This window comes from Malus domestica, chromosome 07 (assembly GCF_042453785.1).
Source record: "Malus domestica chromosome 07, GDT2T_hap1".
NCBI lineage: Eukaryota > Viridiplantae > Streptophyta > Magnoliopsida > Rosales > Rosaceae > Malus > Malus domestica.
Window position 1 is genome coordinate 12846533 of NC_091667.1, and position 144179 is coordinate 12990711.

The 144179-nt window shown below is 37.4% G+C and overlaps 4 protein-coding genes, 1 long non-coding RNA gene and 1 other non-coding gene across 12 annotated transcripts; 4 read left to right on the top strand and 2 right to left on the bottom strand.

Annotated features, from left to right (window-relative positions):
- Window positions 1–17656: 17656 nt before the first annotated feature.
- On the bottom strand, window positions 17657–20726 carry LOC108173741 (uncharacterized). The gene is made up of 4 exons (XR_003774850.2): window positions 20635–20726; window positions 20076–20254; window positions 18470–18814; window positions 17657–18394 (listed from the first exon to the last, which is right to left on the bottom strand). It is a non-coding gene; the product is annotated as an uncharacterized lncRNA (long non-coding RNA).
- A 730-nt stretch (window positions 20727–21456) lies between these two features.
- LOC103439027 (uncharacterized) lies at window positions 21457–40104 on the top strand. Its single transcript, XM_008377578.4, has 51 exons — window positions 21457–21727; window positions 23285–23582; window positions 23713–23941; window positions 24043–24382; window positions 24516–24629; window positions 24725–24853; window positions 24946–25137; window positions 25230–25424; window positions 25577–25714; window positions 25801–25923; window positions 26009–26259; window positions 26736–26839; window positions 27505–27599; window positions 27676–27915; window positions 27992–28180; window positions 28285–28369; window positions 28467–28534; window positions 29365–29510; window positions 29659–29767; window positions 29901–30047; window positions 30165–30212; window positions 30285–30413; window positions 30533–30748; window positions 30886–31002; window positions 31142–31227; window positions 31309–31414; window positions 32574–32669; window positions 32950–33102; window positions 33483–33656; window positions 33742–33962; window positions 34059–34194; window positions 34271–34396; window positions 34613–34657; window positions 34871–34948; window positions 35084–35200; window positions 35547–35673; window positions 35760–35860; window positions 35936–36073; window positions 36149–36232; window positions 36606–36752; window positions 36835–36966; window positions 37047–37076; window positions 37203–37349; window positions 37429–37490; window positions 37979–38132; window positions 38231–38422; window positions 38520–38624; window positions 38840–38974; window positions 39122–39355; window positions 39519–39623; window positions 39716–40104. Exons 1-51 carry the CDS (start codon window positions 21629–21631, stop codon window positions 39863–39865), a joined length of 7182 nt encoding a protein of 2393 aa, XP_008375800.3. The 5' UTR covers window positions 21457–21628; the 3' UTR covers window positions 39866–40104.
- Window positions 40105–54963: 14859 nt separating this feature from the next.
- Window positions 54964–97112, top strand: LOC108170489 (uncharacterized). 7 transcript variants are annotated; one of them, XM_070824681.1, is made up of 11 exons: window positions 92173–92336; window positions 93107–93286; window positions 93369–93500; window positions 93582–93611; window positions 93726–93880; window positions 93959–94020; window positions 95155–95369; window positions 95467–95569; window positions 95883–96019; window positions 96218–96450; window positions 96670–97112. In XM_070824681.1, exons 7-11 carry the CDS (start codon window positions 95298–95300, stop codon window positions 96701–96703), a joined length of 579 nt encoding a protein of 192 aa, XP_070680782.1. In that variant the 5' UTR covers window positions 92173–92336; window positions 93107–93286; window positions 93369–93500; window positions 93582–93611; window positions 93726–93880; window positions 93959–94020; window positions 95155–95297; the 3' UTR covers window positions 96704–97112. The 7 variants fall into 7 exon arrangements, 1 of the variants encoding a protein (XP_070680782.1); XR_011582740.1 differs by lacking the exons at window positions 95467–95569; window positions 95883–96019; window positions 96218–96450; window positions 96670–97112 and adding an exon at window positions 94595–94683 and having other exon boundaries at window positions 93734–93880; window positions 95155–95335; XR_011582743.1 differs by lacking the exons at window positions 92173–92336; window positions 95155–95369; window positions 95467–95569; ... (1 more) ...; window positions 96218–96450; window positions 96670–97112 and adding exons at window positions 54964–55077; window positions 94595–94882 and having other exon boundaries at window positions 93734–93880.
- On the top strand, window positions 55625–68368 carry LOC139187704 (uncharacterized). Its single transcript, XM_070825063.1, has 10 exons — window positions 55625–55725; window positions 55872–55957; window positions 56039–56144; window positions 57473–57568; window positions 57792–57821; window positions 57974–58108; window positions 58439–58668; window positions 58832–58910; window positions 67691–67784; window positions 68265–68368. The coding sequence occupies exons 3-10, from the start codon at window positions 56055–56057 to the stop codon at window positions 68366–68368; spliced, it is 858 nt and encodes a 285-aa protein (XP_070681164.1). The 5' UTR covers window positions 55625–55725; window positions 55872–55957; window positions 56039–56054.
- Window positions 97113–128951: 31839 nt separating the features above from the next.
- LOC139197715 (uncharacterized) lies at window positions 128952–132096 on the top strand. Its single transcript, XM_070825665.1, has 5 exons — window positions 128952–129621; window positions 129791–130035; window positions 130273–130392; window positions 131302–131443; window positions 131645–132096. Exons 1-5 carry the CDS (start codon window positions 128952–128954, stop codon window positions 132094–132096), a joined length of 1629 nt encoding a protein of 542 aa, XP_070681766.1.
- Window positions 132097–141417: 9321 nt separating this feature from the next.
- On the bottom strand, window positions 141418–141524 carry LOC139197903 (small nucleolar RNA R71). Its single transcript, XR_011583283.1, has one exon. It is a non-coding gene; the product is annotated as a small nucleolar RNA R71 (small nucleolar RNA).
- Window positions 141525–144179: the final 2655 nt, after the last annotated feature.

Sequence of the window (144179 nt, forward strand, 5' to 3'; positions counted from 1 at the left end):
GTCAAAAAACGACTGCAGAGAATGGAATCATTCCTGTATCGAGAATCCAGCGAGGACGATCTTGCTGAGTTTAAACTGGTGATTCACAGATCTACACGACCGAGTTCACGACTCAGTCCACCTGGTGATTTGTTTGGTGATCCACTAACCACGGCGGATCGTCTTGATTCGTTCGACGGATAAGCAGAGCATGAAGAAGAAGAAGCAGAAGCACGGAAGCTTCTTAACTTCTTCCGGCATCTCTCGCGTTCCCTGTCGGAATCAGAACCAAATGACGAAGCTTTCACGGCATGGAAGTAGAGGAATCCAATTCCAGCTCTCTCAATCATGCTGTCGAGGATAATCAATCACCGCAATCTTCCAAGAAATTCAATCCCAACACCGTTTTCCTCAAATATCGATGGCAACCCTTCTCCTGCACCCTTCCCAGATTCAATAGGTTGTATTTCTTGGAGAAATTAAGGGGGGAGAAGATCATGTTCCTGGGGGACTCACTGAGTTTCAATCAGTGGGTGTCTTTAACATGTATGCTTCATGCATGGGTGCCAAATTCTAGGAATTCATATGTTAAGAAAGATGGTTTAGATTCTGGAGAGTGACTGAGCAGAAGAGAAGCTCTGTGAATGTCGTTCAAGACACTGGGTTAAATTTTAACTATTGTGTTTAGGGGTCAGACATCACAACTGGCTATGGGGTTGGTGCATGTTTGTTCTTCTTGGTAGGTAACAAGAAGCTTTTGAAAGAGCAAGCTGAAAGGACTCAGGCTTTGGGAACATCTATGAGTGTGTACAACAAGTCCAAGAAGGGAAGGAAGACTGAGAATGAGATGCAGGAAGCTGGGCAAGCCATCCTTAAGACTCCTATCGTCAAGCTCTGATGTTGTTCGAGTGTTTTTCGTATGGATCACAAGTTGTGGACTCGTGGACCACGGAGCGCTAGGAAAAGAAAAGAGAAGTTTTCCTCATATGCCATCTGCAATCTACAAAGTAAAAACAGAGAACTTGAGTGTCATCTGCAATCTGCAAAGTAAAGAAAAGAACTTTACTTTACTTTTGTCTGCCATCTGCAAAACAGAAAGCAAACGGTAAAGAAGAGATTAATGATTAATTGGGTGCACATCCAGTATGCAGTAGGTGCAGTACGCACCAACGATCTGCACTGTCGAAATCTTTGTTTTGAATGATGTAATTTATTTTTCTTATCTTTCAGAGACATCTGTATAAACCCCATCAGAGGGTGTAAAAAATGACAAAGCCCAAAATAAATGGGCTGGAATGTTGTGTAGAGGGCAAAGGCCCATAAGCCCAAAATAACTTCAACCAAGTGATCAAAAGTACGCCCAATACTCCATAATTATTCGGCAACCCGCCGCTATTACCACCAACCAGGTGATCAAAAGTACGCCCAGTACTTCATAATTATTCGATAACCCGCCGTTATTACCACCAACCAGGTGATCAAAAGTACGCTCAGTACTCCAAAATTATTCGGCAACCTGCCACTATTACCACCAACCAGGTGATGAAATGTACAACCCGTACTCTAATATCATTTGGCAACTAGCCATTCATGCCACCAACCAAGTGATGAAATGTACCACCCGTACTCTCCTTCATGCCACCAACCAGGTGATCAAAAGTATGCGTAGTACTCCAAATTATACATGAGTAATAGCTTTACTCATGTCATTCATACATAAACATTCATGAGCATCACTCATGATAATCATACATAAACATTCATGACCATCATTCATGTCAATATTCATGAGCATCACTCATGTTAACATTCATGAGCATCACTCATGACAACATCCATGAGCATCACTCATGTCAATCAACATAAACATTCATGAGCATCACTCATGTGAATCAGCTTCGAAAGCTTCATTTACAGAGTTTTAGCTTCAAAGCTTCACTTGTAAAGCTTCACCTACCAAGCTTCAGTGTAGAGTATACAAATACCGCCTCCGAACAACCGCCACTTCGACCCATACATGGATTCAATTTGAAGTCTCCAGCCTACAGACTCTATTGACGAATGACTTGAGGGACTACATTATATACCATATATTGGGCCTCAATTGGGCCTTATGAAAAATACTTGGGGGACTTAGCCCATTATTTATGTATTAAGGAGCGAGCCCTTATTCTATAAAAGTGACTCCCTCACTTTCATTAGAAAGCACCCATTATTCATGTACTGAGGAGCGAGCTTTTATTTTATAAAAAGGACTCCCTCACCTTCATTAGAGAGCAACGCCGCCAGCTGAGCAACCGCCTCACCCGAGCATCACTCCTAACCCATCACTTATGTATTGAGGAGCGAGCCCTTATTCTATAAAAATGACCCCCTCACTTTCATTAGAGATGACCCATTATTCATGTACTGAGGAGCGAGCTTTTATTTTATAAAAAGGACTCTCTCACCTTCATTAGAGAGCAACGCCGCCAGTTGAGCAACCGCCTTACCGCGAGCATCACTCATAACTCATCATTTATGTATTAAGGAGCGAGCCCTTATTCTATAAAAGGGACTCCCTCACCATCATTAGAGAGCATCGCCGGCTACTAAGCAACCGTCTTGCTGCGAGCATCAACTCTAGCCCATATTTATGTATTGAGGAGCGAGCCCTTATACTATAAAAGGGACTCTCTCACCTTCAAATGCCACAAGCCGAGCCAACCAAGACAACATAACCCACGAGCCGAGCAGCCTCGCAGCGTGTGCTACTTCTAGTTGAGCATCATTTCAAATTGAGCACTGCCTCATATCAAGCATCAGTTCAAGACAACGTCTAGTTACTTCGGCTCACACATGGACTGAATTTCAAGTCTCCAGCCAAAAGACTCTCTTGGCTGAAGACTTGGGGGACTACTGTTTATACCATATTTAGGGCCTCGTATTTAGACCTCGTATAAATACTCAAGGGACTTAAATGTAATTATGTGATAAAGGAAGGGGCAAATATGTAATAAGTGAAGAGTCCTTATTCTATAAAAGGACCCATCACCCTCACAATTGGGGAGGCCAACTCTTAGGCCTAAAGCCCCCCCTCACCCTCTCACATCTCCTCTCACATTACAGAGGTTTCTCTCCCTCACAATCCTCTCATAAATACATAATCAGTGTGGACGTAGCCCAAACATTGGGGTGAACCACGATACATCTTGTATTATTTACATTTCATGCAGATTCACGGTCGGATTTACGTTGTTCCAAGACCTCCGGTTTTGTGCATCAACAGTATGGATATTAAAATGTTAGATGGAAATCAAAATTAACTAACTTTTTACACTAATTTATTATGTGAAAAAAGAAAAGAAAAAAAAACTAAATTCACATATGTTATACATGTCCGCTTTCGCTTCAAAGTGGGCAAACTTGAAAACCAACATGAGCCATCAAGAGTTGAAGTTTTAACCTCAGATCATTGTATTTAGACTTGAGATCTCCAATTTCATATTTATGTTTGGACTTAAGATCCCCAATTTCAAATTCATAAATGGCCTTAAGATTTTCTATTTCGGACTGATATTGTCTTTCTACCTCCTCTTGTATGTTTTTCTCATTAATGTTAGAAGTTGTTGAATTTTGACCAAACACTTGAGATAGAGTTATACATGTCTCATACATGTGAACACGTCCGTATCCATCTAGTCCCATAACTTTAGTAAACACCACTCGATAAGCGTCATCTTACTCATGCTTTCACCTTTCCTCTAGGTACTCATTGAATTGATTCTAAAAAATCCATGATGGAATCAGTTAGCTTGACAATATAAATTACACACAACCCCACTAATGGAATTACATAAACTGTTCTTATACTTGCATACATGAAATGAAGCAATTGTACATTATACTTACATTAATATTGACACTTCCATAATCATAGATTTCCTTATCACCATTCTTTGTTTTTTTTTTTTTTTTGCTTGGGTTTTCAAGTACATGCTCAACCAATCTGTTTTCTCTACATTATCTTTCATCTTAGTGACAAAAAGAAATTAATCTTGTTAAAAATATAATTTATTTAAGTCTAGACCCTTAACGCAAGATGAAAATGGTTGGAAGTCGGTAGAATTTGACCATTGTATGAGATTATTAAGTATTTTGTACTCATACCAGCAATATTCATTAAAAAAAAGCATGAATTTGTGCTAGATTAATATTAACAATTCATTTACAAGTAAGCATGAATATGTCCTAAACTTACATTAAAAATTCATCTGAATAAAGGCATATGGATGTTGAATTAGATCTTTTGCACTATTGCATGTTCTTAAGTAAGTCCCTATGAGAAGAAGCAAAAACTAAAACGTACCTAATGCATTTACCTTATGTGTTAATTGCGCATATGAATTGCGACCAGTCCTATGAGGGGCACCTCCTATTTGCCTCAGAAAATTCCTACAAGATTTTAATTCAGTTAAAATAAATTCCTATTAAAACTTTGTATTCATATTTACTACCTTTACTTTCGGAAGACCCCAATACTTGACTAGTATCTTTAATGCTTTGTAGTGACCCAAGGAGTGTGGCTAAACTTTGTTCATCAGTCTCAACCACATCTGTTAACATTTCATAAAAGGTGACATCTCCTGAGCGAGGATTTCTATCCTTAAAACTAGTGTAACTCATAGTGTCTGCCTTAAAAACACCTAAATTTTGAGTGGTTCTACTTACGAAACTTAAATCCATTGATGACATATCGTTTATATCTATGTGCAAACTGATCAGACCTATTAGCCAAATTAATTATTTCTTCAGAAAATACTACATTTGCAATTTGTCTATAGTAACTGTATAAATGCAATGCTCAAAGTACTCAATGCTTCAAAGTGCTTACATAATCTTTAAACTATATGCAAAATGTCTCATTGTGAATTTTTCTAATATGATGACTTGTTGACGAGGTATTTCGCGTCGAAGTATTTGAAGGTGTTGATTGTATTTAAAAACATTAACTTTTAACCAAAATAGAAAAAAAAATGAATAGATTTCAAAGTTCAAAATTATAATCGTATTTTGAGTTACTTTTGCAATGGTGTGACATCATCTGTGTTGACTAGCACATATCTTTGTGCTTGAGCCCATGTAACGTCATCTAGATTTATTTTAACTCCTATAGACAAAGGACAGCCAAATTAACTACCTCCAACCAAGTTTGGTTTTAACTTCATTTTAAGTATCGTGCACAAAAATTCATGCATTCTTCCATTAAATACCCCTCAACAATTAAGGCCTTAGGATGCGCATGATTACGCACATAATTTTGAAGTGTTAATAAATACCTACAAAACAATGTAATTAAAACAAAATTTGGTAAGTTATATTAAAAAAAATAAACATATTTGATTAAGATGAAATTAAAATTACATTAGCATATTTACAAACCTCTCAATAGTATACATCCATCGAAATTGAATAGCTCCAACAATTAATGCTTCCTCAGCTAGATGGATAAATAAATGTTCCATTACATCAAAGAAAGACAGTGGAAAGATCTTCTCCAAATGACAAAGTGCATGGACAATCTGATCTTGAATATGTTCAAAATCAGATAACATGTTCACTTTTGAGAAAAGTTGTCTAAAGAAACAGGTCAACTCGATTAATACCTCAGCAATAGTTTTAGGCAAAGCTCTAAGTGCAGCTTCTGGAAGTAATTGTTGCATTAGTATATGCTGGTCATGGCTTTTAAGACTCCAAAGACTACGTTCCTTTATGTTTACATGACAAGAAATATTTGAAGCTTAACCGTCTGAAACCTTTACTTCCTTCAATACTTTTAGGAACACATCTTTATTTTCTTTATTCATAGGAAAAAAAGCAGTAGGTAGGAAGCTTAACCGTCTGGAATTTTTACTTCCTTCAATACTTTTAGGAACACATCTTTATTTTCTTTATTCACAGTAAAATAAGCAAGAGGTAGGTAAACCTTTACTCCTACCTCATTCTTGGGGGTGTAATGGCTTTTTGATGCTCAACTCTTACAAATCAAGCTGTGATTTCAAATTCTCCTTGGTCTTTTTAGCAACACCTAACAATGTCTAATGTATATTTTTAGAAAAAATATTTTCAATATGCATGACATTTAGATTTTGATGAACCAAATTATGTTCCTAATACAGTAACTAAAAAACATAAATACTTTTATTCTTCCATAATTATCGATCATTTTTATTCTTAAGTTCATCTATTTTCCTTTTTCGAGTGTCTTCCTTTTTACACTCTATGAGCATCATTTGTAATTGTCTTTTCACATCAATACCAGAAATTTAGGTGGTGCACGTCCTCATTCTTGTGTGCCATCAAAAGACACCTTATCTTTTCGAAACTTATGACTTATGGCTAAGTGCCTAAGGTGACCTGTGTAGCAATAATTTCTTCTATTAGTCAGCCAACGAGATCTTGTGTTCTTATTGCAAGAAGGACATGCTTCCCCCCTTTAGTGCTCCAATCCGATAAATTTCCATATGCAGGAAAGTCACAAAATTCCAAAACAATGCAACATGTAGTTTAAACATCTAATTGCTCAAGGCATCATAAGTATGTACACCTTCATGCCACAATTTCTTTTGACTCCTCAATCAATGGTTGTAAATATACATTAATCTCATTACCATGTGCTCTCAAGCCATTTATAAGCACATATAATATATAGAAAGGCTGCTTCATGCATATCCATTGACATGTCTGACCCTGATATTCACCAAACACTATAATAGGTATCTGCTGGCCGACACTAGAAGGTGATGAAGCCATATTAGGATGCATGAGAATTAATGAACATAAATAAAAGTTATAAATTTAACTATAGTGAATATGCAATTGAGGAATATGTTCAGAGCATACAACTAAACCAAGACACTAAAAAGGAATAATATCAAATTGAATGAAAAAAAGGATGGGTCCTACACTGAGAGGACTCGAAGATGCTGATGCGTAAATGCCTTGACGCTGGGATTGTATGCCTCGATTCTAAGTCTGAATGGGGCACAAAACAAAACATGAGGGAACCAAGTTGATATATAAGTAATACTGAAATAGTTATTCAATAACGTACTAACCCCCAAAGTTTATGAAAACTCAATAATATAATATGTAATAGGTTTTTCGAAAACCCTAACATGCCATAAAACCTTCCTAAAACATATATCATAAATAGTGTGCTAAATAGTTGTATCAGTATTGCCCGAAGGCATAAAAAACTCTTCATTCGCCTGAATGCCTTCATTCGACCCATAGGCCCCTACATCACTCAACCGAAGCCATATATAGATATCATTCAACCAGTAGGCCACTAGATCACTCGAAAAAAACCATATATAGACATCGTTCGGCCCGTAGGTCACTACATCACCTGACCGAAGCCATATATAGATAACATTTGCCCGTAGGCATGTAGTGACCACTAGATAAGCACAAAACTCATTGAACAATATATATATATATATATATATATCTCTCTCTCAACGGAGCTCAATAGCTCAAACATCATATCATAAATCATGTTTATAGTATATAGTCATCAATTATATATACCACAAAGAACGTAAAGTCGATAAAACATGATAATTCATAAAGTGTGAAATATCGGTAAGCGTAAATCCAATTTACTTATAAACGTTTCATAAAAGGCAACCATTAAATCATGTTTTTCATGTATGCATTTCTAGCAATTAAAACATGCATTTTGGAAGGGGTCCACTCATAGATACTCCGTCGTTAAGAGCCGTGCAAAATAGGAAGGACGGAAACATTGCTAATAATAGCACCTAAGCACATAAAGGGTCCAATTAATAAAACTCTACCATAACTATTGAATTTTAAAAAGTGGACGTCATAAACGGATTCAAGATGTCGAAAAACATAAGGGGGGACCTCTGGTGCCCCCACACACTAATTTGGGTAGCCGAAAAAGTTGCTAGTGTTGCCGTGGACGGCGGCGGAGCACAATACCTCTAGTGGAGGCGAGTGTGCTCCACGTGCTGGCCAAAGTAGACACTTATGCGCCTATGCGCAGTGTGACAACCAGTCTCTAATTTTATGATTTTATGAATTTCAAAAGCGTGAATTGACGAAAATGCCATAGAGATGAGGGTGTTGACTGTTGTCGAAGTACTCAACATTACAAACGCGCAGGCGTAGGCAGAATCGAAATCGGAGCTACAGTTAAAATTTTACGAAGCAACGAATACCGAGGGAAACGGGTAATTCTATGTCAGAGGTATTTTAATATGTTGCTTTGTGAGACATCTGGGGCCTACGCCCCATACCTCCACCACTCCCTTATACCTTTTCTTCCCATTTTTCAAATCCAACTCTCCCTTCTTCTTGGGTCACTTCCCATTTGTCAATCATGCACCTAATTAGATTTCTTCACCCACACTTACACTCAACCAATCAAAACTCTTCATTTCCTCACTCTTTCTTTCTTCTTCCTTTTCTCTTTGTAAATCGAGATCTCTCTCTCTCATTCTTTGCAAACATACTCATACACATGCTTGATCATCATCAAACTCACCATCTTAACGAATATCAGCCTTCGAACTTGAGACATAATGGAAGCAAAACTTCAGCACTTGTACACTAAGCCAGAAAGAAGACCAGCCATTAACTTCATTTGCCATTTTCATGGCAACCTTCCACCATACACAACCAAGGTAACTTTGGAACCCTTGGATCTTAAATCTCTCTTGTTTCAATCCCCTGATGTTGTTCTAGTTGTAATTAGGGGGTTTATAGGTGGTTTAAATTGCAGATCAAATCTCAAGGAAGAATCTTCCCTAGATTTTGGAATGAGAAACTGTGGCAGTTGAGCCACTTTCAAATCTATTTTTTGTTCGTGTTCGGCCTCCGTTGAGCCTTGATTTTGGTATGATCTTGTTCTTCTAATTACAACCTTCAACTACATAGGTAGAACATTAAAAATGGTTAAGTTTTGAACTAGAAATCAGCCTTCAAAGTTGGGATGAAAAATCTTGGTTTTTGGAAATTTTTTATTGTGGCCATTTGGCCATTTTCAGGCCAAATTCCTAGACAACACGGACCACATTTGAACTTTCTGTGAATATGGATTGATTCATTACATTCCTAGCTTTAATTTGGTCTTTGTAAAATTATTTTTGGTTGAGAATCAAGGTCGTTAGGAGCTTTGGAAGTTGGACTTTCAACCTGCAAAACACAGGAACTCGTGAGAAAGACGAGTACAGCTGTACTCACAGGCGCGTGGGCATGCCTGGTCTCATGTGGGTCATCGGCGAGTGCGGCGCGTGGCTGCCAGAGCAGCCATTTGTGGCCACGTGTGAAGGTGCTTCTGGCCTTCGGCCTACGTGTGGTCAACATATGTGGGTCCGTGACGTCAAATAGATCGATTTCATATATTCAAACCCTATGTTTGAGCAATCTACGGACGTTTTATTTAAGTTTCCGTGTATGTGTTATTAAACTAATTGAATTAGTAATTTCACGTTTAGGGTAAACGTATCCTGAGGACGTACGGGGATCAAGTAAGTCTCGGAGACTTCGTTTCTACTACGTATATGTGAGTGCATGGTTTGTTTTTATACCTATACATAGCTATAGTTTCCATAAACATTTTAAATGAATTATGCATGTTATGCCATGACTTTTATATTTCAAAATGTTATATTATGTTTTGGGTTTTTACTCAATATCATGGCATACCCATATGTACTTTACCTGCACATGATTGTTGTGAATGGTTTAAAATGCTAAGGTAGGCGCGGGACGTGCAGGTAAGTTCATGTAAGGTTATGTGATTGATTGAATGATTAAGACTTATTGGCATGCATATCTATAGTCTGCTCATCATTGCTACACCCCAGGTAAGTACTTAGCCCGAGGCTAGGCTAGCCTTCACTTGTATGTTCACCCCCTAGCACCACATGTTCGCCTTGGATCCAAGTAGGTGTTAGCTTATCGTACAGACCACAATAAATGGTTCCAACTCGATGGTGACTGCACCTAGTGCAAGCTTTACGTGATCACAGCACTAGATTATCACACCTAGCTTGTCGTACAGACTGCACTAGGCAATTCTGACTTGATGTGTTAGCATAAACGGATGAGCGACAGGTGCAGTCATACAGGTCACATTAGGTGACTTCAACTAACATGTTAATATAGATTAAAGCATATAAGCATATTTATACTGTTGTTGAGAATATCTGATGTGGCATACTTTTAGACTTATATTTGGCATACACTTGATTTTCATACTTATGTAATATGTTTTACGGAAACTATACTTGTTTTACAGCGAGGGGTTACTATGTTCGAAGATAAAGGTTTTTCTTATAAACGTTGTTTTGTTGACCCACTCAACTTTGTTTTTCACCCCTCCAAGTTTAGTAGTTGTGCTTACATGTAAATGAGGATTCTGGCAAATCTTATGAGATGGTTATCTTCAGTGTTATAACCCTCATCCCATTTACAATATTGTCTTATACTCTGACATCACGTGTAAAATGGGTTTAATCCCACTCACCCGTGCACTCTTTTGATTAGGCACTTTTAGGTTTAAATATATTCACATCATTTTTCCACTACACTACACTTTATGGCTTCATCACCATCCAGGTGTTGGCCAGCACAACTCGATTCGGAGTCTAAGTGGACATTCTGGGCCAGGGTGTGTCACGCAGGCCCACAAGTGGACTCGCGCGGCCTGGGGATTTGGGTTGGTTCCACATGGGTTGGGCCGAGGGTTTTAGGCCAAGGGTTCATTGGGTCTGGGCTACAAGGTTGGGCTTGGGCCTAGGTTTGTGTTTGGGTTTAAATATGGCCGGAGGCTTTGGGTTTGGACTTTAGGGCTATTAGACTTGGGTTGGGTTTAATGGGCCGAAGACCTGGGTTTACACGGTCCAAAGGCCTAGGTTCAATAGGCTTGGGCTTGGGCTTGGGCTTGGCCTAAAGGGTCTCAGGTTTTGGGTTAACGAGTTGGGTTAACCCATTTTATATTGGTTTCGATGAAAAATGAGGTCAGAGCTTCCCGAGCTCCGTTTAACTCTGATTCTCCATCCTAACTTATTATCTACCCACCAAATTGAAGACCACCAAGAGTAGTTTATGAATATACATTTTGTTTCTCAAGTGGTGGCCGGAGTTGGCTAGGAATGTCGTTTGAAACCCACAGCCCACGCGGGGAACCTGGGTTTGGTTTCCTTCCCACGTCGAGAGGTCAAAAGGCTAGTCGATGAGAGGGTGGTGTCGTCGTTGTCGTGGTGTGGGTGGGTGTGGGTATGAAAGAAAGAGAGAAAAGTGAGGGAGAGAGAGAGAATGAGCTGAATTGCTTTGGGCTGAGGTACAAAAACCGAAGGTGGGCCCTTTAGGCACACCAAACAAGACCCAAAAGTAAACCTATTTCAAAATATCCCATTTTTTGTGAAATTGCATAAATGCCCTTTTGTTTCAAAAAACTCTGGGACGGGTTGTTTCATCCATGATGACAATTATATAGTATTAAGACAACATGCCACATAATGTGAGGTATGGTCATTGTTTTGAATGTGTTGAAACCATCTGATGCCAAGCCAAGGCTTATATTACAAACTTCACTAGCAAAATCTAGACTCTTTGCATCAAAAGTTTTCCATGCTTGTGTCTGCATGATGCCTTAACACACCATCATCTTTACATTTCTTCTGCATGCCATTTCATAAGCGAAGCAGTTTTTCATGACATAAAAAGTCTTTGCAATCTTAGCTTCAATGGAAACTATCTGATTTGTTTGGCTGATATTATTCTAATCACATTCTGAACTTTATCATATTGAACTTCATTCATAACATTATTAGGCCAATCTTCATTCAAATCATCAATAGGCTTATCCTCAATCATTTTATACATGTATTGGTGACAAATGACATTCTCCAAGATTTTCATACTCATTTCGAAATAACATACAATTATTAGGACATGAATCTCATGTCTTGTAAGTGAAACCCAAGTCTTGAGTTTTCTTTTGAGCATCATAATATGTAGTTGGTATATTTGCTTCATTGGAAAATGCTTCTTTTAGTAATGTTAGCAAGATTGTCACTGCCCTGTCTGTCTATCCACAAAACATTTTTGTATGTTATAACTGAACAACTTGGTGAACTTTTTACACCCCGGATACAAAGGACATTCTATATCTAGTAACATTTTAAAATATTTGTAGTTTCATCATTTGGCCCTTTACCATGACCATATTTGTTTGCTAATCATTTTATGTGGCTTGATCATTTGTTGTTGGTTGATCGTTCCCTGAATTTGAATCAAATTTTTGATGCCCAAATGTCTCATGTACCATTTGAAATATATCATCACCCACAACTATCGCAGTACCTTGGTTGGAATTTACTGAATGATAAGCTTCACCATGGTCAGTCCAATTTTTGCAATTTGACATAAACTCATTAATTATTATATGTGCTATTGCCTCGTCCCTTGCAACAAAGTAGCGATTGTAACATTTCTTGCAAGGATAATAAATCCTTATGTCACCCATATTGTTGTCAAATACAAAGTCCAAAAACTTTTCAAGGCCAACCCGATATTCATTAGATCTTCTATCTGTTAAACTAATCCAACTTTTATCCATACCTAGTTGCTATTAAAAGATAAAGAAAGAAAAAAGCATTTAATGCTCTAAAGTAATTTGAATAAACATTAAGTGTATGCGCATTTAGGAATGTAGTTTCTAGTTTAAAAATAAATAAATAAAAAGAACACACTCCTATACATAGCATATAAATTTCATTTTTGTTCCCTAATAATCAAAGTACTTATCTGTTTATAAAACAATAAAACCGAAACATATCGAATATTTGTGCAGCTTGATTCAAACTTGGTGTCAATCTTAAAGATAGAAGCTCAATATAAGATTTTGCAATACATGTTAATTTTGTCATAATATTTTGGCTATAAAACTTCATATTTAGAAATTCGTTAAAATTTCAGTTTGATTCAAAATATTGTACAACTTTCCAATTGATAGCTACACAAGTAAAACTTCATCATGTCATGATTTCATTTGATTTGGAGTTGAGAAAAAAAGGTAAAAGGTTGCATTCAAAACAAACTTAGCTGCTAGATTTTTTTTACTTAAATAAGGGCATAAATATTTAAAACTTGAAGTTCAAATGCTCTGCTTCATGACTTAGTTCATCTAAATAACTACTTTTTCTCACTTAAGTTTCTGAACATATCACCTTGTTCAAACCTAATGCCTTACTTGGAGGTACTAAGTTATTATGCAAAGAACTGAACATCATAACATGCTTAAGCAAACGCTGAGGTAATTACCACAACAAGGATAGTGCAACATTTTCCAAATAACAAACTAATGCCCATTCAAGAAAATTATAAAAAGAAATGTTAAATTAATGCACTAATTAGAATAGCCCAATTAATCTAAAACTAAACGACGTCCCCTCTTTTAAATTGTCTTTTAGCCAAGACCAAAACGACATCGTTTTGGGCTAGTTGTTTAAAACAAAAGCCAAACTCAACAACAATGTAACATTGTAGTAGAGGAACAGAACGCATCAATTTTGTTGCAGAGCATCGCCAACCAAGCAGAAGGGTGAGTTTCTGAGTCTTAGGAATGTTTTCAAACAACCGGAGGTGCCTTATGAGTTATAATGCAAATTCATATAAATTAGAAATTAGAAATTTATGAATACTGAATATGAGATCTAAAATAGGATTACAAATGAATTTGAACTATAACTCATATGGGATTACAAATGGTACTAACGATTGTTGATATTCAAATATGATTCATATGTGTTTAGAAATGACTCCTCATCTAAATTAGAAATGTCATATGAAAATTCATTTCATTTAGAGCTAATAAATTAACAAGTAGTCATAGAAACTAATTTACCCTATCAGAAAACTTATCTAACAAAATTGAGTATTAAAAATAACTCAAAGCATCACAAAAATACCCAATAGAAAAAATCAATTGCTTACCTTGACCAAAATTGTGTTGAATTGCCTCATTTTGAAAGCTTAATTGATTGTGGATTACAAACAGATTTAGGGCTGAATTGAAGTGTACAATTGTGAGAGTTGTGAGATGGGAAGATGAAGGAATCAGAGATAAACCTAAGAGATCAATTCAAGGAAAGCCAATTTTCTATATGATGTATGGATTTTTTTGCTACAATAGCAGTCGTTTGCAATTGGAGAATTTTCCTGAGAAAAAGTGGGTTTTGTTTTATTTTTCTTTTCTTGGAAAATTTGGGGGACAAATGTAGGAATTGTGGTTTGGATTTTAATGGAGATGTGTGATGGTAACTGAAATGAGAAATGTTTACAGAGGGAGAGAAGGAAACCAAGAGGGAGAGGGAAACAAAAAATAAAAGGAGCGACTTTTTTGGAAAAAAGTGATTGGCGAATGTGACGCTTGTAATTTCAAGGTGTCGCATAAAACTCATATTTTACTAAATTTGCGATGCTTGTTGCGACGTTATTATATTTATGATGCATATACTTTAGCGCCAACACCTTATGCGAAAATTACAAATATTTGCGACGACCGCTAGTTTCATTGCAAAAAATATGCCGCAAATGAGCCTTTTTCTTGTAGTGCATTTTATTATTTGCTAATTTTTGCTTGGGAGATGCATCTTGATTACGTGCATCATTATGATCAGCTCAGTTGAGATATATTTTCCAACAATACGGAATTGTGCAGACAAAGATAATTTTCATCCATTAAAATTGGGATTCAAGTCAATTTGTTTTAAGTTGTGCTCATAGTTACCACAGTTTTGTGCACTGTCACTTTGGTGAGATAATACTTACGACATTAAGGGGAGAAATGATAGCTTCAAAAACGTCGCGAATCAGTGGGTATATCTGTTCTTATCTTATAAATGAGATCTGTTAATCTGTTACATGCTTGAGACATGAAAGATATTAGGTTCCAAACTTTGAAATCCCCGAATGTGGAGATTAAAGATGTCAAGCCCGATCTAAATGACGCTCCATAGGAGGTTATGATCCAATTCTCTAAATAATTCATCTTAAGATGCTTGTTCTAGATGTGCCAATGGAAGCCTCAAAGATGCATTGTACCAAGCAATGAAATATTTATAAATTAAGTGTGCATGCGCATACGAATGGATAAAAAATTGATGATAATCGATAATTTTTACTACAATAGCTACTCATAGCATCAAGAGTGATTTAATCACGTTTTACTATTAATGTTGACAAAGTAAAAGGTTGACCAAATCATAAAGAGGCAATTCTATTTTTGAGTAACTGAAATTAGTGAACTCATAGTTTAAACCCCCCCCAAGGTTATTTTTGAGTGTTTGAGGAAGTGAAATAAAATCACAAAAGATGGCATAAGACTTCGTAATATATTCTCATTGTAGATACATCCACATTTCTATAAGTACAATTTTACTTTAGACGTGAAACTTATGGCATGCGGAAATTGCATACTAACCATTTTGAGATTTTATCTCTGAAAGCAATTTCTTAGAGCATGAAAATACCATGAAATTCTTTATCAAAGATTTTGAATGAAGATCCTAAAACCTAAAGAATATAAAAAACTATTGTCAACTCCTGCACTTCCTAGGATCAAGATCTACTCAAGTTCAATTTTCTTAAATTGTGCTAGATTTTTCTCCTTTGCTTTGGTTTTGTCCCATTGAATTTTCCAAGCAAAGTTTTATTGAGGCAACTATCATTAACGATGGACATAACTTCATTAGCGCACAATCACCCTAAGAAGAGTATTGTGAATATTTATGTTCATGAGTTTCTCCTCCAAGTTACACGTATTCTATACAAAGGAGTCTAATAATAATGGAAGACACTTAGGGCTGGTTTGGTATTGCTGTGCTTTGAAAAAGAGCTGATGTGCTGTGAGAATAAGCTGCTGTGAAATAAATTAGCAGAGTGTTTGGTAAACTTTTTTGTAAAAGTGCTTTTGGAAAAAAAAAAAAAACCAGTATGATAGTGTTTAATAAACTTTTATGTAAAACAGCTGTGACTGTGTTAAATGATAAAAAAAGGGTATAATACTAGATGTGCTATTAATTTAATTTTCTTAACAAATAAAAGTGAATTACTAAATATACTTTATTTTTAGAAGAAAATTATTTATAAACTTTATCTTAAATATTAATTAGTATGAAAAACTACTTCAATTGAAATATTTTAGACTGAATAGCTAGGATTCATTAGTACAATATTGTTAATGTACTTGAAAGTAGTCTAATTAGATGCATTCATCAAACTTGTTGCTATTTTATTTTTTAATGCATCTATCTCATGTGATCCTTCAACTTGATAATTTTGATATTTATCATCATCATCATCACTACTATCACTCTTTTCACAAAAGTCCCTAAGGTCATCAAAATGACGATCACGTTCAGAATACCTCTGTACGTAGTTATGAAGAGCCATTGTAGCAATGACAATCTTCACTTGCTTATTGAACGGGTAATTAGGCATATCCCTTAAAATTGCTCATATTTTCTTCCATACCCCAAAAGTTCATTCGATGATGCTCCTAAGAGAAGAATGTTTGTGGTTGAATACCTCTTTATGACCCATTGGTTCGGCACCCCTACGAAAGTCTGGGAGATGATATCTTTCACCTTTACATGGTCCCAATTAACCTCTCATTTGCTGGCATTCCGCATCTACCAAGTAATGTTTTCCTGACAATTGAAAATTTTGTTTTGTATTGTAATAATTATACAAAGCAAGTATGTAAAATGTTATAATAAAAGTATGAAGATTACCATTTGGAGGCTTAGATAAGTTTAAATTTGGATTCTGTAGCACGGATAGAAAAACCCTTGTATCATGTGCAGTGCCTTCCCATCCGGCACAAGCAAATGTGAATTGCATGTCAAAATTACATGCAACCATAACATTTTAAGTTGGTATTCCTTTCCTACCAATGTATGGAACTTGATCCGGATGTGGTATTGAAGCCTCAACATGCACTCCATCTATGGCACCAATACAATCCTAAAAATAATAACATAGAAGAAAACTATTAACCTACACTTATAGTTTGCAAATAAGTTAGAAGACGACTCAAACTTTACCTTAAAATAAGGCATGTATCTTGTATCTCTCCTTATTTCTTGGGGAATGCCACGAAACTCTGAATCCATCGATTTGATAATATCTATTACCATCTTACATATGATATCCAACATAACACCAAAATATCTACTAATAGTCTCACCAGAATGTTGAAATCTCTCTTGAGCTAATCTATTTTTCACACCATGTCCCAACATATGCAAGAACATTCCTAATATTTTAGTTGCATTCATTCTCCTTGTACCTTTCAATCCATAATTAGTTTGCAAGTCATTGGATAATCTATAAAAGACATATTTGTTCATCCTAAACATTCTATAGCATCGCACATCATTTCCTTGTAGTACTTCCATCAACCAAATATTACCTGTATGGAAAGAATTCATACATGGAGTTTTGTGGACATATTTTAAATAATATGTTTCAACAGCTCTCGCTACAGCGCATATAATTAGACCATCCTCCAACTCCTCAACATCAAAGGTGTTCATATTGAGTATACTTGTAACATAACACATAATTCAACATTTCACAAGTCATAATCCAACAATCACTAAGAAGTCATAATCCGACATTCAAAAACAAGTCAATCCAATGTTTAACAAGAAATTATAATCCAACATTCAATAAACACAAAATACAAGCAACATTCAACATATAGTCTTAATGCAAAGTACAAACCACACAAAGTCCTAATTCATAGTTATAGCTTCTTATTGTTCTTTGTTGAACATATATTTCAACCAAGTCAATTGGACTTCAGGATCTTGGATCATGGTAAACACCTCTCGCTTCTTTGCAAAATAAAATAAACATGTAGCAAACAACCATAACTCGCTAGGTGTCTCACAACCAAGCAATTGTGCAACAACCGCTAACACTTCCGAAATACTACTACCTATATGCAGCGACCTCATCAATGAGTTTGTAGAACTCCTAGTTTCATACGCTTTAACAAGACGGTCAATTTGACCACAAAGTTTTGCAACACCTCCAATTTTTTCCCTTTCTTATCAACCTTCTTCTTTCGCAATTCTCCTTGGTTAGCCGCTCTTTTTTTCCCTTCCTACTTGCTTGCCTTAGATCTTGCATAGTCTCAGTTTCTTCCTCATCATATGAATCAATTTGTTATACAGATTCCTCTCTTGACTCTGGTGATAGTACTCCAGATGAAGGTGCCCAGGTAGGTTCACCGGTAGCAACTGTACTCGAGAACATCATATCTAACTTGTCTTCCATCTCAGGACTAATGCCTTTTTTTTTGCAATTTTCCATATTCTTTGTTCATCTACAAGTAAGAAAGAATATGGTTAATACATATTGCATGATATCATAATACATATTAAAAGATAAATACACAAACCTGAATTTTATTATTCCACCACTCCTCAGAGGCATCAACGGTACCTTTGCTTGAATTCCACCCTAGGCCGGTTTCTTTACCAACTAGCTCTTTCCACAACTTCCACTCATTTTTAAGTGCATCCCACTTATTTTTCAGTTGCTTTCTTTTATAATCATGCCCTGTCTCTGCCTTGAAGTTAGCTTTAATATTTGCATATCCATCTTTGTCAAAGTGAGTGCTCGGACGATGTCCGGCCTCAACCTCCTTGATGCAATCATCACAAAATATAGATGTATTGTGGGCATTCCATGTAGCTACAGGATTTGACGAAGATGCCTCCTTTTTTGCCATCGATACTAACTACTGATTTGTATATATACATATATATATATATATATATTAAAACAAGAACAAATGATATTGTAATATAACCAAGAAATAACCAAAAAATTTCATTACAAATTTTGTAGTCCCAGAAAAAGTACTAATTTTAACAATAACCAACAAAATAGCATTATTGTATCCTTCAAACTAACCTACGTCAATACTAATGAAGAAATACTTTAGACATCTCATAAAATGACCCAGTTTTAGGATTTCACCGACCATTACTGATAACTTTTCCTAATTACCAAAAAGCCTATTTATGCTTCTGTAAGATATCAAAACCAAATGCAAATTCACAAGGATAAGCAAGAAACTAAGCAATTGAAGACGCATTAATATCTCAAGTCTCAACATGAAAAGTAGGTTTCCATCACCACAAAATAAGAATGAAGAAACATAAGGTTATAACAGCTAAAAAAATACTAACATCAAAAGATAGCATACAAAAATAAATTAGCAATTCTTAAATCCTCAAAAAGGAAACAACCCTAATTTCTCCACGACATGGTGCTGTTTTTGGTCTAGTAATGCTTCATATATGGAAAATTTCAACTCAAAAGTAGACATCCAAGAAAATCAAATCCTTATTTATTAAAGTTATGCAAAGGAAACAACGACTAATGAAGATTTGGGAAATTCCAATTTTCTTGAATGAAGCATCTTATGTGAATGACAAACTCCAAGAAAATATACTGAATTTGCTAAAAATACCCGAAACAATGTGTACAATGCAGTCTAAATTTTCCAGTCAGTCTCCATTTAATCAATTTAAATCGAGGAATAAGCAACATAGTTTTGATTAAAACCAGTCAATTGAAGTATGCAGCATGTAAAAAACAAAGGAAGTATAGCAAGTGAGGCAATACAACAACAACAAAAAAGTATCAGCGGGGAATTGATCAAACCAGTCAACTGAAGTAGCAACATGCAAATTCAATGTCAATACAAACATATAATTTTCCAATTCTGCTAACATATCAAGACCCAAAACAGCAAAACAAACACAACCCAATTCACCAAACGACCCAAATATACAAAAGTAAATGTGAATTTTCAACTATTTTGACCAAATAAATGACTTTCCAATTTCCATCCTAATTTCATCAATTTCTCAGAAAACAAACATGCAAAAAAAAAATATAATCAACAACCAATTCAACAATTAACAAACGAATTACAGAGAATCAACTAAAAAAATCAGCGTAAAGCGATGGAGAAAACGAGAGAGAAATCTCACAGGTTTGAGAGGGAGTGCGAACGCGCGCGATTGGTTGGATTGGAGACGAACTGCTCAGAGATAGAGATCTTAAAGGAGTTGCAGTGAGGGGCAATAAGCGTTTGGGTGAAGATGATTGAAATGAAACTATGATTTTCAAAGGGAAAAGAGAGGAGCGCAGGGATTGAAAACTCCATAGGCTGAAAACATGAAGCCAAATCAGAAGCAGAGCAAAGCTTTATAAGAAATTATCCCTTACCTAAACCCAAATCAGAAGTAGACCTTCTAAAAAATTGAATAGAGAAGTAATCAAACTTCTCTCTCAATTTTTCTTGTTTCCTCCACAAACACTAATTTTTTCCCCAATTAATTTTTTCCCAATTAATTTTTTCCACCAACCATATCACCTTCCCCAATTAATTGTTTCCCCACCCTCCATCCCCAGTTGTTTTTCCAGACACCCATACCCTCATCACTTTGCTCTTCCCACTCTTTTATCCCCAGTTGTTTTTCTTGACACCCATCCCCAAATTGAAAAATCCAAACAAATAAATAACAAATTTTTATAAGAGAAGCTTACCAAGGGAACTTGGAGAAACTTGGAGAACGAGAGAACGAGAGAACGAGAGAATGAGAGAACGAGAGAATGAGAGAGATCACTGGTTTTTGGAACGAGAGAATGAGAGAACGAAATAGTGGTTTGGGGTTCGGGTATTCGAGAGCTAAAGGCAAGAGGGAAAGGAGGGCAATTTTGGGTTATTGAAAAATTCATTAAACGCACCACTGTTCACCCGTGTTTTAAAAAATAAGCTATTTTTGGAAGCTGCTTCAGGTTTTGAGCTTCTTTTCACCCCAAACTTTGAAAGAAAGCTATTTTTAAAATGTTACCAAACACCAAAACCCTCCCAGCTGTTTTTCATACCAATTTTTTTTTTTAATCACCTCAATCGGGTGCGTTTGGTACGTGGGACGGGACGGGACGAGGCGTTCCGTCCCGCATTTGGTGCGCCAAAAATGGGTGGAACGGGCTGTTCCACGGGACAGATTTTGGGTGTTTTTGCGTTCCATCTCCCCCCTGGAACGGGTTTGTTCCACGTCTGTGGAACACAATGTTTAACCATTTTAAGACAAATATACCCCATATCTTTTTCAAAAATTACACCTTCGTTCCGTCCCGTCCCGTCCCGTCCCGTCCCGTTCCGTCCCGTCCCGTCCCGTCCCGTCCCGTCCCGTCCCGTCTGCGTACCAAACGCACCCAAACTGCACCTTATTTTTTCCTCCAAAACTCTATATTGTATGTTTCTGTTCACTATTACTTTATATTTTATTTCCCAACCCACGTGGGCCCACCAGAAGGTAGCACCAGTCGAATGAAAAATAACCCGCAGGTGATCGTACCACTATATTAATCCGCACTCAGATTTCAGATCAGACGCCACCAAACCAACTAGTCTCACCCTTTTTCTCGACTCTCTCGCTTCTCTCTCCTGTCGACCATTTCTCCGAATTCACCAAACTGCCCTTCTTCTTCGTAATCTTCTCTCTCTGAGCAAACCCTAGCTTCCGTCGTCGCGATGCTCAATTTTACGCCGACCACCGCGAGCCAGATTCGCTTCCTACTCCAGAGCCTCAACGATGCCAACTCCGACTCCGTTCTCCGAGAGCTCTCTCAGGTACTCCCCCTCTGTTTTCCCTTTTGGGTTTGATTCGCCTTGTTTGCGTGCTAAATTCGAAGCCGATTTTTCTGTAATTTTTTGGGGGTTTTGGTGAATTAAGACGAACTTTAATTGCATTTCTGGAGTTTAGTGACTAATAGGAGTAGAAAAGGAGGAAAACATGATTGAAATTTGTCTCTTTTTGTTTAATTTTGGATCACTTAGTGAAGTGTTTGATATTATTGAAGGCCCGTAGGTTGGGTCTCTGTATTATGGTTGAAAGTATTGTGGAAACTGAAGCAACCCATGTGTTGTTTTTTCTCCGTCTTGTAAATTTGAGCAAAATTTGGTTTACAAATTGATGGGGCAGCTGGCGTTTCTCAGTGCCACTTAGCTGTCCCATCGGTTTGTGCTAGAAAATTTCTACTACTCATTGCAAGTCCAGCTGTAAATTTTGTGTAGAAGTGTGTATATTGAGTGGGGATTCTGTACCATGACGAATTGAATTAGAAGTGGTTTCCGGACCATGACGAATTGGATTAGAAGTGGGGAAGGTTAGGAAAAGGGGAACGTGTGAAAGTTGATATCTTTTTTTGTTTTCTATTTGTAGAATAATTGCGGATTGGATTTACATGACAAATTATCGTACTCATTCATTTCTCGACTATGTATTGGGTTGTGGATGGCAATTTTAAGGCAATGTCTTCAGCTAACAGCTTTAATATATGAAATTTGAACATTGTTTTTTCTTGGTAGAAGATATTTATTTTTGTCGTTAAGAGAATGGTTGAAAGCACACACTAGATTAGTAATTACTAGTTACGCTTGAGATCTCTTTGCTTTGTTTTTGAAGTAGCCTGCATGATCTGTAGCTCTTACACTTGGCCACTATAAAGTTAGTGTATTTTTAGAGTAAATTGTAACAGTGGTCCCTTAACTTTAATCAAATTGGAGCAATGATCTCTCAACTAAAAATCCATTACCATTGGTTCCTCAACTCATCAGAATGTATAGCTATGGTCCTTTTTGTCAACTTCGTCAGAATTTTGTCAAAATGAGTTATGTTGGATAGACCATTGCTACATTTGGAGTCCCTCAACTCATCAAAATGTGTAGCTATGGTCATTTTCGTTTACTTCGTCAGAATTTTGTCAAAATGAGTAATGTTGGAAGGACCATTATTATAATTGGGTTAAAGTTGAGGGACCATTTCTCTAGTTAAATTAAAGTTGGGGGACCAATGGTAATGGATTTTTAGTTAAGGGACCATAGCTGCACGTTTTGATGAGTTGAGGGACCAATGGTAATGGATTTTTAGTTGACGAACCATTGCTCCAATTGAGTTAAAGTTAAGGGACCATTGCTACAGTTTACTCTTATTTTTAAGCTGGGTGTGAAGGTTAAAAATTTGAGTAAATGCTGAAATCCCGAGTTATTCACTAGATCTATTTCTAGGTTTCAATATTTCTAATGTTGCTGATAAACAAGTAGGCTGGAATGAAAGTTTTTTTGCAGTTTATCAATCATGAGTCCTCACTGGATCTCCTGCTGATATAGTCTGTGATTTCATGGCAGTTTACTGAACATGGACTTGAGGGAAGCATTTTGCTGCTACAGACCTGTCTGGATCATCTCACTAATTACAGAACAGACTTAAAGAGCGCAGCATTGGAACGAGTTCTTGCCTCAATTTTCAAATATCTCCTTGACAAACCTAATTTCAGTACGGTGTTTTGTGAGTGCCTAAGAAATATAGAGATTAATGAAGGAATTCTTGAGAATTTCTCTAATGCATTACTCCTGTCTGTATCGGAGAAAATTAGCATTGCTCTTGCGCTGTCAGATTCCGAAGACCTAGACACCAGGATATGTGGTAAGTCTTGGATGAACGATGTACTGTATGATTTATAATATATTTTTTCTCCACAAATTTCTGTTCCACTGCCAGTATCTTTTCATTTGCTGCCTATTTCAACACAGAACTGATTACTTTTTGATTTCAGGCAAGAACTTCTGTATGGATCAGATCCAGAAATTGTGTGAAAGTCCTATTGCTATGAATTCGTCTGAGCAAATTCAGAACATTGTTATATTCCTCCAGCGGTCTGAGGGCCGTTCCAAGCATGTGGATTCCTTTATGCAGATGTTATCTTTACTGCAGCCGAAAGATGACAGTTTTTCTGTTTTAACTCCATTGCTTTCAGATGAGCTCCGTGATGCCAATTTTTTGAGGTGCAGTAATTTTTCTGATTGTCTTTCTGTTACTTTTTTTTTCCTATCCGTTTGTCATGCCAGATGCATCCTGTACTCAGTAGCATTTATACTCTCTGCAGCAATGTGGGTTTGTTGCATGAAAGCGGAGAAAATGATTTTGATGCTATTTTAGCTGAAATGGCGAAAGAAATCAGCATGGGAGATGTAATGAAGGAATTAGGTTATGGATGCACAGTTGATTCATCTCAGTGCAAAGAGATTTTATCTCTTTTCTTACCACTCACTGAGATTACTATTTCAAAAATACTTGGCATGATTGCCTCTACTCATGTTGGTCTCGAGGACAATCAGAATGCATTTTCAACATTCCGGTTGGCGGTTGGTAACAGCACTCTATCTGATCTGCCTATGTTGAACACCTGGAATATTGATGTCCTTGTAGATACAATCAAGCAACTTGTAAGTTTACTTCTATTCTTACAGTTAGTGTGCTTTTTCTTTTCCTTTTCATCTTTGGGTTTGAGTCTTGTGACCTAGTGAAGGAAGCTGCAACCCTTTTCTATTCTAATATAGTATAGTATGCTTATCACAGGCTCCCGGTACTAACTGGATACAAGTTATTGAAAATTTGGATCATGAGGGATTCTTCATTCCTAATCAGGAGGCATTCTCTTTTTTCATGTCTGTATATCAGCATGTGTGTCAGGTATGGGTGCGTTCTTGCATTTTTTAAGATCAGTAATTTGCAAATTGTGATGTTTCCGTCTATTAATCTGTGGTCACCGAACTTGAGCTGTGCAGGAGCCGTTCCCCCTCCATGTTATCTGTGGGTCTGTTTGGAAGAACACCGAGGGTCAGCTATCCTTCCTTAAACATGCTGTGTCAGCACCACCTGAAGTGTTTACCTTTGCCCACTCTGTTAGGCAGCTGGTATGAACCAATAGTTATCCAGCATATACATTTTCTCTGTTCCCTTATGTTATATTTGTTTGACCTTTATGAATTATCTATCATCCTTTCAGGCCTATATTGATGCAGTGCATGGCCATAAGCTTGAACTTGGACATGCAAATCATGCATGGTTGAGTCTTGACCTTTTGGATGTACTGTGTCTACTAGCTGAGAGGGGTCATGCTCTTGCTGTTCGATTGATGCTTGAGTATCCTCTTAAACACTGTCCTGAAGTCCTGCTTCTTGGGATGGCGCATACAAATGTACCACTCTGAAATTTTTTCGTGCCTTGTTGTTCTAAACCACTGGTTTCTCCTAGAGCTTTTGTTGTATTAATTTACATTTGAAATTGCAGACTGCTTATAACCTGCTGCAATATGAAGTGTCTTTTACTGTTTTCCCCATGATGGTAAAAAATGCCATGGGCATTGGCATGATTAACCACCTTTGGCATATTAACACCTCACTGGTGCTGCGGGGATTTGTGGATGCTCACAATTGTGATCCAGATAGCATAGCTAGAATATTGGATATCTGTCAAGAGCTAAAGGTAAGCTACTTGTGGACTCCTCACCAGTTGTCTGTTGCACTTGTGTTCGCGTTATTAAGAAGTAATATAGTTATGTAGTGTCTATCGGGGTCTGTTTTGCCTAATTTTAATGGAATTTCCATTTATTCTGGTATGTCTTATTTGTTTTGTAGATTCTGTCATCTGTCCTGGAGATGATCCCTTCCTCTTTAAGTATCAGATTAGCAGCCCTTGCTTCTAAAAAAGAGCTTATAGACCTTGAGAAGTGGTTGACTAATAATTTGAATACGTATAAGGATACTTTCTTTGAGGTAATGTGGCCCTACTATAAAGTTTAGAAACAAGAATATCAGAATCATGAATATAACCGCCTTATAATCATAATGCAAATTTTCAGGAGTGCGTAAAGTTCTTGAAGGAGATTCAATTTGGTGGTTCACAGGATTTTAACACCAGACCTTTCCAACATTCTGGTGCCGTGTCTAATATTTATGTGGACACTGCTACTATCTTCACGAAGGTTTTACAACTTGGCGTGCAATTTTCTAGGATGTTAAGCTTCATCATCTATCATGCGGAATTTCATTCTCTGTATTTTATTTTAGGTTCTTAAAGCTCATGTTGGCTTGGTTGCCTCTAGCCAACTTACTGAGGAGATGGAAAGGTTGTCTGTAACAATTATGGATTCGATTCCAAGGCTGCCGAATGGTGGCACTACAGAGTCTTCAACTGATGGATATGCAGATGATATTGAAGCTGAAGCAAACTCTTACTTCCATCAAATGTTTTCTGGTCAATTGACAATTGATTCAATGGTCCAAATGCTTGCCCGATTCAAGGAATCTTCTGTAAAAAGGTATGTCTGTTAAAGCTTTTTCATCTGGTAACTTTAATAATATTTCTTACACATTCTCTCATCATTTTAAACGTTTACCATTATGGTATCAGTCAAAGTCAGGATGTACTTTGAAAAGAATCTGAATATGTATCTTAGTTTCTACTTTTTTTACTATGTTTCAAGACTCTCAACCGCTTCCAACTCAAACCTTTTGCTCACATTTGAGAGGCCAAATTGCTTTCTAATAATTTCATTTTATTACGTGCTATATGGATGTACTATTATGTAAGTGAACTCAAACTTTTGACATGATGTAAAAGGTTATACAGGGATTGCTTTTAGAAGGGGTAGGTTTTATTTTGGCACTTGATATTCTCCTGTCTGTTAAGGGAAGGGGCATAGACTCCATATTGGAATTTGCTGAAGCTACTTTCCTCTACACTACTTTTTGAATTGAGAGTTAATTAACATGCCTGTGCTGAGTTAATTGACAGGGAACAGTCAATTTTTGAGTGTATGATTGCAAATCTGTTTGAAGAGTATAGATTCTTCCCCAAGTATCCTGAAAGACAGCTCAAAATTGCTGCAGTTCTGTTTGGTGAGTTTCGTTCTAAGTTTTGCTGTTTACAATACGCAGGTCCAAAACATATATCTAGCTTTGCCTTAGAACTTTTGTTTGTCTATTGTAAAGAATAATCTAAAACAGAGTTCAGTATAATAATTCTGTTTGAGATGAAGGATTATTTTTTAGGTAGGTAGAGGAGCCACATATGTATTCTTTTGGTACGTGTAGTGAGGAGGATGTATGAGAAGCAGTAAGAATAATCTATATTATTTTATTTTTATATGTTATTTTTTTATATTTTGTGGTCTTGATGGGCATTATATTGCATGTCTAGTGAATGCACTTTCATTCAAACAAACAAATACACAGAGAATGCACTTGTTAATAAATTAACTAGATGTGATTTTGGTTATTTTATGCATTCATGTGTATATATGTGGAGGAACTCGTAAGATTTGAGTTTGTTTGTAATCTGATGTTCTTTTTCGCTGTGGATTCCCTTAGGTTTTTATAAATTTGTTGTGAATATGCTTCTTCTGTAGACCTTTTCTTTTATTTTTATTTAATTATGTATTTTAATATGCTATTATTTGTTCTAGGGATGCCTCTTTTTTTTTTTTTTTTTTTTTTTTTTTTTTTTTTTTTACTTTACATCAACTGTCAATGTTTGTAAGCAATGTTTCATAATCATGTTTCAGGCTCTGTCATCAAGCACCAGCTCGTAACTCATCTGACTCTTGGGATTGCTCTGCGTGGAGTTTTAGATGCATTGCGCAAACCTGCAGATTCAAAAGTTTGTACTTTTTATCGTTGAATTCTCTCATAAGGTTTTCCTATTATGATATTGCTGATGGGCCCTCTACTTGCAGATGTTTGTGTTCGGAACTAAGGCCTTGGAGCAGTTTGTGGATCGTCTGATTGAGTGGCCGCAGTATTGCAATCATATTCTTCAAATATCCCATCTGCGGAGTACTCATTCAGAGCTTGTGGCTTTCATTGAACAGGCTCTTGCCAAGATTTCTTCAAGCCATTCAGACTCGGATGGAAGTAACCATGCTTCTGCTGCTCATCACCATGGTCCCAGTCAAGCTACCCCAGGAAATGTGGAGGTAGGTGGTGTAGTCAGATTGGTAGAGCTACTCTATTGTTGTCTATGTTTACTTATATGCTGAATCATTATTGCAGTTAAATGGTTCTACCATCTTACATACCGGGCAACAACATTCTTCTCCACTCCAACTTCAACAGAGACATGAAGGTTCTCTTGATGACCGTCATAAACCCTCAAATTTATCAAATGACATAAAGCCACCTTTATCTTCTGCTGTGCAACCTCCGGTTGGTCCTGTAGGCGATGCTCCTCGCATTCAGAAGGCATGCTTGTCTTGTTTTTTAAAAGGGGGGTTGGGACTAGATGCTATCAGCTCATTGTATCATGGAATTTTGATTTCCTACATTTTTTTACTGAAAAATTGCAGTCACAAAGTGCACTCAGTGCTCCGGCAATGTTGTCTTCTCCTTCCCCTGGTTTCGTTCGTCCTACACGAGGAGTTACTTCTACCAGTAATTTTCAACTTTATCTCCAAGCCATTGCTTTTTCATTAAATATTTATTATCTTGATGTATGTTAACTTACATTAACTATGCAATATCAATGCAGGGTTTGGCTCTGCTTTGAATATTGAAACATTAGTTGCTGCTGCTGAGAAAAGAGATACTCTCATTGAGGTATTGTGTTCCATCTATTGGCACCTCCCTGGCGTGGATATGCACTTTGCAGTCAGATTTTGAAAACTTATGTGGAATGCAGCTTCAGTTGGTCAAATTGGTTTTTTAGCTTCTATAGCAGTATCTGTCTCACAAAGCTTATTCCCATACTTGGTTACTATATTTGGAGTAGTGAACTTTTAACATGAGTATTCATATCAGCTCTTATGGACTGATTGGCCTATTATGTGGGACTAGAGTGGGATGATATTTTTTTTTCCCTACTGCAAATATCCAATCTTAATATTGCGATTGGTTTTCTTTTCTCTCGTTCTCCTGTGAATTTTCTTAATATTAGCTCTCATGGGATAATTGGCCTATGTGTGCATGATGTGAGTGGTATCTCTATTAGGCAATGGATCTGATTTGTGGGTCCAGTGTATCCTTTAACAACATCGTTTCAGTAATCACTGAATAAGTCTGTATCTGATTTCTGGTCCAAAAAATTTGACTTCCTCTTTAATAACAAGGTGCTTCGCTTCTTCACCCTTTTTTCCCATGCATAAGTATATGTGCTTTGATCATCTTGACTTCGATGGAGGAACATCAAAGATGGCTACTCTCTATAATCATTTATATCTTTCGTTTATGACTTGGGGGCTGTAGCACATAGAGAGAGGGTTTCTTTGTTTTTCGTTTCTCATATTTATTCTGTGTGCTTTTAAGAAGTTCTTAATTGTCTGAACTTGATGTTATGTTAGAGTTTTGCAGTTTGTGGGTGAAGTATTTGAGCTCTCCATGTTATAGGATTCTGAGTTTAATGCTTACAGGTGTTTTTTTCTTTCATACAGGCTCCAGCATCAGAGATTCAGGACAAGATATCATTTATAATTAATAATATTTCAGTTGCCAATGTTGAAGCTAAGTCAAAGGAGTTTGCTGAAATAATGAAAGAGCAGTACTATCCTTGGTTTGCACAGTATATGGTTATGAAAAGGTAAGACGCTTTCTTGTATCTGAGATAGATAAAGATAATTTTAGATTTTACTTTCTTTGTTTATTTTTTTTATATTTTTTGTATTTAGATTATCTCACTTTCCTTTGATGATTGTCCTAACTTGTGCATCAACATAACCTCTTGGCAGGGCAAGCATTGAGCCGAATTTTCATGATTTGTACCTGAAATTTCTGGACAAAGTTAATTCTAAGGGTTTGAATAAGGAGATTGTTCAAGCCACTTATGAGAACTGCAAGGTTTTTTGTCTTTTCTCATTATGTCTTTTCCTTTTGTGGTTGGGCTCAAGGTTTCTTGTTTTACGTGTGAGGTGTTTGCACATTAGAGTGTGATTATATGGCAGTATTATTTAATACCTGCGCATCCTCTCAGGTTCTTCTTGGATCTGAGCTTATAAAGTCAAGCGCAGAAGAGCGTTCGTTGCTTAAAAATTTAGGTAGCTGGCTTGGGAAGCTTACAATTGGAAGGAATCAAGTCTTAAGGGCTCGGGAAATAGATCCCAAATCTTTGATTATAGAGGTAATAGTTTGATCAATGTTGTCTTTCTTGCCCTGTGGCATAGACGTGTGCTACTTATTAAATGGTTATCATTTGGTTTATGCTAATGTACCCTCCTTTCTCTCCCTCACTCTGCAGGCATATGAGAAAGGGTTGATGATTGCAGTTATACCCTTTACTTCAAAGGTATTGTTATGGTTGTTTTGCTTTCTTTTTCTCTGGCCTAGGATGTATGAAGATCTTATGCTTTTGCTGCAGATTCTGGAGCCATGCCAAAGTAGCTTGGCATATCAGCCACCAAATCCTTGGACAATGGGTATTCTTGGACTACTTGCTGAGATATATTCAATGCCAAACTTGAAAATGAACCTGAAGTTTGACATCGAGGTATCGTATGTTTTTTTTTTTTTTTTTTGGTTTGCTACTAAAGAGCTTGACTTCTGTAGTATTGTAACTATTGTTATAGTATTTATTTGTATTTATACCTTATTATTTTGGAATTGCAGGTTCTATTCAAGAACCTTGGTGTGGATTTGAAGGAGATAACCCCAAGTTCTCTACTCAAGGACCGGAACAGAGAAGTTGAAGGGAATCCTGATTTCTCTAACAAAGATATTGGAGCACCCCAACCACAGATGGTTGCCGAAGTGAAACTAAATCAAGTTGAACTACCAGTTGATGTTGCTCCATCTAATTCTGCAAGCCATACACATATATCTCAGGTTTGTTTCCAACTGTTGAGGAATTCAGATCATTTGGGTGATCAGTTGTGACACAATTTCAGATCTTTTGGGTGATCAGATGTGTGACACATTTTCTTTTCTTATTAGCTTGACATTTTGTTGTATTTTCTATTTAGTATGCGACCCCTGTTCATGTTTCACCTGGAACCTTAATCGAGGATGAAAAGGTGTTTCCTGATCAGATTCCTGCTCAAGGACTGTTACCAGCTACTCCATCCCAGTCACCATTCTCTGTTAGTCAGATGCACTTTAATGTTTTGTTTTTGTATGAGATGTTTGTGTGTGTGTATGTGGTCTATTAGGAATTAATTACCTTCTAGTTAGTTTTCATTCCCTGATCCTCTTCTTGGCTGGATCTCTGGTCTTTTGCAGCTTCCCACACCAATATCTAATATTGCAACTCACGTGGTTATCAACCCGAAACTCAGTGCTTTGGGATTGCACTTGCATTTTCAGAGGTTCTTTGATAGTCCTTCCTTACATATTGTGTTAGCTAGTTCTTTGGTAGAATTGCTCATTTTTCTTTTCACATATTGCAGGGTGGTTCCAATTGCAATGGACAGAGCTATCAAAGAGATAGTAACTGGTATTGTTCAGCGCAGTGTTTCTATAGCTACGCAGACAACTAAAGAGCTTGTCTTAAAGGTAAGTTAACTCATATTTTGAGGTTTTAATTCTCGTTACTAGTGGCCATTGTTTTATCTTTAATGCTGTGTTCTCTGTTAAATCTTGTCATCTTCATGTAATATTTCTTGTCCCTGATTGACGTTTGATGGCACCAACTTTTTGCCCCTATTTTTTATGCTACAGCTTCTATGACATCCTTTCCTCATCTAGTCAATCTTGTTATGCGTGCTTACTCGTATTTGATATCTGTGTTGCGGTAGCACTTTTATCTTTGTATATGCCAAATTTTGAGTACCAAGTGTATGTTTCTGTTCTGTAAAGAATAGCGGACCTAGTTCAGTGATTTTCTTCTATCTTCATATGTACAATGTCAGGAAACATTTCTGCACTTTGGGTTTAGCATTAGGACTAATACTGCATTTCCATCTGCAATTGGCTTGTTGGTGGAGTTCAAGATAATGTTTGTGATTACTATTTCATTTCTAATTCGCATTGCAATATTTTGTACATTGCTGTGCTTCTCTTGCTTTAGTCTGTATTAATGGGGTTGAGGTCAGTACAATCAAGAGTTGACATTGAAGTTCATTTGCCACTCCAATATGTCTCATACACCCATCAGGCTTGAATAGACCATTTATAGGTGTTTTTATTTCTTTCTAAGTAATGACATAAGGCTGTGATTCTTCTGTATCACGTTAATATTTGTCACCAGTTTTTTTTCTTTATTGTTAAGATTAGTGTAGAACCGTGCGCAATGGCGTTCTAGGATTCATATAGCTGACCCCACTTAATGGGAAAAGGCTTTGTTGTTGTTGTTGTTGTATTATTGTTAAGATTAGTGTCACACTTCCCACATTAAAATTTCAACAAAGTAACCATTTGGGAAAAGCTCACCTCACCTCTGTTTTCATATCATGTGAGGCACCAATTTGCAAGAATATTTATGCTGTAAAAATTCTTTATACGTTGGATGTCAAAAGTAAGAATCGTAATGTAGATCTGATTCATCTCTCTTACTGTGCTCTATTTTCATTCCTTACATTGTTGCTATGGGTTGTGTTGGGGATTACATTTCTGTAGTAAGATTCATGGTAAGGCTTGGTTTGGGTGCATGGCTAAAAGTTTTACAGAAAAGAAACTATTTCATCCAACATCTCCTCATTACTTGTGGTGGCAGGATTATGCCATGGAATCTGATGAGACAAGAATATTACTGGCAGCTCACTTGATGGTTGCAAGTTTGGCAGGAAGTCTAGCTCATGTAACTTGCAAGGTATTTCCACTGACAGTAAATTTCTTAGGATTCTTTTGGCAAAAATCATTGATAGCCTACCTGTTTTATAGGTTTTTACACATGTTATAATTTGGGCACATTTGAAACACCTATTCACATGCCACATGATGCATCTGATACAAAGAAAAATTGCGGCGTTCCTATTATTTTTCTGACAATGTATTCTTCCCTGCTGTAAACTTCTTTGGTGGGCCCTTTTCTTGGTGACCGACCGTTTATGTCCTGGTGTTCATCTTCGGTTTGTATTTTCTTGAAGCAGGAACCCTTGCGTAGTTCAATATCAACCCAGCTGCGGAATTCCCTTCAGGGATTAAATATTCCAAATGATCATCTGGAACATGCTGTACAACTTGTTACTAATGACAATCTGGATCTTGGCTGTGCAATCATTGAACAGTCTGCTACTGATAAGGTCTGGTTCAATGGATGAATGCTTTATATAATACGTATATATGCTTTGGAATTTGATGTTAGTTCTTTTTGTGATGATTATTATGGTGGCAAGATGTCACACTACTATTGAAATATATTTTGTTGCTCAATAGTGGGTTAAAGTCAGTATGCTGGAACCTGAGTTTGAAAACCTTTCACACCATTTTCTGGGTAAAGGGGTCGGTGAGATATTTTTAAGGATTATATGTTAATGGAAGTTTTCTTTGGGAATGATTAAAAAGTCAGTTTAGATAAACAAATAGTAACTAATAATTTTATAATTAAACAAAATCGTTCATATTTAGAGAGAAATGGAAATGGAAATATTCTGTTATTTAACTACTCTCTAATTGTTTGCAGGCAGTACAAACAATTGATGGAGAAATAGCTCAACAACTTTCATTAAGAAGGAAGAGGGAAGGTGCGGGTACAACGTTTTTTGATGCTACCATGTATACACAAGGAGGCAGTGTGCCCGAGTCCCTTCGCCCAAAACCTGGTCATTTGTCCATTTCTCAACAACGAGTTTATGAGGTATTTGCTATTTTGGCGAGTATAGTCTTGTGCTTATATGAATGATTAGTAATTTTGTTTCTTCTTGCACCCCTCTATCATATAGGACTTTGTGCGGCTTCCCTGGCAAAACCAGTCTAGCCAGAATTCGCATGTTCTTCCTGCTAGTACTGCAGCTACATCTGCAAGTGCAGGTCTAAATAGCACGTTTGGTTCAGCCTCGGCTCAAATTAACCCAGGCTTCTCAGCAGGCCCCGGAAGCAAATTTGATGCTGTTTCTCGTCCACTGGATGAGGCGATTGAATCCAATCCAGCTCTGCATCCAAGGTTTCTTTTTATTAGATTTATATTTTTTTAGTTCTTTTGTTCATGTTCTTGAAGTATTAATTGCTTGAATGTTTGTAATTTTATGTGATGCTTCAGTGCATCCTCTATTAATGTTGGAGCGGGTGATGGTGTTTCCCAGCATAGTTCTGAGAATGATTCTGTCATTGGTTCATTTCCATCTGCTGCTTCTGCCCTAGAGCTGCAATCAGTAGAGTCATCTGATACTATACAGGTTGAAATTTTTACATGATTGATAATGCGTAAGTTGCAATTTTTGTTATTTTCTCATAATTGCATCTGGATTCTAGGAGTCTGGAATTTCTTCACAGCCGCAACCATCACCTACTGTAACTGAACGTCTGGCAAGCAACATATCAGAACCTTCTCTCAATACGAGGGATGCATTGGATAAATACCAGATTGTTTCACAGAAGGTTGAAAATCACACCTATGTGGCTCCTTTCTTTCTCATATGCCTTTTCTTCTGAGACCTGGACTTTCTGATATTTGTCTTCTTATCTATGTTGGGGATGAATTCTTGATTTATTCTTTATGGATGTCCTTTTTGGTTTATTATTAATTTTTAGTGTTAATGAATTAATGAAAATGTATCTTTTCTTAGCTTGACATATGTTCTGTTTATATTTCAGCTTGAAGCTTTGGTAACCAACGATGCTAGAGAGTTAGAAATTCAGGTATCACATATGTTCTTCCTTGTGGTATATACTGCCTCCAGATTGTGAACCTGACAGATATTCTCGATATGCATCATCTAAATTTGAACTAGATTGATAGTATTTTCCTTTCTGTACTCATACATACATTATACATATTTACATGTACAACCGCATACATTGGCGTGCATATTTCACACAAGTTGAATGTTCTTTGACCTTATGTCTATCCAGGGAGTAATTGGTGAAGTTCCTGAGATTATACTCAGGTGTGTTAGTCGAGATGAGGCTGCCTTGGCTGTGGCTCAAAAGGTCAGTGCTACCCTTCATGTGAAGCTTTTATTTATTTGTTTGAACAGTTAATCACTGCAGTTGATAAGAACCCTGGGAAGAAAATTTATATCTCCGATAACTGATGCACCAATGCTTGTTTTAATCGTGATACAGGTTTTCAAGGGTTTATACGAAAATGCATCGAACCATACTCATGTCAGTGCTCATATTGCAATGCTGACAGCTATTCGCGATGTTTGCAAGCTTGTTGTTAAGGAGCTCACTAGTTGGGTATGCCCTTTTGTACTTGTATTCGGATATAACTATTGTTAACTGGAAAGCCTTTATCTTCTTTTTCAAACTGAACTACTTATTTATTTGGGGTCATATTGGGACACCAAATTTTCTTCATAAATTTGTTTGCCTTGGTGATCTTTACATATTTGCTCACATTTTATCTTTTATAGTTGAGCAAAACTTTTAAATTTCTGAGTTTTATTTTGTAGGTACTAATGGCTATATAATCATGTCACCTTCATATTAGTTAGAAACTTACAAAACCAATATAGATATTGCTCCAAGGCTTCTGGCCTTCACTTTTTCCCATTATAAAATGTTGGTTTGCAACTTCTTGCAGGTTATTTATTCGGATGAGGAGCGGAAGTTTAACAAAGATATTACTGTTGGCCTCATTCACAGTGAATTGCTAAATCTTGCAGAGTACAATGTTCAAATGGCAAAACTTATTGATGGGGGCAGAAATAGTAAGTAAAATAGCTGTGTTGTATACTGAATCATTGATTAATACTACTAGAGTTGTTGTAACTTATCAAATTCTTAAAATATGCAGAGCCTGCAACTGAGTTTTCAATTTCCCTTCTCCAATCTTTGGTGATTGAAGAATCTAAAGTTATATCAGAACTTCATAATCTTGTTGACGCATTGGCAAAGGTTTGTGTAAAAGAAAAAAAAAATTGTTCTTGTCTTTATTGTAAGTACATTCCATTTACCTGTTCTGTTACACAGCTCGCTGCAAAGCCTGGATCTCCGGAGTCGCTACAGCAGCTGGTTGAAATGGTAAAGAATCCTGCTTATATTCTTGGTGCGCCATCTGCTATTAATGTAGGAAAAGAGGACAAAGCCAGAATATCTAAAGATAAAAAGGTCGGTGTAGATGTCTTCAGTATCTTTGTGTATTTATTTTTGGCACTAACTAATATTTTGCTTTGGTTGTAACAGGCTTCTGTTCACTCTCCAGTGAGCAGGGAAGACTTTGGTAGTGTGGAGTCTGTCGAACCAGATCCTGCTGGATTCCGTGAGCAGGTATCTTTAGACATTAATTATATTCATAAACCTCACATTGTTAGATGGTAAGGATATTAAGCAGAAATATTAGTTGCAGTGAATATTTAAACAGAAGAATGCCTGTTTGCCTGTTTCTTTTTATTATTATTTTAATTTTTTCATTGGGGGAGTGGGAATGCTGTTGTCCTGTTGCTTTTTTCCTTATACATAGTCTGTCACATTATTGCTTGATACATATTATTGGGAGACGGAGCACTTGAAAAGAGTGGACCGTTTTTTAGGTGGATTAAAGGGTGAGATCTTAGATAATTTATTAGAGTACAAAAGGAAATCTTTCTAGGTACATACAAAGATTCTCTAAAGTTGTTTGACTACTGTGGATATCCTGTAGGTGTCTATGCTGTTTGCAGAGTGGTACCGGATTTGCGAACTTCCTGGTGCAAACGATGCAGCTTGTGCCCATTTTATCTTGCAGTTGCATCAAAATGGTCTACTGAAGGGGGATGATATGACAGACCGGTTTTTCCGTGTCCTCACAGTGAGTTATCAATTCCTAAATTGGTTTGCTTTCAGAATGATACTTAGTGCTATAAAGCATATTTTCTGTTACTCATTTTCAGGAGCTATCTGTTGCACATTGCTTATCTTCTGAGATGACAATTCCAAGCTCACTGCAAACACCTCAACAAGTGCAGAATCTCTCCTTCCTTGCTATTGATATTTATGCTAAACTTGTCTTCTTAATTTTGAAGGTAATTATTCCTTTGTATGTATGTTTATGCTCTTTATGATTCCTGGACCTAATTTAACTATGGATTATCTGTTGGAGCAGGGATCAAGTAAACTATTTCTCTTGTCTAAGGTGAGTACAATTACAAAGTAATTTTTCGTTTGATTGAATCTTGTTTTTATTGCTTATTCAATAATTCTTGTCGCTGATTTTCTCAAAAAGAAATATTCATTTGGCTGATTGTTTGACACTTGGCAGATTTTGGCAGTCACAGTGAGATTCATTCAAAAGGATGCAGAGGAGAAGAAAACATCTTTCAATCCAAGACCGTATTTTAGATTGTTTGTTAACTGGCTTCTAGACCTTGGTTCTTTGGATCCTGTGATTGATGGTGCTAACTTTCAGGTCTGGACTTCTGGGGTCCCTTGTTCCTTTGGTTTGTCATTTTTTCCTCTTTCACTAATGTTGGTTATCTATGTAGCAGATATTGACAGCATTTGCAAATGCATTTCATGCTTTGCAGCCCCTTAAGGTTCCTACGTTCAGGTTGGTGTCATAGTCATACTTCATACTATTCCGTCGTTGGTAGGAAATGAAACGAGTTGTTATAGGAAATTGTAGCTTGTACAGTTGTAGTGGTATGTTATATGTTCTTTTTGTTCTGTGATTATGAAGGCTGTTACTATTTTTGACTGGATGACACTTTTGGAATTTTATTTAATTGGGGATTGGCTTCGAGTTAAGTTTGGACTGTCGCTTGTAACTACTCCATGGATGTTTCTTCTTGATCCATATTTTTGAAATCGCAAAACTTTGTTACTTACTCTTTGTCCCTCAATTTTGCCTCTTGCTTATACTTTTTCTATTCTCTCTGTTCTTTCCTCTGTTGCTTGTGTATTCGCATTCTTCTGTGTAATCATTTTAGTTCAGTCTCGGTGTACATAAGTTAAATATGATGATATGTGAAAGAATAGACTTTGATCTTAATATTCCTTGGAACTGTGCATTCCGTTTCTGAGAAAATTCTTTATCAGCTTTGCATGGCTTGAGTTGGTGAGTCATAGGAGCTTCATGCCAAAAATGCTTGTTGGAAATGGTCAGAAGGGTTGGCCCTATATCCAACGTTTGCTGGTACATTTGTTTCAATTTATGGAGCCATTTTTGAGGAATGCTGAACTTGGAGTTCCGGTCTGCCTCTTTTCTCTTCTGGATTTCATTGTTTGCCGCAGTATTTCTTTATTTGCTCTCTGTCTCACAGAGTTTTCTGGTATTTTTTATCCATGTAGGTTCATTTCATGTATAAAGGCACACTTAGGGTGCTTCTAGTGCTACTTCATGATTTCCCGGAGTTCCTTTGTGATTATCATTTTACTTTCTGTGATGTAATCCCTCCAAGCTGCATTCAAATGCGAAATATCATCCTCAGTGCATTTCCCCGTAATATGAGGCTACCAGATCCATCTACTCCCAATTTAAAGGTTGCTGATGATCTTGCATATTTATTTTGTATTTGTAACATTGTTAGGTTATGAAAACTGATCTGGTGGGGACTGGTTTGTCCCTGTATATATGCAGATCGATTTGCTTGCAGAAATCAGTCAGTCTCCACGTATTCTTTCCGAGGTTGATGCAGCTCTAAAAGCGAAGCAGATGAAAGCTGATGTGGATGAGTATCTCAAGGTACGCGGACTTTTTGGCCAGTAATCTTTTACTAATTCATTCGTTATCTGCTAATTTGTTTTGACGTTAAATAATCTTGTACTATTTTGCTCTGATTTTCTGTTGTCTAACATATATTTTTTTAATCTTTTATAAATTACACATTGGGTTCCCATCGTGGTTTTCTTGTTATAATATTTTATCATGCTTAAACATTGTTTCAAAATACTTTACAGACAAGGCAACAGGGTTCTTCATTTCTGACTGAACTGAAGCAAAAGTTGCTCCTTTTACCAAGCGAGGTTGCCTCAGCTGGTACTCGTTACAATGTACCCCTGATCAACTCCCTTGTGCTTTATGTTGGGATGCAGGTACTTGTTCTTATGCTGGATTGTGCTACGAGATTCAACTGTTCTAATGCTTTTTTGTTTAACATCAGTCCTTGTTATGTAGTATTGAAACTTACATGTAATCCAGCAGCTTCAGTCGGGTGCTTATATTTTGGGTTGATTTTACAGGCTATCCAGCAGCTTCAGGCTAGAACGCCTCATGCGCAATCTACCCAAACTGTTCCATTGACTGTCTATTTGGTGGGTGCGGCTTTGGATATTTTTCAGACTCTGATAGTGGACCTAGATACTGAAGGGCGCTACCTTTTCCTAAATGCGATCGCGAACCAACTGCGTTATCCAAACACCCATACCCATTACTTTTCTTTCATTGTTTTGTACTTGTTTGCTGAATCAAACCAGGTAAGACAACTTAGATGCTTCATATATGCTCTATGATAGTCGTCTGTTGTTTTTGTTGAAAAATTTATGGGGATGTCCCCGAATGCATGTTCTTAGATTGTTTTCATATCAATTACGATTGAGCTGCATCTTCTAACTGTTGAAGTTATTTCCTTTACTTCAGCATGAAATTATCCAGGAGCAAATCACAAGGGTATTGTTGGAACGTCTGATTGTCAACCGGCCTCATCCATGGGGTCTTCTAATTACCTTCATTGAGCTTATCAAGGTAACTTCCCGTCCTTCCAAAATGAAAAATCGAAAGAAACACAAACTTGGCAATCTGAAAATATTCTAAATTGCTATTTTTAAAATTTTCAGAATCCGAGATACCAGTTCTGGAACCGAGCTTTCATCAGATGTGCGCCAGAGATTGAAAAACTCTTTGAATCTGTCTCAAGGTCTTGCGGGGGACCAAAACCAGTGGACGAAAGTATGGTCTCAGGTTGGGTATCGGAGAGTGCCCACTAATTTATTTGCATTGGCCAAAATACATGATTTGTAATTTTTATGACACTAATCGGCAGCAAGTTGCATCTCCAGTGTTTTTAGGTGTTCCAACTTCATTCCCCATGCATTTGTATGTATTTATTTTGTATTTTAGATCTCTTGTAATTAAATTATTTACCGAAATTGTAAATTGTTTTATGCACTTATTTCAATCAAGGTTAAGTCTGACACTTAACAACCAAGTAACTTGGTTCGAAGAACCTCCGGATGTACTTTCCGATATTCTTTTTTGAGAATAACAATGATATATAAGTAGCCTAGTGCACGATGCTCTTTTTTGTTTTGTCCGGGCTGGAATTCCAGGCAATGTTTTTATCAAAGGTCCGTTACCTTTGTAAGTTTTCAATCTTTCCTCAATGAATATCGTACTTTATCTCAAAAAAGGAAGGAAAAACACTAGCCTCTTTCTTTCATTGATTGATAGCCATAGATCAATTGACCGAAAAAAAAAAGAAAAAAAAAAGAAAAAAAACAGCACTTGAAGTAACTTTTAGAGCAAAGCTGGATTTAAACCGAAAAAAACTTCCCTGTCAAAACAACCAAGTTGTTGGACGTTCTGAATATCTTAAAGACAAATTCATTGTGGTGACGGGCAAGAGTCGGCTTGTCCTTGGACCCTGGCCTCGTTCAAAAAGTAGGTTACCCATCGGCAGCACCACTTTCCGGGCTAAGTGCAGCACCACAGGAAATGCCAAGTACAAAATTATATACATAACAGGTCCCCAGGAATGGGGGTGGTGGAAAAGCAGAAGCCACAGAAGTGAAGCAACTGAGATTGAACCAGACACCATCATGGCCGTGCGGCACCAACAAATTGTAACATCATATGTGCTAGTACTACTAGTAGGGGTGTCCCTGCTCGTAAATAGTAGCAGCAGCTCGATTAAGGTAAAGGCAAAGCAATACGCTATAACGCTCGACATGGTGATCATCGTGAGTGTGGGGTTTGTTTGGAACAGATCTTGTTGCGGATATCGCAATTGGACCAACGTCAGGATTGTCGAAATAGCAAACGCAAGAATGTTGTTACGGTGTGCGTGACGGTGGTTGGTCAGTGGTGCTGCAACGTTAACATAGACCAACAGTTGTTGCTGATTGTTGGAGAAATACATGACATTATAAATTGGCATCCTCCTAGCGAATGGCTCTATACTAATTTGTATTTGGTGTTTCAGAATTCAGAGGACCTGAAAGTCTCTCTGTAGTTTTCTCTTCTCTTTATATACTGCCTAAAAGTCGCCATTTCATTGGATGCTACAAAGTGTTCTTTTAACTTTTATGGTGACCTTCATAGTTCTTGTCGACTCCTTCTCCCCAAAACAAAAAACAAAAGAAGTTTTTCTTTTGGTGGCTGTCCTCGCCAATTTAATTCATTTTTTCCTGCTGCCAGATGGCACTATCTCATAGTGGAAACTTTTGCTACTCGATTTCACACTGTTTACCACAAATCCATCTGATTTGGGGTTGGATTGGACATTGGAGGGTAATTATTAAAAGATAGGATGGTAAATTTGTCCATAGGGTTTGGGTGCCCTCCTATACACGTGTTGGGCCAACCATCAGATGGGGTTTGCATTCGGTGGTATCAACAGTTGTGTGGGATTTGGTGAGGGGATGGTGTCACTCCCTGATCCCGACATACATCTAGAATCGACGCGTGACGTCACCAATTATCCGTATATCTAACATACCCCGCCTCCGGGATATGTTCAAAGCATAGATCAAGATTCAAATTTCATAGCATTTTTCGTATATTTTATAGCTGCATCTAACCTCCTTGTTAGACTGCTTACGTACCCTCAATAGGGATCAAGCCATTCGTAGTTCACCATTTGTCAAACTCTAATCTTTTCATAAAATACTTCTAGCAAAAAATCTTAGAGCACCACACTACACATCAACCTTAAGCCAAACAACAATTATCATCTTTCCATGCACGCAGGTAAGCCATTCTCACATTGATGCTTTTCAATTCATCCATCATATAAATCACTATGTTTCACATAATACTGCAAATCATAGTATGTAACATATCAAAGAACCAACGAAGCACATTGTTATTCTCAAGCCACATTGATCTACTAATCTATTCATAATAATAACAGTTATATCCAACGACACTCCACAATCACATTAATTAATCAAATCCATGAATCAAAGATACACGATATTAATGTCTAACTACATTAATCAATCAATGAAATAACATATCATTTCACAAATTTAATTAAAGAACTCTACATAAATTCCCACTTGGATTATAAGTAATAACATGGTGAATTTCATTTATATTCACAAGGTCTACTGTGGTTACTCCCCATTCACTTGAATCTAGGGTCGTACTAACCTTATGAAAATGAGCAAGAGTAACGATTCCAGGCCACTCTATAGAATCCAACTAATATATATCACCTGCCGAAATGTTCCAAGTACAACCAACCCTCATCACCCCTAGTATGCATATGGTCCCCCATCGCGGATATACCAAGTAGAACCATAGACATAATCTAAGCGTGCAGGCAGTGATCACCCATTGCGGATATACCAAGCATGATCACCCTTGAAATACGTATGGTCCCCCATCGCGGATATACCAAGTAGGACCACATCCTAACTCTAGGTAGTGATCACCCGTCGCGGATATACCAAACATGATCACCCCTAACAGTCCCCCATCGTGGATATACCAAGCAAGACTGTATCGTATAGCTCTAGGTAGTGATCACCCATCGCGGATATACCAATCATGATCACTCCTATAATGCGTATGGTCCCCCATCGCAGATATACCAAGCAGGACCATAAGCATAGTCAAATTGTGCAGGCAGTGATCACCCATCGCGGATATACCAAACATGATCACCCCTGAAATACGTATGGTACCCCATCGCGAATATACCAAGTAGGACCATCCATGTACCAATGCTACATGGTGCAATTAGACCAACATACAACCTACTTCCTACCTCCATACTTATGATTTACAACATGAGCACATACACCATCCATTTATGTATTTCCCATCTAGGTTCCAAAGCATTGTTTCAAATTATTACTACAAGCATCCACCACCTCGATCAACTCCTATTCTCAAGTATATGCAATTACTAAATGCATCACTTTCGACTCTAGTCTTAATTAGATTACTTGGGACTACTAATAACACAATGAGATCCAAGTACTATTTTGGTTAACTTGAATTAGCATGATCAAAATAACTGTAACATTTGAATGAAAACAATTTTAGAAAATAAGTGAAGATGCTATTTACAAATATAGATGTACCTGTATATAAAAGCCTTAGTAGTTGGTGCATATATATTTCCAGGGATATGAGTAAGTTCCTTTGAATATGCATACATTGATATATGCGTACAGTAAATAAGAAAACAATTTCATCCCTTCATTATTTTATACATACATATAAGTATTCGTTCAACTTCAGACATATGCAAAAAGGTTTGATAATGTTAAACCAATGAGATGGAATTAATATGTTCATCAACAATGGCTATTCACTGTCATTCATATAAAAGCCATGGCTATTCACTGTCATCACAAGGCAAAATCTGGACCACGTCGGACTAAATGTATACAACCAACTCTAACCAAATTGTACTAAATATGAAGAGAAACAATTTCACATTATGAGACAATATAGATGTCGATTCCCCATCATCAATATTACATTAATGCATTCACTAACTTTAAAGCAACAAATACAACATGAAAATGGGTAATTTTCAAATAAGGCTATACTACTACTAGCCTGGGATGTTATGTAACAACTGAGAAAAGACACACCAAACTAGCAGAGTTATAGGTTCTCATGAAACAAAACCAAAGAGACTATTTCCCAATAGTAAAAACCACATATAGTATGATGTAATGATCATCATATACTAACCGTGAAAAATGAAAGGAAACCTTGGAATCCTTTTTTATATATAAATACGACAACCACAACAACACTCGGCTATCAAATTGAAGAAATATGAACAAAGACAGAAGAGGAACTTATAGTAGTAAGCTTTCTAACTTTATGGAGACGACATAGTTTGGCGGCACAGAACGACATCCAAGGAAAAGGGAATGATGGGCCTGGTCCATAATCCCCGACCTGAGAGAACCCCCTGTTTGGGTTAATATTTAAACTTTAGACCTAAAAGAAAGAAAGCCCATAAGAACTAAAGGAAGGAGACTTGCCTGAGGCCCAGCACCAGGCCCATCCATCCATCTCAAGACAATGTGACGGCTCCTCATTAATGCAGAGGCTTACAAGGGAAGTGACAACCGATAAAAATCAACCTACTCTCAGCCCAAAAATACCTTTTGAATGGCAAAACATGTAAAAAAGATGATGACTCACTAAGTGCTTTTGGGCAAAGCTTGCAACAACCAAGATAAAATGCATATAAAAGGGAAGACAAAGCTTAGAGACAAAGACACTCAACCAATCAAACAAAAAAGCATACAAACTCTGCTCTCAAGCCAGTTTGTACCTTCCAAACCCTTTTTAGTAATAGTTCCCTTAGAAAGTCATCTTTTGTCCGGTGTAAAAGCTATGCTACTTTCTCCAGATGTTGTAGTATCAATTCCCTCATGTAAACTTGTTTACTACTTATCCTTTTCAACACAAACCTCTGTAATCACAAAGAGAAGAAACTGCAAGACGTTCACCCTTGCTCGACAAGGTGAAATCTTGCCCGACTCTCTTTGTTTTATCTTTCAATTAGTAGATCTGGTATTATGATGTATCTCCAGTATATATTCAAGTCATTTCCAGTCATTTGATGATCAAGGGTTCCATTGGCACTCATATTTGGTTCATTTAGTAGTTTTACTGCTATAAAAGATTGAACGGGAACTAGACTGATGACTTAGTTAAATCTAGACTTCTAACCTTTAAAGCATACAACATAATAAAAGTCATTGATCTCAAGGCACAGAAAAGAACTTAATGTAGACTTAACCCATCTATGACAATCCTTTGATAATAAGAAGTCAGAATAACTTGGGGCGCAAATAATCGACTTAAACACACTTGTTCTACATCTGCCATATTGAGATGGCAGTGGCACGCCTAAGCACTTAGTTTTGATTGCGAGCCTCATGTCCTACACCTAAGGCCCTACAAATGCACCTTTCAGAACTAACTCTGTCATCCTCTTGCAGCCTCTCAACAAGTAGGACCTGACAACCAACCAAAGTGTCAACTCCTTGGGGAGCTGTGTGCTCGAGTTAGGGGCCTTCTCTAAGGAAATTCTTGCCTGAACACCCCCCCTCATTGCTTCTCGATAGTTCTCCCTTTCTCCCTTCCTTTTTTTCTTATATTTGTTTTATTATTATTTTTCTTCTTCTCATCTTTCCATCTCAACCGTCCATCTCTATCCTTTTTTCAATCACAGCCACACACGTGGCACAAGACTGATGCCCAACAAATATGGAGCTTCTAGATTTATGGTCAAATAACCAATTTGCCCTCAACTTTGTTCGTTTATAACTCCTTTGTTAAAACTCCAAATTACATTCCATTTGTGCCCACACATTCGTATCAATACGTAGCCAAATATGCAAAGAAATCTAGAAAATTATGGAAAGGTCAAGTATGAGCACAAAGAATCTCATTTAACACAAGAGCGGCAATTTTTTCCTTTTACTTATCGAATAAAATTTATATATGCAGGAAATATAAACGCGTCAAAACTACTAATATGAATATGAAATTCGGAATACGTAATTTTAACTAGTGAAATCCAGGGACGGATTTCATAGATGGGTTACGAGAGAGAGCCTTCGGCTTGCAGAATCACGATGATAAAAGAAGAAGCTCAAAAGTCTGATACGCCCAAGGAAGAGAACGCAGATACGCTCGAAGGTTGCCTCTTCTAAGTTGGTCTGTGATAATCTCCAATCCCTTATGTGCGATTTCTCCTATTTGAATCTCGAATGGTTCCTCAGGGAGGGCATATTTGTGGGTTTTTGGTTTTTAGGGTTTCATGTTTTGGAAATTTTCTTTCTTTTTTGGGTATAAATCTCGAGATTTTAGGGGGTTTTATAGTAGTGGGTTTTTCGAAATTCAAATTCTTGCATTCGCAAATCCATGTAAAACCCTTCAATTTCGTTTTGTTTTACCTTTTGAGGTATGATTTTGTAGAAATTAACGGTTGGAATTAACTTTGGTAATCTTGATTTTGGTTTGGTTCAGCTAGGGTTTAGATGAGTCCACCTGCTATGGTGAAGATGGAAGATGCTAAATTTTTCTTGATGGAGGTAAATTTTACTCAATTTTACTTATTTGTTATTGTGAATTTAATACATATGTAGTTGCCTTGTTTGTCTTTGGGGTTTGTTTGGATTTGGGGAATTACCATTGATTGATAGCATTCAAGCAAGATGCATAACTCATACGCACATATTTTTTTCATAGTCCTCTTCTGCCATCTCTTATTTATATTTTTCATATAATAGACAAAAGAGAAGGATTTTCCTTTTGTATTCTACTGAACTATAACAAATTGGTTAATTGCTAATAGATCCCCTTGCGACCCTTTTTTGGATTTAGATTCTGAAAGTAAAGGTTTTTTGACCTAGAATACATCTTAACCATGCTTTCATCTGTATGTTTGATTAAATATAGATTTTTCCTTTTTAACCCGTCTTTGTCAATTGTGTAGGGATTGTTTGAATTGCTTGGTTATCTTGGGGGTTTGCTCAATTTGAAAAGTTAAATCAAATTGAAAATAATAAATTATTTTTGACAAGTTGGTGCTTTCTTATGTTCCATTATATCTATTTGTTCCCTCCTAATCTCTAAAAAGGGTCCTTAATTTTATTTATTGTATCATACAGGAAAAATGGAAAGGGAAATGAGGTGTTATTGAAGAAGACCTTGCAAAGCATCTGCATACTTGATTCAAATACCACAATCTCAGTTATTGTTTAGGTGAGGTGCTTTATTTATATGAAAATCTTTATGTCTGAAATATCTTAGGCATTGTATCAGCAGCTTGAGATGATTGTAACATAGTACATGGAGCCTTTATGTCTTTTGCTTGGCTCACGCATTTGTTTCATTGGAATTAAACTTGCATGTACAAATTTATGCCAAGGAAATGTCACATGCTCTTAACCCCTTCCCCTCCTCTGTCATTAGTTGTTAAACGATCTTTTCGTATGATATTTTTTTAATTTATAATTTTTTATCCGTGTCTATTCCTTGTAATCTCATCCACCCTGCATCCCCTCTTTCTTTGTCCATTTTCTTCTTAGTGAATTAATAATTAATTTTCATGGCCGGTGCAAAAAATTTTAATGAAAATTTTGATGGATGAAATTGGTCTATGTAAAAAAAGGGACCTTTTGGGTATGATTTGTTGAGAACCTGTATAAAAAGGAACTTGACTTGAGACAAAGAAAAGAAGATGGAGTGTATGGACGTGTGCTTAATATTTTCCGTGAGTAACACTCTCTTTACATTTCATAAACACCATTCAATAAATTTGAGTAAGGGTTTTGTTCAATTCAATTTCCTTAGTTTGATTCTAATTCAGTGAATAAATTTTCTTTCATAGTTCATTCTATTTGTTTCATTTTCTGATTTGGATTTTGAAAGTGAGTAAAGTTTTTGTTTGTTTGCTTGCTGCAATTATTAAACTTATGCCGCTACAATATTTGTTTCCTTCTGTTTTGTCTTCTGCATTATGTCTATGCAGAACTACCATTTGGATCAAGTGAATGACAACTTTCATGTATATTTTTGTAGCATCTATACATGATCATGACGTTTTTAGCTTCTAAGAGGACGAGCAACATTGTTATGGATTCGAAGAAGTATTGACACAATATGGAGACATCGTTCCCCATCTTTGACTCACAGGTATTGAGATGGTCATGACAAAAACAGAAACCTCACCTTCCATTTCCCTCAAAACAATTTCCATTTCGAATTGCAACCTTCAGTTGAACTGCTGCTCAGTTCTCTTAGAAACTACTAACGAGAACATCGTCTGAAAACCGCAAATCTGGTGCACATTCAACGAAATCTTAATCCTAGAAAAGGTTGGGTTTCTTGGTGAGTTTTTTGGCCGATTTCGTGTTGGTCATTTTTTTGTTTGAATATTGTGTCTTTAGAATTGTAAATTTTCCAAATGGGTTTTCTGTGCAAATTTTGTTTTAGTGATTTGGAGGGTTTTGTTTCTAGGATGAGATCAGCTTGTTGGTGATGAGGATATGCAACAGTAGAGGTGGTATGATGATGCATCTGCATTAGATAATAAATGCGAGGAAATTGACTAGTAATTAACAATATTACCATTTAGATGCCTTCAGTTGTTGTTCTTATTGAAAGTATTTAGTTGAATTCTACTATTTACAGCGAACCATGTAAACAAGGATATGTAATTTTGACAAGAGAGATTTAATGGCATTATAAGTCATTTAAAGCTCTGTTCGCAGCCTCGGAGGTACAATGTTTCATGCTAAGGTCTGCACCGGCCTCTAGAAGCACAGAAATAACTATAGGATGGGTTGGGCCGGACCTTTGGTGATCGTTAAGCTCAAGTAGAACTGCATTGAGAAGTTGCCCATGGAATAGAAGTTTTCGGGTCGGATGCAAACTGTTAATTTCCTTTGCAGTTACTTTTATTTCAAGATATTGCACTCTTCTTTCAATCCCGCAGCATCGTGTGGGCATTCATTGTAAGTGATTCCTAAAGTCGTATCACATGCACATTTTTTTTTTCTCTTTTTGGCAGCTAATTTCACGAATTTAATATTTGTTTTTTTGGCATAGAGGGGGCAAAGCCTACTAAACAAACGACGACCTAAAAGTCAGTTTGTTTTCCTCTTCTTGTGAGAGACTTTTGTTAGGATGCAGGATCTTCACACATACGGGTGGGCATAGTTCGATTCGGCCCAGTTTCACTCTTAAACTCGAACCGAAAAATATCAACGGTTCAATTCGTTGTGGTTCTCCTTAAATTTATTATTAAAACCCTACAATTCAGTTTACGGCGATTCCGGTTCGGTTCGTTGCGGTTCTTCTTAAATTTATTATTAAAATCCTACAGTTCGTTTTACGACGATTCAGGTTCGGTTCATGCCAGTTTACAGTTCTAACCAAAATTATAATCTTTTTTCACATCCTCTATTTTTTGATAAAAAAAAAATTAAAATTAAAATTTATGGTGCTGAGATTTGTTTTAAATCGACTGCTGAGCGAGATTGATTCAGTTGTTCATGATGGTTGGATCGTTTTCATCAAGGATGTATGCCAAACCTTTTTCAAAATCAAGCACAAATAAAACATCATTTTATATAGGAGAACAAAAATGTATGTTTGTATTTACTTCACTGGTTTGAGTATACATTACCAATAAAACACATGATGTTTTCATATTTATTAGTACTACCCAATTAATGCAATATGTAAAGCAACTCATCTTTTTTTAATCTGAAACAATAGAAAGCAAAGAACATTGATTGTCATCGAACCTTTCACAAGAGTGACCAACTCTGAACTAGCTCCCAATATCAACACCAAAAGCACCCTTACCAAGACTAGAACCATGTCAACAAGCAGGAATTTACAATTTCTGCCACAAAGAGGTGTCATGCAAGCCCATTTCACCATCAGGCTAGGAAGATAGGATTTGTCCTGGTTTTGACTTTTTTGGTCAACGTAGTTTTTTACCACGATTCGACTAGATTTTTCGGTTCGACAGTTTTTATGCCAGCCCTATTCACACAACCTCCATTTGAAAGTGAGTGGTGAACTCGTGTTAGCTCAAGGTGCCTTAGTCCAGCTTTGGGTAGGTTCATAGGTTCTCTTATAAAAATGATGATGGCGTGCCACTGGTGGCCAAGACCAACATAAATGCTGAACATCTCAATATCTCCTATACATACTACGTCACTAATAAATTTGATAAGGATTCATTAGGATAGGTTCAAGTCCAAAAGATATCTCTCACAACGCATCCAACATACATGGTGAACATCTCAATGTCTCCTATACATACTACGTCACCAATAAATTCAATAAGGATTCATTAGGGTAGGTTCAAGTCCAAAAGACATCTCACAATGCATTTCTCGTCTGCCTGTACTCTCAAATTCTTATAATTTTTCATTCATGTGGGGGATTGTTATTATATATTATAATATGCAATATTATATATATATATATATATATATATATATATATATATATATATATATATATATATATATACTTGAATGAAAAATAGTGTTATTCGTATTTCTTAGAAAGGTTATGTTATAGATGCATTCCTTTACTAAATGATGTCTACTAATAGATGAAAAGTTACATCTCTTTAATAAGCAATACTTGGGTTCTATATAAACCCACAAAATCATTGGCATTACAGAGTAGAAAATTAGAGTTACTTCTTTGTGACAACCCGTCTCTAATTTTACGTTTTTATTAATTTTAAAAGCGTCAATTTACGAAAATGCCCCTAGAGGTAAGAACTTTGACTTTCGTTTACCATCGTCTAGAGAGACGTAGGACTTATTCTTTTAGCGTACCCTCGTAGTACTCGTCGCTATGAACGCATAGGCGAAAGTCGTTTGCGAGTCCGGATTATAACGGTATAGTTACGGACGTTTGAAATTGGTTGCTTGCATTTTAGTTAAACAATTTTGAACTCCCACCATGTGGGAATGGTAACCAATCAGTTTTTAAGGGAAGAAAATGGACCAATCAATTAAAAGAAAGGTTGACCAATCAGTCCCAGCTTTCCCGTAGCCATGCACATGTGCACCAACCCGATTCGAAATCTGGTGAACTTCCACCATTTTTCTCGTCGAACACCACCATCCATCACCTTCAACCTCTTCCACATCCTCCCCTCTACCATCTCCACCCATTTTTGAAGGGTTTTAAGGCCCATTTCCGTGTAGAACCTTATCGAAGTACCGGAGGTGCTCGACGACGATTTCTCCACTCTGGCAAGTTTCACCACCCACTACCACCCTTAATCAACTCTGCTTGGACCTATGAAAAAGACCCAACTAGTTTTAGGGGCGTTGGAACAACAAGGAGGGAGAATCGAAGCTCACCCATTTTAGGGTTTTAGATGGATCGAGGGGAATTTGCAATGTTTCTCAACCGAATTGGCCTTGGCCACAGGTATGAAAGTTGTTCCTCTCATTGAGATCTTCATTTCTATGAAATTTGAGAATTTTTAGAAATAGTGGAATTTTCCGGCGAACCATGGCGGCCAGCCACCATGCGCGGCAACGCGTGGACCGAGACCTCACCAGACCTTCCTAGGCTAATTTAGATGCGCCGATTCCATATTTGACATCTGTTTAGTGAAATTACAATGTTTTAATATAGTTTTGTAGTTGACCATCTAGTTGGCTGTCACGGGGTTCTTGCATTAATTGACGATCTGATTGTTGGATCGTCACCAAACCTTAGTACCTTATAGTACGTAATATTTGAGGACCATAGGAACTTACGGATCAAGAATCCGGATCTTTCCGAATTAGATTTGTAAGTTCGTATAATAAAACATCAGCCGCCATTTAATTTTAGTAATTGGCGAAGATCTGACCGTTGAATTGTTCCGAAACTTTAGGATGTTGTTCTAGAAGAATAATGTGAATCTTTGGAAATTACGGATCGGGAATCCGACGTACGGATCTTCCGGATCGAATTAAGTAGGGTTGTGGACCTTACCGCAGACCTTTGACCGACGATTTACTTTTGGTCAATGAGTTTCAAATCATTCTAGAACGTCCTTAGGGATGTGTTTTACGTGAGTTGCATGTTCTATCGATAATAATCCTGAGTTGTGATTTGATAATTGTTCTAGGCGACGATCGTTCGTGACGCCTTGATATTCATGCTAGGGAATTGTAGCGCGGGCTCCAGGTGAGTGGGCAGTTTACTTATATATATATATATATGTGAATTATAGTTTCCACAAATGCATTTATATGGATTTACACCTATTATGCCATAATTTTAGTTAGTTTGGTAAATGTTGCTTTGTGATTGGAATTATAAAATGGCTATGGCATATTCATACGCATTTTACCTGCTTAGTTATATAGTATTGTGGTAGAATACTAAATGATTCTACAATTCGCGCATGCAAATTCAGGTGAGTTTTTTATATTGATTCGAATTGTATGGCATACATATATTAATATAATTAGCTCATCATTACTACACCCATGTGTTAGTGCTCCCGCCCGGGGCTAAGGCCAGCCTTCACGTGTATGTTCACCTCCCGCACCGTATGCTCCTCTTGGATCCAAGTTAGGTGCTAGCCTGTCATACATGTCATATTAGGTGACTCCGACTTGTAGGTGACTGCGCTTAGCGCAAGCTTCATGTGATCGTAGCACTAGAGCGTATATTATTATTACACCTAGTCTGTCGTACAGGTCACATTAGGTTACCCCGACTTGTGTGATAGTATAGATTGATGAGCCATAGATGCAGTTGTACAGGTCACGTTAAGTGACTCTGACTCGCGTGCTAGTATATTGTCAAGCACATGCCTATATTTCCATTATTGTTGAATTATTCCTGTTGTGGCATTTCTGATATACATTGTTGGCATACATTAAACCTTCATACTTATACGTAGTATGTTTTAAGGAAACTATAATTGTTTTATGGCGAAGGGTTAGTATATTCGAAAATAAAAGTTTTTACAAAACGTTGTTTTGCTTACCCACTCAACTTTGTTTTTCGCCCCTCCAGGTTTAGTAGCTATGCTTACGTGTAAACGAGGATTCTAAAAATCTTAGGAGATGGTTATCATTAGTGGTATAACCCTTATCCTATTTACTATACTGTCTCATGCTCTGCATCACGTGTGAAAGGGGTTCAATCCCGCTCACTCGCGCACTCTTTTGATTAGGCACTTTTAGGTTTAAATTTATTCACATTCTTATTCCACTACACTTTATGGCTTCGTCACCCTCCAGGTGTCAGCCAGCACAACTCGATTCGGAGTCCAAGTGGACTGTCCAGGTCGGGGTGTGTCATTCTTACTCTTGAGAAATAGGATTTCCCCACTCATGTTTCTCTTTATTTTTTTTTTGTCAAATTCCGAGTCGTGTATTGACAATATGGAACTTATATAGTTAGCTAGAGTCTGAAGATTGCAGTGCTTTGACTTCTTCAGATTATAGATTGTTGAATCCTGAGAGCTGGACGTTACAACAAGCACAAGAGCAGGAATAAAATTCTGGCTTTAGGACATTACATTTATGCAAGCCTTAATCTCTAAATTTGTCAATATTTCTTACTTTCCCTCTACGTTGTTTATATTAATTTTGTACATAATTAATGTTGTGATTTGTTTATGATTATCATCATTGGAATCCTTGTATTATTTTCTTATTTCTAATATTTCTCCAACAATCTAAAGATATAACAAAAAAATTATGTGATAATTAGAAAATATAAGAATTACTCACAAGAATTCTAATGATAATAATCATAAAGAAAATCACAACATCAATTATGCAAGATTAATGTAAAACTAGAGAGAAAGTAAGACATATTGACAAACTTAGAGATTGAGGCTTGCATAGATGCAATGTCCTAAAAACAGAATTTCACCCCTACTCTTTTGCTTGTAAATCGGTAGGCTTTCGTCTCCGAGGATTCAACAATCTATAGTTCTAAAGTCGAAGCCTTGCAATCTTTGGGCTCTAGTGAACCTTATATATTTCCTACTCTCAAGACACAACTAAGAATTCGACACACGAAGAATGAGAAAAACAAAGTGGAGAAATTCCTTCTTAGTCACATGATGCCAATTGAAATGTGGGGGTCAATAAACCTACACTAAAATAAATGATTAGACAAAAGTGTGGATGTATTTGGCAGAATTGAATTAAACACAGTGATGATTATTAAGTAAGCATATGAATTGAATGTACATAGTCATTGGGTTGTGCTATTCAAGTTTAGAGCGTCCACATGTACTCAAAGTTATAAAAGACGATAGGTGCTAGTCGGGTGGTAAGTTGGACCTAGCGCCTAGGCGGGACCAAAATGGGGGCCTATGTGGATAAGGCAGATTAAAGTAAATTTATTATATATCGTATACATAATTGCCCATTTATACTTAAAAAAAATATATAATTACATTGGGATAAATTGCTAAACATGGCATATAGATTATAAAATATTAGAACATACTGAAAACAGGGGGAACAAGAATATAATGAGTGTTCGTCTAAATTTTTGTTAAGGCTCTTACATTTTATTGAAAAAAAAATAAAATACAAAATGAAAGTTATCGATTTTTTGTCTAAGTGAGTTGCGACCTAGGGGGTCTAGGCGGTCTTAGAGGGCTAGGCAGACGCTTAAGTAGGTCTAGGCACATTTTCCTTTTAAATACCTATGGGTCAATCGGGGCAAGACCACTGAGATCTCGACATAGCTCCCAAATGTAATCCACCCCCAACCTATACAAGGGGTGCGGAAGATAACGAAAGGGAGACAAAGTCCTATCTAAATCAAAACACAAGGACCTTTGTCTACATCATAACACTAGCTACATGTTAAGTCGATTCGATTCGATTAGTTCGCATTTATAGATAACACGCAAGAGATAACTTATGACTTCACCGATGAAGAGGGTTCGAACCCCCAATATTCCTATAAATACTTCGGTTTTCAAGAATGACTCTTTCAATTGCTCAGACATCAATCCTCTTTGTGCTTCGCTCACTCTATCTATCCGCTCGCTAGCAGGTAGGGGCTTATCTATGTGATTAGCTATGCTTGCTTGCGCATATCGACAAACTCAAATGGTATTTGTCCCGTGGACACATGAGCTATCCAATCCGTAGGATTTCCTTTTCGCCTTCCCATTCTTACTTTTGTAGGTTTCCCGGTAATAGGGAGATGTGCGAGAACTCTTAGCCATATATTATAGATGAATGTTGTTAGTTACTAATTTTAATTTTATTCACATTTGTGACCATTATTAAATTTTAATGATTTTGTTTTTATAATTTTTATTTATTTATTGAAATTTGAATCAAAACCGCAAAATCTTCAATAGGGTTTTGATTTTTGAGAGATATCTGAATAGGGTTTTCTTCCATCCCGTAGAACCCACTCGATTTTAGATTGCCTAAGTCCTGCGATTTTGTGATAATCTTCCATGGTAAATGACTTTTGCTTGTTTTGGGTGAGTCTCAATTGCCCAGTGCATGCATATGGTTTGCTTCAATTGTCATCCTCTTCCGGACTTCTGTGCAAATTTTTTTGAAGCCCAAATGATTCAGATTCAAATTTATGTATAAATTGATAAGCGTGGGTGTGGATACCCAGTTAGTTGCAAGCTTTCAGCTTCATAAAAGGCTAGGGCTGATTTGGTATTGCTGTACTTTAAAAAAAAAACTTCTTCTGCTGAGTTGTGAGAATAAGCTCATTTTTGCTGCTTCACGTTTTCAATCTTTTTTTTCACCCAAAACTATGAAAATAAGCTATTTTAAAATGTTTACCAAACATTTTGTTGAGCTCAACTTTTTTTGATACCTACGTTTTACAAAAGTACTTCAACCAAAGCAGTACTAAAGCATCTTTCTCTTTTACTATCCAATTGCTTATTTTCACCAAATTCAGTTTCTTCTCTCTCCATATCTCTCCTCAGCTGCATCGATGACAAGAAGTACAGAGGGGTGCATTTGGCTCCCACTTTTGAGGTTCCTTCCATGAGCAGGCACCCTTAATCGAGAATGAAAAGGCGTTTCCTGATCAGATTCCTGCTCAAGGACTGTTACCAACTACTCCATCCCAGTCACCATTCTCTCTTAGTCAGATGCACTTCAATGTTTTGTTTTTGTATGAGATGTTTATGTGCGTGTGTATGTGTTCTATTAGGAATTAATTACCTTGTAGTTAGTTTTCGTCCCCTGATCCTCTTCTTGGCTGGATCTCTGGTCTGGTCTTTTGCAGCTTCCCACACCAATATCTAATATTGCAACTCACGTGGTTATCAACCCGAAGCTCAGTGCTTTGGGATTGCACTTGCATTTTGAGAGGTTCTTTGGTAGCCCTTCCTTACATGATGTGTTAGCCAGTTCTTTGGTAGAATTGGTCATTTTTCTTTTCACATATTGCAGGGTGGTTCCAATTGCAATGGACAGAGCTATCAAAGAGATAGTAACTGGTATCGTTCAGCGCAGTGTTTCTATAGCTACCCAGACAACTAAAGAGCTTGTCTTAAAGGTAAGTTAACTCGTATTTTGAGGTTTTAATTCTCGTTACTGGTGGTCGTTGATTCATCTTTACTGTTGTGTTCTCTGTTATATCTTGTCATCTTCGTGTAATATTTCTTGTCCCTGATTGCTCTTTGATGACACCAACTTTGTGCCCCTAATTTTGTATACTACAGCTTCTATGACATCCCTTCCTCATCTAGTCAATCTTGTTAGACGTGCTTGCTTGTATTGATATCCGTGTTGCGGTAGCACTTTTTTCTTTGTATAATACCAAGTGTACCAGTTTTTTGGAACATTTGGTTGGAGCATAATAGAAGAGTTTTTGAGGATTATAATGGAGTGGGGGTAGAAGAACCACGGGGTAGAGTATGGTACAGGGCAGCCCTCTGGGCATCAGTTTAGAATGAGTTCAGGGATTCTCTTTCTCATATAGCGTGGGATATGTTAGCAGCCGTAAAAGGATTTTGGTTCAGTTTTAGTTACTTTTAAATAGTTCTACTTGAGAGGTCTTAGCTAGTTTTGCTGGATGGTGGATTTCTTATCCACTATTTTGTAATTCATGTTATTATTTTAATAAATTGTTATCGTTTCTTCTCAAAAAAATAAAAAATAAAAATAAAAATGTACAATGTCAGGAAACATTTCTGCACTTTGGGTCTAATACTGCATTTCCATCTGTAATTGGCGTCTTGGTGGAATTGAAGATAATTTTTGTGATTGCTATTTCATTTCTAATTTGCATTGCAATATTTTATACATTGATTTGCTTCTCTTGCTTTTAGTCTGTATGTAATCAGGTTGAGGTCAGTACAATCAAGAGTTGACATTGATGTTCATTTGCCACTCCAATGTCTCGGACATCCATCAGGCTTGAATAGAACATTTATAGGTGTTTTTATTTCTTTCTAAATAATGTTACAGTGCTGTGATTCTTCTGTATCACATAATGTTTTTCAGTAGATTTTTTTTCTTTATTGTTAAGATTAGTGCCACACTCCCTACATTAAAATTTCTACAAACTAACCATTTGGGAAAAGCTTACCTCACCTCTATGTTTTCATGTCATGTGGGGCACCAAGTTGCGAGAATATTTATGCTGTAAAAGAATTTTTATACGTTGGATGTCAAAAGTAAGAATCGTAATGTAGATCTGATTCATCTGTTTTACCGTGCTCTATTTTCATTTCTTGCATTGTTGCTATTGGTTGTGTTGGGGATTATATTTCTGTAGTGAGATTCGTGGTAAAGCTTGGTTTGGGTGCGTGGCTAAAACCTAAAAGTTTTACAGAACAGAAACTATTTCATCCAACATCTCCTCATTACTTGTGGTGGCAGGATTATGCCATGGAATCCGATCAGACAAGAATATTATTGGCAGCTCACTTGATGGTTGCTAGTTTGGCAGGAAGTCTAGCTCATGTAAGTTGCAAGGTATTTCCACTTACAGTAAATTTCTTGGGATTCTTTTGGTAAAATTCATTGTATAGCCTACCTGTTTTATAGGTTTTTTTACACACGTTATAATTTGGGCACATTTGTAACACCTGTTGGCATACCACGTGATGTATCTGATACAAAGAACAATTGCTGCGTTCCTATTATTTTTCTGACGATGTATTCTTCCCTGCGTTCTAATTATTATGTTACAAAGTAGATGAAAGCTGATGTGGATGAGTACCTCAAGGTATGCGGACTTTTTGGCCAGTAATCTTTTACTATTTCACTCGTCACCTGCTAATTTGTTTTGACATTAAATAATCTTTTACTATTTCCCATCGTGGTTTTCTTGTTATAATATTTTATCATGCTTAAACATTGTTTCAAAATAATTTACAGACAGGGCAACAGGGTTCTTCATTTCTGACTGAACTGATGCAAAATTTGGTTCGTTTACCAAACGAAGCTGCCTCAGCTGGTACTCGTTACAATGTACCCCTGATCAACTCCCTTGTGCTTTATGTTGGGATGCAGGTGCTTATTCTTATGCTGGATTGTGCTACGAGATCCAACTGTTCTAATGCTTTTTTGTTTAACATCAGTCCTTGTTATGTAGTATTGAAACTTACATGTATCCGTTACTTTCCATAAATGTTCACTATAAAAATTCACTGGTTTGCTAGATTTCTTGATTGCCACATTCTATTACCGTTGTGCTTCACTAAGAGGGAGTAAGGATGCAGTGGGGCATAATTTTATGAATCCGAAAGCTAAAAGCCTTCATGACTGTATCTGTATCAAGAGATGGTTTTGACTTGAGTATTGCGGACAGTCGGGTGCTTGTATTTGGGGTTGATTTTACAGGCTATCCAGCAGCTTCAGGCTAGAACGCCTCATGCGCAATCTACCCAAACTGTTGCATTGACCGTCAGTTTGGTGGGTGCTGCTTTGGATATTTTTCAGACTCTGACAGTGGACCTAGGTACTGAAGGGCGCTACCTTTTCCTAAATGCTATCGCGAACCAACTGCGTTATCCAAACACCCATACCCATTACTTTTCTTTCATTGTTTTGTACTTGTTTGCTGAAACCAGGTGAGACAACTTAGATGCTTCATATTTGCTCTATGATAGCCGTCCGTTCTTTTTGTTGATAAATTTACGGGGACATCCCCTAATGCATGTTCTTAGATTGTTTTCATATCAATTTACGATTGAGCTGCATCTTCTAACTGTTGAAGTTATTTTTTTACTTCAGCATGAAATTATCCAGAAGCAAATCTGTCAACCAGCCTCATCCATGGGGTCATCTGATTACCTTCATTGAGCTTATCAAGGTAACTTCCCGTCTTTCCAAAATGAAAAATCGAAAGAAACACAAACTTTGCAATCTGAAAAATCGAGCCTGCATCAGATGTGCACCGGAGTTGCATCTGCAGTGATTTAGGTGTTCAAACTTCAATCCCCTGCAATTATTTGTATTGTAGATGTCTTGTAATTAAATATTTACCTAAATTGTAAATTGTTTAATGCACTTATTTCAATCTCATTTCTCCAACTTGCCTCTTTCTTTCATTAATTGATACCCATAGGTCAGCAACATAGATTAGAAATTAATTGACCTAAAAAAGGAAAAAAAAAAAAAAATCAGCACTTAAAAAGTAACTTTTACAGCAAAAGCTGGATTTACACCAAATAACTTCCATGTCAAAACAACAAAGTTGTTCGACGTTCTGATTATCTTAAAGACAAATCCGTTGTGGTGAGGGGCAAGAGTCGACTTGTCCTTAGACCCCGGCCTAGTTCAAAGTGTAGGTTACCCATCGGCAACACCGCTTTCCTGGCTAAATGCCGAACCACCGGAAAAACCAAGCACAAGATTAGATACATCACAGGTCCCCAAGAACTGGGGTGGTGGAAAAGCAGAAGCCACAAAAGTGAAGCAACTGAGATTGAACCAAACACCATCATGGCCATGCGGCACCAACAAATTGTAAGATGATATGTACTAGTACTAATTGTAGCGGTGTCCCTGCTCGTAAATAGTAGCAGCAACTCGATTAAGGTAAATGCAAAGCAATAAGCAAGAACACTCGAGATGGTGATCATCGTGAGTGTGGGGTTTGTTTGAAAGAGATCTTGTTGCGGATATCTCATTTGGACCAAAGTCAGGATTGTCGAAATGGCAAACGCAAGAATGTTGTTACGGTGTGCCTGACAGTGGTTGGTCAATGCTGCTGCAACGTTAACATAGACGAACAACTGTTGCTGATTGTTGAAGTACATGACATTATAAATTGCCATCCTCCCAACGAATAGCTCTAAAGTAATTGTTTTTGCTTTGACAAAAAAATAGTAATTATTTTTGGTGTTTCAGAATTCGCAGAGAATATTTAGGATAAACCTGCTCTACTTGTAAAAAACCTTCTCTTTGTATGAGCAACAACTTCCATTCCCCATATATATAAAATGGTTCTCCGCGTTAAACTGCACAAAAAACAGTCGTACCACTTTTTAGACTTTACCTAAAGGAGGAGGATGACATAATTTATCCTTCATCCTCCACACCTTCATAGAACTTGCCCTAGGGACTCCGGAATTTCACATCACATTTGTGGCTGACTTCGCGAATTTATTTTTTTTATTTTTTATTTTATTTTTTTGGTACAGAGGTGGGCAAAGCCCAGCAAACAAACAAGCAAGGGCTAAAGTCAGTTTTTTATTCCTCTTCTTGTGAGGGACTTTTGTTAGGATGCAGGATCTTCACACATAAGGGATTCGGCCTAGTTCCACTCTCAAATCGAAATAGAAAAATATCGGTTCTCCTTAAATTTATTATTAAAATTCTATAGATCAGTTTACAGCAGTTCCGGTTCGGTTCATGCCGGTGTATGATTTCAACCAAAATTATATATATATTTCCAAATCCTTTATTTTTTGAAGAAAAAAAAAACAAAATTTATTGTGCTAAGACTTGTTTTAAATCGATTGCTGAATGAGATTGATTTAGTTGTTCATGATGGATGGATCATCTTCATCAAGGATGTATGCCAAACCTTTTTTAAAATCAAACACAAATAAAACACCATTTCGTATAGGAGAACAAAAATGTATGTTTGTATTTACTTCACTGGTTAGAGTGTAAATTACCAAAAAAAACACATGATGTATACATATTTGTAAACTAGTCCAGTACTACCCAATGAATGCAAATTTGTAGAGCAACTCATTTTTTTCAATCTGAACAATAGAAAGCAAAGAACGTTGATTGTCATCCAACCTTTCACAAGAGTAACCAACTCTCAACTAGCTCCCAATATCAAGGAGCAGAATTCTCTTCCCTCTTTTATTCTCTCTCCTTCTCTCCCCTGCTATTTGAACGGTCACGGTTAAGCCATGTCAACATTTTATATTAATTTTTTATAGAAAGAGGAAAAAAAAAATAGAGAATGTAAGAGGAAGAGATAGAAGGGGATGAAAAGAAGAGGAGAGAGAATCCTAGTCCCAATATCAACACCCGAAGCACCCTTACCAAGACTAGAACCATGTCAACAAGCTGGAATTTACAATTTCTGCCACAAAGAGGTGTCATGCAAGCCCCCATTTCACCATCGAGCTAGGAAGATGGCTTATTAATATAAAAAATAATAATAAAACAATAATTTATATTAAAACTGGTTCGGTCCGGTTCCTCTGATTCTTAGTATTTCTAAATCGGAACTATTTGAGACAGTCCGGTTTGGTTTTTGTCCCGGTTTTGACTTTTTTGGTCAACTTGGTTTTTTACGGTTTCTTTTATCACGGTTCAAATCGATTTTCAGGTTTAGCGGTTTTTATGCCCACTCCTATTCCCACAACCTCTCTTTGAAAGTGAGTGGTGAACTCTTGTTCGCTCAAGGTGTCTTAGTCAAGCTTTGAGTAGGCTCTTAGGCTCTCTTGTGAAAATGATGGTCCTGTGCCACTATTGGCCAAGACCAACATATTGTTTGTTTTAAGTTGTTTTAAAAGCCATTTGCTTGTGCCACAAGAATGGCACAAGAATCTAGCCTTCTTCCCAAGGGATTGTTATTATGGAAGGTTAAATCCATACTTGGGTTCTTGTCTAAGTCTTGGAGACAAGAACTTAAACAATTTTCTTGCATTTAAATACCAAAAACAAGGATCACAAACTGATCAAAAGAGAGTTTGAACCAGTCAACAATCTTTGAGTGAAGGCAAAATGCAGAAAGATAGAATAAAGTGATTAAATAGAGAACTACGTTGCTTATTGTCTTGGTTTAGTATACATGGTGAACAGATCAATGTCTCCAATACACATTGCGACCAGCAAAGTCGATAAGTATTCATTAGGATAGGTCAACTCTAAAAGACATCTCTCACGATGCATCTCTCGTCCACATGTACTCTCAAATTCTTCTAATTTTTCATTCATGTGGGGATTGTTATTATATATTATAATATGCAATATTACACACACACACACACACACACACACACACACATATATAACTTTAATAATTGAATGAAAATTAGTGTTAACCGTATTTCTTACAAAGGTTATGTTGTAGGTGTATTTCCTTACTAAATGATGTCTACTAATAGATGAAAAGCTACATCTCTTTATCACTTGGGCTCTATATAAACCCTTGAAATCATTGGCATTACAAAGTAGAAAACTAGAGTAACTTCTTACTATTGAGAAATACGATTTCACCACTCCGTTTCTCTTATTTTTCTTTGTCAAATTCTGAGTCGTGTATTGACAGTACGAAATATATAAAGTTAGCCAAGATTGCAGTGCTTCGACTTCTTCAGATTATAGACTATTGAATCCTGAGAACCAGACACTTACCCAACAACAAGCACAAGAGTAGGGACCAAATTATGTCTTTAGGACATTGCATTTATGCAAGCTTCAATCTCCAAGTTTGCCAGTTTTATTTTTTTACTTTGTCACAGCCCGTCCCGGGATTTTATAATTGGGGACGTGAAATGACGGATTTACCCTTAGCGGGTATTAAGGTATGTGTGTGTGACGTTATTTGGATTAACTTTATATAAGTTTTGGATTAAAATTATTGGTTTGTAAAATATTGTGTGGTTAGGGATTAAATGGATGGTGAGGATTTGGTGTTGGACCACCTACACTCCCTGCTCTCTCCCTCTTCCCCATATCACTTTCTCTCTCTTCCCTCACGATTCTCTCACTCTCTCTCACCCATAAGCGTACGGACATCACTAAATTCCTCCAAAACTCCGTGGATCGAAGCAAACAAGGTAAGATTCTTTATCCTTGCGATGTTTTGAGTTGATTGGTACTAATTTTAGGAAGTGAAACCCTCAGAATCGTCGTGAAACCCTAACCCCGAAAATGTGCACTGTTCATGCACACGTGAAATGTTGCATTTTAGGGAATTCTAAGTTTATAGTGAGCTTAGTGAGGTCCCAAGGAAGCTCGGAGTGCTTCATTTGAAGGTTTTGGACGTCGGGATCACTAGGTTCGAGTTTGGTCGGTTTTTCTTGGATTTTCCCGGTGAGATTTAGTTGTTTTTAGAGCTTTAAAGTAGTATATCGTGAATCTACATGTTTGGGGCTTCATTTTGACATAAAATACGAAGAAAATGGTTGAGAAATGAAGGAGAACAAGCAAATTCAAAACTCGCCGGAAAAACCAGTCCGGCGACTGGCTGAGGAAGACGATGCGCGTGGGGGTGCGTGGACCCGTGCCACCCACGGCGCGTGGGGGCGCGTGGCAAGCCTAAAATTTTTTCTAAAAAATTCCTCGACGTCCGTGACGTCGAGTAGGTTAATGTGGTATATTCATATACCCAAATTGAACATCGTATGAGAAGTTATTTCGAATGGTTGGTTATGTGTTTAAATTAATGTTTTTATAGTTGTTTCGCATATAGGCGACACCTATCCCGAGGACCAGCGCATCCAGGGACGTCACGGGGGTTACGACCCATCGACTTATCAGTGAGTGGGCAGTTTTGTTTTCGTATTACCTATATACTACTGTTTTTCCCAGAAAATGCATTTATATGAAATTATATTTCTAAAATGCCATGCATGCATATTATGAGTTATGAATTGATAATTGATGCATATATATGTGTGAATTGGTGCCGTGGACGCACATGTGAGTATCAGGTGAGTTTATATGGTTTATATGAATGAATGATGATGTGATTGCGTTGTGAGCTCATAAACTGCACCTTTGGTATTAGTGTTTATAGTATTCACCACACCGCACGCTCGCCTTGGATCCAAGTAGGTGGATGTCGTACAGACCACTAGAGGTGGTTCCGACATGCCAGTCGTACAGACCATTAGAGGGGTTCCGACTGGTGGGTGACCTTAGATTATGTGCACAGATGATTGATGAGAGAAGCACTAGAGCGTATTATTTCACCATCTTAGTCGTACAGACTACTATAGGTAGTTCCGACTTATGTGCAGTGTAGTGCCGTACAGGTCACAGTTGGTGACTCCGGCTGGATGGGATATTGAGCTATAGAATCAGCCGTACAGGACCAATGTAGGGTCTTCGGTTGATTTATTATTTCACTTGAGTTATATTGATGCATTCATATTATATTTTGGCATGGCATGGCATATTCTTTCTGAGATGTTATGTTGATAGATGGTGAGCTGAGTTTTAATGATATATGTATATGTATGTTTATATACTATTTTTCTGGGAAAGTATACAGGTTTTACGGTGAGGGGTTAGAAACGTTTTAAATGAAATGTTTTTGGAAAATCTTTGGTTTTACTGACCCACTCATCTTTGTTTTGCACCCCTCCAGGTTCTAGTTAACAGTTGGTGGCTCACGAGGTCTTTTTCGGCATTCTGACAGACGTTCTGCATGTAGGACTCACCTACAGGTGTTGTACTTTAATTATGGTCCTACTTGACTGCACTTATACCTACGCTCTGAATTCGTGTGTTTTACTTTATAACTCTCTCTCGTATGCTAGTAGGTTATTCTGCTAGTGGTTGGTTTAAATTCCTTCATATTTCTGTTATATCTTGCTTCCGTGTCGCACTTTTGGCTACGTCACGCTCACGTGACGGCCATCACGCCTTGATTCTAGGATCGGGGTGTGTCATACTTTCCCTGTATGTTGTTTATATTACTTTGGTATATAATTAATGTTGTGATTTCTTTATGATTATTATGGAATCCTTGTATTATTTTCTTATTTCTAATATTGCTGCAATAATAAAGATAAAAATTCTTTTATGCGATAATTAGAAAATATAAAGAATTACTCACAAGAATTCTAATAATAATCATAAAGAAAATCACAACATCAATTATGTACAAGATTAATGTAATACTTGAAATACTGACAAACTTGAAGATTAAGGCTTGCATAAATGCAATGTCTTAAAAACAGAATTTCCCCCTACTCTTTTGCTTGTAAATCATTAGGTGTCTATCTCCGAGGATTTAAAAATCTACAATCCGAAGTTGAAGCATTGCAATCTTCCAGCTTTGGCGAACCTTATCTATTCCATACTCTCAAAACACGACTAAGAATTTGACACACGAAGAATGAGAAAAACAAAGTGGAGAAACTCCTTATTCACATGATGCCAATTGAATTGTGGGGGTCAATAATCCTATGTTGAAAGAAATGATTACACAAAAGTGTGGGTAGATTTGGTAGAATTGAATTAAACACAGTGATGATTATTAAGTAAGCATATGAATTGAATGTACATAGTCATTGGTTTGTCTGATTCAAGTTTAGAGCGTCCACATGTACTCAAAGCTATAAAAGACGTTAGGCGCTAGTCGGGTGGTAAGCTGGGGCCTATCGCCTAGGCGGGAACAAGGCAGGGGCCTAGGTGGACAAGGCAGATTTAAGTAAATTCATTATATATCGTATACATAAGTGCCCATTTTTACTTTAAAAAAAAAAATATATGATTGCATTTGGATACATAAATTGCTAAATAACATGACATACAGATTATAAAGTATAAGAACATACAGAAAACAGGGGGTGATAAGATTTTTACAAAAGTAGGGATAAAAACACTTAAAAATACTTGCAAGAGAAAAGATAGTTGTAGTATAAACGACCCAAGTAAGGTCTTTTCCACAGGGATTATTTAAAATAATTTATGCAAAACTAAAATCTTAGTTAATTATTTGAAAACAAAGATTGGAAAAGGTTGTTTTTTTAATATGAATAGAGTAAAAACGAATTCAATAAAAGTAATCTAGGAAAAACAACTAGTAACCAATTAAGAAGAAATCAGATAAAAAAGAAAATGTTTTGAGAAATAAATTTGGAAAAGCACTAGGATTCCGTCGTCCCCTTAACAATCCTATGTAGATTTACTAATTACTTATGAATTACCCATGCAACTTTGAAAGTTAGGTTTTCCCTAATGTATATTCTATTTGTGGCATTCAAGTTAGAACATATATCAAACATATAATCCGTCTGTGGCATTTAGATCAAATATAAAGATGCATGACTCATTACTCTTTGTGAAAACCCTTTGAAAAATCATGCAACCCTTAAGACGTGACATTTGCCCTAAGTAAAATTACAACTATCAACCACAAGAAGCAATACTCAATCCTCTGGTTGCATTCTTGCCAAATTGCATCCGATTACTTATCTAAACATCCTAATGGTAGCTAAGCATTAAGTTATACAGGCAGTTTAAACACAATGGTTAATAATTCAAATTATGCATGCATAATATCATAAGCAATTAAATAAAAACTACATATTCATGCTAAGGCTCAAGGCATCGTCCTAGCAAACGGAAATTAGTTATGAACAACCATGAAACAAATTATTATAAAAACATGGATAAAAAAATAAAAAAAAGTCTGAAATTCTGCAAAATAGTGCGTACCCTCTAAATCATAGTGGCTAATAAGCCTTATTATACTACTAAAAAAATAAAATCCTTACTAGAAAATGTCTTCTAAAAACTAGGAAACATAATATATTAAGATAACTAGGAAATAAAAAGTTTCCTATTTGAACTGAAATTCGAACTTCTCAGAAAATCAGACTTTGGATAGACCAAATCAACTCTGATTTGGTCCTAAAAGGTCTCTTTTGAAATCTTAAGTCGTCCCCAACAAATCCTCAGAAGAATTCATCCTTAAAATATGCTATCTTGACCTTCAAAATAACCAAAATGTCCAAAAACGTCAATCTAGGAAAACTGCGCGCTGGGCCTTTATTTCATTGCCACGATCAAAAGGCTTGGTAGAAAAATTTGGAATTTTGATACAAACATCTTGAAAGACTCATGAACATCCTCCAATTGGAAGCACTTCAAAATTCATCTGTTTGATCACTTTTTTCTCTAGAGGAAGTCGGATGTTCTACATTGAAAATACATAACAAAGTATCAAAGTTCTACAAAAATAACCAATAAACTAGAACTAAGAATAAGGTAAAATATATGGTATATAGTATGGACTGATCAGGGGGAACAAGAACCCTTCTCCTGAAGTTACAGGGCTATTTTGCCGAGTTCATTAGAGAGAGTTGTCTCGCGCCCCTAGGTGTTCTCTACCTACCGACCTGTGTCGGTTTCAAGTACAGGTATGAGTGTTCATCCAAGGTTGTTACATTTTATTGAAAAAAAATATATAAAATGAAAGTTATCAATTTTCTATCTAAGTGAGAGTCGCGATCTAGGCGGGTCTAGGCAGTCTTGGAGAGCTAGGTGACGCCTAAGTAGGTCTAGGCGCATTTTCCTAATTTTCAAATGCCTAGGGGTTAATCGGGGCAAGACTGCCGAGATCTTCGGCTTAGCTCCCAAATGTAATCCACCCAAACCTATACAAGGGGAGCGGAAGATAATGAAAGGGAGACAAAGTCATAACTAAATCATAACACAAGAAGCTCTGTCAACATCATAACACAAGCTACTCATTCAGTCGAGTTGATCTGATTCGTTCATATCTATAGCTTACGCAAGAGATAGCTTGACTTCGTGGATGGAGACGATTTGAACTCCCTAGTATTTGTATAAATACTTTGGTTTTCAAAATCGACTTTTTCAACCGCTCAGACATCCATCTTTTTCGCATTTAACACACTCTATCTATTGGCCCGCTGGCAGATAGGGGCTTATCTATATGATTTGCTACACTTGCTTGTGCATATCGATGGACTCAAATGGGATTTGTCTCATGGACACACAAGTTATCCAAGCTGTAGGATTTCCTTTTCCCCTTCATATTCTTGCTTCTGTAGGTTTCTTAGTAGGGGTGGGTTCGGTTTAAATCGGTTCGGTTTAGGTTTTTTGTTTTTTTTTTTTCAAAAAATGAAAAACATTGAAATTTTAAATTTTAACATATCCAACACAATCATAACATAAACATTCTAACTAGAATCAAAGACAATGAAAATAAACATTTAAAGTTGAACTAAAATCATCAATCAAGTCTTCCAAAGTCCAAACTAACAACCTCACAACACAAAAATCGTACAAATGACTTAGAAAAGTTAAATTGTATGATGTTGTTCAAAGATTAGGGTTGTTTGCTTGTAACTGCATGTTGACAACTTGATTAGTAAAGGTTATGCGTGGGTGGATTTATTTAGTGTGTGTTGGATTCTTTTCCATCACAAATTACCCAAGTAATCTACCCGAAATAAATGTATGGATTCTGTTACATGTTATATGAGAGTAGATTTAGAAAAGAAAGTTGGGGCAGAAGTGGACAGTGCTATGGAGATGGATGTAGGTACTTCAGGAGGAGGTTTGGTTCCGGAACCTTATATGGGGGAGAAATAATAGGTTAGGGTTTAGAGTTTTTATAGGCTTTTTTTAAATATTTTTAGCACATTTTAACTTACAAATTGGGTTTAGAAAATAATACCCAAAACAAATAATTAAATAAAAAAATTAATTTAATTAATTCGGTTCTGTTCGGTTTGGTTTGGTTTCTAGATCACTAAAACCGAACCGAACCGAACCAAAAGAATTCGGTTTGGTTTGGTTTTTTTGTTCGGTTCGGTTTTTTCGGTTTCTGTTCTGTTCTGTTTTCGGTTTTTGGTTTTTTGAACCCACCCTTATTTCTTAGTAATAAAAATATATGTGAGAACTCTTACTCGTATCTTACTATTTGCGCCTAGGCCCACCAAGGTGGTGCTAGGTAGGGATTTTTAGAATAGTGCATGTATAAGATGAATTCAATGATGCTAATTAATTGAATTTTTTTTTTCAATGTTAAGTCAAAGTACATAGGTGGTAATACATGCAGTGACAACAAAAAAAATCAGTCCTTAATTAGAAGTGTACTTGATAATCTAGATAAGAAGCACATTGACTTCAAAATTTTGTAGAGGATACTCCTTTGTGTTTATTGTGATGTACTTGTACCATACTTGACCAATCCCGAAACTACCAAGCACCAGTCAACATCATACCTTCAAGGACTCACTGAGGGGTTCATGCTGAAGCACCCTTACCAAAGCACAAGAGTTTCCCTCCAACCAAGAGGCCAATCACAGCGCAACACATGTCAATGTCAGAATAAAGCTCATAGAGTCCCACATCGATCGTGGGCAAAAGCTAAAAACTCTCCTCAACTATAAAAGGAGACCATTCTCCTACAATTAATCCTTAATGCCATTATTGTACATAAACTAGTCATTAGAACCCACTAATGATGATTATGCTTGAACATATGTATTGTGTAAACCCTTCACTATTAATGAGAACTTATCTACCCTGTGGACATAACCAAACTTAGGGTGAACCACGTACATCTTGTGTTTGCTTTCCTATCTCTATCCCTTTACATATATTATCCTCACTAGGTGACCGGAGCAACCGAGTGAAGGTAACAAACTCGACACTTTATGTTGTTCCAAAGTCTTCACTGATTTGTGCATCAACATTTGGCGCCATCTGTGGGAAAAGACACTTATTCCTACTTTCTCTAGCTTTGTTAAGCTGGTTTCCATCGTTCGTACACTCTCCTTTAACTAAGCATCCTTCTCCAACATGGGGAGCGAAGGAAGCCATATGACACAAAACAACACTCATCTTATGCCTAGTGTGAGGCAGCAAAGGCATGAATGAAAGAAGTTTACTCTTCAAGCTAAAGATGAAGAGCTGGAGGCTTAGAATAACAAGATAGCAATGAAGAATGAAATCTTCCAGGAGTAGCGTGAAAGCTCTTTGAAATGCTCCATAAGGCTAGGCATACTCAGTCACACGAGCCCATTGCTCATGTGGATGTCAACCATCACCTGGGTACCCCTCAACACGGAGGGTCACTAGTCTTTAACATGGATATTCCTAATGAGGAGCGAGTTACTCATCAATGTGAGACTTTTCTCAACCCAGCTTCTTCGACACGAAGCAGAAAAAGTGGAGGGAGGCACCTCCTTGCGAATGAGGCACTTCCTTCAGAGGGAGTGGAAGGATCGAAAGCTATTTATTACGACTGTCGAGACTTCCTGAGGCAACGTTGAGAGAACCTCATCCACATAAGCTCAAAGATTAATGACCCAAGGGTTTCTGAAAGACTCAGTCCTCTACCACTGCCTAGGCAAGCTAACAATCCAAGGATTGAGCGATAAGTCATAAAGAAACATGAGGGTATATGGGACTCAGACGTTTTCTGACAGATACGTCTTAGAAGCCAGTACAGTAAGTCCAAGGAAAAACCACATACCTTTGATCAAACTTCATTACTTCCAAAAGGTGATGGAAACTTATGAAAGAAGGCCCTAGTAGTACATGACTCCACTCATGATCCTCTTGTCCTACAACTCCTTGAGGAAGTAAAAAAGTTGAAGGTCGAACGTCAGGTCGAGATACCTAACTAGAATTAACCCAGGCCCGACCTTCTTACAAGGAAGATCATTGACACATATCTCTAAGCAAAGACAAAGCAAAAGCTCTGCTTACAACTATATATTGGAAGGGATGATCTGATTGAACACCTTAACCTCTTTGAGTCCACCACGACATACCAGATGCATACTGATAAAGAACGATGTATTCTCTTCCCTTCCACCCTCTCTAGTAGAGCTTTGAACTGGTATTGTCGCCTTCCACCTGAGATGGTAGATTCCTTTAAGGAGCTGAGGAAACTATTTGTCTCTCAACACATTTTCCAGACCGATTGCTTGCACTCTGTAGATGACTTGTACACTATTCGCTAGAAGTCAGATGAGTTACTACGTGAGTATGCCGATTGCTTTAGCCATGAGCATTCTCGTTGCGTTGAGGCAAATGACAAGACTTCCTTCAAGGCCTTCATGGTGGGCCTACGTGACTGTTTCTTCAAACACATGATCAATGCCAACACTTGGATGACTTACTCTGAGGTGATGGCACATGCTTATAACCATGCATCCGCCGAAGCAATGACATATCAAGGCAAACCCCTTATGGCTATCCCTTATCAACATGTGGGAAATAGGAGCCAGATCCAACCAAGTGAGAAAACCTTGACCTTCCAGACAGCTGTTGCATCTCCCTCTGCCTTACCTAGCGCGTTGTTGGGACAACAAACATATCAATCTCAGGGTAAAATGAAGGATTTCCATCCTCAACAATCTCATTTTAGTAAGAAGAGTAGGGGATATTATCGCGATAACCAAGGGTATCGCTACTATAATGCCCACCCTTATACAGTTAATGCAGTAGGCCAAGCACAGGTCAAGACAGGCCCTACCCCAAGGTATGAGAATACACACCTTTGAATGCTACATGTGCAACCATTTACCCCAGTATAGTCCGAGGAAGCCATACTACAAGTCCACGAAGAACATGAGCATGCTTTGCTGCTACCATGATTATAACGGCCATGACAGTGAGAAATGTATCACCTTTCATGACCATATTAAAGCTTTAGAATGCGAAGGGAAATTTGATCAATTCCTTCTTCACCCTTAAGGGATAACCGTAACCAATGCCAAGTGACTGTGATATATTCTATCAGTGATGGCACACCTTTATCTGAATCTTTCAACATGGCTATGAAAAACAGTTACTGAACTTTGAGGTTTGGCCACCAGGTGTTTCATGTGGAAGACATTAGGAGAGGCAAGTATCAAAAGCCTAACTGGGATTTGATATGTTTCTAACCTGAGGAGAAAATAGGCATCAACTACCCTCACAAAGACCCATTAATCGTGGAGGCTTACATAGCCAACTTTGATGTGCGATGGATACTTGTAGACACAAGTGTTTCGGTCAATATCATGTTCATCCAAGTTTTCATGGCACTTAATGCAGTTGAACACTTGCTCGATCCCTCAATTACTCCCCTGATAAGCTTTTCTGGTGATATCGTGCAACCTTTGGGGAGCATACACTTACCACTCACCGTTGGTACAGACCCTTACATAGCTACTATTACCATTAATTTCCTTATGGTTGACTGCCTGACGGCGTATAATGTCATCTTTGGGTGCACATGCATTAATGATTTTAAGGCCATGGTATCCACACATATGATGTTGATGAAGTTTCCAACACCTTATGGCAATGGTTACATCTGATGAGATCAACTTAGTGCACGATCATGCTACAACACCTACCTGTGGCCAAGGAAACTTTCTCTATACATGGCCAAGTCATAAAGACCAGCCCGGATGAAGCCAACTTGGCTCTTCGTGATGGCAATGGTCAACCCGACAATCTATAAGATGACTATTTCACCCAGCAAGCACAGCCTGCTGAAGAATATGAGAGGTCTCTATCTCAAAAGACTATCCGGATCGCATGGTGAAGATTGGTACCACATTGTCACCACCCCTTCAATTAGCATTGATCTTATTTTTGCAAGAGAATGCCGAGGTCTCGCTTGGTCATACAAGGACATACCAGGCATCTCTCCCGATGTCATCTGTTATTGCTTGAGCATTGATTCTAAAACCAAGCCAGTGAGACAGAAGCGAATATCTTATGACATAGAATGATATGAGGCAATGAAGGCAAAAGTTGAAAAACTCAAAGACACTTTCATCTGTCCTTGTTAAGAAAAATCCTACCAAGGAAAACCTCCTGCTTCAAAAAATCTTCTGGAGAATATGTGTTGACTACACTGACCTCAACAAAAGATGCCCAAAAAATAGCTTTCTTGTCCCTTTCATTGATAGTCTTATCGACTCAACTAGAGGGTGTAAACTCTTGAGCTTTATGAATGCTTACTCAAGGTACAACCAAATCTTTATGTACCATCCGGACAAGGCTAAAGATTGTTGGCTATAACTTGTACCCCAGATTCTTTGGTCATACCAAACTTCGTTTTAGACTTCAACAGGAGAAACTCCATTTTAACTTGCCTTTGGTACAGATGCGGTTGTCCCAATTGAGCTTATGTAACCAAGATACCGAGTTAAGAACTACATGTAAAGTGAAAATGGCAAACAACTCACCCTCAACTTAGATCGAGTCGAGGAACATAGGGACTAAGCTCACTTGAGGAACATCGCTTACAAGCAGCGTGTCTCCAACTACTATGACTCTAGGGTCAAACCTCGTTCTTTTAAAGTACTATTACAAGTACACTCACTACAAATGTTAAGCTATAGCCATTCAACATCTTTTGTAAGGAAAGCCATCTAGAATGAACTTAATAAAGAGGTGATTCAGACAACTTCATCCTAACTCTTTTACATTCTTAGCACCGAAAACACTTGATCTCATCCTGACCAAATAAAATTCTAACTCAAAACCTCAACTCAAATGACACCGCATACTCGAGTTCGAAGCTTCAACATGAAATAAAGTCTAAGTATCTGTCAACAAGACTACACAAATAAAACAAACATCTTCAAAGTGTATTCGTTCAATTATACCTAAGTCATAGGTTGTATCCAAACATGGGATCTATTCGAACATAGCCAATTAATAAATGATAGTGAAAATACTTGGCACTTAACATCAAAATAAATGATGCAATGTTGTAAACATCCATACACAAAAATCCCTCAGGCACCTGACTTAACACACGACATCCATGTAACAAACTAGTGCATGTAGGAAGTGAATGCACTATGAATCATTTTTATATGAGGTCGAATTCTCGACAATATCATGTTGTGTCTCGCCTTCATCGCCATCATCGCCATCCTCGGCATCTCTAGGACCATCCTTACCTTGTTGAGTCTGCTCATCAGAACTGGTGTTATCCTCAGACTCCCCATCACTACTAGGATCGAGTTCGAGGACAAAGGGTTCACCCTTTAGTCAATGTTTCTTCATCTAATCACGGTACTTGTCGAGAATGCCTCCGCCGCCATATCGCTCAAGGATGACCATCCATTTCTTTATCTCAAGCCGAATCTCCTGGGCGTAGTGGGGCCTGATGACACAACATAAAACATGGGTGCTAAGAACTCCCGCACAGCAGTTTCCCTCTCAGTTGGGAAATTCTTCTTCAGCTCTACAATCTCAGCCAAGGCATTATCCCACCCCCTCTAACCTTAGAAGTCTCAGGGATAGTCGCATTCAACTACTTCTTAAGCCATAAGTTCTCATCATTCCGCCTCTTCAACCTCTCCAAGGTTTTGTTCTTAAGCTAGACGGCCTCAGTCCAAGCTTTGCCCTTTTTCCTGGCATCATCCACAACCTACATGATAAGATGATTGTTAGCGCCAAGGGAAAATGAAGACAAAATAAAAAGAGGAGAAAGTAAGGAAATGATAAAGTAATACTCACCAGATAGCCTCATCATTCTGTCACGATCTGATTCGCTCTCAACTAGTGGTTCACTAAACTTATTAACAGTGGCTCGACGCCCTGTAAGGCAATTATTGACAAACCTAAAGCTATTTGGCTGCATGACAACCTTCTTGTCCTTCTCATGGACTCTACCAGCCTTTTTCTTGCTCACATTCTCCATTGAACAAGGAAAATCAATGTAAGGAATACAACTTTGTTTGAAGAAATAAAACTTTATAAAAAAAATAGGGCAAACGTAGGATATGATTTACTCGCTTGTCTCTGGCACTCGAACAGTAAGGGCTGCAAACCGTACTTTTGAAACAAGGGTAGTAGCTTGCCCAAGTGTCTATCCTCTTTTGGCACCCTCAACATTTTCTCTGCATCGGCAAGCTCTTGTCCAAACAATTTGATAGCCTTCTTCAACACTACATAAGGCAAAGTGTTAGAATCATGTAAAGATCACAACAAATAACAAAGTATGCAAACAATGGATACATTACATTACAACCTACGGTCTGAAAGTGGGTAAGAATGTGATGCTCAGGCTTGGTACTTCTATCATACGCCCAACCCTTGTAAATGAAGCATCAACGGTTTTTCCGAGTAGAATATGATTTTCTCTTACCAAAGACTATACGCACTTTCTCACTCCAACATGCACACTCATCATAGCCCGTGGATGACTCGGCCGAATGCATCTTATAACAATACCGCCATTGAGAGAATGAAGGTTCACCTAGACCACATTTCATCCAAATGATGTAAGTCCCAATCAAACTTTCCTATAGACCAGGACTGAGTTGCCTAGGCACGTACCCCATGAGGTCAATCATCTTTTGCAACCACGGATGCAACGGCAACTTTACCCCCCACTTCTCTAATATTTGGGTATAGAACATGACATGACCCTTAGGCGGATTAGTAGGCAATTCTTTGTCGTGCACCAAACACATCCCTATGCTGTTTGGTATACACCAAGACTCCCTTAAGGCATCAAGCTAATGTCTGCTATCTAGCAAGTTCTTATCTAAGTGATCCGCCATAAACTCGAAGCAAAAAATGGGTATAGCATTGAGGACACCCTCCTCAACTACTGACATATGGGAAATGGATGCATGATAGGAGCATATTTATGCAACTTAGTTAGCTTGTTTTCTTGCATTTTCATAGTTTTTTTGTGTTTATTATAGTGTTTTAAGCTATTTTCGTGTGTTTGTAGGTCCATATGACAAAGTTGGCAAGAAAGTGCAATTTGGAGCATTTTGAGGCAGTTTTGGGCATCAAATGGATAGCTTATAAATGGAGCAAGATGGATGAACGAATTTGAAGTTCAAGAGGCTAGGAATGTGCTGCAAATAGTGAAGAAATAAATTCAAGTCAAGGTAGATAAGAAATCAGCTTAAAAGAATGAACATTATCCAAAACCTTATCCAACCTTATCTTATCTTATCCTATCCTAACTTAATTCCAGCTGCATGGGGGATTTATTTTCAGATTAGGACACATTAAAATAGGTTTTTAGAAGCCCGTATCCACTCCTACAAAGGTGCCGCACCTTATCCCTTGTTTTTCTAGGAATCAGCCACAAAACAACCTTTCTAGAAGGCCTTATCCCTTGTCCTACAAATCGGGTGCCTAGACCCTTTCTAGAAGCTCTAGAACCTACAATCCTTTTCCCTTAGGATTGTGCAAACCTTTTCCCTTCAGATTTTGGTGAACCCCAGTCTTTTTCCTTCGTGAATTGTGCCAAATACACATTCCTTTCCTTCAGAAATTCGTGGGTTTCCCTAGCCCTATAAATACAAACCTTTGTGTAGCAATTAAACCACCACCCTCTACCACAATTCACTACATCATTCACCATACATCCCTTTTGTACCGTGAGTATTGCAAGGAGAAAGAAGATGAGCCTTTGTGCCGTGCCTATGCCTATTCTTTGGGAGTGCTGGAGCGTTCTTAGGTGTTTTCGATCTTTTACTTTCAATGTTTAATTTAAGTTATCTTTGTTTATTTGCAAACATGAGGAACTAATTTCTTTATAGTTAGAGGTGAATTTGAAGCCATGATCATATGTTTTATATGAATTAATTTCATCCAATTATTGTTTCATGAATCGTGAATGTGGTTTGCTTATCTGTTTTATTAAGAACTTGTTCTTGTATGTTGATTAAGGTGGCCAACTTAGTTTGCGTGCATGAATTTGATGCCAGAGTATAAGGGAATTTCACCTAATCGTTATGAATTTATATTCATGAGTAGTAAAAGTCGCCAGTCACGATTGTGTTAAGTAAATCCTAGGCAAGAGTAACATGCTTTTCATAGTTATGAATGCCTCGTAAATGCTTATGGTTTCCATTGAACTTAATGATCTTTGTTAAGTGTTTCTATCATGCGTATTCCATAGTTAGGGAACTTGATCAAGAATAATTTGGTTGTGATGCGTTTTCTATTCAATTCAATAAATATAGGGAAATCTGAGAATTAATTAGTTCAATACAATTAATTTGGGGCATTGTCATTCATGGTTTGTCGAAAGAATAATTGGAAATCGATTCATATGCATATGTCATGTGTGCAGAAGGAACCCTCTAACTAGCCTTTCACCATTCTATTTCATCAATTTTGTGTCTTCTTAAGCTTGTTTTACAAATTTCTGTTTTTAAGTTTTAATTTCATCAAAACACAATCCCTTTTTGTTAAGTCTTGTTTTTAGAGTCAAAATCTGTTTTCTTTTAATCTTTTGAGTCAAATTGAGTTTTATTTTCGTCCAAATCACTTGTTAGGTCTAGAATTGAGTCTTTTTTTATTGTTTCTTGCTGTTTTGAGTGTTTTGAGTTGGTTTTGAGTCTATAGAGTCTAGTTTAGTGTTTTTGAGTCTTATTTGTGTTGATTAGCATCCCTAGTTAATCCTCGGTCTAGAACGATCCCTACTTGCTTAATATGTCATCAATAGGGTTTAATTTGTGTGTCAACTTAATTTTCACATCAAATTTTGGCGCCATTGCTGGGGATTAGCAAACTTGATAATCCCTTGTTTGTGTCGTGTCTTTTGTATTTTCTTTTAAGTTTATCCGTGAGTTTGTGTGTGTGTTTTTGTTGTGCCTTAATACTTGGTAGCTGATTGTGTTTGTTTCTTTGTTTCAGGTACTAGTTTATGACTCGGAGTTCTCAACACATTAGTGCAAACATCTTGGAGTTCGACGACGATTTTGAAAGAACTTTGAGAAGAAAGAGGAAGCAACCAAAACCTAATCCACCTAGTTCAAGCTCAGAGGCCGAATCTGAGTTTGAAGAGCAAGAGGAAGAGGAAATCACGGCAGCGGATAATCGTACAATAAAAGAACTTTCAGCCTCGGGGTTGGACAATGCCGTACCCCTTTGCATTCAATATCCCGTGGCTGCCCAAGGAAAGATCAATGAGTTCGAATTGAAGTCAAGCTTGCTACACCATATTCCTAAGTACCATGGGTTATCCATGGAAGATCCAAACAAGCACTTGAAAGGGTTTAAAGTGGTGTGCTTAAGCATAACGCCCATCAATGTCAATGGGAGTATTCTAAAGATGAAGGCCTTTCCATTCTCTCTAATGGATAGGGCTAAAGATTGGCTATATGAACTAGCACCCGGAACGATCACATCTTGGGAGAGTATGAAAAGAGCATTCTTGGAGAAATTCTTCCCAACTTCAAGGGTTATTCTTTTGAGGAAGAAAATCAGTGGTATTCAACAAAACCAAGGCGAATCATTCCCAGCGTATTATGAGCGTTTTAAAAGTCTAGTTGCATCTTGCCCACAACATCACATGAAGGAGGAGCTGTTACTTCAATATTTCTACGAGGGACTCCTCCCAATTGAGTGACAAATGCCTGATGCCTCAGCGGGTGGTGCTTTGGTGGATAAAACACCGATGGCTACCAAGGTTCTAATTACCAACCGACCGTTGAATGCATAACAATATGAAGGTGTTGGGCAAAGAGACACCCCACGACAACAATTGAATGAGGTAAGTTCCGTTTTTGATTTGCAATCTCAAATAACTAACCTTACTTCTATGTTTGCACAGTTTATGGAAGGATGCAAAGTGCAAGGAAATACACCAAGTGTATGCGGCGTGTGTTCTATGCAAGGGCACCTCAATGATCAATGTCCATAATTGATTGAGAATAGAGGATGGGAAAGTGTACATGTCGTGGGATATCAAGGACCAAATCAACCACGGAGTGATCCATACTCTAATACTTACAATCCGGGGTGGAGAGATCATCCAAATTTCAAATGGAGAGAGCCACAACAACCTGCCCAACAAGGGGGATTTCGGCAAACACCACCTGGGGTGTTTCAAAGACCATATGTACCACCACAAGTCCCACCACAATTTGCCCAACAAAATTCAGGTTCGAATTTAGATAATGATACACTTCTTCAATTACTAAATTCACTTACACATGGCCAACAAAATCAAACTAAGGAGATGAGTGAAGTGAAGAAACAAATAGGGCAGATTTCTGAGTTTATGGGGCAGTTTCATGAAGAAGGAAAACTTTCTAGTTCAACCATTGTGAATCCGAAGGGAGGCTTTGAATCCGCTAAAGCCATTACGTTGAGAAGTGGAAAAGAAGTTGGAACGGACCCCAAACCATCAAAATCTGCCCAAACGGAGGACGAGAAGCTGCAACAAGAGGAGGATGTCCAACACACACCCACGGCAAGGAAGGAAACAACCTTGGCCTACACTCCTACAATTCCTAATCCATCCAATCCATCCAACTCAGGTAAGGTGATTCCAAATTTGACTCATTCTAACCCTATTCCACCCAATGCACCTTTCCCTAGCATATTCATGCAATCTAAGAACGAAAAGGATGAAAAAGACATTTTGGAGACGTTTAGGAAGGTGCACATCAATATCCTGCTCCTTGATGCTATAAAACAAATCCCAAAGTATGCTAAGTTCTTGAAGAAGCTTTGTACAACAAGGAAACGGATTCGGGAGAAAGAGGTGGTACACGTAAGTGAGAATGTATCTTCGTTGTTGCAAAGAAAGCTACCACCTAAATGCAAAGATCTAGGTAGTTTCACTATCCCTTGTGTTATTGGCAATACGAGGTTTGATCATGCTATGCTAGATTTTGGTGCATCAATTAATGTCATGTCATATTCTGTTTATGCATCCATGAATCTATGAGAGCTTAAAAATGATTTTGTTATTATTCAATTAGCCGATTGATCTAATGCATATCCGAAAGGAGTTTTGGAGGATGTTTTGGTGCAGGTAGACCATTTGATTTTTCCTGCAGATTTCTATGTGCTTGACATGGAAGACTCAGCACACTCTCCATCATCACCACTCTTACTTGGATGACCTTTCATGAAAACAGCTCAAACCAAGATTGATGTGGCTAAGGGAGCAGTAACTATGGCGTTTGGTGGTGATATGATTAATTTTAATGTTTCTGACTATGTAGAGAAGCCTGATCATGTTCGTTCTTGTTTTGCCATTGATGTAGTTAAAATATAGGGCAAGAACCTTCAGCAACTATCAAGAAGGATGCATTTCAAACCACCAACGAATAAGGAATTGGAGTGGATGACAAGGAGTGCACGGCCACAATCCTCAAAACCCTAAATCTAGCCGAAAGCACCCCACATGCATTTATTGATTGTGCTGCCACTTCCTTGCAGCACATTGGTAAGCCACCTATTCCAATTTCGATTCCCATTTCAATTAATAGGTTCTTACCTTGTATGGTGCAAGTCCCTAATCGAATCCAAGCTGGTGGGAATGATTACATTGACTTTAGGATGTTCAACGCCCAAATCAGGAAGGATTACTATCCCCTTCCATTCCTAGAGCCAATGTATAAGTATTTTGAGAAGCATGTCGTGGAGGATGTACCCCTCCATGTTGTTGGCCCTATTGCAACTTAAACGGAGGTATCGTCCGGCTGGAAGACGTTAAAGCAAGCGCTTCTTGGGAGGCAACCCATGCAAATAAAAAAGACCTAGGAAGCTCCGGCATCACAACCAGATTTGCGTTCCTAAACCCTACTCTTTATTGCTTTTACTTTGCCATATTTGTCATGTTTGCTAGTTATGTTATTTGCTTGTTTTTGTGTGAGTCTATGCTTGAAACATTGAGGACAATGTTTGGTTTAAGTGTGGGAGGGGGGTAAACAAAGTGTTTTTGTTGCAAAATTTGTAGGATTTTACCACCTAACATTTCAAAGGTTGTTTTTCACTATTTTTAAGTGTTTTTAGAGTGTTTTAAAGTGTTTTAGCGTGTCTTTAACAGAAAATACAAAAATTCAAGAAAAAATTCGAAAAAGTTTTGAAAAACCCAAAAAAAAAAGTCGTTTTAGAGTTGTTTTTATGTGTTTGTGTCTTAGGGTACCTTCCAACACAATAATGAGGATTTGGTTTATAATTGCATGACTGTTAAAGAAAATTACAAACATGGGTGGAAGTTTGATATACTCTTTGGTTTATGCTTGGTTATAGTTATAGTTTACGAATTCACATGTAATCATAAAGGAAAAAATCAGTTTTTGTAACATGCTTGAAGGAAAGAACTCAAACTAACGCTACAACCCTGAGAGATTTGAGCCTAAACTTTATTTGGAGAGTTATTAATCGATGAATTCTTGTTTTCTAAAGTCGTTGCATGATCTCATTATTCTTTGCTTGGTTGCTACTTAGAATGCGTTTTATCACTTTAGTTCCAAATACTAGAACTTATGCCCGTTTCATTCAAAGCTTAAAATTGAGTGCATAACATATAACAAGATGAAGTTGTTTAGTAGTTACCACCAGAGCCAAAAAGTCTTCATCCCATGCATTTGTTTTGTAGGTTTAACCCATTTGAGCCTTATTTAGCCTATTTTCTTTGTTAGCCACATTATCCTTACCTAGCCTAGATTAGGACTACCCATACCCTTGTTCTTAAAGGATAGTGAAGCATGACTTAGAGGGAATTCCTTTTGATCAAACATATTGCAGAAAAACAAGTGTGGGGGAAGGGATTTGTGTGTGTGTGTGTGTGTGCCAAAGTCTTAAAAGAGGCACGGGTAGAAAAGGAAAAAAAATATTCGTGGAAAATAGAAAGAAAAAAAGAAAAGTTGTGAAAAGAATGAAGAAGAGTTGAAAAATATGTGAAAAAGAGCTCTAAAATGTTGGTTGTTGAAGAAAGTGTCCAAAAAGCTTGAATTTGACCTTAAGTGTTGCATGAATCTTCCCTTGTGTTTAAAAGTTGATTTCTGCATTCTGAAGTGAATTCTAAGTGTCGATTTCATAACTTTGCTTGCTATCGCTTTAAGAACTTTCGTTATCCTTACCTTTCTTTGTTAGCCAACACCCTTAGCCCCATTACGACCCTTAGACTTTAATCTTGGTTGTTGTGTGTTTCAATCTGTGGAGTTTGGGATTGGTATGAGCATATGGTATCCCTGGTTCTCGCGTCTAAGTAGTAGCATTCCGTTCATGAGATCATATATATACACATGCATTAATAATTCCAGAAATTGCTTTCTTTGATATAACATATGTGAGTACTAGTTTTCATGTTTACATCAATCTTCTCACATATACCCATAGTCGGAAAATTTGAATGAAAAATGAGTATATATCTTGTAAGGAATTGAGCGAATTCGCTAAGGCATGTTACTACATTCAAAACATCGTTTTAATTGGTTAAATGTGAACTAGTAAGTGGTGACTATAATTAAGTATATGCTCAAGTGTGAAGATGACTAAAATTTGTGGGAATGATGATTTTTAACATGTCATGTGCGTTGGAAATCCCTGAGGCAAATGTTGTAAGGTTTAGGTTATGTTTTGTTTGTTTTGTTTGTTTCATTTTGCTCGAGGACTAGCAAAAGCTAAGTGTGGGGGAATTTGATAGGAGCATATTTATGCGACTTAGTTAGCTTGTTTTCTTGCATTTTCATAGTTTGTTTGTGTTTATTATAGTGTTTTAACCTATTTTCGTGTGTTTGTAGGTCCATATGACAAAGTTGGTAAGAAAGTGCAATTTGGAGCATTTTGAGGCAGTTTTGGGCATCAAATGGATAGTTTATGAATTGAGCAAGATGGATGGACGAATTTGAAGTTCAAGAGGCTAGGGATGTGCTGAAAAGAGTGAAGAAATAAATCCAAGTCAAGGAAGATAAGAAATCAGCTCAAAAGAAGGAACATTATCCAAAACCTTATCCAACCTTATCTTATCTTATCCTATCCTAACTTAATTCCAGCTGCATGGGAGATTTATTTTCAAATTAGGACACATTAAAATAGATTTCTAGAAGCCCTTATCCACTCCTACAAAGGTGCCGTACCTTATCCCTTGCTTTTCTAGGAATCAGCCACAAAACAACCTTTCTAGAAGGCCTTATCCCTTGTCCTACAAATCTGGCGCCTAGACCCTTTCTAGAAGCTCTAGAACCTGCAATCCTTTTCCCTTAGGATTGTGCAAACCTTTTCCCTTCAGATTTTGGTGAACTCCAGTCCTTTTCCTTCATGAATTGTGCCAAATACACATTCCTTTCCTTCAGAAATTCGTGGGTTTCCCTAGCCCTATAAATACAAACCTTTGTGCAGCAATTAAACCACCACCCTCTACCACAATTCACTACATCATTCACCATACATCTCTTTTGTGCCGTGAGTATTGCAAGGAGAAAGAAGATGAGCCTTTGTGCTGTGCCTATGCCCAAGTCTTTGGGAGTGCTGAAGCGTTCTTAGGTGTTTTCCATCTTTTACTTTCAATGTTTAATTTAAGTTATCTTTGTTTATTTGCAAACATGAGGAACTAATTTCTTTATAGTTAGAGGTGAATTCGAAGCCATGATCATTTGTTTTATATGAATTGATTTCATCCAATTATTGTTTCATGAATCGTGAATGTGGTTTGCTTATCTATTTTATTAAGAACTTGTTCTTGTATGTTGATTAAGGTGGCCAACTTAGTTTGCGTGCATGAATTTGATGCTAGAGTATAAGGGAATTTCACCTAATCGTTATGAACTTATATTCATGAGTAGTAAAAGTCTATAGTCACGATTGTGTTAAGTAAATCCTAGGCAAGAGTAACATGCTTTTCATAGTTATGAATGTCTCGTCAATGCTTATGGTTTCCATTGAACTTAATGATCTTTGTGAAGTGTTTCTATCATGCGTATTCCATAGTTAGGGAACATGATAAAGAACAATTTGGTTGTGATGCGTTTTCCATTCAATTCAATGAATCTAGGGAAATCTGAGAATTAATTAGTTCAATACAATTAATTTGGGGCATTGTCATTCATGGTTTGTCGAAAGAATAATTGAAAATCGATTCGTATGCATATGTCATGTGTGCAGAAGGAACCCTCTAACTAGCCTTTCATCATTCTATTTCATCAATTTCGTGTCTTCTTAAGCTTGTTTTACAAATTTCTGTTTTTAAGTTTTAATTTTGTCAAAACACAATCCATTTTTCTTAAGTCTTGTTTTTAGAGTCAAAATCTGTTTTCTTTTAATCTTTTGAGTCAAATTGAGTTTTATTTTCGTCCAAATCACTTGTTAGGTCTAGAATTGAGTCTTTTTTATTGTTTCTTGTTGTTTTGAGTGTTTTGAGTTGGTTTTGAGTCTATAGAGTCTAGTTTAGTGTTTTTGAGTCTTATTTGTGTTGATTAACATCCCTAGTTAATCCCCGGTCTAGAATGATCCCTACTTGCTTAATACTACAATTGTCATCAATAGGGTTTAATTTGTGTGTCAAATTAATTTTCATATCAATGCACCAATATCTAAAGCTCTATCCTTGGACCTATGCTCCTCACCTGCCTCTTCATCAGATGGAAGGCATGTTTGGTGATCATGAGGGTCACCTAACACTTCCTCTTCACAAGACTCTAAGGAAGACCTTGACGGCTCGAACTTTCACTAGAACCTTCAAACCATCATCACTAGAACCTTCTCTGGTGGAGCCCTCATCACTAGAACCTTCAAACCCTGACATCTACAACAAATAGAAACACACACCTCTATTACGACATGGAGGATTGACGTCTAAAATGCTCTTAAGTGATGATGGAAATTCAACTAGTTCACCATGTTCTTAGCACATGCATAGAAACTCAAACAGTTTAACAAGAATGGATGCATTTGATCTAAAGAAAGGCTACTAACCGGAGAATGGTGTGAAGCACCATCGAAACCCCTATCAACCAGAAAGCACTCTACTTTCAAAAATTACTACACAAGGAGCAAATGAAAGAAATGTATGAAGTGGAAACTCATCCTTCTTATATAGTCCAACATAGGCAAAGAAGTTCAAACTCAACCTATAAGAAAGCCCCACATGTCAAGCCTTGGGATTTCCACACAAGCTAGGAAAATTCAAAATTCAAAATCCGAATTTCAAAAAAAAATCCAAAATTAATTACTAATTAATTAATTAGTAATCAACTAATTAATCGCTTAACAATCATTAATTAATTTTAAGCATAAGGAGGTCAACAAAAACTTCAACACAGTGGAAGAAAAATCAACTTATGAGGTTCTATAAAGAGCTTCCCACACCCAAGAGTTTTGGGCTACCACTTAGAAAGGAAAAGGGTGAAGCTTTGTTATTTTGACAACTTGGCTACTAGTAAGACACCTCCTTCGACAACTCTTCTCGACCAGAGACTTAGAGGACTCATACTATATGCTATTACACCTCGGTACTTGGAAGTTTCGTGATTACTTAATGACTTGGATTTGTCAAGTCCCCAACATAGAAGCTTTCCTCACTCGGGAACTTAGGAGAGCACCGTTTGAACCATAATTGACCAATCCGGAAACTACTGAGCACCGATCAACGTTATACCTTCAAGGACCCATTGAGGGGTTCATGTTGAGGCATCCCTGCTGAAGCACAAGAGTTTCCCTCTAACCAAGAGGCCAATCATAGCGTGACAGATGTCAACGTCAGAATAAAGCTCATGGACCTCGTTTGGTAGCTCAGACTATACTCACTATTTTAGTCGGGTAAGATAAATAGTCATCGGATAATACTGACTAAATTAGTCTTGCGTTATCGGACTAATGATCGTATTATTTATACTGTGCTTGGTACTATACCGAATAAGATGATTTAAAGTATTATTACTTTCAAATTGATGATTAATGGAAAAAAGGAAATTTTTTACAGTTAATAAATTCACAACCACCAAATGTATCAAACTAAAAAAGGAACAAAATTTTGTTTGGTTTTATTTTGTTATTTCACTTTGTATTTGTCCCTTGTTTAAATCAAATTACAAAAAATAAATTAAAAATAAATTGAAATATATCTCTTCCCCAGATCCCTCTATCGCACCACCCCCACAAACACCCTCACTCATTTCCTTACATGTTCTTGGCCCAAAAAGGCTTGAAAACACCATCAAGCAGATGGAATCTTAAAACCCAGAAATTAAAGAAATTAAAAACCCATATGAAATCTTAAAACCAGAAGAAACTTTCCAAATTGTAAAGCCAGGTTAAATCTTTCTGAATTTTCAAATCCTATCATCAATTCCCAATCAAGGCCCTAAAACCCAGGTGAAATCGTTCCGAATTTGTGTAGTGGTGGTGCGAGTCGTCTCTCTGTAGGCGTTTCTAATTATCAGATAACAAAGGTGACAAGGAGAATAAAGCCACCGAGAGGAGATGGGGAGAACATAGCTTGCCAGAGGAGACGGGGAGAACATAGCCGACGAGAGAAGGAGACAGAGCAAACGGCGGGGTCGGCAACAAAGAGTGCCAGCTCGCACGAGAGAGAAGAAAGGGAGCCAACTAATTAATACGCCCATTTTGGACTGGTTTACTAAGAGGGTATATTCCGTATAAAATAAGTTGATCAGATTAAATTAGTCCGGTCCAATTTAATATGAGATGGCGCCAAGCATTTGACTCTGTATTAGTAGTCTTATTCGGTGCTATATACGGCGTACCAAACAAGGCCATAGAGTCCCACATTGACCGCGGATAAAAGTTAAAGACTCTCCTTAACTATAAAAAGAGATCATTCTCCTACAATTAATCCCTAATGTCATTATTGTACTTAAACTAGTCATTAAAACCTACTAATGATGATTATGCTTGAACATATGTATTGTGTAAACCCTTCATTATTAATGAGAACTCCTCTACTCCGTGGAGATAGCCAAACTTAGGGTGAACCACGTACATCTTGTGTTTGCTTTCCTATCTCTATCTCTTTACATATTATCCTCACTAGGTGACCGGAGCAACCAAGCGAAGGTCACAAACTTGACACTTTACATTGTTCCAAAGTCTTCACTAATTTTGTGCATCAACATGATGGTTTGTCGAATAGGGCAAAGCACAATGTCCAAATTGAAAAGAGTAATTTGCATGATAAAAGAGACAATAAGAAATAGGATAAATTGCCAATATAGTCTTTATTTATTACCCAAGTGAAAATTAGGTCCTCGAATTTTTTTTTCAGAAAAATCTTAAACTAATAAAAATCTACCAATTACATCCTAATATTAAATTCAAAGTTATTCTATTTAATTTTTCGTCAATCTAAGTCAAGTGACTTGCATGTGATTCACTTTGGAAGGTAAATTGGTAATTTTGCATAGTTTAAGGACCTTTTTTTTTCCTGAAGAAGTAGAATATAGACTTAACTTTTGAGGGTAAATTAGACGCTAGATTCGCAATCTATATGCAATGTTAAGGTTTTATAGGCAAGAAAATGGTGGTGTTACCCTAAAAAATGTGTCATGTGACTTAAGTAAACAAAAAAAATAGATAAAGTAGCTTTCAATATAATATTAAGCATAAAATTAGCAATTTTTATGAATTTAGGGATTTATTTTACTGAAAAAATAATTCAAGGACTTAATTTTCATTGAGGTGATAATTCTGGGACTAAATCAGCAGTACATCCAAGATATCTTACAATGAATGATTTTTAAGGTATCAAGAGGTTAAGGACCCTCCTAAGTTCGGATAAATACCTTAAACATGAGGGAGTATACCCAAGTGTTAGCAAATTATGCCTATACTAAAAAAACCAAAGCAAAAAGTACCGTTCACTAATAGTAAACAGACTAAAGTGCCCTCCAATTCCTTTGTTATCATCAATTTTTGAGTGGTGCTATGCCCGTCCCAATGCCTCATCTCCCCATCCATTTTATATTTACACCTACAATCAAAAGTGACAAAACACATAAACTCTTTCCCCACCCACCATTATTTCCAAAATAACCCTTGCTGTAAAAAATAAGGGGTGTGTGGTGTGTTATCCACACACCATATTTTACTTTTCACACACTCCTTGATAATTTATGTCCGTTGATTTTCTTTAATTCATCCGATCTGACGGTCGAAAATTAAAAATGTGTGTGAGAAGTAAAATGGTATAGGTGGATATTACACCTCAAAAATAATTATCATAACAAAATTACCCAACAACTCCAAATATCACCACCACCAACATCCAACGCCCCTCCTCGGTCGCCTACTATCGCAGCACTACCACGTTTAGAAAACTGCTCCTGTACCCATATTTATCGTTTCCAAATTGTTCCTAAACAAATACGATCGGGGTTCTAAGTGTGGAGGATGAAAGGTTTATGATATTATTATTATTCTTTTTTTTTTTTATAGTAAATCCCATAAGGCTCAGAAACATGGTTATATTAATTTATGGATGTTCCAAAACTATCCAGTTGCAATTCTCAACATTTTTATCACACTAGGAATTATAACAACTTAGAACTCTAATTGAAATGCCGAATTTGTTTATGAACTGTAACAACAATGCACTTCTCCTGCCAAAAGATTTGTAAGCTTTCTGTCTGACAATTCCAATCGATTCTGGACAATGTTAAAGTCGTCGTTGCCCACGATCTCGTTCTTCGACGTGCTCGTCTCCTCTGCTAAATTCACGGCCTCTTCTTCTCCGTCAATGACTCGATCAAAGCAGATGTTTCTACCAAAGCTGCCTTGTTCATTGCCTCAAACACTTTTTTTTTCCTTTTTTTCATTTATGATATTTTAGGTTATTTTGTCAATATAACTATTATAGGGTGTCAATATATAATTGGTTGGTCTTTAGGTCTTTGAAAGACATTTTATACAAGGTTAAATTTGTCAATAAAATTATTATTTTATGTGAGTGGGAGATAAAACACCCCGGGGGGTTAGCACTCTAATTTTTTTTCCAATTTTTACATAGCGAAAAGACGGCTTTGCCCTTCTAGCCAGTACACCATCGCCGGGCATCCCCTTTGGCTTCTTCTAGATTTCGCTTCTCTCTCACTGTTCTCGTCTTTTATGTATTTTGGAACCTGCATTTTTCTCTCCCACCTCGTCGTTTTTCTCCTTGTCTAGCCTTGCCTTCTTTCTCACGCCGATTATCGGCTCTGTTTTTTCTTGTCGAAAAACTGCTCGACTCCTACGAATTTCTTTCGTTGGAAACCATTGAGCTGCTATATGTTTTTGCCCTTTTTTAATTTGGGTTTACACATAACCTAGCTTCTCCTGGTGAGTTTTGCATCTTTCTCAATGTGCTTGATTTATTTATTTTTTGTGTGGTTTTAGATTCACAGATGAATTTTGTGTTTAAATTTTATTTTTTGTAATTTTGGGGGTTTCAACTTATGGATGATTATTCGTTGACACAGTGGCAATAGTTGTTTGCATGAAGTTGGTGTCAGTGTAGAGAGTGGTAACTTTCTTGATTTGTAAATTCTTTTATTGGTTCCAGATTCCATAAAGTACTCCTATTATTTCATTTTTTAGTAGAAAGAGAAGAGGTAGACCTGATTCTCAACGCCTATTTGTCCTCTTCCTTTCTAGCTTTCTGATTTCTTCATTCTGCAATTTTTCCTATTTTACAGACAGCGGAGAGAAATAATTGATAATTAGTGTTGAATTTTTCAGGTCGATGGGGGTCCCACTCTAACAACATCGACAGTCCCCAACTTGGTAATTACCATTGCCCAAACCGTCAGGTGTGGGGTTTTATCACAAAATGTCTTGTTGGAATGGGGTAATCCTATTTAAACCCTTCTTTTTTTTTTGGCCCTCTGGTCGATGTAGGATTTAACACGCCCCCGCACATGAAACCCCATTTTTGTGGGTCACATGTGGAGATTCATACATCGTCAACCAAGTGGAGCCAAGTCAGGACTCACCCATCATGCGGGGCTAACGAGAACCCACCCCATCACATGGGCACTCTTGGCCTACATGGAACCATGTCGGGACTCACCCATCGCATGTAGGGGTGGGCATGGGCCACTTCGGGTTTAAATTTGGAAGGACCGGACTGGACCTGCTCAAAAAGGAAATGGGCCGGGCCAGGTATTGGAAATCTGATCACTAGAATCGAACCTAACCCTCATTCACTGCCACACCGTTTCCAAGCGATTCAACTCGCTCACCCTCCACGTAGACTCGCTCATCCTAACCGTCAACTGCATCATTTCCTCCAATTTAGACTCCGACTCGGAAAGTGACGACGTTTCGCACCTCATTGCCGCCTTCCTCAAATTGCTCCAGGACCTCGTCTTATCCAAGCCCGACCTGACCCAGACCCGTTCTCAGAATTCGCTAGTCCGCCCTTAAAATTTCATCGCCCCACCCGCCCCATTTCTCTTATTAAAAATTTAGAACCAGCCCGTACCTGTCCCGAACCTTGATTACTTGCCCCGACTCGTGGTTCCTATACTCGTTAGCCCACCCATAATTGCATAGGCCAAAGAGGACCCACCCAACCACGTGGAGCCAAGTCGGGACTCACCCATCACACGGGGCCAACGAGGACCCACCTCATCACATGGCACTCTTGGCCTACGTGGAACCATGTCGACCATCTCGGGACTCACCCATTGCATGGGGCCAAAAATGACCCACCCAATCACGTGGCTGTACCTTTGATACCATGTTGAATTTTTCAGATCAACGTGTCAGGGGCCCCACTTCAACAATACCGATACTGTCTCCAATTTGGTTTACTACCTGCACAATAGTGTGAGATTTTACCAAAAACAACCTCGGTGTTAGGGTTAAATCTACTCTTCCGCCGTGTTTGGTACACCGAATAGGGCATCAGATAGGATTAATAATACAGAATACGGTATTTGGTGTCCATTCGTATTAGATAGCCACCGATTAAACAATTCGGGCCCACCTACTTAATACGCTTGTTACTCGACTGCTTATACCGTCCAAAACCTTCGTACAATTTAGTCGGGGCGAACCATCTCGCTGTCTCCTTCCTCTCCAGACGCAGTGTCCTCTCGCGCTCGGTCGTGGTTCTCTCCAGACGCTTTCCTCTCGCGCTTGCTCTCTCGGCTGAAGGTCAGGTTCGTCTTCGTCGTTCTTCTTCTTTTGAATCCCACCGGTTTTCTTCTTCTTCCCAGGTTGCGCCCCTCTCTCTGTTCTTCCCCCTCCTTCCATTTTTCTTGCAATTTCTTTCAATTGATCAATCTAGTTATTGTTTTCTCTGTAATTATGCAATTGATTATGTAATTTTGTGTTTTAATTACAAATTTCAAATTTTAGGGTTTGTTGTTGGGGTCGAATTTTAGGGTCTGATGAATCTAGTTATTGTCTTCCCCCTCCTTCCATTTTTCTTTGCATATGAATGCTGCAGTTTATCTTTCCATATTTACCGTCAATCTAGATAGAGATAAATGAGAATACTGAAAGGGAATGTTGAAAGGGAATACTCAAATGAAAGGAAAATGATTGTTCCTGGGTTGGTTGGGCATGCACAGATATTAGATAGAGATAAATGGGTTTTCGTTTCTTATGGCTGTGTTGTACTTTCTTTTGCTTATTTTCTGAGCAACCAAACAGAGCATTTTGGTTTTGTGGCTGACCCAATTTCCTAGATTTTCTGTCATCTGAAAATTTCATTGGTAGCATCTCCTGGTATCATATGGGATCCCAGTTTAATTTGATTTGGGCTAAATGGTTGGCAGTTCATATAATCGTTGTGCTATTATTAAACATTAGACATAACTATAATTCAAAAGTGCAAAATTCTGTTTTAAGAATTTATGAACCATCAATTGTAGAATTCAGCACAAACAAATGTGAACCAGGCCAAATCCATTGCCTTCAAATATAGACAGATCCTATCAGGACAGTTAGAGACTTTGGAGGGGATTGGTGGGCAGAGTTTTGGTGCGCCCAAGTTGTTTGATAGAATGCCTCAACGAAATCAAGTTTGTAGAATTGGGTCTTTGGAGTTAGAAGGTGAGGCTTTGTGTAGTAGTCAATCAAATAAACTGGTTAATGACTTGCAGATGCAGGATAATGGTATTGATAGGACTGTTGGTTTGACTGCACCGGGAGATGTAGACCCTCCACTTCGCGCATACCGGCAATTCAACTGTGTCATAAAGCTTTCGAGCAAGAGGAAGGGAAAAGAGTTGCCAGAGTAGATAGTGTGAGAAAGGCCTTATTGAAAGCAAAGCAGCAGCATGCATATATTTTTGCTATCTGGACAAACTGTTTCTTACCGAAACCAACTTGTATTTGTATATTTTATGAACTTAGATATGTGATTAGATTAATCTATATAACGTAACGATTGTAGTTGTTTTTTTGTAAGCCCTCTTTTATGTCACTGGAAAATATTTTGAATTTGATGTATGAAATTTACTATTTTTCTTTGTTATTTGAAAATTTGTGTGGTTTTCAATAAATATAAATATGAGAAAAGTTCAACAAACAAGCAAAGATTTGTCAATTATTTTTTCCCTTGTCCTATCCGGTTCAATATCAAACACAGTATAAATAATAAGGTCATTAGTCCGATACTGCACCAAACGTCTGATTAATTTAGTCAGTACTATCCGGTGGCTATTTATCTTATGCGACAGAAATAATCAGTACAGTTCGAGCTGCCAAACGAGGTCTTCTTCTTTTAACCCTCTGGCGATGTGGGATTCAACAATTAGATATGACACCGAGAACCGCTGGTGTGGAAGGTCCACCATCGACCGCCATCGTGTGAATGCTGGAGAAAGCAGCAGATGTACGGTCGCTGCCGCCTTGCCGGCAGCTAACGACGATCAAGGTGTGGAGCTCAGCCTGTTAACTCTTGCTTATTTTGTACTGTTTTGGTTTTATATTTTTAATTTCTAATTTTAATTTTATTTACATTTGTGACCATTATTAAATTTTAATGATTTATATATATATATATATATATATATATATATATATATTTTTTTTTTTTTTTAATTATTGAAATTTGAATATTAACCGCAAAATCTTCAATGGGGTTTTGATTTTTGAGAGATATCTGAAATGGGGTTTTCTTCCATCCATAAGAACCCACTGGATTTTAGATTGTCTGAGTCCTGCGATTTTGTGATAATCTTCTATGGTAAATGACTTTTGTTTGTCTCGGTTGGTCTGAATTTCAAATTTTCGGTTGGATTGTTTGTTTTGGTTTCGTTTGCTGTGCTTGATATGAGCTTCAAATTTTCCGCTGGATTGTTTGTTTGGGTTTCGTTTACTTAATGTGTTAATACTTTTATGCAGGTATTTCCCATGTTTTGGGTGTCTCACTTGCCCAGTGCATGTAGTTTACTTCATTTTTCATCTTCTTCCGGATTTCTGTGCAATTTTTTTGAAGCCCAAATAATTCAAATTCAAATTTAGGTATAAATTGATAAGTGTGGGTGTCGACACCCAATTAGTTGCAAGCATTCAGCTTCTTAAAAGGCTAAAGCATCTTTCTTTTTTACTACCCAATTGCTTATTTTCACCAAATTTACAGTTTCTTCTCTCTCTATGTACAATAAGTACAAAAGGAAATCTCTCTAGGCACATATCCTGTAGGTGTCTATGCTGTTTGCCAAGTGGTACTGGATTTGCGAACTTCCGGTGCCGATGCAGCTTGTGCCCATTTGCGAACTTCCTTGTGCCGATGCAGCTTGTGCCCATTTTATCTTGCAGTTGCATCAAAGTGGTCTGCTGAAGGGGAATGATATGACAGACCGGTTTTTCTGTGTCTTCACAGTGAGTTCTCAATTCCTCAATTGGCTTGCTTTCAGAATGATACGTAGTGCTATAAAGCATATTTTCTGTTACACATTTTCAGGAGCTATCTGTTGCATACTGCCTATCTTCTGAGATGACAATTCCAGGCTCACTGCAAACACCTCAACAAGTGCAGAATATCTTCTTCCTTGCTATTGATATCTATGCTAAACTTGTCTTCTTAAGTTTGAAGGTAATTATTCCTTTGTAAGTATGTTTTATGCTTTTTATGATTCCTGGACCTAATTTAACTATGGATTATCTGTTGGAGCAGGGATCAAGTAAACTATTTCTCTTGTCTAAGGTGAGTACAGAGTAAATTTTTCGTTTGATTGAATCTTGTTTTTATTGCTTATTCAATAATTCTTGTCGCTGATTTTCTCAAAAAGAAATATTCATTTGGCTGATTGTTTGACAGTTGGGCAGATTTTAGCAATCACAGTGGGATTCATTCAAATGGATGCAGAGGAGAAGAAAACATCTTTCAATCGAAGATCGTATTTTAGATAGTTTGTTAACTGGCTTCTAGACCTTGGTTCTTTGGATCCTGTGATTGATGGTGCTAACTTTCAGGTCTGGACCTCTGGGGTCCCTTGCTCCTTTGGTTTGTCATTTTTGCCTCTATCACTAATGTTGGTTTCTATGTCGCAGATATTGACATCATTTGCAAATGCATTTCATGCTTTGCAGCCCCCTAAGGTTCCTACGTTCAGGTTGGCATCAGTTATACTTATTACTATTCCATCATTGGTAGGAAATGAAACGAGTTGTTATGATAAGAAAATTGTTGCTTGTACGGTTGTAGTGGTATATTATATGTTCTTTTTGTCTGTGATTATGAACTTCTAGGCTGTTACTAATTTTGACTGGACAACACTTTTGGAATTTTATTTAATGTTTATTTGGTTCTGTGATTATGAACTTCTAGGGTGTTACTAGTTTTGACTGGATGACACTTTTGGAACTTTATTTAATTGGGGATTGGCTCCGAGTTAAGTTTGGACTGTCCCTTGTAACTAGTCCATGGGTGTCTCTTCTTGATCCATATTTTGAAATCGCAAAACTTTGTTACTTACTCTTTCTCCCTCAATTTTGCCTCTTGCTTATCGCTTTTTCTATTCTCTCCGTTCTTTCTTCTATTATTTGTGTAATCACATTCTTGTATGTAAACATTTTAGTTTAGTGTCGGTGTACACAAGTCAAATATGAGGATATGTGTAAGACTAGACTTTGATCTTAATATTCCTTGGAACTGTGCATTTCGATTCTGAGAAAATCCTTTATCAGCTTTGCATGGCTTGAGTTGGTGAGTCATAGGAGTTTCAAGCCAAAAATGCTTGCTGGAAATGGTCAGAAGGTTTGGCCCTATATCCAACGTTTGCTGGTACATTTGTTTCAATTCATGGAGCCATTTTTGAGGAATGCTGAACTTGGAGTTCCAGTCTGCCTCTTTTCTCTTCTGGATTTCATTGTTTGCAGCAGTATTTCTTCTGTTTTTTTTTGTTTTTTGTAATCAAATCAATCGGTAATTGAGCTGATGTTGAAGGAATTACAAAGATGAGTTTCACACAGAAATGGAGTTCATAGCTCCATGAACCTTTTTGGATTCGATCCCCAAAACTCGGCAACAGACAAGGCATTATAGCCATTGCAAACCCACCAAAGCACCGTGACTATGATCACGTGCGAAACACATGCATTCATTTAACTCTTTAACAAACTAGACACGTGTCAATTTATACACCATTAAGATATTATAATCTTGACCGTTCATTACAAGTTTATAACCTTCAACTATAAACATACACTTAGCTAAAATTCGAACTTCTTCTTCTTCTTCAACATAGCTGCATCAGTGGCTTGATCCAGCTGCCATGCTTATGCTCCAATAACACTTAGGGTGCTGCTAGTGCTACTTCATGATTTCCCGGAGTTCCTTTGTGATTATCATTTTACTTTCTGTGATGTAATCCCTCCAAGCTGCATTCAAATGCGAAATATCATCCTCAATGCATTTCCCCGTAATATGAGGCTACCAGATCCATCTACTCCCAACTTAAAGGTGGCTGACAATCTTGCATATTTATTTTGTATTTGTAACATTGTTGGGTTATAAAAACTGATCTGGTGGGGACTGGTTTGTCTCTGCATATATGCAGATTGATTTGCTTGCTGAAATCAGCCAGTCTCCATTTATTCTTTCTGAGGTTGATGCAGCTCTAAAAGCAAAGCAGATGAAAGCTGATGTGGATGAGTATCTCAAGATATGCTGACTTTTGGCCAGTAATCTTTTACTATTTCGTTCGTCTAATTTGTTTTGACATTAAATAATCCTTTACTATTTGGATTGGACTTTCTATTCTCTTACATGGATTTTTTTTTTTTTATCTTCTATAAATATTTCATAACTCCGCCGTGTAAGTTTATCTTACATTGCCGGTCCCAAGCCCGGATAAAAGAGGAGGGGGAGGGCGTCAGGTAGTCGACAGCCGGCACTCCATGATTACGTCGAATCCTTATGAATATGAATCTTCTATAAATATTTCATCATGCGAATTGTTTCAAAATACTTTACAGACAAGGCAACAGGGTTCTTCATTTCTGACTGAACTGAAGCAAAAGTTGCTCCTTTTACCAATCGAAGCTGCCTCGGCTGGTACTCGTTACAATGTACCCCTGATCAACTCCCTTGTGCTTTATGTTGGGATGCAGGTACTTGTTCTTATGCTGGATTGTGCTACGAAATCCAACTGTTTTAATGCTTTTCTGTTTAAAATCAGTCCCTGTTATGTAGTATTAAAACTTATGAATCCGAAATCGAAAGACCTTCATGACTATATCTATCTAGAGATGGTCTTGACTTGAGGACAGCGGACCGTCGGGTACTTATATTTTGGGTTGATTTTACAGGCTATCCAGCAGCTTCAGGCTAGAACGCCTCATGCGCAATCTACCCAAACTGTTCCATTGATTGTCTATTTGGTGGGTGCTGCTTTGGATATTTTTCAGACTCTGATAGTGGACCTAGATACTGAAGGGCGCTACCCTTTCCTAAATGCGATCGCGAACCAACTGCATTATCCAAACATCCATACCCATTACTTTTTCTTCATTGTTTTGTACTTGTTTGCTGAATCAACCAGGTGAGACAACTGAGATGCTTCATATTTGCTCTATGATAGTCATCTGTTCTTTTTATTGAAAAATTTATGGGGACGTCCCCTAATGCATGTTCTTAGATTGTTTTCATATAAATTACGATTGAGCTGCATCTTGCAACTATTGACGTTATTTTTTACTTTAGCATGAAATTATGCAGGAGCCTTGTGCACTGGGTACGACCTTTTTATGAAATTATGCAGGAGCAAATCACAAGGGTATTGCTGGAGCGTCTGATTGTTAACCAGCCTCATCTATGGGGTCTTCTGATTATCTTCATTGAGCTTATCATGGTCCCGACTCTTTCAACCTCTCAGACATCTATCCTCTTTGCGCTTCGCTTGCTCTATCAATCCGCCCGCTGGCAGGTAGGGGCTTATCTATGTGATTCGCTACGCTTGCTTGCACATATCGACGAACTCAAATGGTATTTGTCCCGTGGACACACAAGCTAGCAAACCCCTAAGATTTCCTTTTCACCTTCCCATTATTACTTCTGTAGATTTCCCGGTAATAGGGAGATGTGCGAGAACTCTTACCCATATCTTATAGATGAATTTTGTTAGTTTCTAATTTTAATTTTATTTACGTTTGTGACCATTATTAAATTTTAATGATTTTTTTTTTATAATTTATTTTTTAATTATTGAAATTTGAATCAAAACCGCAAAATCTTCAATGGGTTTTTGATTTTTGAGAGGTATCTGAAATGGGGTTCTCTTCCATCCTGTAGAACCCACTCAATTTTAGAATGCCTGAGTCCTACGATTTTGTGATAATCTTCCATGGTAAATGAGTTTTGTTTGTTTTGGGTGAGTCTCAATTGCCCAGTGCATATGGTTTGCTTCAATTTTCATCTTCTTCTGGATTTCTGTGCAATTTTTTTGAAGCCCAAATGATTCAAATTCAAATTTATGTATAAATTGGTAAGTGTGGGTGTCGACACCCAATTAGTTGCAAGCTTTCAGTCTGAAAAGGCTAAAGCATCTTTCTGTTTTACTACACAATTGCTTATTTTCACCAAATTTGCAGTTTCTTCTCTCTCTCTCTCTCTCTCTCTCTATCTCTCCTCAGCTGCATCGATGACAAGAAGTACAGAGGGATGCATTTGGCTCCCACTTTTGAGGTTCCTGCCATGAGCAGGCACCCTTAATTGAGGATGAAAAGGTGTTTCCTGCTCAAGGACTGTTACCACTTCAATATTTTGTTTTTGTATGAGATGTTTGTGTGTGTGTCTGGTCTATTAGAAATTAATTACCTTCTAGTTAGTTTTCATCCCCTGATCCTCTTCTTGGCTGGATCTCTGGTCTTTTGCAGCTTCCCACACCATTATCTAATATTGCAACTCACGTGGTTATCAACCCGAAACTCAGTGCTTTTGGATTGCACTTGCATTTTCAGAGATTCTTTGATAGTCCTTCCTTGCATAATGTGTGAGCCAGTTCTTTGTCAGTCCTTCCTTACATAATTTGTGGGGCTGTTTGGTGTTGGCAGTTTTTTGGAACATTTGGTTGGAGCGTAATAGAAGAGTTTATGAGGATTATAATGGAGTGGGGCTAGAAGAACTATGGGGTACAGTAAGATACTGGTCAGCCCTCTGGGCATCAGTTTATGAGTTCAGGGATTATTCTCTCTCATATAGTATGGGATATGTTAGCAGCCGTAAAATGATTTTGGTTCAGTTTTAGTTACTTGTAAATAGATCTACTTGAGAGGTCTTAGCTAGTTTTGCTAGATGGTGAATTTCTTATCCACTGTTTTGTAATTCATGTTATTATAGTCGACAGCCGGCACTCCATGATCACGTCGAATCCTTATGAAAATGAATCCAGAACAAAATCGCGCTAAAGCTAGGGCGTCACCCGTAAGTGGCGCGCTGTGTGGCCCGAGCACAGTGATAAGTGAGCAAGGGTCGCTGTATCTCCATCGGCACCCGGATGCAGTGTTAAATGAGCAAGGGGGCCATAGAAACTTCTTTTCGAACGACTCCACTCAAAGTTGTTTGGGAGCATATGCTCCTATCAACTTTACCCGGGACACACAAAAGAAGTACTTTGATCCTATTAGACGGGGGAGGGTGAAGAAGCTAGGACAGAAGGGTAGAGTTCAAGAGAGCAAAATGCGTTTAGGAACGTGGAATATAGGAACCTTAACGGGAAAATCTATGGAAGTAGTGGAAGTTATGGTGAGGAGAAGGATAAATATTATGTGCCTACAAGAAACTAAGTGGGTTGGTAGTAAGGCAAATGATCTAGAAAACTCAGGGTTTAAACTTTGGTATTCGGGCACAAATAGAACGAGAAACGGTGTTGGCATCATCGTGGACAAGACCTTGGTACAAGATGTTGTAGATGTCAAGAGGGTAGGAGATAGAATCATGGCAATCAAGATTGTAATAGGACAAGAACTTATCAATGTGATTAGTGCGTACGCACCTCAAGTAGGGTTGGATACGAGTTCGAAGGAGAAATTTTGGGAAGATCTTGGAGACTTGGTGCAAGGAATTGCTCAGACGGAGAAGTTATTTATAGGAGGAGATTTAAATGGACACGTGGGCAGGGAGACAGGCAACTATGGAGGTTTTCATGGTGGCCATGGTTTTGGGGAGAGAAACGAGGATGGGGAAGCTATCTTGGATTTTGCAATGGCATATGATCTCTTCTTAGCCAACACCTTCTTTAAGAAGAGAGAAGAACATGTGATCACCTACAAGAGTGGGTCGTCAAAAACACAAATAGATTTTCTTCTAATGAGGAAAGGGGATCGTATAACTTGTAAGGATTGCAAAGTTATACCAGGAGAGAGCGTGGCTAATCAACATCGCTTGTTGGTGATGGATGTACATATCAAAAGAGTAAGACAAAAGAACAAGACTTGGAAGTGCCCAAGGACTAGATGGTGGAATCTAAGAGAAGAAAAACAAGCCATTTTCAAAGAGAAGGTAATCACCCAATGTGTGTGGGATAGAGAGGGGGAAGCTAGCCAAATGTGGGATTCCATGGCTAGTTGTATCCGAAAAGTAGCAAAAGAGGTATTAGGAGAGTCCAAGGGCTTTGCCCCACACCAAAAGGAATCTTGGTGGTGGAATGAGGAGGTACAAACAAAGGTGAAGGTTAAGAAGGAATGTTGTAAAGCCTTATACAAGGAGAGGACCGATGAAAATGGTGAAAGGTATAGAAAAGCGAAGCAAGAGGCGAAGAAAGCTGTCAGAGAAGCTAAGTTAGCGGCTTACGACGATATGTATAAACGACTAGATACCAAAGAAGGAGAGTTGGATATCTATAAACTATCTAGAGCAAGGGAAAAGAAGACAAGGGACCTAAACCAAGTGAGGTGCATCAAGGATGAGGATGGAAAGGTTCTTGCTACAGAGAACGCGGTTAAAGACAGATGGAGAGGTTATTTTCATAATCTTTTCAATGAAGGACATGAAATGAGTGCTTCTTTAGGGGAGTTGAGTAACTCAGAAGAGTGTAGAAACTACTCTTTTTATCGTCGAATCCGGAAGGAAGAAGTGGTTGTAGCTTTGAAGAAGATGAAGCATAAAAAAGCAATAGGCCCAGACGATATACCAATCGAAGTGTGGAAACTTTTGGGAGAGACAGGTATAACATGGCTCACTGACCTTTTCAATAGGATTTTGAAAACGAAGAAGATGCCAAATGAGTGGCGAACGAGCACTTTGGTGCCTATTTACAAGAATAAGGGCGACGTACAAAATTGCATGAACTATAGGGGTATTAAGCTAATGAGCCATACAATGAAGCTCTGGGAGAGAGTCATTGAGCATAGATTGAGGCAAGAGACACATGTTTCGGACAACCAATTCGGGTTCATGCCAGGGCGCTCAACCATGGAGGCAATCTATCTCTTACGAAGATTGATGGAAAGATATAGAGATGGGAAAAAGGATTTACACATGGTCTTTATAGATTTGGAAAAAGCGTATGATAGGGTCCCAAGAGACATTCTTTGGAGGATTTTAGAGAAGAAAGGAGTACGAGTAGCATATATCCAAGCTATAAAGGATATGTATGAAGGAGCAAAGACTGCCGTAAGAACTCATGAAGGACAAACCGAAAGCTTTCCCATAACTGTAGGATTACATCAAGGCTCATCCTTAAGTCCTTACCTTTTTGCGTTGGTAATGGATGAGTTAACAGGACATATTCAAGATGATATTCCTTGGTGTATGCTTTTCGCAGACGATATAGTGTTGATAGATGAAACTCAGGAAGGGGTAAATGCAAAGCTTAACCTTTGGAGAGAAGTGTTGGAATCTAAAGGTCTTCGCCTAAGCCGATCAAAGACAGAATATATGGAGTGCAAGTTCAGTGCAAATGGAGGCCAAAACGAGTTAGGGGTGAGGATCGGAGATCAAGAAATACCAAAGAGCGACCGTTTTCGTTACCTAGGATCTATCTTGCAAAAGAACGGAGAATTAGATGGAGATCTCAACCATAGAATACAAGCTGGATGGATGAAGTGGAAGAGTGCATCCGGCGTGTTGTGTGACCGCCGTATGCCACTGAAGCTCAAGGGAAAATTTTATAGGACGGCAATAAGGCCGGCGATGCTGTATGGCACAGAATGTTGGGCGGTGAAACATCAACACGTACACAAAATGGGTGTAGCGGAGATGAGGATGCTTCGTTGGATGTGTGGGCACACGAGAAAGGATAAGATTAGGAATGAGGATATCCGGGGTAAAGTAGGAGTAGCCGAAATTGAAGGAAAGATGAGAGAAAATCGGTTACGGTGGTTTGGACATGTGCAAAGAAGGCCTACTGACGCTCCGATTAGAAGATGCGACTATGGGACAGAGGTTCAGGGCCGAAGGGGTAGAGGAAGACCTAGGAAAACTTTGGAAGAGACTCTAAGAAAAGACTTAGAGTACTTGGATCTAACGAAGGACATGACACAAGATCGAGCACAATGGCGTTCTAAGATTCATATAGCCGATCCCACTCAGTGACTTGGACTTTCCAAGTCTCCAACCGAGAAGTTTTCCTCACTCGGGAAATTAAGGGAACACTACCCTAACCTACATGCTCCACTCAGAAAGCTTCAACATACAAGCTTCAACAAAAGAAAATTCAAAGAACTTAGCGAAGAAGGCTTTGGTGTATTTAACACAATACGTTGAAATGAAGGAAAGCTTATTTATTGATATCCCCGATAAGCTACAAATATGTACATATACATGAGTCAAAATAAACACACAAGAGGGAGCCTTCACAAAGGTTGCTTAGGAGAAGTCTCAGCAGTCGGTAGAGCCCCAGAAAGAGAAGGCACCGGAGGGGGATCATTTGGAGCCTCAGTACTGGACAGAACCCTAGAAGGAGGAGGCATCAGAGGTTGATCATTTGGAGCTTTATTACGCGGTACAGCCCCAGAAGACGAAGGCAATAAATGCCTTTGGAACAAACCCACAAATCTCTGATGATCAAGTAAAACCTGACCATCAGTTTCCTTCATCTGGTCAAGCTTCCTCTTCATGTTTGTAGCATAGTCATGTGCGAGCCGGTGCAACTGTTTATTCTCATGCTTGAGCCCTCTAATCTCCTGTTTGAGACTCATCACTTCAGCCGCCAATGATTCAACTTGGCGGGTTCGAGCAAATAGGCGTTGAGCCATATTAGACACAGAACCTGCACACTGAACACTGAGAGCCAGCGAATCCTTAACAGCTAACTCATCAGACCGTTTGGAAAGTAGTCTGTTATCTTTGGGAGTGAGAAGGTTCCTGGCCACCACCGCAGCGGTCATATCATTCTTCATCACGGAATCCCCAACGGTAAGAGGACCAGTTGGGGAGACGAAGGATGGACGCCATATGTTGTCTGGAGAAGGCGGGGCTGCCTCTTCAACAAGGTTCAAGTCAAAACGACGGTCGGAGGGGCCAGACATTTTCAAAGGTGTTGAAGAGAGAAGAGGTCGGACAAATCAAGATCTTAGAAGTGCAAGAATGAAGCTTCTACTGGTGGAGATTCAAGTGTGCTTTGGAACTTAATGCCAGCCCCTATAAAAATCTGCACTCGACGGAGCTTCAGAAATCGAAGAGGCGCCTGCTCAGAAATCGAAGAGGCGTTTGCTTTCTGAAAAGTTGGGCTGCTTAGAGATCACGAGGGTTGATCTCAGAAATCGAAGAGGCGTTTGCTTTCTCAAAAGTTGGGCTGCTCAAAGACCACGAAGGCCGATCTCAGAAATCGAAGAGGCGCTCGCTTTCTCAAAAGCTGGGCTCCCCAGAGACCACGAGGGCCGATCTCAGAAATCGAAGAGGCACCTACTTTTCCAGCCTTGTCAGCACCTGTCACACGCACACTCAGCTTTGCGGAAATTATGGGCATTCTGTCAAAGACTTCTGGGGAAGTAGTCTCACACGCAACAATAGCTCATGGGTACCACAGATAACTTTGCCAAAGTTCTCTGCCAAAGTTGAGCACGTGAAGCTTGCAGCTCCCACTACACCGCTCTGACCAAGAAGGGTAAAAGAATAGCAAAGAAACAGCACTAACAAAGTTTAGACCCATAAATTTTGAAGGTCTAGCTACCATATTATTACCCACAAGGGTAAAGGAACAGTACCACTGTTGGATAATTGGAAAGTCCCTGTGTGTCAACCTCTGTGCTTCGTGGCAAGGTAGACTAGCAAACATGCCCAACCTTTACTCACATTCGAGAAAACACTCCCAACAAGATTGCTTGCTCCAAAATCGAAGAGGCACCGCCCTCCGAATCTCGAGAGCCACTCTCCCAACATGATTACTTTCTCAAAAATCGAAGAGACACTGCTCCCCGAATCTCGAGAGCCAGACCCCCAGCATGATTGCTTTCTCAAAAATCGATGAGGCATCGTTCTCCGAATCAATTGAAGAGGCGCTCGCTTTCTCAAAAGCTGGGCTGCTCAGAGACCACGAGGGCCGATCTCAGAAATCGAAGAGGCACCTACTTTTCTAGCCTTGTCAGCACCTGTCACACGCACACTCAGCTTTGCAGAAATTATGGGCATTTTGTCGAAGACTTCTGGTGAAGTAGAAAGCACATGAATCTTACTGTTCAATCACCCACTTCCCACACGCAACAATAACTCATGGGTACCATAGATAACTTTGCCAAAGTTCTCTGCCAAAGTTGAGCACGTGAAGCTTGCAGCTCCCACTACATCGTTCTGACCAAGAAAGGTAAAAGAATAGCAAAGAAACAGCACTAACAAAGTTTAGACACATAAATTTTGAAGGTCTAGCTACCATATTATTACCCACAAGGGTAAAGGAACAGTACGGATAATTGGAAAGTCCCTGTGTGTCAACCTCTGTGCTTCGTGGCAAGGTAGACTAGCAAACATGCCCAACCTTTACTCACATTCGAGAAAACACTCCAACAAGATTGCTTGCTCCAAAATCGAAGAGGCACCGTCCTCCGAATCTCGAGAGCCAGACTCCCAACATGACTACTTTCTCAAAATCGAAGAGAGGGTAAAGGAACAGTACCATTGCTGGATAATTGGGAAGTCCCTGTGTGTCAACCTTTGTGCTTCGTGGCAAGGTAGACTAGCAAACATGTCCAACCTTTACTCACATTCGAGACAACACTCCCAACAAGATTGCTTGCTCCAAAATCGAAGAGGCACTGCCCTCCGAATCTTGAGAGCCAGACTCCCAACATGATTACTTCCTCAAAAATCGAAGAGACACTGCTCTCCGAATCTCGAGAGTCAGACCCCCATCATGATTGCTTTCTCAAAAATCGAAGAGGCATCGTTCTCCGAATCTCGAGAGCCAGATACCACAGACCACTTTTTCAAAGTGCTCTGACAGAGTTAAAACATGTGAAACTGGCAGCTCCCACTACCGTGCTATGACCAAGCAGGGTAAAGGAATAGCATTACTACTTGTTGTTAGGGAGACTCCTATATATGTCGACCTCCATCCCCAACGGACAGGCAGACCTGCAAAAATGCTCAACCCTTCATCATATCTGAGAGGGCACTCCCAACGAAGCCTTTCGAAATATTCAGCTTTCTTTCCCCCCGATAATACCTCTGCAAACAAGCTATACTAGAGCAAGAATATCTCATATCATCAGGGTTAAAAGCAAGAGTATCCCATATCATGCTTTTTCCCTGTCTTTTCTTTTGGCCTTGTTTTTACTTGCAAGACAAGGAGAAAGAGAGCAATCAGTCAGCACTTGGAATCAAGCTTCCAGCCAGGAAGTGACTGCCTGGAACCCCTTACCTGATTACTTACCTGGCATTGCTCTCGAGTACTCATCTTCAACATCTTATGTTTCCAGGGAAGATTCCGCATCTGCTTGAGGAACAGATAGGGCAAGTGCGAAGGATACAAGGAAGCATGTGGAGACAAGCGTAACAGCACACGTGCCGATACATCCATTACTCTGTCAAAAGCAAAAGTATCCCATATCAGCAGGGTGGAACGTACTCTAGATTTGATGGACTTGTTTTGACCCTCAAATTCTTCAGTCGGCCTTATACTCTGGAGGAAACCAGAAAACCCTCCAGCTCAGTTCAAGAATAAGCCTGTGGAAAGTTACTTCTTCAAAAGCAAAAGTATCTCATATCATCTCTTCTCATTTTTCTTCTCTTTATCCTTCATGCTGCTGCAAGATGGGGAGAAGGTGAACAATCAGTCGGAGCTCTGATTGCTTACCTTGTCTGTCACCTCTTTCAGCAGACCCCCTAGCTCGGCGACTTGGGAGACTCCTACTACATGGTTTGTATCGCGCTTGACCAAGCCTGAAACTACAAGTAAGCTTCAAGTGAAATTGATACATTACCTTGTGCATCTCCACCAGTTAAAGATACCACCCCTGATGGAGGAAGAGTACTTCCAGAGAAGATGCCACATCTACCTATGAGACAGATAAGGCAAGTCAAGACGACACCACACTCCGATACTTAGAAGTTTCGTGATTACGAGATCATTCTCCCACAATATTTCCTAATGTCATTTGTACTAAATCATTTACTTGTACTCACTAAAGGAGAGCTTGAACCTATGTACTTGTGTAAACCCTTCACAATTAATGAGAACTCTTCTATTCCGTGGACGTAGCCAATCTGGGTGAACCACGTACATCTTGTGTTTGCTTTCCTATCTCTATCCATTTATATACTTATCCACACTAATGACCGGAGCAATCTAGCGAAGATCACAAAAAGCGACCGTTTTCGCTACCTAGGATCTATCTTGCAAGAGAACGGAGAATTAGATGGAGATCTCAACCATAGAATACGAGCTGGATGGAAAGAGTGCATCCGGCGTGTTGTGTGACCGTCGTAGGCCACTGAAGCTCAAGGGAAAATTTTATAGGACGGCAATAAGGCCAACGATGTTGTATGACACAGAATGTTGGGTGGTGAAGCATCAACACGTACACAAAATGGGTGTAGCGGAGATGAGGATGCTTCGTGGGATGTGTGGGCACACGAGAAAGGATAAGATTGGGAATGAGGATATCCGAGGTAAAGTAGGAGTAGTCGAAATTGTAGGAAAGATGAGAGAAAATCGGCTCCGGTGATTTGGACATGTGCAAAGAAGGCCGACTGACGCTCCGGTTCGAAGATGTGACTACGGGACAGAGGTTCAGGGCCGAAGGGGTAGAGGAAGACCTAGGAAAACTTTGGAAGAGACTCTAAGAAAAGACTTAGAGTACTTGGATCTAACGGAGGACATGACACAAAACTTAGTGGGAAAAGGCTTTGTTGTTGTTGTTGTTGTTGTATATATGTACAATGTCAGGAAACATTTCTGCATGTTGGGTTTAACATTGGGATTAACATTTGCATCTGTAATTGGCTTCTTGGTGGAATTCAAGATAATCTTTCTGATTGCTATTTCATTTCTAATTCACATTGCAATATTTTATACATTGCTTTGCTTCTCTTGCTTTAGTTTGTATGTTCATTTGCCACTCCAATATGTCCCGTACACCCATCAGGCTTGAATAGGACATTTATTGGTGTTTTGATTTCTTTCTAAATAATGACATAAGGCCGTGATTCTTCTGTATCACATTAATATTTTTCACTAGAATATTTTTTTTTCTTTATTGTTAAGATCAGTTCACCTCTCCCAGACCCTGCGTAAAGCGGGAGCCTTGTGCACTGGGTACGACATTTTTATTTTTATTGTTAAGATCAGTGTCAAGATTAGATCAGTTGAGGTGGTTTGGACACGTCAAACGAAGGCCTACAGATGCTCCGGTTAGAAGATGTGATTACAAGATAGAGGCTCAGGGCCAAAAGGGTAGAGGAAGACCTAGGAAGACTTGGAAAGAGACTCTAGGAAAAGACTTGGACTACTTGGATCTAACGGAAGACATGGCATAAAACCGAGCGCAGTGGTGTTTTAGGATTCATATAGCCAACCCCACTTAGTGGCATAAGGCTTTGTTATTGTTGTTGTGTTGTTAAGGTTAGTGTCACATTTCCCACTTTAAAATTTCAACAAACTAACCATTTGGGAAAAGCTTACCTCACCTCTATGTTTTCATGTCACGTGAGGCACCAAGTTGCGAGAGTATTTATGCTGTAAAAGATTTTGTATATGTTGGATATCAAAAGTAAGAATCGTAATGTAGATCTGATTCATCCCTTTTACCGTGCTCTATTTTTCCTTACATTGTTGCTATTGGTTGTGTTGGGGATTATATTTCTGTAGTGAGATTCGTGGTAAGGCTTGGTTTGGGTGTGTGGCTAAAAGTTTTACAGAATAGAAACTATTTCATCCAACATCTCCTCATTGGGTTCCCATTGTGGTTTTCTTGTTATAACATTTTATCATTCTTAAACATTGTTTCAAAATACTTGACAGAAATGCAACAGGGTTCTTCATTTCTGACTGAACTGAAGCATTTACCAAGCGAAGTTGCCTCAGCTGGTACTCGTTACAATGTACCCCTGATCAACTCCCTTGTGCTTTATGTTGGGATGCAGGTACTTGTTCTTATGCTGGATTGTGCTACAACATCCAACTGTTCTAATGCTTTTTTTGTTTAACATCAGTCCTTGTTATGTAGTATTGAAACTTACATGTAGTCCATTAGTTTCCATAAATGTTCACTATAAAAATTCACTGGTATGCAAGATTTCTTGATTGCCACGTTCTAGTACTGTTGTGCTTGACTAAGAGGGAGTAAGGCCATCTCCAACCGATGGCTGGCCAGATGGCTCGTTTTAGCCCTCTGGCCCTCCAAGATTCTCCAAGATATTAATATTTTAATGAACAGTACAGGGCCATATTTGCCTCCGTCTCCAACCGAGGGCCAGAGGGCCAGAGGGCTCGTTTTAGCCTTGTAAAAAAAAACCGTCTCCAACCGAGGGCCAAAGGGCCATAGGGCCAAACATAATTTATTATTTAAAAACTACAACTTAATTTTATTTAAAAATCATGTTGGTTAGTGTTGTATAATTTTTATGTCGGTTAATGTTATTTAATGTTGTTTCATATTGTTTAATGTTGTTTCATGTTACTTAATTTAATTTAATGTTGTATAATGGCTTAGGAAGTTATAGGAAAAAATTAGAATTTAAAAAAAATATGAAACAAATTTTGTGAAATAGAAGTTATAGGAAAAAATGGAATTTAAAAAAAAAATATGAAACAAATTTTGTAAAATAGAAGTTATATGAAAAAAATATGAACCAAATTTTGTAAAATATAAGTTATAGGAAAAAAATAGAATTAAAAAAAAATTGAAACTAATTTTGTAAAACAGAAGTTATAGGAAGTTATAGAAAAAAAAGAAAAAAAAAAGGTTTAAATTCAAAAAAAAAAAAGGTTTAAATTCATAAAAAAAAAAAAAGGATTTACAACGGCTAGTGGCGCTAGCCGTTGGAAGTTTGAATTCAAAATGTTATTTCTGTCGGTTGTAACCGACAGAAATAATATATATTATATTATTTCTGTCGGTTATAACCGACAGAAATAAGAAACATTAAAAAAAAAAATAGCCAGCCCTCCAGCCCTCCAGCCCTCTCCGATCTCGTAGGGCCCTCCCAGATTCCCGAGCCCTCTGGCCTAGCCCTCGGTTGGAGACGATTTTAGGGCTATTTTCGGCCCTCTGGCCCTCTGGACCCTTCGGTTGGAGATGGCCTAAGGATGCAGTGGGGGCATAATTTTACGAATCCGAAATCAAAAGGCCTTCATGACTATATCTGTATCAAGAGATGGTCTTGACTTGACTTGAGCGGACAGCCTGGTGCTTATATTTTGGGTTGATTTTACAAGCTATCCAGCAGCTTCAGGCTAGAATGCCTCAATGCGCAATCTACCCAAACTGTTCCATTGACTGTCCATTTGGTGGGTGCTGCTCTGGATATTTTTCAGACTCTGATATTGGACCTAGATACTGAAGGGCGCTACCTTTTCCTAAATGCAACTGCAAACCTACTGCGTTATCCAAACACCCATACCCATTACGTTTCCTTCATTGTTTTGTACTTGTTTGCTGAATCAAACCCGGTGAGACAACTTAGATGCTTCATATTTGCTCTATGATAGTCGTCTGTTCTTTTTGTTGAAAAATTTATGGGGACGTCCCCTAATGCATATTCTTAGATTGTTTTCATATCAATTACGATTGAGCTGCATCTTCTAACTGTTGAAGTTATTTCTTTTACTTCAGCATGAAATTATCCAGGAGCAGATCACAAGGGTATTGTTGGAACGTCTGATTGTTAACCACCTCATCCATGGGGTCTTCGGATTACCTTGGTTGAGCTTATCAAGGTAACTTCCTGTCCTTCCAAAAATGGAAAATCGAAAGAAACACAAACTTTTGCAATCTGAAAACATTCTAAAGTTGCTGTTTTAAAAATTTTCAGAACCAGATGTGCGCCGGAGATTGAAAAGCTATTTGGATCTGTCTCAAGGTCTTGCGGCGGGCCAAAACCAGTGGACGAAAGTACGGTCTCAAGTTGGGTATCGGAGAGTGCCCACTAATTATTTGCATTGCCAAAAGACACGATTTGTATTTTTAGTGACACTAATCAGCAGCAAGTTGCATCTCCGGTGTTTTAGGTGTTCCAACTTCAATCCCCATCCAATTGTATGCATTTATTTTGTATTTTAGATCTCTTGTAATTAAATATTTACCTAAGTAACTTGGTTCGAAGAACCTCCAAATGTACTTTCTGATACTCTTTTTGAGGATAGCAGTGTTATATAAGTTGCTTGGTGTGCAACCCTCTTTTTCCATTAGTCCAGATTAAAATTCCAGACAAGATTTTTATCGACATGCATTATTAGCACTATATCCTTATCTTTGTACGTTTTCAATCTTTCATCAATGAATATCGTACTACATCTCAAAAATAGAAAAAAAAAAAAAACTTGCCTCTTTCATTCATAGATCAGCAACATTGAATATGGTACTACATCTCAAAAATAGAAAAAAAAAAAAAAAAACTTGCCTCTTTCGTTCATAGATCAGCAACATAGATCAGAACTTAATTGACCAAAAAAAAAAAAAAAAAAAAAAAAAAAGAGCACTTACAATAACTTTCAGAGTAAAGCTGGGTTTACACCAAATAACTTCCATGTCAAAACAACATAAGTTGTTAGACGTTCTGATTATCTTAAAGACAAATCCATTGTAGTGAGGGGCAAGAGTCGACTTGCCCTTAGACCCCGGCCTCGTTCAAAGAGTAGGTTACCCATCGGCAGCACCGCTTTCCGGGCCAAATGCACCACCACCGGAAAAGCCAAGCACAAAATCAGATACATCACAGGTCCCCAGGAACGGGGGTGGTGGAAAAGCAGAAGCCATAAAAGTGAAGCAACTGAGACTGAACCAAACACCATCATGGCCGTGCGGCACCAGCAAATTATAAGTTCATTTGTGCTAGTACTACTAGTAGCGGTGTCGCTGCTTGTAAATAGTAGTAGCAGCTCGAGTAAGGCAAATGCAAAGCAATACGCAAGAACGCTCGATATGGTAATAATCGTGAGTGTGGGGTTTGTTTGCAACAGATCCTGTTGAGGATATCTCATTTGGACCAACGTTAGGATTGTCGGAATGACAAACGCAAGAATATTGTTGCGGTGTGCGTGACGGCGGTTAGCCTGTAGTGCTGCAACGTTAACATCCACGAACAAATGATTGTTGGAGAAATACATGACATTAAATATTTGCATCCTCCTAGCAAATAGATACTAATTGTATTCGGTGTTTCAGAATTCAGAGAGAATATTTAGGAAAAACTGGATCCAGAGTTGCTCTATATATACTACGACTTGCATTCTCGTTGCATAATCTCGTAGGGTTGTGGGCTCTACTTTTCGGCTCAACTGCCAGATGGCTCTATCACATAGGACTAGAGGTTGTCGTGACACCTTCTGAGAACTTGCTGTGGAAATCACAAGCAAAATGGCTACTCCGAATCCACGAAAACCCGAAGCAAATCACTTTCAAACCCGAAGCAAAACAATCACTCTCAAACCCGAAGCAAAACAAACCCACACCCGGAGTACTCCGAATCCACGAAAACCCGAAGCAAATCACTCTCAAACCCGAAGCAAAACAAACCCACACCCGAAGCTACTCCGAACTTCTTCGATTTGGTCCAAAGGATTTGTGTTCTTTTATCACGTCCAACATCAGAAGCAGACTCCGACATCACACATCCTCATTGCAAATCAACAATCAGGTATGAAAATATATTTGGAAATTAGAGGCCCCTCCTAAAATTAGAAATTTTATCTGGAGAGTGCTGAAAGGAGCAATTGCTACAAAGGCAAATCTTTTTTAAAAAGGGGAAACTTGATATAACTTCATTTTTTTGAGCCAATAGTAGGAATTGTCCAATTTATTAAAATAAGTCTAATTCTTTAAATTTAATTATTTTATTATCAATAATTATCTTTTAAAAGAAAAAGCTTATTGTAAAAATCAAATTTCTTCCTAATTATCTCTTTGATTATCTCTTTTTATAAAAAATTTTGTTATTTCTTGTTCTTCCTCCTGTTTTAACCCATTTATAGATTTTTTTTAATTTTTATAATCAACCTATATCACATGTTAATTGTATTTATCTACCTATATGACTGATTCTTTTTCATAGTCAACCTGTCACAGATTAATGTGTCTTGCTTGTAGGTATATTATGTTTTTTTTCTACCTTTTAGTTAGGTTTCATATCTCACTTATAAGTATAATATACATTCATATATTTTGCTAATTGAGTTAGGGTAGAATGTTTTGCAGATAGATTTATGTTAGTATATTAATTTTTTTTTTTGTTTATAAGATATTAATTAGATATTTTGGAGTTGAAAAATGCATAATATTAAAAGATTATGATTGATTTTTAATATTTTTAGAAAATATAAGAGGAGTATAAAAGAAATAAAAACATATAATTAGATAACTGGAGTCACTCCTAAATATAAAAGAAATAAAAATATATAATTAGATAATTGAAGTATAAAAGAAATAATTGTTGGAGAAATACATGACATTAAATATTTGCATCCTCCAAGAATAATCTCGTTGTTCTAATTGTATTCGGTGTTTCAGATTTCAGAGAGAATATTTAGGAAAAACTTGATCCAGAGTTGCTCTAAATATAATATACTACTACTTGCATAATCTCGTTGCGTAATCTCGCAGGGTTGTGGGATCTACTTTCGCCTCGACTGCCAGATGGCTCTATCACATAGGACTAGAGGTTGTCGTGACACCTTATGAGAACTTGCTGCGCGTCTGTGGAAACCGCAAGCAAAATGGCTACTCCGAATCCACGAAAACCCGAGGCAAAATCACCTTCAAACCCAAAGCAAAACAAACCCACCCGAAAATACTCCGAACCCACGAAAACCCGAAGCAAATCTCTCTCAAACCCGAAGCAAAACAAACCCACACCCGAAGCTCCAAAGGATTTGTGTTCTTTTATCAAGTCCAACATCAGAAGCAGACTCCGACATCACACATCATCATTGCAAATCAACAATCAGGTATGCAAATGTATTTGGAAATTAGAGGCCCCTCCTAAAATTAGAAATTTTATCTGGAGAGTGCTAAAAGGAGCTATTGCTACAAAGGCGAATCTTTTAAAAAATACACCTTTTAGACTCTCCAATAAGCTCCATCTGCAAAGAACATGAGGAATCTGTACAACATATGATCCTCCTATGCCCATGGGTGGATCGGATTTGGTTTGGCGGTCAACTGAATTATAAGGTGAATAATTCACTACTTTTAGTGAATGAATGGTTAAACACGTTAATTAATACAGAAATGGAGAATAAACGAGATAAAGCGATTACTATGGCCCAGGTTAGCTTTCACTTGTTGGCATATTTGGAAGGCAAGATGTAATATAGTTTTCAATCATAAATATATCTCTCCTATGCAGGTTATTCATGCAATCTCTTGTGCTTATGGATGGTATAGAGAGGCTACTAAACGACATCAAGATGAAAGCTTTCACCAACAAAACTCTTCAACGTCTTCGATGCAGCAAATTAGTTGGTATCCCCCTGAACAACCTTTTTTCAAAATAAATGTTGATGCAAGTTGGAATTCAGGTACTAAACTTGGCTATGTAGTCATTGTGATAAGGGATGCTAGTGGAAAGTTTGTGGTAGCAAGAAAATCTCTTCTTAAAGCTCCAAAAGTTTATATTGCCGAAACCATAGCTGCTCTTGAAACATGTATGATGGCAAAGAAGTTGGGTATTAAGGATGTAGTGATAAAATCAGACTCAGAAGAAACAAATCATGTTTGCAAAGCTCTATTGAAAATGGAAGTTGAGAAGCCCTACCTGCACCTAGGAAAATCAGGAATATTATAGAATCTTTCAACTTGTGCCGCTTGTCTTGGGTTCCTAGGTCGGCGAATATGGTGGCAGATTTTATGGCGTCGCCTAGTATTGCGGAGATGAGCGTTGATACTTGAGTGAACAGACTGTTGGAAGTATGCCCACAAAGCCACTCATTTGATGTAATAGCTTTTGGAATACTTATTGTGTTAAACTATTATATGTTTAATAAAGGACAAAGCTTATTGTTAATCACTATTTATTGTATCATGTATTTAAGTAATAAGGGAATCCAAGGAATGTATTTGATCTAAGAGATAAGTGATTTAAGTAAGTTAGATTAACGAGACCTTTTTCTTATATTCATTCCTAAAACGTTCCTAGCCATAGGATTGCCAGTTGGGCATTGACAATCCGCTAAGGTTAGTATGTGTTATGTCGACTCAAGCATGAGTATGACTAGTCTTAAGTCATTTAGTGTTGGACACTAAGACAAACACATAGGTGCTCGAAAGAGTCATCGAGTACACTGAACAACGATCAAAAGAGAGTTCGAACATACATGTCATGTAAGAACTCGTTAGTTGCAATATGCAAAGTAGTCCTTTAACCTGAGGCATCATAGATGTCTAATGGTTAGGTCCTTGATCTTTGATCATGTCAAAGGCATTCCATCGAGAGTGTCCACGGCATTGTTGGGGTCAAGCTATTTAGTCATGTAGGCATATGAATGCACAACAAGGGATCTCTAACCTTCCATGGTGGAAGGAGAATTCAATTGAATCATATAGAGAAGTATTACATTGGATAGTAGACATGAAACAAACTATCACTCAAACAATGTGATTAAGAGTATTGTATTAGAGAATGACTGTATTGCATTGTAATTGTAACTGGATAGGTTCTCCAACCAATTCTATTTAGCTTGGGTAGCCATGACATGCTGCTAGGTGTCACTCATGGTTTGTGGAAGCCCTGAAGATTAGCAAACACTAATCTTAATCAAAGGGAGAATTGAAATTTTCATTTCAATTCACAATCGATTGTTAAGAGTAACAATCGCTCACTTCCTCGCTAATTGGAATCTAATGGATCATACACCGAGTAAGGATGAAAGTGAAGAAATATAAATGAAATGGATAAGCAATTAAATGGTTTAATGAAAAATGGTCAAGGTTAATTAATTAGTTGATTAATTATACGAAAGGTTCGTATTGGGCTTTTAAGTTAGTTTTAGGCTTCGGGGTCCAAAAGGATTTGGTCCACTAGGTCCATTATGTTTAAGTTGTATGACAACTAAAACAAATATGGGCAAATAGCCCAATCACTTAAGATGGCCGGCCATAGTGAGGGAAATGGGAAGTTTTGCTTAATTGCAAGTTTGCCACTCACCTAAGAAAAAAGATATAAAAGCATCTTTATAGCTTTTACCTCATTAGGGTTTTCTTGAGACAAAGATGAGGAACACTTTCTCCCTTTTTCTCTAAAAGAGGCCGGCCACTTAGGGAAGAGATAGCTAGCAATCTTTTCTTCTCTAAGTCATCCATTTCATCTTCACACCTCATCCTTGGTGTGGAGACTTAGAGACACCAAATCTTTGGTGTTCTTGGAGATCCTTTCCTCACATCCTCAAGGAGCAAAGGAGCATCAAAATGAAGAAAAACACAAGGAAGATCCAAGGAGCTAGGAGGTGACTTGAAGGCCCTCTACTTGGGTGAATCCCTTGTGTAAACAAGGATGAGCTTCAAGGGTAATGAATCTCTAAATCCTTCCTTCTCTTTAATGTTGTTGAAGAGTCTCTTGGTTCACCATTCACTTGGCTTTGAAAGTCCTGGGTTTTTTAGAATTGTTTTTGAATGCATGCCTACTTTAATATGTTAATAGTTTGCCTATGTGTTCAAATATTCTCACATGTTCTTAGCTAGGACACAATTTTTCCTTCACAGACCCCCATCTTCGCTGGTGCATATCCTTGATAGAGATGGTTTGCCATGCCCTCCCTCTGTATAGTGTTTTTTGTGGGTGTTATATGGGAGACGATTTTGCTTTGTTGCATCGTCTTTATCCTTATAACCCATTCTCACCCTTTGTATTTTGAGGAGTGGTTGGTTTTCTCCCCTCTGTTAGTCCTATTGTGGACTTTCTTTGTAATATTGGCTTTATGCTTGGTTAATTTATTGCCAGTTTAACCAAAAAAAAAAAAAAAAAAAGGAATTGTTTTGGAGGCTTGTGAACTTCTTCAATTTGGTCCAAACGATTTGTATTTTTTAATCAGGTCCAAAGGATTTGTTTTGGCAGCTTGTGAACTTCTTCAATTTGGTCCAAAACCTGAAGCAAACCACTCTCACGTAAACCTAGTAAAAGAGTCGTGTTTGTCATGTTTGTGTCGTTGTTGTGTAACATCTGTTGTCTTAACTGGTCGGGTCATATTACACTCATTATCTTAATGGATTTTTAACATGCTAGGTCATTTTACCTGTTGGGTAAAATGACCTGACCCATTAAGGATATTTTGTTATTATTATATATATTTTTTTAATTTGCACATTCCACACTACCAAATAAATATTATTTCAAAATATAAAAACACATTTGTCATTAAGCACTACATACTCCAAAATAAGAGCTTAATAAAAAACATCAAATATGCAAGGATAGTTTTTCTTTTCAAGGTTGTAAAGCTTTTCTCATAGGTTAAAACCTTGCCATAAAACTCAAGGCTTGCATGTTGTATTTTTTACAAAATCCTTCAATTTACAACAATCATCATGGAGAAATGGTATTGGAACTATGGTTTGATTATATTAATGATATTTTCGGTAAGGCTTTCTATATTAGAACTCTTTTCTGCTTAAACTAAGTATAGAAAAACCGAACACTATAAACCATTCAAATTATGAGAAGTTTACCAAAAATAATTATAAAAAGAAATAAAACTATAGTACTATGCCATATAAAAATATATTACCTAATTTTCCAAAGAACCAATCTCGTGTGCACTACGATATTGATCTAGTACTCTATAGTCTATGTCACGCCCGATCCCGACATATGACCAAAATTGACATGTGGCATCACCACATTCTTGTTTATCTATCATGTCTTGCCTTTGAGACAAGACCAAAACACAATCAGTGATTTAACCACGTATTCAATTTCTTTTATTTCATGGCTGCATCTAATCTTAGCGTTAGACTGCCTACGTATCCTAAAAAGGGATCAAGCCATTCATAGTTCATCATTCACTACACTTCGACATTTATCACAGTACGTTCAAGTAGAAAAGCATAGCATTCCTCAATCAATTATTAAAACTTAATAAGCATGAAATTAATAGGTTCAGGGCTACATAACAAACCCACATAACATTCAAGATTTCCATTCCATCCATCATATAAATCACTATGTTTTCAACATGATACCTCAATCCACAGCGTGTAATATATCAAAGAATCAACGAAGCACAATATTATTTTCAAGCCACATTGATCAACTATTCTGATCATGGTAATAATAATCATATCCAACATCATTCCACAATCACTCCAATTAACCAACCCCAAGAATAAAAGATGCACGATATTAACATTTAACTACATTAATCAATCAATAAGATCACAAATTAATTCACAAAATATAATAATGGAATTCTACATAATTCCCTATCTGGATTCCAATTAATATCATGATAAATCTAATTTATAAAAACAACATCTACTGTGAGCAATTTCTATTCACTCGAATCTAGGGTCGGATTAACCTTATGGAAATGAGCAAGAGTAGGGATTCTGGACCACTTAACATAATCCAACTAAAATGTGATCGCCTATCAAAATGGACCAAGTACAACTAATCCTCATCACCCCTAGAATGCATATGCTCCCCCATTGCGGATATACCAAACAAAACCGTAGGCATAATCTAATCGTGCGAGTAGTGATCACCCATCATGGATATACCAAGCATGATCACCCCTGAAATACGTATGGTCCCCTATCGCGGATATACCAAGCAGGACCACATCCTAACGTGCCATGTGTCTCTATCTATTTACAATCCTTTAAGATAGATTTCGATAAGATTTTCAACCAATCACGCCACATGGCATGATCCACAACCTCATCCTTTTTTTTTGTTTGTTTATATAAACCCTACATCCATCATAATTCATACACCAAGCTCAAACTAGCTTAGAATCCTTCTTCATCATTTTTAAATCTTAAGTTCTTACAATGTCTTCTTCAAGGAGATTGTATGAAACCGATGAGCAACAAAAAAATTGTTGGCAGAACATGAAGAATTGTTCAATATCAAGGATGGTAGAGGTAAGACGTTCGTAATGGAAGAGGAAGAGGACGATGGACATAGAAGGCAGAGAGCTTCACATTCCCATGTGTCATGCAAGCTGTGGGTAAATCTCCAAACCCAGACATGCCGGAAACTTGGATAAAAAAGGAGGGAAAAAAGAGGTGAAGATCTCTTGGAAGATTATTTTATCCCCAACAGATTATTCCCTGATCATATTTTAAGATGTCGTTTTAGAATGCGACAAAGTTTGTTTAACAAAATCATGATTGCTATTTGCAACCATGATCCATACTTTGTGCAAAAAAAAAAAAATGCTTTTCATGTTCTAGGTCTTCTTCTTGAGCTGCTGCCTTGCGGATGCTTGCATATGGAGTATCTGCAGACCAAGTGGATGAGATAACGAGTATGAGAAAATCAATTGTTCTAGAGTTCCTGATGAGGTTTTGCTCCGCAATCGAAGCCTTCTACAACAATGAGTACCTCTAGAAACCCACGACAATGGACCTACGAAGGATTTTGAAGAAGGGTGAGATGCAAGACTTTCCTGGAATGATTGGAAGTATCTAGTGTATGCATTGGGCCTGGAAAAACTGTCCAAGTACATGGCAAGGAGCTTATTGTGACAGAAAATGAGCCAAAAGTACCATTTTGGAAGCAGTGACATCATTTGATATATGGATTTGGTATGCTTTTTTTGGTGTTCCAAGATCTCAAAATGACCTCAATTTCCTTACCCAATCTCCAGTGTCGACGAGGCGCTGCAAGGATAAGCACCGAAAGTCACATATTGGGTCAATGGACATAAATATGAAGGAGCATGCTGCCTAACAGATGGCATTTACCAAAGGTGGACATCGTTTGTCAAAATAGTGCCACATCCACAAAGTGAGAATGAAAATGAAAAACACTTCGCAAGATGTCAAGAAGGGTGTAGGAAGGATGTGGAGCATTGTGTTGGTATCCTGCAAGCTCGTTGGGCAATTGTTAGGGCTGCTGCCATAATATTTGATGTCGAGGCTCTTCGATCCATCATGATGACGTGTATCATTCTCCACAACGTGATTGTGGAAGATGAGTATTATTATGATGTCATCGATGAGTACGAGCCGGACACGATGAACAATTCTAGAATATGTGTATATTGTGCTCATGACCGCACCGAAGATCCAATGCAACACAAGTCATTAGAAAGGGATGGATGTTACAATCAATTGATCATTGAACGGTACACTTCAATGCAACGACCATACATGCACTTAAGACGTCAAAGTGACTTGATTGAGCACTTGTGGGAATTGAAACAAGGTGAAGAAACTTAAAAGGAGCTTCTGGTCGAAGAATAAAGTTCTTAGTTTATTTGGGGTGTGTTTTTAAGTTTCATTTGGTGAGTTTATGTAATTTTATTTGGTGTGTCTTTTTAAGTTTATTTGGTGAGTTTATGTAATTTTATTTGGTGTGTTTATGTAATTTTATTTGGTGTGTTTATGCAATTTTATTTGGTGTCCTTGTGTCTTTTATTTGGTATGTTTATGTAATTTTATTTTGGTATGTTTATGTAATTTTATTTGGTGTGTTTAAAATAAAGTACTAAAAATAAATATGAAATTATATAAAGAACTAGAAATAAATAAGAATTACAAAAACTACAAAAATAAATAAGAAATTACATAAAGTACTGCACAAGTAAGAAATTACATAAAGTACTACAAATAAATAAGAAATTACATAAGGTACTACAAATAAATAAGAAATTACATAAAGTACTTGAAATAAATATGAAATTATATAAAATACTAAAAACAAATACGAAATTACATAAAGTACAAAAATAAATTAGAAATTATATAAAGTCTAGAACCCCTTCCACTCGTTCGCTCGTTTCTTGCACACCTCCTTCGCACCATGTTCTATTTTTCCAATGTCCAAAGACATTTAAAATTCAAAGACATTCCTACGAGAGGCTTGTTCATGGTGTCACAATTTGCTTGAGCCATCCTTTCTTCTCTAAGCATCTCCAATTCTCGATTAAGCAGTTTTCTTTGTCTCTCATTTGCCGCATCACGTCTCTTAGTAGCTGCTAAGATTGCTTGCATAGTCGCAGCTTTTGCCTCATCTCTAGTCATGTCCCGCGCCCTGGTTAGTTCACCTTGGCGAGCAAGTTTGTCCATATATTTTGTGTAGTCATTTTTGGAAGAACTCTATTTTTTCTTTGCCATCTTTTTACCTTGAGGCCTTAGGGACCGACGAGTCGGCTCCGGCACTGCTTCAGGCGTCCCTTCCCACTCTTCAAATGTGTTTCCCTTTTGTTGGGTCGGGTCTGCTTCTGGCGAACTGTGTTAAGGGATGTTGTGCATGACAACTTCTGGACCGGTTGGCACAAGTTTGTATCTGGGACAATCCTTCACAACATTCAAACACTCTCATTTGGTGAATGATTTGTTTTTGTTGTTCGTATTGTACCATGCTTGTGCTTGAAGTGTCTATAAATGCAGGATAAGATAATATTATAACATGCGGGTGTAATACAAATAAATAAATTAAAATATTGATGCTGGTGGAATACAAATAAATAAATAAAAATATTGTCTGATCCGCTAAACTTATGCCACTGCTCTGATTAGAGAAAGCCTGAGAGGGGGCGTTTTCCAGCTAGTAAGTGAGTTTTTGAGTTTTTTCTAACGACCTTGAAGGCCTTGACTACTTCTTGCATCTTCTCCAAGCCTCTTGCAAAATGCTATAGTAATTCTATTCCAAAGTTCTCGCAACTGCATCTCATGACCCATAATCGGGTCATGACTCATTTGACCTAGCGTTCACACAACGTAACATCTTTCATGACTGTCCAAGTAACCATTTTTTGCACTCAAAAGTATATGAAACCTTTGGTTCAAAGTGTTGAAAGTATTGAAATGTGGTGTAAGGTGTAAGATGACGGTTAGATATTTATAGAAAAAAAAAATAAATTTTTGTTTTTTTTTTCTGCATTAAAAAAAAAATTTAATAATTTTCAAATAATTTTTATTAAGTTAATTAATCTGGACCGTTTTGGATTTGAAAAAGATTGAAATCTAACGGCCCAGAAATTGGACACGTGGCCAACGTTAAGAATTCTGACATTTTCTTTTCTTTTTTTTGTATGTTTCTGGCCGAAAATCCTGGACCTTTGATCTAGGAATTGTACGGCCCAGATGTTGCCACGTCATTAGCCGTTGGGTTTGAATTTCAATTTTTTTAATCGTTGGAAATCCAACGACCGAAGACGCGCCACGTGGCCATGTCTTATGCACCTTTAGTGTGCCTGCATCGGCGGGGCTGCCATCTATTTGCTGTTAGGAACGTGTGCCCACGCTTGAGTGTTTTCCATGTGCTTGACGCAAAAAAAAAAAAAAAATCTGGCCTTCGCTAATGTCATGCTGACGCCAGCATGACGTCAAATAGGCCGGTTCCTCACTCAGTCCATTTTAGGCTGGTCTACAGCTGGCTTGGATTGTGGGCTGGCATATTTAGTGGGCTGTAACACATAAGCTTTCAAATTTAAATTTTGTGTTCAAAATTTGACATCTTCTTTGGAGATGGTCTTAGACATTCTAATTATCTTACAAACAAATCTGTTGTGTTGAGGGGCAAAAGTCGACTTGTCCGTAGACCTTGGCCTAGTTCAAAGAGTAGGTTACCCATCGGCAGCACTGGTTTCCGGAAAAAAAATGCAGAGCCACTTGAAAAAACAAGCACAAATCAGGTAAATGACAAGTCGCCAGGAAGCAGAGTGGGGAAAAGCAGAAGCCACAAAAAATGAAGCAACTGAGACATAACCAAATGCCCTTATGGCCATGCAGCCCCAATGAATTGTAAAATGATATGTACTAGTACTAGTAGTAGTGGCGTCCCGGCTCGTAAATAGTAGTAAGATTCTAAAAAATGTTAGGCGCTAGTCTGGCGGTGGACAGTGGCCTAGCGCCTAGGCGGCATAGGCGGTTAATCAATGGTGTTGCAGTGTTAACATGAACAAACAACTGCTGCTGATTGTTGGAGAAATACATGACATTATAAATTGTCATCCTCCTGGCTAATAGCTCTATATTAACTGTATTTGGTGTTTCAAAATTCAGAGAGAATAATTTGTAACCTGCTCTAGCAAGTTTCTCTATAAATACTACTATAATAAACCTAGTAATTTCTTACACGACACGTAAAAGACATGAAAATAACAGGTTTTGGGTCAACAGGATAACTAATTGGAACGTTATCGGTTCACACGATAAGAACTCTTTGATAACGTGTCCTTAACGGGTTTACACGAGAGTGACACGCGTATAACCCATTTCAACACGTTAAGAAAAAAATTATTTTGATAATTTTAATCCCATAAATTATGGTTTTTTTTATTTAAAATCTCATTTATATAAACAACTAAAATTTATAATTTTTAATTTAAAAAATATAGTAACGTACATAAAAATAAATTATCACATTAATTTCAGGGACCTCGATCAAAAATTAAAAACCAACAAGGTTTTTAATCAAAGAATATTCATAACTAAGGACCACATCCAAAGTATCCATTTTTTAAAACTACTAAACAAAACTTACTATAAAATACAATAGTGATAGAATATATGTATATATTGTATATTAAAATATGTATTATTGTATTATTATTCTATATAAATTTAAAAATTTGAATTTTTTAGTAGGCTGTAGGCAGAAGATCGAAAGACATGCTCGACCCATACCCCCGCCCACCCATAGCCGAATTTATATTTTTGTAGTATACCATAGTCTATAGGCAAATAGTGAGATTAAAAAAAATTATAAAACACATTAAAAATAAAAATATCAAGTAATTTAAAAAAAAAAAAAACCAAACACATAATAATTAATTTACAAGTGAAAAAAATATGCAAATGCTCGTTATGGCATCCTCTCTGCTTTGAGGATGTGTACATCGTCATTTGACCTTTTAAAACCATACAAACCCTTATGAATAGTATTTTTAAGGGAGTTCAAAATAAACCAATACCATTTCCCTTAGTGATTGATGAAAATTGAAGGGTTTTATTGTAAAAAACGTGCAAGGTTTCCTCAACCTTGAAATGCAACTCCTTTCATTTTGCATATCCTTGAACATTTGGTATTTTGTAATAATGTTCTAATATTTTTTCATTAGACTCTTATTTTGGGATATGTAATACTTAAAAGATAAATGTTTTTTTTTTTTTATGTTTTGAATAATATTTGTGACAATGTAGTATACATGTACTAATTTAGTATTATGTTTTCTTTTGCAATCCTATTAGATTAGAAATGTGATTGTTTAAATCCTAGTAGATCTAGGAATATCTCTTTATATTCCTATTAGGAGTTGATTACCTATTAAGAGTAGTAATCCTAAAAGGGTAAGGAATTAACCTTCCCTACTACTATAAATAAAGGCACAATGGGGTGGAATAGAACACACCCACAATTACACATCTTTCTCTTCTCTCTCTATGCCGCACCCTCTCTCTTTCTGGCCTCCATAATTGTTCAGTAAATTATGCCTACAACACGTTATCAGCACGCTCTTAATGCTGCGCTAAAGAGAGTTTATTCTTCAATCAGAGAGTATTACATTTTAATCATTCTTTTTATGATCAATTTATTATTTTATTGAATTGATCTACATGCTACTGATTCAATTTAATTTTTCTGTGTTGAATGTGATACAACGCATTGGAGATGCAATCCTGGCTTTCCGAGAAGGATCTTCTACAAATTCAAAGGCTTTTGTTGTTTTTCTACCAATCAGGTACGCTTAAAATAAAGATATTTGAGCCAACCTTGAAGCATGATAACATTCCCCATGATGCATGAACCCCTATATGTTTATATTTTCCTTCTGATATATATACTTGTTTCATGCATTACGCAATTTTTGCTATGTGGAATTTATAAGTCAAAGAATCGAAATAAATTAGAATCAATTAGGGTTTTTCAAACCCTAGATGTCGAAAAAAAAGGGAAAAATATAGTTGAGTACCGGCCTGAAGATGCGCCATTTGAGCTAAGTTGCACTATCACTAACTACAGCTCCTTTTTGGGCTTTTCTGTGCACAAAACCAAAGCCCGCGCTTGGCTTTTCCCATTTGATAGGCCTGCAGCCCCCAGCCCACTTCCTTATTGCCTGTAGCAGCTTCACACAACCTAACCCGCAGCCTGCAGTTGTCGGGCTATAGAGTTTGGACAACAACCATTAAATTTTCTGCTAGGCTGCTCTCTCTTGGTCTACTGCCATATGCAACCTTCTGGGCTGTTTTGAAGCCATGACCCAAGCCCATTAGCAGTCATCTGGGCTGCCTTGTAGCCGTGTCCCCAAAGGCCTGCAACTTTTATTTGCAAGGCCGTGTATTGCAGCCAATCGAAGTGTGTTGGGCTGCATTCTTTTTTTGACCCAATGCTAATTTTTGGCATTCTAAATAATTTCAACCCAAATGTTATAATTATTTTTGCTTCTACGATCGACCCTATTTGGTCCCGATCCATTGAATTAATTAAAAGTGACTTGCAGTCCATTAAAATAGATAATGAATCCAAAATTATTGACTTGAAGATCACTTTTGGACATGATAGGAGCATATTTATGCAACTTAGTTAGCTTGTTTTCCTGCATTTATGTTGTTAGTTCCTAGTTATTTTAGTATTTTAAGCTATTTTCGTGTGCTTGTAGGTCCAAAGGGCTAAAGTAGCAAGAAAGTGCAATTTGGAGTAGTTTTGGGCTTGGAATGGATAACACATGCTTGGAGCAAGGTGGATGGACGAATTTGAAGTTCAAAGGAGGCTAGGAATGAGCAAAGAAATGAAGGAAATAAATTCAAGACAAAAGAAATCAAGGAGTCCAACAATAAAGAAGGAATGTTAGCCAAGTTACCTTATTTTGTCCTATCCCTTTCCTAATCCTTTACCACCTAGGTTTCAGCTGCAAAAAAGGATCCTTAATTATTTTAGGACACTTAAATAATGATTCTAGAAGACCTAAACCCATTCCTATAGGGTGCTTCTCCTTTCCTCTTTTCCCCTTCCCTTTGCCGCACCTAAATAAGAACCATCACCCATTCACCATACACAATAGCCTATTTTCAGAACCATTCACCCTTGTGTCGCAATTTTGCAGGGAAGGAGAGGATAGCTTGGACCCTTGCCTGCGATTCAAGATTGTTGGATTGCTGGAACATTTTTAGGTGTAATTCCTCCTTTGTTTTCAATATTTAATTTAAGTTATCTTTGTTTAATTGTGAACATGAGGAGCTAAACTCATTTTAGCTAGAGGAGAATTCCAAGCCATGAACATATTTGCAATATGAATTGATTACTTCCAGTTATGATTTCATAAATCGTGAATGCAATTTGCTTGACTGTTTAATTTAGAACTTATTCTTGTTTGTTGATTAAGGATGCATACTTAGTTTGCATGCATGAATTTGATACTAGAATATAAGGGAGTTTCACCTAATTGTTATGAACTTATATTCATAAGTAGTGGAGGTTGCTAGTCACAATCGTGTTAAGTAAATTCTTGGCAGGAGTATCATGCTGTTCATAGTTACGAATGCCTTGTCAATGCTGATGATTTTCACAAAGCTTAATGATCTTTGATTGTATCTCTATTATGTTGTTCATGTAGGGAACTATTGAAGAATAATTTGGTTGTCGATGCGTTTGATAAGCTCATATTTATATATATTTTATATCAAATTCACTTGTCTTTTCTTAGTTAGTTCCTTATATTTTTGAGCTATTTACTTTGTTTTTGTGTTTTCTAGGATTTGTCAAGCAAAGAAAAGAAAAATAGCACAAGTGGGATTTTAAGTAACAAATTCGTCAAAACTACCTGTGCAGGTCAGCTGACTTTGGAAGAAAGTTGTGAACAGATCAAAATGAATTAGAGAATGAACCTTATATGCTTGGAAAGCTACGGATGTCTATTTTCTGGATCATTTCGTGGATTGTTAATATCAATTTTGAAGAAGAAGTTATGGCCATTTTAACACTGAAAGGTTCACAAGAAACTGAGCAGTTTGTAATTGCAATGAAAGCAATAAACCCAATAAATCTAGCAGCCAAAACTGATGCAGCCAAGAACAAGCCAGCTGACACCTATTCAAATATCAGAGGAAATGGAAATAAAGATGAGGATTAAGTGGGAGTAATTGGCATAAAGGCAACCCAAAAAGTTACAATTGTTTTACCATTTCCTCTCACTTATTGCCATCACTAAATGGCTGTTAGTGGGTGAGTTAAGAAGAAGAAAATGGGGCAGCAAGTTAAAAAGGGGAAATGCTGCAGGTAGCAGGTTGGAAAAAGAAGAGAAAGGAAAAAAAGTAGAAAAGAAAAAGGACAAGGCAGCTTTGTGGAAAGGAAGGAAAGGAAGGAAGAAATCTTGGCATTCTCTCCTCTTGGTTTTATCTTCTCAAACTCATGTCTTTCTTTTGGTTTTATTTGATAATAATGTGCAACTAAATTTTTAGTAGTTAGGGGCTGTTTTGAACCCATGAATATGATTGCAAGTTTGTTATGACATTTCATTTGAATTACTTTTATGAATGGATGAAAATTGGTTCACTACTTGTCTCATTGATGAATTCTTTATTTGTTTTCCATGGATGCATATGTAGTAAGCATATCTAGGATTCTAACGCTATAAATATGTGTGTGCCTGCCCTTGTCGAATGAGGACCTACATATGTTCTAGAGTAGTAATTATTAATTGCGATTAACATGTGAACCAATTTCTAGGATAAGTAAGACAACACTAGTTCTTACGATGCCTTATGATGACTCAAACTCTTTTCGTTCTTAATGATTTCTACTTGTTAAATCTATGAACACGTCATTCTAGATTGCATGCTAGGAACTAAGTTAAGTTGAAAACACCATTCTCTTAACATACTAAATAAGAAAGAGTAATAGGTTGAGTTCTTACATTGAGCAAACTTGAGCATCTTCATCCGGAAATAAAAGGAATTTGAATGAAACATAACATGTTTGCATGATTATTTGGTGGTGGATAGCAATTCCCCTAACTCGTTTTTCTTAATTTGTGAAATACTTAAAATCTGTTCTGTCCTGTTTTTGTTCAATTTAATTTAAATAGCATATCAACTCCAAAAATCCTAAAACTTTGTGTGAGTGTATCTCTGTGTGTCTAGTGTGTTCATATAAAATTTCGTAGACTTTAGATAAGTGTAAGTTGGTCTAATAATTATTTTTTGGTGGCTGGTCAGTAGGGACAGCAACCAGTTTTTGTGACATTTTAAGTAGTTAGATAAAACAATCTTCTGTGGGAAAGACCCTTATTTTCATATGTTACAATTGATAAATTTTTGTGTTAATAAGGAAAATCAATAGGACATTTGTGTGCTACTTTGTGGTGTGCTTTTAATCCTATCAAAGTTTTGGCGTCGTGTCACCGGGGATTGTTATTTCTAATTACTTATTTTTCTATTGTTTTATTTTCTTGCCTAATTAGTGTTTTTGTTTTTGTTTTTATTTCAAGTACTCTTCGTAGTATATGCATACTCGATGGTCCAAGAACATTGATCTTGCTTCCTACGATCCTGAGCTTGAACGAACACTTCAAAAGCTTCAGAGAAAAATCAAGCAGAAGTGTGCATCAGTGTCTTTACCACCATCTTTTCCACCACATTTGAGTTCGGAAGAGGAGGAAGAACCACAAGAAGGCATGGCTGATAACCGTACTTTGAGGGAATTGGCAATGCCAAATACGGATCAACAACCATTGTGCATCACATATCCAAATGTAGAAGGAGGATTTGAGCTCAAGTTCAGCATGATTCACTACTTGCCTAAGTTCCATGGTTTCTCAACAGAGGATGCCAACAAGCATCTCATGGAGTTTCACGTGGTATGCTCGGGAATGAGACCAGTAAATGTTGATAAGGAGCAAGTCAAGTTGAGGGCATTCCCATTTACATTAGAAGCTAAGGCAAAGGAGTGACTTTACAATTTACCTCCGGGATCAATGAACACATGGAACGAGGTGAAGCAAGCATTCTTAGAGCAATATTTTCTGGCCACAAAAGTTGCAAGCACAAGGAAAGACATATGTGCAATCTAACAACAACATGGAGAGCCCTTTGGAGATTACTATGAGTGATTCACACATTTAGTTGCATCTTGTCCTAATCATCAGATTTCAGAGCATCTTTTAATAAAGTATTTTTATGAAGGATTGTGTGGTACTGATCGTGTAATGCTTGATGCAGCAAGTGGAGGAGCATTTATGGACAAGACACCAACAAATGCTAAGGCATTATTAAAGAACATTGCTGGCAATACACGACAATTTGGAGGAAGAGATGAGCTACCTCTTAAGAAAGTTAATGAGGTAAGTGCTAATTCTAATATTGAATTACAATTAGCTAACTTGACTAATCTTGTGCAACAGGTTATGGTGGCTCCAAAATAGGTGTGCGGTGTATGTTCAATGATGGGACATGCCACGGACATGTGCCCTTCATTAATGGATCAAGGTGGTCTTGAGCAAGCTAATGCGTTAGGAGGGTTTTAGGAGCAACAAAGGCAAAAGTATGATCCATACTCCAACAACTATAACGCGAGATGGCGCGATCATCCACACTTAAAGTGGAACAATCAAGACAACGGATAATAATCTATTCCCAACAGCTATAACCGTCCACCTGGCTTCTTTCAAGCAAGACCGCAGGCACCATTTCAGCCTTAACAACAACAAGCTCCAAGTAAGTCTCTTGAGGATTTAATTGCTTCTTTAGCTAACTCTACTCAATCTCATCAACAGAAAATAGACAAAGCAATTAAAAACCTTGAGTGCTAAATAAGTCAGTTAGCAAGTTTGATGGGGCAACAACACCAACCAGGAAGGTTGCCTAGCCAGACCGTGGTGAATCTAAATGCGGAGCAGATGAATGTTGTGACTTTAAGGAGTGGAAAAGAAGCTTTTGAGTAGCCAAGGATGCAAAAGAGGACCAGAAAAGATACAAATGAGCAAGGGGAGCTACAAACCAAGAATCTTAAGCAAAATGAAGCTTCAACAGAAACTGAAAAGTCTCCTAAAGCTACAGAATTAAACACAAAAGATTCTGATAAGGTAAGTAAAGAAGTTCAAAATTCATTTAACTCACGTGTCCCTGTTCCTTTTCCTCATAGGTTTATGAAGTCTAAGAAAGAGTAAACTGATAAGGAAATCTTGGATACTTTTCTAAGAAAGAGTAAATTGATAAGGAAATCTTGGATACTTTTCGGAAAGTCCAAGTGAACTTACCTCTTTTAGATGCCATAAAACAAGTGCCCAAGTATGTAAAGTTCCTTAAAGAGCCTTGTACGAACAAGAGGAGATTCAATGATCAAGAAACTATGGCATTAAGCGAGGAAGTATCAACTGTTTTGCAGAAGAAGCTACCACCGAAGTGGAAAGATGCCGGTAGCTTTACCATTCCATGTGTAATCGGAGGGAAAGAGTTTTGGAGAGCATTGTGTGATTTGGGGGCATCCAACAATCTGATGCCTTATTCAGTTTATGAATCATTGAACCTTGGAGACTTGAAGGAAACAAAGGTAGTAATCCAGTTGGTAGATCGTTCAAATAGATATCCCAAAGGCCTATTGGAGGATGTACTTGTGCAAGTGAATGAGCTCATTTTTCCCGCTGACTTTTTTGTTCTTGAGATGGAACATCACCCTATGCCTACTGCACTTCCTCTTATATTGGGAAGACCATTCCTTAGAACGGCACGTACGAAGATTGATGTCTATGATGGTACCTTAACCATGGAAATTGATGGAGAAAGCATCAAGTTCAAAATCTTCAATGCTATGAGGTACCCTAGTGATTTTGAATCTTGTTTGTCTATTGATGTGTTTGACTATTTTGTGCAGGATTGTTTTAATAAAGGTGTGGGACACGATAATTTAGAGAAGGCATTAGTGCATAGCATGACACATGGAAATCTTAATTATTCTGAGCACATTGAAGAAGAATTAAGCCAAACAGTGGCTGCTCTTGAGTCCCTTTCACCAATTCGTGGTAAGTCTTCTTCCTATTTTATTTCTCTTCCTACTTCTAACGAAAAAAACTCTTCCTTCGGTGATTCAGGCACCCAAATTGGAGCTTAAACCGATTCCTGAACATCTGAGGTATGCATTTTTAGAAGAGGATGAAACATTACCGGTTATCATATCATCATAACTCATAGCAAAAGAGAGGGAGAAACTGATCCAGATACTAAAGGATCACAAAACTGCCATAGCTTGGAGTATTGCAGATATCAAAGGTATAAATCCAGCTACATATATGCATAGGATTATGTTGGAGGAAGGTGCAAAACCAACAAGGGAAGCTCAACGCCGTTTGAACCCACTTATGATGGAGGTCGTCAAGAAAGAGGTTATCAAACTTCTTGATGTTGGCATCATATATCCTATCTCGGACAGCAAGTGGGTGAGCCCCGTTCAAGTAGTTCCGAAGCGATTCAAAGTCATAGTTGTTAAGAATGAAGCTAATAAGCTAGTGCCTACACATGTGCAAAATAGTTGAAGAGTCTGTACAGATTATCGGAAGATAAATAGCAGCACACGCAATGATCACTTTCCAGTGCTATTCATTGATCAAATGTTAGAAAGGTTAGCTGGTCATTCTCATTATTGCTTTCTTGATGGCTATTCTGGATATAATCAGATTGCAGTTGCTCCGGAGGATCAAGAAAAGACAACTTTCACATGTCCTTTTGGCACATTTGCATACCGGAGGATGCCATTTGGACTTTGCAACGCCCCTGCCACATTTCAAAGGTGTATGGTAAGTATCTTTTCTGATATGATTGAGAAAATAATTGAAGTGTTCATGGATGATTTTTCAGTTTATGGTGATTCATTTGATACATTTCTACATAATTTGTCCTTAGTTTTAAAACGTTGCCAAGATACTAATCTGATCTTAAATTGGGAAAAATGTCATTTCATGGTTTCACATGGATTAGTTCTAAGGCATATCATATATGAAAATGGAATTGAAGTTGATAAGTCTAAAGTAGAACTTGTTAGCTCTTTAGCTCTCCCTACTACTGTTAGGGAGGTTCGTTCTTTTCTTGGACATGCAGGTTTCTACCATAGGTTTATGAAGGACTTATCAATGATTTCTAGACCTTTGTGCCATTTGCTTCAAAAAGATGTAACATTTGATATGAATGAAGAGTGTGTGGTAGCATTTAACAAGATTAAGAAGTTGTTATCCACGACTCCTATGATCATGCCACCAGATTGGAGTTTACCTTTTAAGTTGATATGCGATGCTTCCGACTATGCCGTCGGTGCAATTCTAGGGTAGCGTGTAAACAAAGTGCCACATATCATCTATTATGCGTCTCAAACACTTAATGATGCACAATTGAATTATTCAACAACAGAGAATGAGTTTTTAGCTGTTGTATTTGCTTTAGAAAAATTTAGATCTTATCTGATTGGGACTAAAGTTATTGTGTTTTCTAACCATGCAGCTTTGAAGTATCTACTCACAAAAAAAGATGCAAAACCGTGACTCATTCGATGGATACTTCTACTTCAAGAGCTTGACTTGGAGATCAAGGATAAGAAATGGAGTGAGAATGTTGTAGCAAATCATCTTAGCAGACTTGTGCATTCAAACACAGAGGAAGATCTCATCCCTTTACGTGAGAGTTTTCCGGATAAGCAATTGTTTTCATTAAAGGTTACTGACCCTTGGTATGCAGATATTATCAATTACAAGGTCACCAAAAAGATTCCGGATGATTTTACACATGCTCAGAAAGATAAGCTTGTCAAAATTGCCAAATACTATGAGTGGGATGATCCTTCTTTATGGAAATATTGTCCTGATCAATTGATTATAAGGTGTGTCCCCGAATCTGAGTTTAAATCTATTCTAACTTTTTGTCATTCTTATGCATGTGGCGACCATTTTGGAGCAAAGAGGACAACTCTTAAGGTGTTAAAGAGTGGTTTTTATTGGCCTAGTTTGTTTAAGGATGCATATGAGTTTTGTACAACATGTGATCGTTGTCAATGAACAGGTAACTTGGGCCCAAGAAATCAAATGCCACAAACCCCTATTTTGATTGTTGCGATCTTTGATGTGTGGGGCATTGATTTCATGGGACCTTTTCCATCTTCTAATGGTTTTCTTTACATTTTATTGGCTGTGGATTATGTTTCTAAATGGGTGGAAGCAAAAGCCACCAAAACTAATGATTCAAGAATTGTTTCAGATTTTATTAAGACTAACATCTTTGCAAGATTTGGAATACCTAGAGCAATCATCAGCGATGGAGGGAGTCACATTTGCAATAGAACATTTGAAGTGTTGCTTAGGAAGTACAATGTCACACATAAGGTGTCTACACCTTATCATCCACAAACTAGTGGTCAAGCAGAAGTATCAAACCGTCGGGTGAAGCAAATTTTGGAGAAAACTGTGAGTCCTAGTAGGAAGGATTGGAGCATGCGCTTGAACGATGCATTGTGAGCTTATATGACTGCTTATAAGACTCTGATTAGAATGTCATGTCCCCATTTCGGTTAGTTTATGGGAAACCATGCCGTCTTTCAGTAGAGTTAGAACGCAGAGCTTATTGGGCGATCAAAGCCTACAACATGGACATGAGTGTTGCCGGACAACATAGAAAGCTCCAATTGAATGAGTTAGACGAAATCCGGAATGATGCATAGAGTCTAGTCGAATATACAAGGAGAAATCAAAGGCATTTCATGACAAGATGATATCAAGGAAGAGCTTTTCCATTGGACAAAAAGTTCTTCTATTTAATTCTCACCTTCGATTATTTCCAGGTAAGCTTCATTCTCGATGGGTTGGTCCATTTGTTATAACTAATATTTTTCCTCATGGTGCAGTGGAAATCCAAAGTGCAAAGACCGGAAATGTGTTCAAAGTGAATGGACATAGACTCAAGCCATATTACGAGTCTTTTGCGGAGCATGATGTGGAGGTCGTACCCCAAGAACCATCTCCCCTTGGATGATTACTCTTGGTACCGTTCGGCTGCGGACGTAAAAGCAAGCGCTTACTGGGAGGCAACCCAATATTTCTATTCATTGTCTTTTTATGTCATTTTCAATTTTGCATTTGTTTTTGTTTTCTGAATTTTCTTGCATGCTAAACTGAATTATTTCTTTTCTTTGTAGGAAAATTTGATTGTGCCCACCATTGGAGTTGATTGCAGAATTGGAGTTTAGGGGTCATCGCTTGATTTTACTGCAAATTGGGGAAGTTTTCAGTCCAAATGCTTTATTTTGTTTCTTAATGTTTTATTTTATTTTTAATTTTATGCATTATTATGTTTTTTGACATTTGGGACAATGTCCAGTTTAAGTTTGGGGGTAAGGATTGAAAAAAAAATGACCAAATTGAAAATTTGAACTGGTTTGATTTGTTTTCGTGTTGTTTTTTTTTTTGTTTTCTTAGTTAGTTTTATTTACTCAAAACAAAAACACAAAACATTCAGAAAATTTGAAAATTAAAAAAAAATTTGTCTTGTTTTATTTATTGTTTTGAATTAGATTTTTGTTAGTTTCCTGACCCAATGATATAATTGGATTGAATTTGAACCACGGTGATCAAGAACTTAGTAAGCATGTGTTGTGTGAAATTCCTTATTCTCTTGTTAGCCTTGTACATGTTTAATCATCTGTGAAAAACCAAATCCACATAGCCTTGTTGATGTGAAACTAAAGTATGACTTAAAGCTTCACATGTGAATATAGTGACCATATACAACCTATGTGAGTTTTTGAGCCTATTGAAAGTGTGTGCATTTTTCATACACTCATATTCTTTCATGTGTGATGAACTTATGTGACTTACATCTCTAGAACTTGCGTAACGATCTTTCAAAATGTTTGTCATTTGATTGCATGAACTTGAAAAGGATAGAGGCATTAGGTTTATCACCATGGCCCAAATGAGCATGTTTCCTAAAGAAAAATGATATCATTAGATTGCCAATTTGAGCCGTATATATTGAGCCTTTTATTTCTTATCACCAGATATGTCTACCCTAATACCTTAAACATTTTTCCTTACCCTTTCCAAGCTGGCTAGTGAGCAATGTGAGATTGTCTTATGAGAAATGTTTGTGAAGTACTTTGAAGGAGTTTGGAAAAAGAATAAGTGTGGGGGTATTTCATGTTTGTATTTTGTTATGAAAAAAAAAAGAAAAAAAAAGAAGAAAAAGAAAGAAAAAAAAGTATACAAAGCAAGTAAAAAGTTTTTTTTTTAAGTTTCAGTTTAGGAATGTGGTTGGAGGTATTAGTAGAGTGGCTGGAGAGCTTGAGTTCTTATAAATCTCAACAAGAGAATAGTTTGCAATGTAGCTTGGAACTTGTGTTTACCTATCCTTTCATTTCTATAACCCTCTTCCTAAGCCTCATTACAACCAATAAAAGTCCTCTTGATTTAAGTTTTGTAATTATGATTGTGGAGATGAGATCTTTATGCAAGCTTATGGTAGATCTTTCACATTTGATTCTTTGAGCGAAACACGTTAAACTAAACATATGTGTGATTGAGAGTATGTCCCGTGAGAAGGTCAATAGTTTGCATGTGGTGTTTTAAAAAAACTTGAAATTGCATTAGCATGGCTATTACACACACTACACTTCATGGATGATTTAAAGGTTACTACTAACATTTGAATAAGGAAGATGAGCTTGGATTAGCTTGTTTGGTGCTAGCTAAGTTTCTTGACGATTTGTTTTCTTGAATGAAATTCTATGAGGGTCACATAGGGGGAAGCTATTGTTTTTCATGTTGCTACCTTTTCATATTTTCTTCGTTTTGCTCGAGGACTAGCAAAAGCTAAGTGTGGGGGTATTTGATAAGCTCATATTTATATATATTTTACATCAAATTCAATTGCCTTTTCTTAGTTAGTTCCTTATATTTTTTAGCTATTTACTTTGTTTTTGTGTTTTCTAGGATTTGTCAAGTAAAGAGAAAAAAAATAGCACAAGTGGGATTTTAAGTAACAAATTCGTCAAAACTGCCTGTGCAGGTCAGCTGAATTTGGAAGCAAGTTGTGAACAGATCAAAATGAATTAAAGAATGATCCATATATGCTTGGAAAGCTACGGATGTCTATTTTCTGGAGCATTTCGCGGATTGTTAATATCATTTTTGTAAAAGAAGTTATGGCCATTTTAACACTGAAAGGTTCACAAGAGACTGAGCAGTTTGTAACTGCAATGAAAGCAATAAACCCAATAAATCTAGCAGCCAAAACTGATGCAGCCAAGAACAAGCCAGCTGACACCTATTCAAATATCAGAGGAAATGGAAATAAAGATGAGGATTAAGTGGGAGTAGTTGGCATAAAGGCTACCCAAAGAGTTACAATTGTTTTACCATTTCCTCTCACTTATTGCCACTACTAAATGGCTGTTAGTGGGTGAGTTAAGGAGAAGAAAATGGGGCAGCAAGTTAAAAAGGGGAAAGGCTGCAGGTTGCAGGTTGGAAAAATAAGAGAAAGGAAAAAAAAATAGAAAAGAAAGAGGACAAGGAAGCTTTGCGGAAAGGAAGGAAAGGAATGAGGAAATCTTGGCATTCTCTCCTCTCGGTTTTATCTTCTCAAACTCATGTCTTTCTTTTGGTTTTATTTGATAATAATATGCAACTAAATTTTTAGTAGTTAGGGGCTGTTTTGAAGCCCCGAATATGATTGCAAGTTTGTTATGACATTTCGTTTGAATTACTTTTATGAATGGATGAAAATTGGTTCACTACTTGTCTCATTGATGAATTCTTTATTTGTTTTCCATGGATGCATACGTAGTAAGCTTATCTAGGATTCTAACACTATGAATATATATGTGCCTGCCCTTGTCGAATTAGGACCTACATATGTTCTAGAGTAGTACTTGTTAATTGCGATTAACATGTGAACCAATTTCTAGGACAAGTAAGACAACGCTAGTACTTACGATGCCTTGTGATGACTCAAACTCTTTTCGTTCTTAATGATTTCTACTTGTTAAATCTATGAACACGCCATTCTAGATTGCATGCTAGGAACTAAGTCAAGTTGAAAACACCGTTCTATTAACATACTAAATAAGAAAGAGTAATAGGTTGAGTTCTAACATTGAGCCAATTTGGGCATCTTCATCCGGAAATAAAGGAATTTGAATGAAACATAACATGTTTGCATGATTATTTGGTGGTGGATAGCAATTCCCCTAACTCGTTTTTCTTAATTTGTGAACTACTTAAGATCTGTTTCTGTCCTGTTTTGGTTCAATTTAATTTAAATAGCAAATCAACTCCAAAAATCCTAAAAATTTGTGTGAGTGTTGATAGGAGCATATTTATGCGCCTTAGTTAGCTAGTTCTTATGCATTTATGTTGTGATTTCTTAGTTAAGTTAGTCTTTTAAGCTATTTTCATGTGTTTTCAGGTTTTAAGGGCAAAATAAGCAAAAAGATGCAATTTGGAGCATTTTGGAGCAAAATTGAGCTAGAATGGAGTTCATGCATGTGGAGCACAAAGAATGGACGAAGTTGAAGGATTGAAGAGCTAGGAATGTGTTTCAAAGTTGAAGACTTGAAGATGCAAAGTTTCCTAATTAAAGTGGGAAAGTGCTTAATTGAAGATGAAATCCTAGTCAAGCATGGATTCCTAGTTGAAGAAGGATTCCTAGTTGAAGAATGATTCCTAAGTGAAGTTGGATTCCTAGAAGATTGAAGTTTCCTACTCAAACAAGGTTTCCTACTTGAAGAAGGGAAGTTGAAGCCAAAGAATCAGCTCAAGTGAAGAAACCTTATCCAAAACATTATCCAAACCCTATCCTATCCAATCCTATCCTATCTTATCCTAATCTTAATCTACCTATATTTTAGCCACTTGGGAGGATTCCTAGCTCTATTAGGATGCTTAAAATTAGATTTCTAGAAAACCTAATCCTTTCCTACAAAACTGGCGCCTAGAACCTTTCTAGAAGACCTTTGCCTTGCATTGCAAATCAGCCACTTTCCCTCCACTTTGTGCCGTGGGTTTTTACCCAATTCCCTTGGGATTTTGGTTTCTAGAAGCCCTTATCCCTTCCTAGATAAGTGCCGCACCTTATCCTCCCATTCCCTTTGGATTTCTGATTTGTTTTCCTTCAAGGATTGTGTTTTATTTTCCTATGCAACTTAGGCCTTTAAATCCTTTTCCTTTGCTACCTAGGGGCTGTGATTTTCAGCCTATATATATGTAGTGCCGCACCTTCTCATTCACACCACCCTCTACCAGATTTTCACTACATCATTCACCCAATCATCCCTCTTGTGCCGTGAGTTTGCAAAGGAGAAGGAAGGAGACTCTTGGAGCCGTGCATGCCATTCAAGGAGCTTGGATTGTTGGAGCGTTTCTAGGTGTTTTCTATCTTTATGTCAATGTTTAAATTTATTTATCTTTGTTTATTTGCGAACATGAGGAACTAATTTCTTTGTAGTTAGAGGGGAATTCAAAGCCATGATCATATGTTTTATATGACTTGATTTCCTCCAGTTATGATTTCATAAATCGTGAATGTGGTTTACTTATCTATTTGATTGATAACATGTTTATGTATGTTGATTGAGGGTCAACACTTAGTTTGCATGCATGAATTTGATGTTAGAGTATAAGGGAATTTCACCTAATCGTTATTAACTTATATTCATAAGTAGTAAAAGTCGCTAGTCACGATTGTGTTAAGTAAATCCTTGGCAAGAGTAACATGCGTATTCCATAGTTATGAATGCCTTGTCAATGTTTATGATTTCCATTGAACTTAATGATCTTTGATATGTGTCTCTATCATGCGTATTCCATAGTTAGGGTCCTTGATAAGAATAATTTGGTTGTAATGCGTATTCCATTCAATTCAATGAATCTAGGGAAATCTGAGAATTAATTGGTGCAATCTAGTTAATTTGGGACATTGTCATTCATGGTTTGTTGAAAGAGTACCTGGAAATCGAGTCGTATGCATATGTTTCATGTGTGGAGAAGGAACCCTCTAACTAGCCTTTCACCATTCTTTTTCATCCAAAATCGTTTTCATCAAGTTTGTTTTTAAAGTTTATGTTTTAAAGTCCAAATTCGTCAAAACCAAACCCCTTGCTTTTAAGTCTTGTTTTTAGAGTCAAAACTTGTTTCTTTTAAGTCTTTTGAGTCTTTGAAGTTCTATTTTCGTCCAAATCACTTTCTAGGTCTAGAATTGAGTCTTTTTTATTGTTATTTGCTGTTTTGAGTGTTTTGAGTTAGTTTTGAGTCTATAGAGTCTAGTTTAGTGTTTTTGAGTCTTATTTGTGTTGATTAGCATCCCTAGTTAATCCCCGGTCTAGAACGATCCCTACTTGCATCATTACTACAATTGTCATCAATAGGGTTTAATTTGTGTGTCAACTTAATTTTCACATCAAGTGTAGCTCTATGTGTCTAGTGTGTTCATGTAAAATTTGGTAGACTTTAGATAAGTGTAAGTCAGTATAATAATTATTTTTCGGTGGATGGTCAGTAGGGACATCAACCATTTTTTGTGACATTTTAAGTAGTTAGATAAAACAATCTTCTGCGGGAAAGATCCTTATTTTCATATGCTACAATTGACAAATTTTAGTGTTAATAAGGAAAATCAATAGGACATTTGTGTGCTACTTTGTGATGTGCTTTTAATCCTATCAGTGTTATCCATCCAATTCAATGAAAAATTTTAGGGTTACTATTCACGGTTAATTTGGGGTGTTGGGGTTCATGGTTTATTGGAAAAGCAATTGGAAATCGATTTGTATGCAAGTGTGTCATGTGTGGAGAAGGACCCTCTAGCTAGCTAATCACCCATAATTTCCCCCAATTTCGTGCCAACTTGTTTAGTCTTTAATCGACTTGTCTTTACTTTAAATTCATCAAAAACCCAATCCCCTTTACTTTGTTGTGTCAAATTAGTTAGAATTTGTCCAAACTTGTGTTTTTAAGTGTTTTGAGTCAAGTTAAAATTAATTTTCGTCCAAATCACCCTTTAGTGTCTAGTTTGAGTCTATTTGATTATTGTGTGCTGTTTTGAGTCTCTTTAGTTTGTTTCGAGTTCTTTGAGTCTAGTTAAGTGTTTTCAAGCCTAGTTTTTGAGTCAGTTTTAAGTAGATTAGCAATCCCTCCTAATCTCCGGCCTAGAACGATCCCTACTTACATCTTTACTACAATTGTTAATAAAAGGGTTTAATTTGAGTGCTAGTTTATAACACATCAGGACATTAACGATTCAATAATTTATTTCTCTTCTTTGAACCGTGGCATACTTTCGTAATAACGAAGCTCTCACATTTAAGTTCCCGAAGAACCAAAAATCCACTACACTTAAATCAACATATTGCATTCTGTGTTCTTGCAGGAACCTAACTAAACATTCATAAACTAAATTGAACCTGTAGTTTCAAATTTAGTGCCTTTGAAATCCAATGTTTTCATAAAACAATACATCCATGAAAACCTGATGTTTTTCATGAAAACCATGTCTTAGAACCCGAATGTTCTAACTTTGATGCTTATGGATGATTCACTCCCATAGCACCAATCACAATCTTCTTCCGTCCAATTCAGCGGATTGTCAAACTGCACAAGTTCGATTTTCCTGACTTGGATGTTTCTAATAGAAACCACTTTATGTGAGGTACAAGACATGAATCTCCACTTGACTATTAAGAAGTTGAGAAACCATTGAAGCCAACAATGGCATGGAAGAGCTAAATAAGTCTCTGCCATGATTCTCGCTTATGCCCAAAACATTACAAACGGAAGTACCTCCCGAACGAGGATTCCATGGCTCTTTGGCTTACTCCTACAAATTGTCTAATCATGAAAAACATTGCCTGAAGCACACCATGATTACGTCCATTGTTAGGTTGATATAATAGGTATAATTTTGTATCTCTTTTACCTATTAATTTAGTGATGGTTTGATATAAAACAATTGGATTTGATGTTTTTTGTGTGAATTTTATGGAAATTATTTTTCGGAGAAAATTGGATTTTTGAGAAGAATTACAAGGAAAGCACGAAAGAAGATCGAAGTGAGGTGCTGCTACATGAGATTTATGCTATTACAAAATTGTCTAACTTGTGTAAATTGGAAAGCCCAGAGTTCTAATCTAAAAGGTGGGCCGATGCTTATTTAATTTCCGAATACAAATTGGTTTGCTATCCTTTTCCAAAAGGGATTAGGGTGAATTTCTGGCGGCTAGAGCTTGGGGACAAAAAGGGAAGAGAAAGGGGGAATATAAAAAGGCACGGCATAAATTGAAAGGGGGCTCTGCATCATCAGGCACACACATACATGCGACAATTTGGGAGATCTCTAGAGAGGCTCCAAGTTTTTCCTAGCGTGTATACACCCTCAAATAAAAAGTTGGAGTTCAAGTTCTATCCCATGTCATCAAATTCATCCATGTTTGTTATTAGTTTGATCATGAACTAAGTTCTTTTACTAGGACTAGGGTATACTCTTATCATGAACATATAATTCTCATTATTATATATTAATCTTAGTTACTTTCCATGTTGAGTAATTGTTATTGTGCTTTGTTGTTATCAAATAACTAGCCATTATTTGTGTGAAGAACTAAATTGTGACTGATAGGTTGAGTTTAGTAGATTGCTTCTCATAACAATTACCATGAGTTACATAATTGAGTAGAAATACTGGTTATGATTTGTGTAGTATCTTGAAATTATCCATCGAGTGTAAAGGGTTTCAGCTATCTATATATGTGGCTAGATATAACATGGGTAGATAGTTAGAACATGGTAGTATATTCTAACAGGAAATATTGACGAATCAAGGGATAATTGCTAGCAACTTGGGAATAATCTGATGTTAATATGAATAACGGGATTAGATGGGATTGAGAATGAGGAACCTAATGTCCTAGTGCTTCCATATATTAATCTTTTATAATTCATTCACTTCTATTTTGTGTTCTATCGATTGTTATTTTTACTTTCATTTCGTTTCTTTGCATAGTTGAATTTTTCAACGTAATCCTTCTTATATTTACGTTTAGTTTGGAGTCAATCTCAATAGTAAATTTAGGTTAATCCGATCCTTGTTTGAACGACACTGTACTTATCACTATATTACTTGGACGATTGTACACTTGCAATTATCAACAACAATTTTTTGGCGCTGCTGCCTCGGATCAAATTTAATTTAATTTTACTTTTGTGATTTTCAATTATTTTTATTTTTATTTTCATTTTTTTTATTTTGATTAATTTTCTCAATGCATTCTCATTTTTTTTTCATTGGTTCTTGAAGGTGAATGCTTGGTACCCATTCGTCAAATTGTTTACTACTTGAGTTTGAACCAGAAAAAACTCCGTGAAATTCGAAGAGAATAAAGAGAAGTCAGTGAGAAAGAAAAGCAGTAAGAGAGCACGATGGCGTTAGTTCAGAATGAGATGATGGGAGATCTTGATATTCCAACCATTCCAGAATCACCGTCAGGCATAGCTCTTCCTGCAGCTGCAAGGAATTATGAATTGAAGATTATCCATTTTAATATGATGCCTTCTTTTGATGGCATGAGCACTAAAGATCCATTGTCATATATTAGAGATATCTTCAATATGGTGTCAAACATGGCATTGGTAGAAGGAGTCACCGAGGAACATCTCAGGATGAAGGTCTTTCCGTACACTATGAAAGACAAAGCGAAGACTTGGTTGAATTCTTTAAAGCCTAGAATCTTGACAAGTTGGAACGATATTTAGAATAAATTTTTGGAGAAATTCTTTTTGACTAAGAAGACCGATACCCTTAGAGATAATATCATGCAGTTCACTCAACATACAGATGAGACGTTTTCTAAGGCATGAGAGAGATTCAATAATTTGTTGATTCAGTGTCTGCATCATGGTTTGCCTATTCTAGTTCTCATGCGGATATTTTATAAAGGATTAATAGTTTCAAGCAAAGCTGAAGTGAAGAATTATTGATGCGAAAATTAATTTAACACACAAATTTAACCCTCTTCTGACAATTGTAGTATAAGTATAAGTAGGGATCGTTCTGAACGGGGATTAGGAGGGCTTGCTAATAACCTCTAAACTGACTCAAAAACATAAAACTAAACTTAAAAACACTTAACAAGACTCACAAGACTCCAATCAAACTTAAAATAATCAAAACAGCTTAAAACAATTAAATAAACTTAAACTAGACACTAGGAATAACTTTGGACGAAAATTGACTTTTACTTAAATCAAAACACTTAAAAACACAAACTAAAATAGATTTGAAACACTTTGAAACAAGAAACTAAAAGGGGGGTTTTGATTTGGATGAAGTTGAAACAAATAAACAAGTATGAAAAATTAGACAGATTGTAAAATAAATTTGAGAAATAAGATGATGGATGGGATAGCTAGAGGCTTTTTCTCCACACATGACATGTATGCAAATAACTCGATTTCCAGTTACTAATTCATTGAATTATGAACGACAGTGCTCCAAATTAACCGTGACATCACTTGTTAACTCTCAAATTTTCCTTGTTTTATTGGATTGGATGACATCATTCGACAACCCAAAACATTCTTCTAAAGTTCCCTACATGACATCATAATAGAGATACAATCAAAGATTATTACGTTTAATGAAAATCATAAGCATTGACAAAGCACTTGCAACTATGACATCATGTTACTCATGCTAGAATTAAACTTAACGCGATCGTTTATAAGCGACCTTCACTACATGTGAATATAAGTTTGTAACGATTATGTGAAACTTCCTTATATTCTAGCAAAGGATTTATGCATGCCAATTAAGTGTCGACCCTTAATTAACAAATACAAATAAGTTATCAGTCAAATAGTTAAGCCAATTGCATTTACGATTCAAGAGTTCATAACTGGAATTTATCAAATCATATTACACACATAATCATGGCTTTGAAATCACCCCTAGCCAAGAGGGGTTTATCCACTCATATTCACAACAAAACAAAAGAAAATGAATTTAAACATTGGAAACAAAAGAAAGAAAACACCTAAATGCTCCAACGATCCAAGTTGGACAGCAAGCACGTCCAAGCACTTTCCTTCCCTTCCTTTGCTACGGCACAAGGTATTGGTAAGTGTTTGAAGGTTTGTTTGTATGGAGGAATGGATGTGAAGATGAATGGATGTGTTTGGATGAAGGTTGTATTGAATGTGGCAAAGAGTGGAGAATTTTGTAGATGATGTGTGTGTGTTTTGTATTGATCTCCCCCATGATGAAGGGTGGATGAATGTATTTATAGGCTAGGGAGAGGATGTAGTGGGTGGTGGTAATGAGTGGATGTCGTGGTAGGTGAATGTGTTGGGTGGTTGTAATGAGTGGTTGTAGTGGTAGGTGAATGGATGTGTTGGGTGAAATGAGTGGATGTAGTGGTAGGTGAGTGTGTTGGGTGGTTGTAATGAGTGTATGTAGTGGTAGGTGAATGTGTTGGGTGAAATGAGTGTATGTAGTGGTAGGTGAATGTGTTGGGTGAAATGAGTGTGCTAAAATGGTTATTTATAGGGAGAGGATGATGCACGAACTTCAAATTTCGTCCATTCCTTTTGCTCCAAGCATATGCAATCCATTCCATGCCCAAAAATGCTCCAAAATGCTCCAAAATGCACTTCTTTGCCACATTAACCCTTTGGACCTACAAACACACGAAAATAGCTTAAAATACTAAAATAACTACGAACTAACAACATAAATGCCAAGAAACAAGCTAACTAAGTTGCATAAATATGCTCCTATCAAATTCCCCCACACTTAGCTTTTGCTAGTCCTCGAGCAAAATAAAACAAAACAAAACACAACCTAGACCTTCCAACAATTGCCTCAGGGATTTTTAATGAAACATGACGTGTTAAAAATCATCATTCCTACAGATTTTGGTCATCCTTACACTTGAGCAGATACTTAATCACAGTCACCACTTACTAGTTCACAATTAACCAATTAAAACGATGTTTTGAATGTAGTAACATGCCTTAGAGAATTTGCTCAATTCCTTACAAGATACTCTCTATTTTCACACACATTTTCTGACTACACACCCTACACTAGTATATGTGAGAAGATTGATGTAAACACGAAAGATTAGGACTCACATATGTTATAACAAAGAAAGCAATTTTCTGGAGTTATTAAGCATGTTTAGATATGATCTCATGAATGGAATGCTACTACTTAGATGTGAGAACCAGTGACACCATATGCTCATACCAATTTCGAACTCCACAAATTGAAACACACAACACTCAAGATTGAAGTCAAGGGTTGTAATAGGGCTTGGGGGTAATGGCAAACAAAGAAAGGATAGGGATAACAAACGTTCTTAAAGCGATAGCAAGCAAAGCAATGAAATAGACACTTGGAAATCACTTTAGAATGCCGAATCAACTTTTAATTACAAAGGGAAGATTTATGCAACACTTAGGGCCGAATTCAATGTTTTGAACCCTTTCTTTAACAAACATCACTTTAGCTCTTTTTCATACTTTTTTTTTCTTTTCTACCCATGCCTTATTAAGGA

Bases quoted from the DNA above. Each gene is read 5' to 3' on its own strand.
- LOC103439027 (XM_008377578.4), top strand. From the start codon at position 21,629: ATGCTCAATTTTACGCCGACCACCGCGAGCCAGATTCGCTTCCTACTC. The intron at 27,916-27,991 runs GTAGGTGGTGTA...TCATTATTGCAG, and splicing joins CTACCCCAGGAAATGTGGAG to TTAAATGGTTCTACCATCTT. The intron at 33,103-33,482 runs GTCTGGTTCAAT...AATTGTTTGCAG, and splicing joins AACAGTCTGCTACTGATAAG to GCAGTACAAACAATTGATGG.
- LOC139187704 (XM_070825063.1), top strand. From the start codon at position 56,055: ATGGACAGAGCTATCAAAGAGATAGTAACTGGTATCGTTCAGCGCAGT. The intron at 56,145-57,472 runs GTAAGTTAACTC...TTGTGGTGGCAG, and splicing joins CTAAAGAGCTTGTCTTAAAG to GATTATGCCATGGAATCCGA. The intron at 67,785-68,264 runs GTAGGATTTCCT...ATATGAGAGTAG, and splicing joins ACACACAAGTTATCCAAGCT to ATTTAGAAAAGAAAGTTGGG.
- LOC108170489 (XM_070824681.1), top strand. From the start codon at position 95,298: ATGCGAAATATCATCCTCAATGCATTTCCCCGTAATATGAGGCTACCA. The intron at 95,570-95,882 runs AGATATGCTGAC...AAAATACTTTAC, and splicing joins TGATGTGGATGAGTATCTCA to AGACAAGGCAACAGGGTTCT. The intron at 96,020-96,217 runs GTACTTGTTCTT...TTGATTTTACAG, and splicing joins TGCTTTATGTTGGGATGCAG to GCTATCCAGCAGCTTCAGGC.
- LOC139197715 (XM_070825665.1), top strand. From the start codon at position 128,952: ATGGCATTAAGCGAGGAAGTATCAACTGTTTTGCAGAAGAAGCTACCA. The intron at 130,036-130,272 runs GTGAGCCCCGTT...GGATATAATCAG, and splicing joins CTATCTCGGACAGCAAGTGG to ATTGCAGTTGCTCCGGAGGA. The intron at 130,393-131,301 runs GTAAGTATCTTT...TTTTCATTAAAG, and splicing joins CCACATTTCAAAGGTGTATG to GTTACTGACCCTTGGTATGC.